Raw genomic sequence first — 144,179 nt, forward strand, 5'->3', positions numbered from 1 at the left:
AACAGGTCCCTACCAAAACTGAATCATGAACAAACAGAAAATGTGAACAGACTGAGAATAAGTAAGGAGACTGAATCAGTAGTCAAAAAACTACACACTCCCCCCACAAGAAAGCCCAGGAGCAAGATGGCAGAGGAAGTAGGAGACCTAAATTTCGTCTGGTCCCAGGAATTCAGCTGGATAGGGATTAAACCATTCTGAACACCTACGAACTCAATGGGAGATCGAAGATAAGAATAGCAACAACTCTCTGAACAGAAAAGCGACCACTTTCTGGAAGGTAGGACGTGCGGAGAAGTGAATCCGAGGCGATATTCGGGAGGATAGACGGCGGGGGAGGGGGCCTCCGTCGGCCACTTCTGGCAAGTGATAGAGCCGCGGAGCACAAAATCGGACCTTTTAGAAGTCGGCTCCGCTGAGGGACGTCACTCCAGTGGCTAAGGGGGAGGGGGGTAGAAGCCTCGTGGGACAGTGTGGTCTCAAGACCCTCGGGGTCACAGAAAGACCACAGGTGCCTGAGTGCGGCAGAGCTCCCAGGTATTGAAGCAGGGGAAGCCGGCTGCAGAGACGGAGCCGAGGCGCGGGCTCTCAGCTCGGGGTTGCCATAAACTGTGATCCGCGGCCCAGTGGGGCCACTGCTCCTCCAGCAGGGACCCAACAAGCGGCAGAGCCGGGGAGACTCCCCTTCCTCCCCCCGGAGGAGCAGCGCGGGAGCACACCGCAGGGATCTGCTGGGTTTGGAGACTCCACACGGGGTCGGGTGCCAGAGATAGAAACACTCGGTCACAGGCCGGGTGAGCACGGAGTACGGCCGGAGACCGGGGAGATGGGAGTGATTGATGGCTTTTCTCTGGGGGCGCACTGAGGAGCGGGGCCCCAAGTTCTCGGCTCCTCTGGGTGGAGATTGGGAGGCCACCATTTTCACCCTGGTCCTCCAAAGCTGTACCGAGAGCTTGCAGGGAACAAAAGCTCCCGAGAGCAAACCCCAGCAGATTACTTAGTCCGGACTCGGCAAGGGCGGGGCAATTCCGCCTCCGGCAAAGACATTTGGGAACCACGACAACAGACCCCTCCCCCAGAAGATCAGCAAGAACAGCCAGCCAAGACCAAGTTTACAGATCAATAAGAACGGCAGAACTCCAGCGCTAGGGAAATATTGCACATAGAATTCATGGCTTTTGTCCCCCTGATTCTTTAGTCTTTCAAAGTTAATTTTTTTTAATTTTTCTTTTTCACTTTTTCAACCATCTTATCAATCCCTTTTTAAAAAATCTTTTTTACTTTTCATTTTTAGAGTCATAGTCTATCCATTCATGATAGTTAACCTTATTTTTGCTATATAAGTTGTCCTCTCTTTAAATTTTTGGGATAGTTTCTTCTAACAGACCAAAATATATCCTAAATCATTAGTGTATGGCTTTGTTCTATTCTCCTGCCTGATCACATTCTCTCCCTTTTTTTTTAATCCTCTTCTTTCATCAACCAACTTATTTTATCAATTCCTTTTATAAAATCTTTCATAATTTTCATCTTTACAGTCATATTCCATCCCTTCATCATATTTACCCTTATTTTTGTACATGTGTAAGTTTTTCTTTCTTTAAAATTTTGGGAGGCACTTTCTTCTAACAGACAAATATACGCCCAAAATCTAGTCTGTGGCACTGATCGATGCACCAGCCTGATCATATTTGATCATATTCTGGTTTTTTTGTTTGTTTGTTTTTATCTTTTTTTTTTTCTTTCCCTTTCTTTTCCCCCAGTTTCAGGTCTCTTCTGATTTGTTTAGTGTATATTTTTCTGGGGTCATTGTTACCCTTTTAGTATTTTGTTCTTTCATCTATTCTCCTCTGGACAAAATGACAAGACGGAAAAAAATCACCTCCAAAAAAAAGAACAAGAGGCAGTACCGGCTGCCAGGGACCTAATCAATATGGACATTAGTAAGATGTCAGAACTAGAGTTCAGAATGACAATTTTAAATATACTAGCTGGGCTTGAAAAAAGCATGGAAGATATTAGAGAAACCCTTTCTGGAGAAATAAAAGAACTAATCTAACCAAGTCAAAATCAAAAAGGCTATTAATGAGGTGCAATCAAAAATGGAGGCTCTAACTGCTAGGATAAATGAGGCAGAAGAGAGAATTAGTGATATAGAAGACCAAATGATGTAAAATAAAGAAGCTGAGAAAAAGAGAGAGAAACAACTACTGGATCACAAGGGCAGAATTCGAGAGAAAGGTGATACCATAACACGAAACAATATTAGAATAATTGGGATCCCAGAAGAAGAAAGAGAGGGGCAGAAGGTACACTGGAGCAAACTATAGCAGAGAACTTCCCTAATTTGGGGAAGGAAACAGGTATCAAAATCCAGGAGGCACAGAGAACAGCCCCCAATATCAATAAAAATAGGTCAACACCCCGACATCTAATAATAAAACTTACGAGTCTCAGAGACAAAGAGAAAATCCTGAAAGCAGCTCGGGACAAGAGATCTGTAACCTACAATGGTAGAAACATTAGATTGGCAACAGACCTCTCCACAGAGACCTGGCAGGCCAGAAAGTACTGGCATGATATATTCAGAGCACTAAATGAGAAAAATATGCAGCCAAGAATACTATATCCAGCTAGGCTGTAATTGAAAATTGAAGGAGAGATAAAAATTTCCAGGACAAACAAAAACTAAAGGACTTTGCAAACACAAAACCAGCCCTACAAGAAACATTGAAAGGGGTCCTCTAAGCCAAGAGAGAGCCTCAAAGTAACACAGACCAGAAAGGAACACAGACAATATACAGTAACAGTCACCTTACAGGCAATACAATGGCACTAAATTCATATCTTTCGATAGTTGCCCTGAATGTAAATGAGCTAAATGCCCCAATCAAAAGACACAGGGTATCAGACTGGATAAAAAAAACAAGACCCATCAATATGCTGTCTGCAAGAGACTCATTTTAGACCCAAAGACACCCCCAGATTGAAAGTGAAGGGGTGGAAAACCATTTACCATGCTAATGGACACCAAAAGAAAGCTGGGGTGGCAATCCGTATATCAGACAAATTTGATTTTAAACCTAAGACTGTAATAAGAGATGAGGAAGGACACTATATCCTACTTAAAGGGTCTACCCAACAAGATCTAACAATTGTAAATATCTATGCCCCTAACATGGAAGTAGCCAATTATATAAGCCAGTTAATAAGAAAAGCAAAGAAACACATCGACAACATTACAATAATAGTGGGGGACTTTAACACCCCCCTCACTGAAATGGACAGATCATCTAAGCAAAAGATCAACAAGGAAATAAAGACTTTAAATGACACACTGGACCAAGTGGACTTCACAGATATATTCAGAACATTTCATCCCAAAGCAACAGATTACACATTCTTCTCTAGTGACCACGGACCAGTCTCCAGAATAGATCACATCGTAGGTCACAAATCAGGTCTCAACCGGTACCAAAAGATTGGGATCATTCCCTGCATATTTTCAGACCACAGTGCTTTGAAACTAGAACTCAATCACAAAAGGGGAGTCAGAAAGAACTCAAATACATGGAGGCTAAATACATAAGGCCAGACTTATCAAAAAGAAAAATGACCCAAATCAACAAAATCATGATTGAAAGAGGAGAGATCACAACCAACATCAAATACATGGAGGCTAAATACATTCCTACTAAGGAATGAATGGGTCAACCAGGAAATTAAAGAAGAGTTTAAAAAATTCATGGAAACAAATGAAAATGAAAACACAACTTTTCAAAATCTTTGGGATGCAGCAAAGGCAGTCCTAAGAGGAAAGTATATAGCAACAGAAGCCTTTCTCAAGAAACAAGAAAGGTCTCAAATACACAACCTAACCCTACACCTAAAGGAGCTGGAGAAAGAACAGCAAATGAAGCCTAAACCCAGCAGGAGAAGAGAAATAATAAAGATCAGAGCAGAAATCAATGTAAAGGAAACCAAAAGAACAGTAGAACAGATCAATGAAACTAGGAGCTGGTTCTTTGAAAGAATTAAAAAGACTGATAAACCCCTGGCCAGACTTATCAAAAAGAAAAATGACCCAAATCAACAAAATCATGATTGAAAGAGGAGAGATCACAACCAACACCAAAGAAATACAAACAATTATAAGAACCTATTATGAGCAACTATATGCCAACAAATTAGATAATCTGGAAGAAATGAATGCATTCCTAGAGATGTCTAAACTACCAAAACTGAACCAGGAATAAATAGAAAACCTGAACAGACCTATAACCACTAAGGAAATTGAAGCAGTCATCAAAAATCTACCCAAAAAAAAAGCCCAGGGCCAGATGGCTTCCCAGGGGGAATTCTATCAAACATTTAAAGAAGAATTAATACCTATTCTTCGGAAACTGTTCCAAAAAATAGAAATGGAAGAAAAACTTCCAAACTCGTTTTATGAGGCCACCACTACCTTGATCCCAAAACCAGACAAAGACCCCATCAAAAAAGGAGAATTACAGACCAATATCACTGATGAACATGGATGCAAAAATTTTCACCAAAATACTAGCCAATAGGATCCCACAGTACATTCAAAGGATTATTCACCACGACCAAGTGGGATTTATCCCTGGGCTGCCAGGTTGGTTCAACATCCGCAAATCAATCAATGTGTTACAATACATTAATAAAAGAAAGAACAAGAACCATATGATCCTCTCAATAGCTGCAGAAAAAGCATTTGACAAAGTACAACATCCTTGATCAAAACTCTTCAGAGTATAGGGATAGAGGGTACATACCTCAATATCATAAAAGCCACCTATGAAAAACCCACAGTGAATATCATTCTCACTGAGGAAAAACTGAGAGCTTTCTCCCTAAGGTCAGGAACATGGCAGGGATGTTCACTATCACCACTGCCAATTCAACATAGTACTAGAAGTCCGAGCCACAGCAATCAGACAACAAAAAGAAATAAAAGGCATCCAAATCAGCAAAGAAGTCAAACTCTCACTCTTTGCAGATGATACGATACTTTATGTGGAAAACCCAAAAGACTCCAAAAACTGCTAGAATTCACACAGGAATTCAGTAAAGTGGCAGGATATAAAATCAATGCACACAAATCAGTGGCATTCCTATACACCAACAACAAGACAGAAGAACGAGAAATTAAGAAGTCTATCCCATTTATAATTGCACCCAAAACCATAAGATACCTAGGAATAAATCTAACCAAAGAGGCAAAGAATCTGTACTCAGAAAACTACAAAATACTCATGAAAGAAACTGAGGAAGACACAAAGAAATGGAAAAACATTCCATGCTCAGGGATTGGAAGAACAAATATCATGAAGATGTCAATGCTACCTAGAACAATCTACACATTCAATGCAATCCCCATCAAAATACCATCCCCTTTTTTCAAAGAAATGGAACAAATAATCCTCAAATTTGTATGGAACCAGAAAAGACCTCGAATAGCCAGAGGTTTGCTGAAAAAGAAAAGCAAAGCTGGTGGCATCACAATTCCGGACTTCCAGCTCTATTACAAAGCTGTCATCATCAAGACAGTATGGTACTGGAACAAAAACAGACACATAGATCAATGGAACAGAATAGAGAGCCCAGAAATGGACCCTCAATTCTATGGTCAACTCATCTTCGACAAAGCAGGAAAGAATGTCCAGTGGAAAAAAGTCTCTTCAACAAATGGTGTTGGGAAAATTGGACAGCCACATGCAGAAGAATGAAACTGGACCATTTCCTTACACTACACACAAAAATAGATTCAAAATGGTTGAAAGACCTAAATGTGAGACAAGAGTCCATCAAAATCCTAAAGGAGAGCACAGGCAGCAACCTCTTTGACCTCAGCCACAGCAACTTCTTCTTAGAAACATCACCAAAGGCAAGGGAAGTAAGGGCAAAAATGAACTATTGGGACTTCATCAAGATAAAAAGCTTTTGCACAGCAAAAGAAACAGTCAACAAAACCAAAAGACAACCGACAGAATGGGAGAAGATAGTTGCAAATGACATATCAGATAAAGGGCTAGTATCCAAAATTTATAAAGAACTTCTTAAACTCAACACCCAAAGAACAAATGATCCAATCAAGAAATGGGCAGAAGACATGAGCAGACATTTTTCCAAAGAAGACATCCAAATGGCCAACAGACACATGAAAAAGTGCTCAACATCACTTGGCATCAGGGAAATCCAAATCACAACCCCAATGAGATACCACCTCACACCAGTCAGAATGGCTAAAATTAACAAGTCAGGAAACGACAGAGGTTGGCGGGGATGCGGAGAAAGGGGAACCCTCCTACACTGTTGGTGGGAATGCAAGCTGGTGCAGCCACTTGAAAACAGTATGGAGGTTCCTCAAACAGTTGAAAATAGAGCTACCATATGATCCAGCAATTGCACTACAGGGTATTTACCCCAAAGTTACAAATGTATGGATCTGAAGGGGTACATGCACCCCGACGTTTATAGCAGCAATGTCCACAATAGCCAAACTATGGAAAGAGCCATGATGTCCATTGACAGATGAATGGATAAAGAAGATGTGGTATATATACACAATGGAATATTATGCAGCCATCAAAAGGAATGAAATCTTGCCATTTGCAATGACGTGGATGGAACTGGAGGGTATTATGCTGAGCTAAATAAGTCAATCAGAGAAAGACATGTATCATATGATCTCATTGATATGAGGAATTCTTAATCTCGGGTAACAAACTGAGGTTTGCTGGAGTGGTGGGGGGTTAGAGGGTTGGGGTGGCTGGGTGACAGACATTGGGGAGGGTATATGCTATGGTGAGCACTGTGAATTGTGTAAGACTGCTGAATCACAGACCTGTAGCTTAATACATTATATGTTAAAAAAAAAAAAAAGAACAAGATAGCAGGAAGGGAAGAATGAAGGGGGGGAATCGGAGGGGGAGACGAACCATGAGAGACTATGGACTCTGGGAAACACACTGAGGGTTCTAGAGGGGAGGAGGGTGGGGGGATGGGTTAGCCTGGTGATGGGTATTAAAGAGGCATGTACTGAATGGAGCACTGGGTGTTATATGCAAACAATGAATCATGGAACACTACATAAAAAACTAATGATGTAATGTATGGTGATTAACATAATAAAATAAAATAAATTTAAAAAAAAAAGCCCAGGACAAGATTGTTTCACAGGTGAATTCTATCAAACATTTAAAGAATTAATATCCTTCTCAATCTTTGCCAAAGAACTGAAGAGGGAACACTCCCAAACTCAATTCATGAGGCCAACATTAGCCTGATACCAAAGCCATATAAGGACTCTACCGGCAAAGAAAACTACAGGCCAAAATCCCTGCTATAGATGTGAAAAATCACAACAAAACATTGAACTGAATTCAGCAGCACATCAAAAGAATCACACACCACGAACAAGAGGAATTTATTCCTGGGATACAAGCATGGTTCAACATATACAAATCAAAAAATGTGATATGCCACATAGATGCAGAAAGCTTTTGACAAAATGGCAATATCATTTTATGATTTAAAAAAAAAAACACTCAACAATTAGGGTATAGAAGGAACATACTTCAACATGATAAAGGCCATACATGACAAGTACACAACTAACATCACATTCAACTAAGTTTTCATATATATAATTGTTATTTTCCCTTAAAGTCAATGTACTTAGGGAGATTTCTCAACCTTTACATAAATATGCTGCCAGGATGAGGGCTGTACCTTAGTTGTGTAGATGAAAAGTTGATAGCTTTTCCTCTAAGATTAGGAACAATTAGGGGTGCGTACTCTCACCAGTCTTACTCAACATAGTACTGGAATATCCTGGCCCAAACAATAAGAAAAAAAAAAAAAACTAAAAAGCATCCAAATCAGAAAGGAAGAAGTAAAACTGTCTTTGTCTACAGATGATATAACCTTATATACATAAAATCCTAAAACTCCACCAAAAAACTGTTAGAACTAATAAATGAATTCAGTAAAGCTGAGAGATACAAAATTGATGTAGAGAAATATGTTGCATTTCTATACAGTGATAATAACTAGCAGAAAGAGAAATTAGGAAAACAATCCCATTTACAATTGCATCAAAAAGAATAAAATACCTAGGAGTAAATTTAACCAAGGAACTGCAAGACCTGTACTTTGAAAACTATTAAAACATTGATAAAAGAAATTGAAGATGACACAAATAAATGAAAATATATACCAATGTACCATGCTCCTGCTCTGGAAGAATTAATATTGTTAAGATATCCATACTATCCAAAGCAGTCTATAGATTCAGTGCATTCCCTATCAAAATACCAATAGGGGCACCTGGGTGGCTCAGCTGGTTAAGCGTCTGACTCAGGTTATGGTCTCATGGGTTGTGAGAGAGAGCCCTGCGTTGGACTCCCCACTCAGTGGGGAGTCTGCTCGAGATTCTCTCCCTCTGCCCCTCCCCCTACACGTGTGCACTCTCTTGCTTTTTCTCAAATAAATACATCTTTTAAAAAAAAATACCAATAGCATTTTTCACAGAACAAGAACCCTAACATTTATCTGAAACCACAAAAGACCCTGAGAAGACAAAACAATCCTGAGAAAGAGTAACAAAGCTAGAATTATCACGATCCCAGATTTTAAACTATACTTCAAAGCTGTAGTAATCAAAACAGTATGGTACTGGCACAAAAACAGAAACATAGCTCAATTGAAGAGAACAGAGAGCCCAGAAACAGAGCCACACTTATATGGTCAAGTAATCTATGACAAAGGAGGCAAGAATACACAATGGGGAAAAGACAGTCTCCCCAATAAATGTGTTAGAAAAACTGGACAGCTACAAGTAAAAGAATAAAACACTTTTTTATACCATATACAAAAATAAGTTCAAAGTGGATTAAAGACCTAAACACAGGAGCCAAACCATAAAAATCTTAAAAGAAAACAGAGTAAACTCTTGGACTTCAGTCTTATTAGCAGTACTTTTTGGTTCTCTCCCCTCTGGCAAAGGCAACAAGAGCAAAAATAAACCATTGGGATAAAAACGTCTGCACAGTGAAGGCTGCCATCAACAAAACAAAAAGGCAATCTACTAAATAGGAGAAGATATTTGCAAATGATATGTACGATGAGGGGTTAATATCCAAATATATAAAGAACTCATATAACTAAACACTGAAAAACAAACAATATGATTAAAAAATGGGCAGAGTACCTGATTAGTTATTATTCCAAAAACATCTACAGATAGTCAACACACACGAAAAGATGCTCAAAATCATTCATCATCAGGGAAATGCAAATATGTAAGGTAATAAAAATGGTATGGTACTGGCATCAAAATAGATACAATGACAAATGGAACTAAATTAAGAGCCTCGGCATACACCCTCACATATACAGTCAACTAATATTTGACAAGGGAGTCAAGAATATTCAGTAAGGGGAAAAAAAAACTCTTTTCAAAATGGTGATAGAAAAACCTGGGTAACAATTTTCAGGATAATGAAACCAAACACTGATCTTACATCACTCATAAAAATTACCCTGAAAGGGATAAAGACTTAACTATAAGACTTGAAAATGTAAAACTCCTAGGAAAAAAAAACACAGGGATAAAAACTTTTGATGGTCTTGGCAACAATTTTTTGGATAGGACACCAAAGTGGAAGCAACAAAAGCAAAAGTTAGTAAGTGGAACATGAAACTAAAAACTTCTATACAGCAAAAGAAAAAACAAAATGAAAAGGCAACCTACTAAATGGGAGAAAATCTTTGCAAGTCATGTATCTCATAAGGGGTTAATATTCAAAATATGTTAAGAACTCACAACTCAATAGCAAAAGCCAATCTAATTAAAAGATGCACAGAGGATCTGAATAGTTTGTTCCAAAGAAGACATACAAATGGCCAAGAGATATGTGAACAGGTGCTCAACATCAGTAATCATCAAGGAAATGCAAATCAAAACCACAAGGAGATATCACCTAGGGGAATGTAAATCGGTGCAGCCACTGTAGAAAAGAGTATGAAGTTTCCTCAAAAAATTAAAAACAGAACTTCCACATGATCCAGCAATTCCACCGCTGGGTATTTATCCAAAAGAAATGAAATTATTATCTCAAAAATACTATCTCAAAAAAGTATCTGCATTCCCATGTTCACTGTGGCATTATTTTCAACAGCCAACACATAAAAACCACCCAAGTGTCCATCAAATAGATGAAAGGATAAAGATGTGGTGTGTATGTGTGTGTGTGTGTGTGTGTGTGTTATTCAGCTGTGAAAAAGAAAGAAATCCTATCATTTGCAACAACATCAATGAACCTCGAGGGCATGTTAAGTGAAAAAAGTCAGAGAAAAACAAAGATGGTATGATCCACTAATATGTAGCATCTTAAAAAACAAACTCACAGACACATAGAACAGATTGGTGGCTGCCAGGGGTTGGGGGTTGTAGATGGGCAAAATGGGTCAAGGTGGTTAAAAGGTAAAAACTTCCAGCTGTGAGCCCTAGGAATGTACAGTATTGAGCACAGCATGGTGACTACAGCTAACAATACCTTATTGTATATCTGAAAGTTGCTGAGGGTAGGTCTTAAAAGCTCTCAGCACAAGAAAAAAATTGTAATTATGTGTGGTGATAGATGTTAACTCAACTTATTGTGCTGGTCATTTTGCAGTGTATACATATATCAAATCGTTATGTTGTACTTATAAAACTAATACACTGCTATATGTCATTTAAAAAAACTTACATAGAAGCGAAGGGAAGTAGTCTAGATGGCTTACAAGGTTCTTTTCATGGTCTGACTTCTGCTCAACTCTCTCATCTGCTGGACGATCACCTTCTCAAGACCAAGACACCTTCCCAGCCATTGCTATTTCCCAGCATGGGGAAGGGTTTTTTTTATCATCACACTCCTCTCCTAGGACATTCTGTCCCTCTCTTCATTTGATTCACTCCAACTTATTCCTCAAGACTTACTCTTAGTTCCTCTAGAAAGTTACCCCTACCCATGCTGAGTCAGATGATTCTCTCCTGTAATGCTTTGGCAGGCATAACTAAACTTTTTCATCCTTCCCCCACTGGGCTATAATCTTTTAATTACATTTCTTCTGTAAGAGACTAGGAGTTTTGCAGCTGTAGGAAGAGTATCTTATTTCTGTGCCCTCACTGACTAGTGCAGGGGCTGAAACAGACTCAGCCTTGGTTTGTTGAACCAAATGGCAAGGAAAAATTACTCACTAAAAAAATAGTTGATTTCTAACTTAACTAAAATATTTATAGTTTAAGTGACTGATGAGAACAGTTTTCTGACTGTATATTCTTAGTGGGATATATTCAAGAACTAAAGAAAGCAAATAAATATTTGGTTTCGATAGCAGTGTCATAATTCTCAAAGCATTTTGCATACTGTAGGACAGAGTAAGTAAATATATTGATGCCACTGAGAAACAGGGTTTTCACTGTGGGAGAAGGAAGATATAAATATGAATGGGAGAAGGTAGGGGAAAATCAAATGTTATTAAATTTCAATTGGCCATGAACTCATGGTTTTTTTTTTTTTTAAGATTTTATTTATTTATTCGACAAAGAGAGAGAGACAGCGAGAACAGGAACACAAGCAGGGGGAGTGGGAGAGGGAGAAGCAGGCTTCCCGCGGAGCAGGGAGCCCGACACGGGGCTCGATTCAGGACTCCAGGATCATGACCTGAGCCGAAGGCAGACGCTTAATGCCTGAGCCACCCAGGCACCCCGAACTCATGGTTTTTAAAATGTAGTTTTTAGTAACAATGAGCACACCTCTCTCCTCAAGCTTGGCATCTAAGGCTGACATCTTAAATGAAAAGAAACAGGGCTCCTTATATAAATAACTAGTTCCAGATCTGGAACAATAAAATAGAAAGTGAGCCTAAAACATAAGCCTAATGGGGCAAGTCAAAAGGATACAGCTTAACAGGGCTCCTACAGAACAAATTTGGGGCAATCTGATCATCAAACAGGACAATGATGTTAATATGCTGGGGGGAAAAAAAAGATCCAAGAGGCAACAGTGATTATGACAGGGCAGAGAAGGAGAAAAAGAAAACTGTCCTTTACAAAAGAATACCCTAAAAAACTAAAAATACAGAAAGGGGGATCAAATTAGAAACACATCATTTCATGAACTCTAGTGTAGTAACGGACTCAGGCAAAAATCCTCATTGATGCTGAAACCACTGAGTGACGGGTTGGGAAAAAGGATCCTCTCATGGCCACAGAGCATCACTCTAGAGATTACTTAAAAATATAATGGGAAACCGTTATCTTCCAGTCGAGGTCTGTTGTGACTTTTAAAAAGTGCTCATATGTAGCATTACGTTACCAGGCAGACTGAAATGATGTGACTCCTGATGCAACGCAGTAAGTACACATCATATATATATTATAAGGATCTGTATCATCAAAATTAAAAGTCTATCTTCTGCCAAAAGTGTCCAAGTTGAATTATGAGGAACAATCAGAAAAATGGTGAACATAAAACATTTATGCAAGACACCAGGTCTGATTTCTTCATAAATGTTTTATGTCTTGGGGCGCCTGGGGCTCAGTCAGTTAAGTGTCCAACTCTTGACATCAGCTCAGGTCTTGATCTCAGGGTCAGGAATTCAGGCCCCATGTGGAGCCTACCAACTAACTAACTAACTAAATAAATAAATGTTTTATGTCATGAAAAACAAAAGCAGGGGTAGACTAAATTAGAGCAGATTAAAATAGACAAAATGCATGAACTCTGATCCAATTTTAAAAACAAGTCATTTTTGAGGTAAGAAAAATTTAAATATGGACTATACATTCATGATATTGCATATGATATTGGTATTACATAGAAAAATGTTATTCTTAGACATGCATCATATGACCTCACTGATATGAGGAATTCTTAATCTCAGGAAAGAAACTGAGGGTTGCTGGAGTGGTGGGGGGTGGGAGGGATGGGGTGGCTGGGTGATGGACATTGGGGAGGGTATGTGCTATGGTGAGCGCTGTGAACTGTGCAAGACTGTCGAATCACAGATCTGTACCTCTGAAACAAATAATACATGTTAAAAAAAAAAAAAGATAGTAGGAAGGGAAAAATGAAGGGGGGGAAATCGGAGGGGGAGACAAACCAAGAGAGACGATAGACTCTGAGACACAAACTGAGGGTTCTAGAGGGAGCGGGGTAGGGGGATGGGTTAGCCTGGTGATGGGTATTAAAGAGGGCACGTTCTGCGTGGAGCCTGGGTGTTATGCACAAACAATGAATCATGGAACACTACATCAAAAACTAATGATGTAATGTATGGTGATTAACATAACATAATAAAAATAAAGTAAAAGAAAAGAAAAAGAAAAATGCTATTCTTCTAAAGCTGTTCAAATGGAAAGGAAAAAAAGAGAGACAAACGGAGGCAATCTTGCAAAATATTAACAATTGCTTAAACTAAGATGGTTTTTCATTGTACTTTTCCATAGGTTAGAAATTTTCAAATAAAAGTTGGTAAAATATTTCTAAGTTTGTACGGTTTTTGGTTTGCCATTTCTTTTTTTACATTTTACCTTGATTTCCTTCTTTTGCAGCTAAGTTCCTGCATTTCAGTGGCAATTCTGCCCACACTAATTGACCACCAGTTTAAGAATTATTTAGGCAATTACCTAATATCCAGAAGAGGGCAGCAGAGTAAAACTCTTCTTTAATTAAAGGATGATCTTGGTTTGTTAAACTTTGCCAATTAATCTGAAAATCAGACTACCTCACCTCTCTCTCATGAATAAAGCAGTTGTGTCAGTGTTCCTCTTAGAAAATTAAAAAACTCAAAAGGCTCTCACTGAGACTTCTATTTTTCCAATCTGAAATCTAGACTCAATGTTCATTATCTGATAGGTCATTCCTATTCTCCCATCCCCTCTGACAGTCAGTTACAACCAAGGAGAGGCTGTACCAAGCAAGACACTTGATAACTTCTTTTCTGGTCTCCTGTTCTGAAAACCACCCCGCTCCTAGCTGGCCATCCACGTGCCCACCCATCCACCCGGCATTCATCTACCCCCCCCCCCACCTCCCCCATCCGTCTTGGCAACCACTATTCCTCTGAGCTTCCTAAACTAGTTCTACATGGTAGTGCTCTGGAACCTTCAATGACTCCCTACCACCTATACCTCTGATCTCAACATTTCCAATGGTGTGATTCTACTCTGCCTGAAAACTTAATTTCCTACTACTCCTAATGCAAATTTTTGCTTTACTCAGATCATTATATTTTTGCTCTGTGAACGCATTATGTTCAATCCAATCTCTGTACCTTTGCTCATGCGCATGGTTCTCAAACTTCTTGGTCTCATAATTTGATCTGAGAGGCAGCTGAGAACAAACTGCATGGAATCTTCCAGTTGATATTCAAAGCTGCCACAACCAACAGTGTACCACAGAATTCTATGGGGCATCATTCACACTATTGTCCTAATAGATTTGTGTATTTATTACATTCCACTAGATGGCAGTAAAGTGTCTGGAGGAAGTGGTGGCTTTTCCTAATTTAAAGCCTAACAGATCATTTTTTTCTTCTCCTTTTTATGCAATATTTTAGGTCCTACAGCACAAAATAACTTCCAAATACTTTGTGACTAATTTTGTCAATATGTAATATACTACTGTAATTCAAAGAACTGGCGTTAACTCAATATCCAATGAAATGCCTTATCATATGTTTTCCTTCTCAAAATTTTGCACCACAATATGTGGTTTTAACAGTCGATTCTAAAACATTTTTGTCTTCAGACTCCATTATACTTTTGAAGATTATCAAGAGCCCTCAAGGGGCTTTTGTTTATATGGGATATATCTACTGATATTTCCTAGATCATATGAAAACTAATGCTTTAAAATATTTATTAATTCATTAAAAATAAAAACTCAAAATCTATTACATCTTAATATAGAGAACATACCTTTAAGAAAAACAGCTAATTCCCACCCCCCCCCCAAGTAGTGAGAACAGCATTTTTTATAGCTTTGCACAAGTATTTCCAGCTTAATAAAGGAACTGGCTTTTTTTTTTTTAAGATTTTCTTTATTTGACAGAGAGAAAGAAAGAGTGAGAGAGAGAAAGAATGCACTCATGAGAGTGAGCACACAAGCAGAGGGAGCAGCAGAGGGAGAGGGAGAAGCAGACTCCCCACTGAGCAAGGAGCCCTATGCAGGGCTTGATCCCAGGACCCCAGGATCATGACCTGAGCCAAAGGCACATGCTTAACTGACTGAGCTACCCAGGCGCCCCAAGAACTGGATTTTTGAGACAGGGGAAGATGGCAGAGTAGGAGGACCCTAGGATCACCTCACTCCATGAATACAACTAGGTAACTATCAAGTCATCTTAAATATGCTAGAAATCGACCTTTAGACTGACAAAAGAAACTCCACAACTAAAGGTAGAGACCACATTGAAGAAGGCAGAAAGTGCAGAGACGCAGTTTGGGAGAGAAACAGATTGTGGCCACTGCAGTGGGGAGGGAGCTATGGTCGCAGAGGACTAGAGACAAGCTAACACACAGCGGAGGGCAAGGGGAAAATGAATCCCCGTAGCAATTGGCTTAGAAAGCAGGAGGGCCTGAATTTCTTGAGTTCTTCCAACCAGCCGGGCTTAAAGCCTGGAGTTCTAAAGGTCAGCATGCTTGGCTCTAAGAGAGTTCCGGAGGACACTGGGGCTGCTCTAAGAGCAAAGGCAGGTCAAACACCCTGTAGACTTACAGCATGGGACAGTGATCTGAAGAGCACCTGGGGCACACATGATGAGGTTAGTTCCTCATCTCAGAGCATATCACAGAGAGTCAGCATTCATGATGAGATTCCTCCTGGAAGAAAAGAATTCACAGGCACCGTTTCCCATCCTGCCCCTTAGCATAAGTCTAGGGCCACCTGCAGGAACCAGCACAGACACTTGCTGCCTAACTTACACCAAGCCCCGCACCCCCACACTCTGGTGGAGCCATCCCTCCCAGTCACACCTGCCTCAGTCCCAGCACGGCAGGCCCTTCCCCCAGAAGACTGGCCCAAACCCATGCTCACACCTCATCTCCTAATGTGGGAGTTTTGGGGACCCTCAGTTCTTGTGGCAGTGGTATGGCACCAACAGGTCCCATTTCACAAGCAGACCAGAGCACACCTACTTGAAACTCACCACATTCAGGCCAGGGACCAAAGACTGCCCACAAGAGGCAAAGAGAGCCTCTGCAGATGACTGACCCGATAAAGCAGCCAGGACACAAAAGCAGAGTACATGCAGCACACAATGGATATACTCTCAATAGCACCAGGCCCTAGGGAACAGGTGACATTACACTGCAGAGACCTCTTCTTCAGAAAGCCATTACTCTCAAGAACAGGAGACATAGCAGACTTTCCTAAGACAAAGAAACAAGCACAGAGACATAAACAAAATGAGAAGACAGAGGAATTTGTCCCAAATGAAAGAACAGAACAAGACCACACCAGGGATCTAAGTGAAAACTTATACCAAATTAACGATGTTGAGTTATGTTACTAATGTATGCAACTTTAATTTTGTTTAACACTATCTGCCAAAATAAACTTTATTCCCTATAACTTAAAATGTGTGTTTGTGTATATATATATATACACATATGTACATATATATGTATGTGTGTGCATATATATGTGTATATATATATATAATAGTTTATTATGTACAGTTAATTCCACTGTTTTGGCTGCAACAATATCAATTTTGAAAAAAGAAATCCTAGGCTTGCCTCATCACTCAAACATGGCTAGATAACTACTGGATCATTCAGAAAACCCAAGAAATCGATCTGAGGACTGAAAGAGCAAACTATACAACCAGGCAGAGAGAAGAGGCCACAATGTGGAAGGTGCAGAGACGAGATCTGGAGGAGAAAAGGATTGTGGGTGTTGCAAAGGAGAAGCAGTGGTGATCACCGAGAGAGGCATGAGAGAGCGAGCGAATACACTGGAAGAGACGGTTCCCCTTCTTGGAGCACATCTGGACGAGGTGGCACTGCCTCACCAAGGACAAAAGAGCCCACAGACGCCATTACCTTCCCCTGACTCAGCATAGGTGCAGAGACACCTGCTAACCTGGGTGGCTAACCTGGACACTGGCTTTTTGCTGCACTTTACTCCAAACTCCAAGCTCCTGCGCTTTGGTGCGACTGCCCCTCTGGGACAAACCTGCACCAGCCCCAGAAGAGTGAGACCCTCCCCCAGAGCACAAGTGCAGGTTTGCCACATACCAGGTCCCTCTATAGTTGGGAGTTTCAAAACTCAGCTGGCCTCCGTGAGTTAGAACACAGGTGCACTGTGCTGCAGGACAGGAAGACAGCCCAGACAGACACAGACAGGGTGAAGGCAGGGATCTGAGGGAGGCCTGGGACACATGAGGGGAGACTGTTCACTCTTCTGTGAGGGCTTCCTGGACAGTGGTGGGCATAAACTCCCCTCTTCAGAGACAAGGGAGAGGGTTGGCATCATTTCCCTCCCCAGCCTCTCAGTATAAACTAACATCAGTAAGCAGCACAGCATCAACAGTGGAGGCACAGGCTGCTTACAGTAAGGCCCGCCTCCCGCACTCTGCATGTGCTTCTTTACTAGGGCAAGTGTACATGAGAACCAGAGCAGTAGGCCCCTCACCCAGAAGACCAGCCAAATCCCCCCACATGCACCAAGTCTGCTGACCACAGAGTGCTGCAAAGCTTCAGCTCTAATGGAAATAGCATCAGGTCTCTTTTAACAAGCAGCCCAGAGCATGCCTAGTTAAAACTGACCACACTCTGGCCAAAGTGCAAACACTCCCCACTGCAGGCAAGGAGAAACTCTGCAGAGGACTGACTGGAGGAAAAGAGCAGCCAAAACACAGCAGCAGAGTACACACAGCATATACCAGAAACATTTTCTGAATCGCCAGTCCCTGGACAGTTTATGACCTTTTCTTACTAAAACCATTACTCTCAGGAGCAGGAAACATAACAGGCTTTCCTAACACAGAGAAGTCGACAAAGACCTATACAAAAATGACAAGATGGAGGAATTCATCCCAAAGAAAGAAAAGGTCATGGCCAGGGATCTAACTGAAACAGATATAAATAACATGCATGATCCAGAATTTAAAACAACAATCATAAAGACACTAGCTGGACTTGAGAAAAGCACAGAAGACACTAGGGAGTCCCTTACCACAGAAATAAAAGACCTAAAAACTAGTCAGGCCAAAATAAAATAAAAAAAAAAAATGCTATAAGTAAAATGCAAAACCAACTGAATGTAATGACCACAAGAATGGAAGGAGAAGAATGAATAAGTGATATAGAAGACAAAATTACTGAAAATAATGAATATGAAAAGAAGAGGGAAAGAAAAATACTGGATCACAAATGTAGACTTAAGGAAATCAGCAACTCCATAAAGTATAATAACATTCATATCATAAGAGTCCCAGAAGAAGAAAAGAGGGGAAAAGGGGCAGAAGGTTTACCTGAAGAAATTATAGCTGAAAACTTCCCTAACCTGGGGAAGGAAACACATATCCATATCCAGGAAGCACAGAGAACTACCATCAAAATCAACAAAAGCAGGCCAATACCAAGACATATAGTAGTAAAATTTGCAAAATACAGAGATAAGGAAAAAATCCTAAAAGCAGCAAGGTAAAACAAATCCCTAACTTACAAAGAAAGACAAATAAAGTTAGCAGCAGATCTCTCCACAGAAACTTGGCAAGCCAGAAGAGAGTGGCAGGATATATTCAATATACTGAATGAGAAAAATATGCAGCCAAGAATACTCTATCCAGCAAGTCTGTCATTCAGAATAGAAGGAGAGAAAGAGTTTCCCAGGCAAACAAAACTAAACCAGCTCTACAAGAAATATTAAAGGGGGGCACCTGGGTGGCTCAGTAGGTTAAGCATCTGCCTTCGGCTCAGTCATGATCCCAGGGTCCTGGGATCGAGTCCCATATCAGGCTCCCTGCTCAGAGGGGAACCTGCTTCTCCCTCTGCCTCTACCCTTCCCCCTCCAAAAATAAATAAAAATTTAAAAAGAAGCAATATTAAAGGGGACTCAGTGGGAAAGAAAGACTAAAGCAAAAAGACTAGAAAGGAACAGAGAAAATCTTCAGAAACAACTACTTAACAAGTAATACACTAAATTCATACCTATCAAGAACCATTCTACATGTAAATGGATAAAAAACAAGACCCATCCATATGATGCCTACAGGAGACTAATTTTAGACCTAAAGACACCTGCAGATTGAAAGTGAGGGGATAAATGGAGAAGCATTTATCAACCTAACGGACACCAAAAGAAAGCCAGAGTAGCCATACTTATGTCAGACAAACTAGACATTAAACCAAAGACTGTAACAAGAGATGAAGAAGGGCACTGTATCATACTAAAGGGATCTGTTCTATCCAACAAGAAGATCTAACTATTGTAAATATTTAGGTGCCCAACTTGGGAGGACCCAAATACATAAAAGAGTTAATAACAAACAGAGGAACTCATTGATAATAATACAATAATAGTAGAGGACTTTACAATCAGAGAAAGACAAGTATCATATGATCTCACTGATATGAGGAATTCTTAATCTCAGGGAACAAACTGAGGGTTGCTGGAGTGGTGGTGGCGGGTGGGAGGGATGGGGTGGCTGGGTGATAGACATTGGGGAGGGTATGTGCTATGGTGAGCACTGTGAATTGTGCAAGACTGTTGAATCACAGATCTGTACCTCTGATACAAATAATACATTATATGTTAAAAAAAAAAGTAGGAAGGGAAAAATGAAGGGCGGGGATCGGAGGGGGAGACGAACCATGAGAGACTATGCACTCTGAGAAAAAAACTGAGGGTTTTAGAGGGGAGGGGGCTGAGGGGATGGGCTAGCCCGGTGATGGGTATTAAGGAGGGCACGTATTGAATGGAGCACTGGGTGTTATACACAAACAAAGAATCATGGAACACTACATCACAAACTAATGATATAATGTATGGTGATTAACACAATATAATAAAATTAAATTTAAAAAAAATAGTAGAGAACCTTAACACCCCATTTACAGCAATGGATATATCATCTAAACAGAAAATCAACAAGGAAACAATGGCATTGAATGACACACTGGACCAGACGGACTTAACAGACATATTCGAAACATCTCATCCTAAAGCAGGAGAATACACATTCTTCTCAAGTGCACATGGGGCATTCTCCAGAATATTACATACTAGGTCACAAATCAGACCTCAACAAGTACAAAAAAACTGAGATTATACTGTGCACATTTTCTGACCACAATGCTATGAAACTTGAAGTCAATGACAAGAAAAAATGTGGAAAGACCACAAATACACAGAGGTTAAAGAACATCCTATGTTCTTTAAGAATGAATGGGTCAACCAGGAAATTAAAGAAGAAACTTTAAAAATAGATGGAAACAAATAGTAATGAAAACAGGAGAGTCTAAAACCTTTGGGAGGCAGCAAAAGCACTCATAAGAGGAAGTATATAGCAATACAGTCCTTCCTCAAGAAGCAAGAAAAATCTCAAATACACAACCTAACCTTACAAAAAGAACAAATGAAGCCTAAAGCCGGGAGAAGAAGGGAAATAATAAAGATTAGAGCATACATAAAAGATACAGAAACAAACAAAAACCAGAACAGATCAATGAAATCAGGAGCTGGTTCTCTGAAAGAATCAATATAATTGATAACCCCCTAGCCAGATTTACCAAAAAGAAAAGAGAAAGGTCCCAAATAGTTAAAATCATAAATGAAAGGGGAGAGATAACAACCAACACCACAGGAATACAATTACAAGAGAGTATTATGAAAAATTATATGCCAACAAATTAGGCAATCTGGAAGAAATGCATAAATTCCTAGAAACATATTAACTACCAAAACTAAAAATGGAAGAAACAGAAAACTTGAACAGACCAATAGCGAGCAAAGAAATTGAATCAGTAAACAAAAGTCTCCAAACAAACAAAACTCCAGGAACAGATGGCTTCCCAGGGGAATTCTACCAGACATTTAAAGAAGAGTTAATAACCTTAACCTTAGTTTTTGTCTGGTCCCAGGAATTTAGCTAGATAGCTACTAAATCATTCTGAACACCTGTGAACTCAACCAGAGAACTAAGAAAAGAATTGCTGCAACTCTACAAATAGAAAAGCAACCACTTTCTGCAAGAATGACAAGACAGAAAAACTCACCTCAAAAAAGAGAACAAGAGGCAGTACTGACTGTCAGGGACCTAATCAGTATGAATAGAAGTAAGATGTCAGAACTAAAGTTCAGAATAACAATTATAAAGATAGTAGCTGGGCTTGAAAAAAAGCATAGAAGACACTGGCGAATCCCTTTCTGGAGAAATAAAAGAACTAAAATCTAATCAAGTTGAAATCACAAAGGCTATTAATGAGATGCAATAAAAAATGGAGGCTCTAACTGCTGGGATGAGGCAGAAGAAAGAATTAGTGATCTAGAAGACCAAATGATGGAGGATAAAGAAGCTGAGAAAAAGAAATATAAACGGCCCCCTTCCACACGATCACGCTGAGCTAGTCCCCGGGCCTGGAATCAGGCCACAACCTCAGCCGCGCCTGCCACCTGCTGCCTGCCACCGCCTTTGGACCATGGACCCCCGCAAAGTGAGCAAGCTTCAGGCCTTCGTGAAAATGTGTAAGCAGGATCCAAGTGTTCTGCACACCAAGGAAATGCACTTCCTGTGGAAGTGGGTGGAGAGCATTGGGGGGTAAAATACCACCTGCCACTCATAAAACTAAATCAGAAGACAATATGAAGGAAGAAAAAACAGAGAGTAAGAAGGCGGAGGAAAACATAAAGACAGACGAACCATCAAGTGAGGAAAGTGATCTAGAAATTGACAATGAAGGTGTGATTGAACCAGATACTGATGCCCCTCAAGAAATGGGAGATGAAAATGTAGAAATAACCGAGGAAATGATGGATCAGGCAAATGATAAAAGAGTGGGTGCCACTGATGCCCTAAATGATGGTGAACTACCGAAAGCCACTGACTTGTTCACAGAAGCCATCAAACTGAATCCTCGCTTGGCCATTCTGTATGCCAAGAGAGCCAGTGTCTTCACCAAATTATAGAAGCCAAATGCTGCCATTCGAGACTGTGACAGAGCTATCGAAATAAATCCTGATTCAGCTCAGTGGTGAGGGAAAGCACACAGACTTCTGGACCATTGGGAAGAAGCAGCACATGATCTTGCCCTTGTTTGTAAACTGGATTACGATGAAGATGCTAGTGCAATGCTGAAAGAAGTTCAACCGATGGCCCAGAAAACTGCTGAACATCAGAGAAAGTATGAGCAAAAACATGAAGAGCGAGAGATCAAAGAAAGAATAGAAAGGGTTATGAAGGCTCGGGAAGAACATGAGAGAAGCCAGATGACAATCAGGAGCTCAGTATGGCTCTTTCCCAGGTGGCTTTCTGCGGGAATGCCTGGTAATTTTCCTGAAGGAATACCTGGAATGGCAGAGGGGATGCCTGGAAGGCAGGAATGCCTGGCCTCAATGAAATTCTTAGTGATCCAGAGGTTCTCGCAGTCATGCAGGATCCAGAAGTTATGGTGGCCTTCCCGGATGTGGCCCAGAACCCAGCGAATATGTCAAAATATCAGAGCAATCCAAAGGTTATGAATCTCATCAGTAAATTGTCAGCCAAATTTGGAGGTCAAGCATTATGCCCTTCTGACAAATAAAGCCCTTGCTGAAGGAAAAGCAACAATCACCTAATAGATGTCTCAATAATATAAACCAGTGTACCTCTGACCTTCTCATGAAGAAAGCTGGGGTGCTGTGAAGAGAATCCCTACCCCTCTACCCCACATGCAGCTGAAACATTCTATAGTGGTTTGCCATTAGGGTATTCATTCAGATGATGTTTTCCTACTAGGAATTACAAACTTTAAACACTTTTTAAACCTTAAAAATATTTAAAAACATATTAAAAGGGTGTGTTAGTCCCTACATTTTTCTTTACTAATCATTTCAGTTTTTTTCCTTTGGATTAATTGGGCAAGGAAGATACTTCAGTGTGGAAGATTTATTGCTCAGTTTGAGTGAAATAAAGGTTTATTAGTAGGAGGCAAATATAACATTTAAATAGATTTAAAAAATATAAACTACTGAATCACAAGGGGAGAATTCAAAACATAAGTGATACCATAAAGCAAAACAATATTAGAATAATTGTGATCCCAGAAGAAGAGGAAGGGGAGAGAGAGAGAAGGGCAGAAGGTATATTGGAGTAAATTATAGAGGAGAACTTCCCTAACCTGGGGAAGGAAACAGGCATCCAAGTCCAGGAGGCACAGAGAACCCCCCTCAAAATCAATAAAAATAGGTCAATAACCAATATATAATAGTAAAACTTACGAGTCTCAGAGACAAAGAGAAAATCCTTAAAGCAGTGTGGAACAAGAGGTCCATAACCTACAATGGTAGAAACATTAGACTGGCAGCAGACCTATCCACAGAGACCTGGCAGGCCAGAAAGGACGGGCATAATACATTCAGGGTGCTAAATAAGAAAAATATGCAGCCAAGAATACTTTATCCAGCAAGGATGTCATTCAAAATAGGAGAGATAAAAAGCTTCCAGGATAAAAAGAAACTAAAAGAATTTGTGATCACTAAACCAACGCTGCAAGAAATATTAAAGGGGATCCTTTAAGAGAAAAGAGAGCCCAAAAGTAACACAGACCAGGAAGGAATAGAGACAATTTACAGAAACAGTGACTTTCCAGGAAATACAATGGCACTAAATTCATATTTTTCAGTAGTTACTCTGAATGTAAATGGGTTAAATGCCCCAATCAAAAGACAAAGTATCAGATTAGATAAAGGAGCAAGACCCATCGATACGCTGAGGGGGGTGAAAAACCATTTACTATGCTAATGAACATCAAAAGAAAGCTGGGGTAGCAATCCTTATATCAGACAAATTAGATTTTAAACCAAAGACTGTAATAAGAGATGAGGAAGGACACTGTATCATAATTAAAGGGTCTATCCAAAAAGAAGATCTAACAATTTATGCCCCTACCATGGAAGCAGCCAATTATATAAACCAATTAATAACAAAATTAAAGAAACACATTGATAATAATGCAATACTAGTAAGGGACTTTAACACCCTACTCACTGCAATGGACAGATCATCTAAGCAGAAGATCAACAAGGAAACAAGGGCTTTGAATGACACAATGGACCAGATGGACTTCACAGATACATTCAGAGCACTCAATCCTAAAGTAACAGAATACACATTCTTCTCAAGTGCACATGGAACATTCTCCAGAATAGATCACATACTGGGTCACAAATCAGGTCTCAAGCAGTACCAAAGACTGGAATCATTCCCTGCAAATTTTCAGACCACAAAGCTTTGAAAGTGGAACTCAGTCACAAGGGGAAATTTGGAAAAAAAACTCAAATACATGGAGGCTAAAGAGCATCCTACTAAAGAATGAATGGGTCAACCAGGAAATTAAAAAAGAATTTAAAAAATTCATGGAAACAAATGAAAATGAAAACACAACTGTTCAAAACCTTTGAGATGTACCAAAGGAGGTCCTAAGAGAGAAGAATATAACAATACAAGCCTTTCTCAAGAAACAAGAAAGGTCTCAAATACATAAACTAAGCTTATACCTAAAGGAGCTGGAGAAAGAACAGAAAATAAAGCTTAAACCCAGCAGAAGAGAAATAATAAAGATTAGAGCAAAAATCAATGAAACAGAAACCAAAATAACAGTAGAACAGATCAACAAAACTAGAAGCTGGTTCTTTGAAAGAATTAATAAGATCAATAAAGCCCTACCCAGACTTAGCAGAAAGAAAAGAGAAAGGACTCCAATAAACAAAATCATGAATGAAAGAGGAGAGGTCACAACCAACACCGAAGAAATACAATTTTAAGAACATAATATGAGCAAACTATATGCCAAAAATTGGGCACTCTGGAAGAAATGGATGTATTACTGGAAACTTATAAACTACCAAAACTGAAACAGGAAGAAATAGAAAACCTGAACCGACCTATAACCAGCAAGGAAATTGAAGCAGTAATCAAAAATCTCCCAACAAACAAGTGTCCAGGGCCATTTGGCTTCCCAGGGGAACTCTACCAAACATTTAAAGAAGAATTAATACCTATTCTTCTGAAGCTGTTTCAAAAAATAGAAATGGAAGGAAAACTTCCAAACTCGTTCTATAAGGCCAGCATTACCTTGATCCCAAAACCAAAGACCCCACCAAAAAGAAGAATTATAGACCAATAATCCCTGATGAACATGGATGCCAAAATTTTCACCAATATACTAGCTAATAGGACCCAAGAGTACATTAAAAAGATTATTCACCAGGACCAAGTAGGACTTATTCCTGGGCTGTAAGTGTGGTTCAACATCTGCAAATCAATCAATGTGATACACTACATTAATAAGAGAAAGGACAAGAACCATATAATCCTCTCAGTAGATGCAGAAAAAGCAATGGACAAAGTACTGTATCCTTTCTTGATTAGGACTCTTCACAGTGTAGGGACAGAGGGTACACACCTCAAATCATAAAAGCCATCTATAAAAAACCCACAGTGAATATCATTCTCAATGGGGAAAAACTGACAGCTTCTCCCCCTAAGGTCAGGAACATAGCAGGGATGTCCACTATCATCATGGTTGTTCAATACAGTACTGGAAGTCCTAGCCTCAGCTAGCCAATCAGACAACACAAAAAAATAAAAAGCATCAGAATCAGCAAAGAAGTCAAACTCTCACTCTTTGCAGATGACATGATACTCTATGTGGAAAACCCAAAAGACTCCACCCCAAAATTGCTAGAACTCACACAGGAATTCAGCAAAGTGGCAGGATATAAAATCAATGCAAAGAAATCAGCTGCATTTCTATACACTAAAAATGAGACAGAAGAAAGAGAAATTAAGGAATTGATCCCATTTACAATTGTACCCAAAACCATAAGATACCTAGGAATAAACCTAACCAAAGAGGCAAAGGATCTGTACTCAGAAAACTATAGAATACACATGAAAGAAATTGAGGAAGACACAAAGAAATGGAAAAACAGTCTATGTTCATGGACTGGAAGAACAAATATTGTGAAAATGTCTATGCTACCCAAAGCAATCTACACATTCAATACAATCCCTATCAAAATACCCATCAACTTTTTTTACAGAGCTGGAACAAATAATCATAAAATTTGTATGGAACCAAAAAAGACCCCGAATAGCCAGAGCAATGTTGAAAAAGAAAAGCAAAGCTGGTGGCATCACAATCCCGGGCTTCAAACTCTATTACAAAGCTGTAACCATCAAGACAGTATGGTACTGGCACAAAAACAGACACACAGGTCAATGGAACAGAATAGAAAGCCCAGAAATGGGCCCTCAACTTCATGGTCAACCGATCTTGAACAAATTAGGAAAGAATATCCAATGGAAAAAAGTCTCTTCAACAAAGGGTGTTGGGAAAATTGGACAGCCACATGCAGAAGAATGAAACTGGACCATTTCCTTACACCATAAACAAAAATAGGCTCAAAATGGATGAAAGACTTAAATGTGAGACAGGAATCCATCAAAATCCTAGAGGAGAACACAGGCCTCAGCCACAGCAACATCTCCAAAGGCAAAGGAAACAAAGGTAAAAATGAACTACTGGGACTTACCAAGATAAAAAGCATTTGCAAAGGAAACAGTCCACAAAACCAAAAGACAACTGACAGAAGGGGAGAAGGCATTTGCAAATGTCTTATCAGATAAAGGGCTAGTATCCAAAATCTATAAAGAACTTATCAAACTCAACACCCAAAGAACAAATAATCCAATCAAGAAATGGGCAGAAGACATGAACAGACATTTCTCCAGAGACATATAAATGGCCAAGAGATCTATGGAAAAATGCTCAACATCCCTAGGCATTAGGGAAATACAAATCAAAACCATAATGAGATACGACCTCACACTGGTCAGCATGGCTAAAATTAACAATTCAGGAAATGACAGATGTTGGCAAGGATGCGGAGAAAGGGGAACCCTCCTACATCATTGGTGGGAATGCAAACTGGTGCAGCCACTCTGGAAAACAGTATGGAGGTTCCTCAAAAAGTTGAAAATAGAGCTACGTATGACCCAGCAATTACACTACTGTGTATTTACCCCAAAGATACAAATGTAGTGATCTGAAGGGGCACATGCACCCCAATATTTATAGCAGCAATGTCCACAATAGCCAAACTATGGAAAGAGCCCAGATATCCATAGACAAATGAATGGATAAAGAAGATGTAATATGTATGTGTATATATACACATACACATACACACACACACACACACACACACACATACACACACACACAATGGAATACAATTCAGCCATCAAAAAATGAAATCTTGCCATTTGCAATGGCATGGATGGAACTAGAGGGTACTATGCTAAGCAAAACAAGTCAGAGGAAGACAATTATCATATGATCTCACGCATATATGGAACTTAAGAAACAAAACAGAGGATCATAGGGGAAGAGAGAAAAAAATAAAACAAGATGAAATCATAGAGGGAGACAAACCATAAGAGACTCTTAATCATAGGAAACAAATTGAGGGTTGCTGGAGGGCAGGGGGTGGGAGGATGGGGTAACAGGGTGGTGAACACTAAAGAGGGTTAGTGATATAATGAGCACTGGGTATTATCACTGACCTCTACCTCTGAAACTAATAATGCATTATATGTTAATTAACTGAATTTAAATTAAAAAAAAGAACACAGTAAGACTTGGATGGGGAAATTTTAATCATATTTCCTCACCCTCTCCAAAGGGTAGAATAACTAACTGGATTTTGAGACGAATTTAGGAAGAAACTATTTGCCACGCTTAAAGTTTAAATGTGAAGAACTTCTGTATTCATCATTAAAGAAAAACTGACAAACCAAAAAAACAAAACAAAACAACAAAACCAAAATCAACATATAGAAATCTTGCATTTCCATACACCAATAATGAAGCAGAAGAGAAATCAAGGAATCGATCCCATTTACAATTACACCAAAAACCGTGAGATACCTAGGAATAAACCTAACCAAAGAGGTGATCTGTACTCTGAAACTATAGAACATTTATGAAAGAAATGGAAGAGGACACAAAGAAATGGAAAAACATTCTATGCCATTGACTGGAAGAACAGATGTTGTTAAAATGTCTATACTACCCAAAGCAATCCACACATTTTAGGCAATCCTTATCAAAATACCACCAACATTTTTCACAGACCTAGAACAAACAATCCTAAAATTTGTATAGAATTAAAAAAGACCCCGAATAGCCAGAGCAATGTTGAAAAAGAAAAGCAAAGCTGGTGGCATCACAATCCCGGGCCTCAAGCTCTATTACAAAGCTGTAGTGATCAAGACAGTATGGTACTGGCACAAAAACAGACACATAGATCAACAAAACAGAACAGAAAACCAGAAATGGACCCACAACTCTATGGTCAACTGACCTTCAACAAAGTAGGAAAGAATATCCAATAGGAAAAAGTCTCTTCAACAAATGGTATTGGGAAAACTGGACAGCCACATGCAAAATGAAATTGGACTTTATTATACCATACACAAAAATAAATTCAAAATAGATTCAAAAGCTAAATGTGAGACAGGAAACCATCAAAATCCTAGAGGAGAACAAAGGCAGCAACCACTTTGACCTCGACCACAGCAACTTCTTATTAGCTATGTCTCCAGAGGCAAGGGAAACAAAAGCAAAAATGAATTACTGGGACTTCATTAAGATAAAAAGCTTCTGCACAGCGAAGGAAACAATCAATGAAACTAAAAAAAAAACCTTAAAAAAAAAAAGGGTTAGTATCCAAAACCTATAAAGAACTTAACTCAACATCCAGTAAAACACATAATCCAGTAAAGAACTGGGCAGAAGACATGAACAGACATTTCTCCAAAGAAGACGTACAGACAACTAACAGACACATGAAAAGATGCTCAACATCACTCATCACAAGGGAAATACAAATCAATACTACAACAAGATACCACTTCACACCAGTCAGAATGGCTAAAATTAACAAGTCAGGAAACAAGAGATGTTGGCAAGGATGCAGAGGAAGGGAAACCCTCTCACACTACTGATGGGAATGCAAACTGGTACAGCCACTCTGGAAAACAGTAGAGAGGTTCATCAAAAAGTTAAAAAGAGAACTACCCTACAATCCAGCAACTGGACTACAAGATATTTACCCAAAAGATACAAAAATACTGATTTTAAGGGACACATGTATCCCAATGTTTATAGCAGCATTATCAACAAGAGCCAAATTATGGAAAAAGCCCAAATGCCCACTGACAGATGAATGGATAAAGAAGTTGTGGTGTATGTACACACACACACACACACACACACACACACACACACACACACACACACACACAGGAATATTACTCAGCCATAAAAAAGAATGAAATCTCGCCATTTGCAATGATGTGGATGGAGCTAGAGTGTATTATGCTAAGCGAAACACGTCAGTCAGAGAAAGATAAATGTCATATGATTTTACCCATATGTGGAAACAGAACAGATGAACATAGGAAAAAAGAGAGAGAGGTAAACCATAAAACAGACTTTTGGGGCATGGCTCAATCAGTTAAGCATTGGATTCTTGGTTTCAGCTCAGGTCATGATCTCAGGGTCATGAGATCGAGCCCCACACTGGGCTCTGTGCTCAGTGCAGTCTGCTTATTTTCCCCCTCTCTCTCCCTCCCCCTCTGCTCCTTTCCCCGCACTCTCTCTTTTTCTCTATCCCTTAAATAAATAAATAAATAAATAAATAAATAAAATCTTAAAAACAAAAAACAAGACCTTTACCTATAGAGAACACACTGAGGGTCACTAGAAGGGAGATGGGCAGGGGGATGGGCTAAATGGGTGATGGTTATTAAGGAGAGCACTTGTTATGATGAGCACTGGATGTTTTATGTAAGTGATGAATCGCTAAATTCTACTCCTGAAACTAATATCCCAATATATGTTAACTAACTGGAATTTAAATAAAAACATGAAACAAAAAAGAAAGATCTAAAATCAGTGATGTAAGGTTCTACTTATGAAGCTCAAAAAAGAGTAAAACCAAAGAAAGAATGTATAAAATAATACAGAACAGAAATTAACAAAATAGAAAAAAGACAAACAGAAGAGAAAATTAATAAAGCCAAAATCTTTCTTTGAAAAAAAAAAAAAAACAAAACTCCCAGTTACAATGAGAAAGGAAACACAAACTACCAAAATCAGAAATGAAAATGGGGTCCTCACTATAAATAATATAGACGTTAAAGGGACAATAAGACTGTATTTATGAAAACTTTATGCCAACCAATTTGCCAGATTAAATGAACAAATTCCATGAAAAATATCTTACTAAACTTGAAAGAAGATGAAACAGAAATTTTCAATAGCACTATTCAAAGAAATTGAATTCAGGAGGAGGGATCGAGATGGCAAAGTAGGAAGATCCTGAGCTTACTTCCTCCCATGGACATACCAACATCACCAACTACATACAAAACAACTATCTCTGAAGACAAACTGAAGACTACCAGAACAGATCTTATATAACTACAGATATAAAGCCACATCAAGATGGTGGGAGGGGCAGAGAAGTGATCTAGTCAGGGCCCAGAGCCTCTGCACAGTGATCTCCTGCAGGAGGGATAGCACGAACATACAGGCCCTCAAAGAGGAACAAGGGATCCAAGCCCCACATCTGGATCCCCAGTCAAGAAACATGCATGGTAAAAATGAGCCCCCATTACAAACGGCTGTGAAAACCAGTGGTGCTTATGTATGGAAGACCCAGAAGGCCGTAGGACACTTAAAGGGCAGGTGCATAATGTCACTTGCTCCAAGTTCCAGAGCAGAGGCTGCAGTTGGAAAAGCACTGGGCTTACACGGAAAGGAGATCCATTCACCAATTTTAGGACATGTGCCAGAGGGGCAGCGATCTGTTAGAACATTCTCCAAAGAGTATAGTGTTAACAGACACTTTTTTATTCATTTCCCTTCTCCCCAGCTGGCCCAGCCTGGCAGCAGCCATCTCTAACACTCTACCTACTGGGCTAGCACCAATCATCTGGCTGCAGCCTTCCTCTGCAGACCTCACCAGCCCAACTTGCCTGCCCCAGCCTGGCACCCCCCAAAGCTGTTCCCACCTGGCCACACCTGGACGTGGAGACGGCTGTACCAGAGTCCCAGCCTCCCCATTACCCCATCCCCGCCAAGCAACCTCCATCCCAGGGGAAAGAGCCGAACACTAGAGAGGACCTGCAACAGTCACAGCCGGACCTCACCACCAACCACACAGGAGGCCTATCCCATCCATACACATGCCCACCGCTGTTGCTCCAGGACTTCACAGCCAACTGCATGAGGGGCCAACCCTGCACATGAGCATGCTCACAGTAGTTATGGCCTGGACTCTCAGCCGGACAGGCACATCCACAGCCGACGTGGCTAGGCTTCACAGAAAGCTGCCCTGGGAACAGCCCTGCACACCAGTGAGTCTACACCAAGTGCAACCCAGCTACAACAGGAGGGTACCTGTAGTCCAAACAGGGGAGACCACTAGGGCACCTGGCTCAAGTAATGAGGGGTTGGGGGGTGGGGTTGCACAACTGGACCTGACAAGATACCTTCTGCATAAAGCCACTCCTTCAAAACCGGAAGGAAACCATCAACAAAATGAAATGCACCCTATCCACTAAATGAGAGAAGATATTTGCAACTGATAAAACAAATAAGGGGTTAATATCCAAAATATATAAAGAACTCATACAGAGGCACCTGGGTGGCTCAGTCGTTAAGCATCTGCCTTCGGCTCAGGTCATGATCCCAGGGTCCTGGGACAGAGCCCCGCAACAGGCTCCCTGCTCGGCGGGAAGCCTGCTTCTCCCTCTCCCTCTGCCCCTGTTTGTGTTCCCTCTCTCGCTGTGTCTCTGTCAAATAAATAAATTAAAAAAAAATCTTTAAAAAAAAAAACTCATACAACTCTATCAAAAAAAAAATCCAGTTAAAAGTGGAGAACCTAAACAGACATTACTCCAAAGAATACATACAGATGGCGAACAGACACATGAAAAGATGTTCAACATCACTAATCTTCAGTGAAATTCAAATCAAAACTACAGTGAGATATCACCTCATACCTGTCAGAATGGTGAGTATGAAAGACAAGAAATAACAAGGTCAGCAAAGATATAGAAAAAAGGGAAAACTTGGGTTACTGTTGGTGGGAATGCAAAATGGTGCAGCTGCAATGGATAGTCTGGAGGTTCCCCCAAAAATTAAAAATAGAAATACCATACAATCCAGCAATTCCACAGCTGGGTATTACCGGAAAAAAACAAAAGCACTAACTAGAAAAAAAATTATGTATCCCCTTGTTCACTGCAACATTACTTACAACAGCAGAGATATGGAAACAACTTAAGGGTCTATCAATAGATGAATGGATAAAGAATATATGGTATAAAAATATACAATGGAATACTATTCAGCCATTTAAAAAAATGAAACCTTGCCATTTGGGACAACATGGATGGACCCAGAGGGTATTATGCTAAGTGAAGTAAGTCAGACAGAGAAAGACAACTATCAGATGATTTCACTTATACGGGGAGCCTAAAAACAAAACAAAACAAAACAGAAACAGACTCATAGATACAGACAATAATCTTGTGGTGCCACAGGGGAGATGGGCAAAATAAGGAAAGGAGATAAAAGGTACAAACTTCTCAGTTATAAAATAAGACGGGAATGCAATGTACACTATAGGAAATATAAGTGATAATAATGTAACAACTTCATATGGTGACAGATAGTAGCTAGACTTATAATGGTGATCACTTCCTAATGTACATAAATGTTGAATCACTATGTACACCTGAGAATAATATTGTATGACAACTGTACTTCAATTAAAAAAATGAATTCATGGGGCGCCTGGGTGGCTCAGCCATTAAGTTTCTGCCTTCGGCTCAGGTCATGATCCCGGGGTTCTGGGATCGAGCCCCGCATTAGTGGGAAGCCTGCTTCTCCCTCTCCCACTCCCCCTGCTTGTGTTCCTGCTCTCTCTCTCTGTCAAATAAATAAATAAAATCTTTAGAAAAAAATATGTAAAGCATTATCCTGAAGGAATACTTTAAAAAAAAATGAACTCATTATCAAAGAAAACTACAAGCCCAATGGTTTCCCTGGTGAATTCTATCAACATTCAAGGAAGGAAAAACAGTACTCATATACAAATTTTTTGGTTTTTTAGAAAGTAGAGAACACTTCTCAACACATTTTATGAGGTCAACATAAGCCTAACACCAAAACCTGACAACAAAACTACAAATAAACCATGAGGCTGAAAAATTTAAAACACACTTCAAAATAAATGTGAGACAACAAAAGCACATAAACACCTATAGGGTAGAACCAAAGTGTTACTCATATATGAGTTATCACAAGACTTCAAGGATGGTGCGACATTTGACAATGTGTCATTATAATCCACTACATTAACAGAAGAACATAGAGAAATTATGTGATCATCTCAATAAATAGCAAAGAAAAGCATGTGATATTCACCATTTAAAATTAAGACAAAAATTCTTGACAAACCAAAACTAGAAGAGAACTCTTTAAACTCATAAAGTATACCTACCAGAAAATTATAGTAAATATTAAACTTTATGGTAAAACCTTAGAAATAAACAGAATAATAAAGTAGAATTATACAAACTAATATGGGGAGACTCCAAAATATATTTCTGAATAAAAATATACTTCTGAATAAAAGAAGTTGCAGATATTTACAGTAGTTTATTTTTTTTTTTAGATTTTATTTATTTATTTATTTGAGAGAAAGAATGAGAGAGAGAGAGCACATGAAATGGGGGAGGGTCAGAGGGAGAAGCAGACTCCCTGCCGAGCAGGGAGCCCGATGCGGGACTCGATCCCGGGACTCCAGGATCATGACCTGAGCCAAAGGCAGTTGCTTAACCAACTGAGCCACCCAGGCGCCCTATTTATAGTAGTTTAAAAACACACATATTTCTACGATTTTCTGTAAGAATATACACAGGTATATAAATACATAGAAATAAGACTCACAGAAAACACATCAGCCTGATAACTTCTGAGGAGACCAAGTGAGGACCAGGCCTGGAGTAAGTTCAAGTCACAGGGTGTGGTTAAAGGAGATTTTAGCCTTATCTTCCATGTTTTTATTTGTTACCAGGAGAATGTTGTTTTTTATGAACAGCTTAGGTAACTAAAAAGTAATTTTAATACCATAAATTTAAATTTAACATAGTACTAGAAGTCCTAGCCAAAGCAATTAGAAAAGAAACAAATAAAGACATCCACATTGAAAAAGAAGTAAAACTGTCACTATCTGCACATTACATGATATTATGTACAGATAATACATCTAGAAAACCCTAAAGACTCTACCAAAAAACTATTGGAACTAATAAACAAAATCAGTAATGTTACAGGGTAAAAAATCAGTATATAAAATCTGTGGTTCTATACCCTAATGATGAACTATCAGAAAGAGAAATTAAGAAAACAATCTCCTTGAGGAAGAAAAGGGGAGTATGTCAGAGGGGGAGACGAAGCATGAGAGATGATGGACTCTGAAAAACAAACTGAGGGTTCTAGAGGGGAGGGGGGTAGGGGGATGGGTTAGCCTGGTGATGGGTATTGAGGAGGGCACGTTCTGCATGGAGCACTGGGTGTTATGAACAAACAATGAATCATGGAACACTGCACCAAAAACTAATGATGTAATATATGGTGATTAAGAAAACAATCTCCTTTACAACTGCATCAAAAAGAATAAAATACAGGGGCACCTGGGTAGCTCAGTCGGTTAAGTGTAGGACTCTTGATTTTGGCTCAGGTCATAATCTCTGGGTCATGAGATGGTGCACCACATTGGGCTCCACACTTGTGGTCATGGAGCCTACTTAAGATTCTCTCTCTAGACACACCCCCCCAAAAAGATTCTCTCTCCTTCCCTCCACCCCACCCCCCACCTTCCCCAGTGGGGGGGGGGGGGAGAATAAAATACATAGAAATAAATTTAACCCAGGAGGTGAAAGACCTGCACCCTGAAAACTGTAAGACATTAATGAAAGAAAGTGAAGAAGACACAAATAAATGGAAAGATATTCCATGTTCATGGACTAGCAGAACTAACCCTGTTAAAATGTCCATACTACTCAAAGCAATCCAAAGATTCAGTGCAACTCCTTTTGAAATTTCAATGGCATTTTTCACAGAACTAGAACAAGTAACCCTAAAATTCATATAGAACCACAAAAGACCCCAAACAGCCAAAGCAATCTTCACAAAGATGAGCAAATCTAGAGGGATCATCCTCCCTGATTTCAAAGTATATTATAAAGCTATAGTAACCAAATAGTATAGTGTTAGCTTATAAACAGACAGATAAATGGAAGAGAATACAGAGTCCAGAAATAAACCTATATTTACATGGTCAAATAATTTATGACAAAGGAGCCAAGAATATACAATGGGGAAAAGATGGTCTCTTAAACAAATAGTGGTGGAAAAAGTGGGCAGCCTTATGCAAAAGAATGAAACTGGCCTACTATCTTACACCATACACAAAAATGAACTCAAAATGGATTGAAGACTTGAATTTAAGGCCTAAAACCATGAAACAAACTCCTAGGTGATGAAGAAAATACAGGAGGTAAGCTCCTGGACATCAGTCTTCACAATAACTTTTATTTCATCTAACACCAAAAGCAAAGACAGCAAAAATAAAAATAAATAGTGGGACTACATCAAAGTAAAAAGCTTCTGCACAGCAAAGGAAACCATCACCAAAATGAAAAGGCAACCTATGGAATGGGAGAAAATATCTGTAAATCATATATCTGATAAGGGGTTAATATCCAAAATAGATAAAAGAAATCCTACAACTCAACAGAAAAAAAAAAACAAAAACCACAATCCAATTTAAAAAATTGGCAGAAGACCCAAGTAGACATTTTTTCCAAAGAAGATATACATATGGCCAACAGACACATGAAAAGATGCTCAACATCACTAATATTCAGGAAAACTGAAATCAAAGCCACAATGAAATATCACCTCACACCTGTTAGAATGGCTATACTGAAAAAGACAAGAAATAACAAGTGCTGGCAAAAAATTAAAAATAGGGATGCCTGGGTGGCTCAGTCGGTTAAGCATCTGCCTTCAGCTCAGGTCATGATCCCAGGGTCCTGGGATGGAGTTCAGCAGTGGCGGTCCTTGCTCAGCAGGGAGTCTGCTTCTCCCTCTTCCTGTCACTCCCCCTGCTTGCGCGCTCTCTTGCTCTCTCACTCTCTGACAAATAAATAAAATCTTTTAAAAAAATTAAAAATAGACCTACTATATGATCCAGGAATTCTACAGCTGGGTATTTATCCAAAGAAAATGAGAACACTTACTAGAAAAGATATATGCACCCCTATGTTCACTGCAGCACTATTTACAACAGGCATGACATGGAAACCACTGAAGTGTCCATCAGTGGATGAATGGATAAAGAAATCATGGTATGTATATATGCATACACATACACACACACAAATATAGACACATACAATGGAATATTACTTAGCCATTAAAAAGGAAACCTTGCCATTTGAGACAACAAAGATGAACCCTGAGGGTATCATGCTAAGGAAAAGAAGACAGAGAAAGGCAAATAACATATGATTTCATTTATATGTGGAATCTAAAAAACAAAACAAGCTCAGAGAACAGATTGATGGTTGCCAGAGGTTCCCAGGGGCTGCAGGGTAGGGGGTGGTTATAAGGTAAGTAAGATCTGGGGATGTAATGTACAATGTGGTGACTATAGGTAACAATACCGTCTATCTGAAAGTTCCTAAAAGAGTAGATCTTAAAAGTCCTCATCACAAGAAAAAAAAATGTAACTATGTATGGTGACCAATGTTAAATAGATTTATTGTGGTGATCATTCTGCAATATATACAAATATAGAATCATTATGTTGCACATGTAAAACTAACATAATGTTATAAGTCATTATACATCAATCAATAATAAATAGGGTCTAGGCAAAGTGGTCCCCTGTACTGGATGGACAACAAAGATGATCACATTACATGATAAAAATTTTAAAAACACTGGAAATATATACAAAAACATTTTTTTTAAAAGTATATTATTATAGGTAAATATTCTACTAGTTCTTTTTGGTTCCTTTTAAGTTTAGAGACCATAATATCACTTTCTTTGAATGCCATTTATTAGTACATCCTGGAACTGAATTGACCCCACTGAGCAAATCAGGTAAATCTGCAGGATGCCAATTTACCAAACACAACACCTGACTGCAGAGCCTCTAGAGTTTACCAATATCCTATATTATATTAGAGTGAAATAGAGACTTTGGCAGATATTCTTTCTCTCCTTGTATTCCTTTTTGGAATTGAACAAATTAGTCCTAAAGCCACCTGCCTTTACCTGAATTTTCACTAGGTCTCACCTGTTCTCTTTAGACTTTTGGTTAGGATTTCACCTTCACTCTCAGGCAAAGAAGCGGAGAGCAGTTTCCGGCCTGAGGAAATGGCACCAACACATTTAATTCTTAATAAACACTTAGTGATTTGAAATAGTTGCAAGATTCTTGTAGTTTGCATCCACTGGAACTAAGCGGGGTCTAAACTTGTCCTAGGCGGGTGTGTGTGTAAATACACGAGCGAATGGAGAAAGTAAAGGGGAAGAGAGGGCTTCCCTCAGCTCTACGCACCTCTGATTCAGCCAGCTGGGGTTAAAAAGGAGCGGCACAGACGCCGCCGGCAACAGGCTCCAGGGGAGCACCAGGGCCCCGGAGCTCCGTACTGAAGGCGGAGAGCGAGGAGGGGCGGGACGGCGTGGCCTCCGCTCCTCCCCGGGCCGGGGCGGGCCCGAGACCGCGACCCACCTCTCCCGCGCTGTCCTCGTCACAGCGCCGCGGGACAGCCATGCCCGGCCGCCTGCTGCGGGGCCTGTGGCAGCGATGGCGCCGTTACAAGTACCGCTTCGTTCCTTGGATCGCGCTGAACCTAAACCGCAACCCGAGGTGAGAGGGCGAGACCGGCAGAGCAGGGCCGCCTTCTTTCAGCCCCACGACGCCACCCGAGCCGCTGGACCGGAGGCAAGAGGGCCCTAGGTGGGCGGAGCCTCCGGCGAGCGGAGCTTCGAGCGGACAGAGCTTCAGGCGGGCGGAGCTTCTGGCGGCCCGGGGGCCCGAGGCGGGCGGGCCCGCGGTGGGTGGAACCCGAAGAGGGCGGGGCCCGAAGTGGGCGAGGCCGAGGCTGGTGGAGTCCGAGGAGAGCTGGGATGCTGACGAGGGCGGGGAGCCTTAGGAGGGTGGGGCCTGTGGCCTAGTCTCCCATGGTACCCCGCGCTGCCAGGCTTGCGAGGCGGGCGTTGCCCGCGGGCGGAGGCGCGTGTTCTCGTTTAGAGGTCTGTGGTGACCCGGGCTTCTGTCCCAGCAAAAGAGAAGAGGCTTTTGAAAAAGAACAAAGCTTTTACGGCGTGAGGGTGCGTGGTCTTCTCTCCGCTAAGGCATAGTTAGGAGCTTGAAATTCCTTAGAGAAGCCCAAACCGAGGTTTCTGTGGTGAAAGCAGCCCAGCTTGGCTGTGAGGATAGCAGCTTGGACTGACGCATAAAAACGAGCAAAATGCCACTAAAAGCACGTCGGCGTGTTGGGTTTAGAATAGTCCTTGTCTGAAGACAGGGATCTAGCTGCGTGGGTGGCCGGGGAGTCAGTGTCGTTGCCGGCTCTAGTAAGTGGCGTGCTAGTGATCTGGAAGAAGTTCACGTAATGCTCATTTAAATGGGCACACTAGCGCTACTGAAATCCAGTTAATAATCAGAGAGCTTTTCCAAAGTATCATTCGGCGGAAAAATGAATTCAGGGCCATCCTTACTATAGAATCGTGAGGCGGGAATTGCTTTCTTTTTGTTAAGAATTAAAAATAATACCATTTTGCAAATCGAAATGATGCAGCCATTAAAGAAGTAGGTACTCCCTGGAGAGACTGTGACAGAGTGTATAATGTTAAATTTGTCTTTGAAATTAGACATCTATAAAAAGAGCCATTCCAGTATGAGGATTCTTACGTGATGTTCACATAATGGCTATGTATGTAGTGGAAAAATACTAGCTCTGTTTCAGCTCATGGCTCTCCCACTTAACAGCTTTAGGATGTTGGGCAAGCTCCCCAACATCTCCAAGCCTCAGTTTCCCTGTCTGCAAAAAGGAGATAGTGAATGTAAGGACCCAACAACATTTGGTACAGTTAGAGCTTTCACAAATGTTGGCTATTGTTAACTTGGGTAGGTATTGTCCAGAGTTAGGTCACTAGAACTACCCCCAAACAACTCTTTTCTGAACGTCTTAGTTTTACTGTATTCAAACACAGGAGAATAATCATCATTAAGGCCAGTGACTCAGAAGGCATGAAGCCTGGCTTTTGTCAGTTGAAGGGTAGTGAACAGAAACTTTTCCTGTTTTCAGGACCCTCCGATACGTTCCAGAGGAATCCAAAGACAAAGTTATCTCAGATGAAGATGTCCTAGGAACATTACTGAAAGTTTTCCAGGCTCTATTCATAAATGATTTCAATAAGCAATCAGATATTTTGACTATGCTTCCAGAAACTGTTAAATCAAAATATCACGACCTACTGTCAGTTCAACATCCAAGGGTGAAACCGCTTGAATACAGACATGAACAGCAAAATACCTTTAAACCAGAAGAAATTCTTTATAAGACATTGGGTTTCAGTGTTGCCCAAGCAACTAGCTCATTGATTTCTGCGGGAAAAGGTGTCTTCGTTACCAGAGGATTGGTACCAAAAGGCGCGGTTGTATCTATGTATCCTGGTAATGGCACAATTAGTGCTTTGCCAAGAGTTTCCTATTTATCGATTAATATAAGTTCAAGTAAATACATGGTCCTGTAATCCTTCGAGTAAGGGGTTGAATTGGAAACTCAGATTTCCACAGATTTTTAAATCCTGATTTGGAAATTAACCATAAATTATTTTATGTGTTAGAAAGCATCCTTGAGTATTTGTTGGAATAAATGCACTTTTCTTTTAAGGAAATTTTTGTAGCTAATGTTTAAATGTGGACTATAGTGTGGCCTACTTTGATAAGATGAATTACTTAGTACTAGAGAATAAGTCATTTGGCTTACATAATTGGTAACTAAAGGTAAAAATTGTGTGAGTTAAAACAGGAAAGACAGAATTTAAACCCATAAATCACTGGATAAAGACCTTCCTGCCATTTCTACACTTTGAAAGTAAAGCAGCTTCTTTGCAAAAAGGCCATTGACTAGAATGTTCAGGAGAGTATGTTATTTGTTAAACTAAGATGATATTATTTGGTGTAGTACAAAATATGTGTGAATGTTTAAGTCAGACCTATGTTTTCAACAAGTCATTCTGCTATTTTCTAATTTTACATTCTTAAGCAAGAAAGTTGGTTTCCTCCTACACAACTAACCTAACTCTGTAAAGACTAAATAGAACAAGCCAGCAACAAATGAATACTAAAACAAATTTCATAAAATAGCATGCCTGGAACATAGGACAGGCCCAGCAAATATTTATTTTGTCCTTTAGTCCATTGCCAGTGAAAGGAGAAACAACCTGAATGTCAGACTCATTTATTCCCATTTTGTCTGCATTATTTTATCGGTTATTAACAAAATACATTTCTTAAAAGGCGTTTTAATAGATGTCAAATCACAGCCTACTTTAAGAAGCAAAACCAAACCAAAACAAAAAAACCCCACAACTTTGTAAAACTGAACCTCAAATGTGGTGTTCATATTTTAATTAACCAAGATGGTCACATTTTATTTTGCTGTGTGAACAAGTTGGTCCTCCGCTCCATTTACTATTGAGCACTCTTCAAAGGAGGAAAGTAGCCAAAGAGAATGTGATAATCTAGACTGGAGGTGAAATATTAGAAAAAAGGTAGAGAAAACAGTTTCTTTCATGTTATATATATGTTCCAGAGAAAGGTCCTTATGATGTTTATGATTTTTACATGTTGCTGTGTCTTTATCTTATTGTATAATAGGTACAGTATATCAGAAGTATGAGCCAATCTTTTTCCAATCCGTTGGAAATCCATTTATTTTTAGATGCTTGGATGGGGTACTCATTGATGGAAATGACAAAGGAATATCAAAAGTTGTATACAGGTAAGTTAGTGCCCATGTTCAAATTTAATAGAGGACCACAGCAAAATGTTTATGACCACTAGCCTTTTTACTTTCAATAAAAATCTGTTTAAGCAGTTGCTAAGTAGCCATTCAGTTGCCCTCTTGACTACATAAAACTTTTTTAAGAAAAAAAAAAGAAAAAACTTTTTTAAGAGAAACTGGACTTGTCAGTTCTAGGGTTAATTTTGTACTTTTGGATTTTATTGTAAAATATAAAAGAATAATACCTTAGCTAATTCTTTCACTTGTTTCAGATCTTGCAATGGGAGGGATCGACTTGGTCCTTTCAAAATGAGTGATAGTACATGGCTAACATCAGAAATTTGTAATCCACTGGCTGTAGGACAGTATGTCAACAATTGTTCAAATGGTAAGTTGGCATCATGGGTCTGTGAGACAAGATATAAATACAGCAGTGGTAATTTTCCTCCTTTGCCCTATGACTGAGTGCCAGAGGCAGTTAAATTTAACATCTCAGCTATTCAAAGCCTATAAGTAAACTATAACATTGTGGGAGCAGATATCAAAGAACCTGGGGAAGTAATGATATACATTAAATGAATAACTTACTGTTTTTCTTCTGGTTTTGCAATAAATATAGGCAATTGATAACTGCTCTTCTGATCATTATTTTAGCATTTTTTAAATAGTTAACTTAGAAATCATTCTGTCAGTGCCTCGGTAGAGCCTTGTAGGTTAAACTAGACTGGTATCCCCTTTTTGTTGCTGTGTGCCTGAGTCACTTTCCTTCCCATAGGGCTTGGCTTTCCCAAAAGTTTAAATTTGATCTGGCTACATTTAGCATAGGTTTTGGTGTTAGGGAGTTGTGAACTTGAAACCTGACTCTTCTACTTAACCTTTAACCTTTCTGAGCCTCTATAAATAATAGGGGTGCCTGGGTGGCTCAGTCCCTTGAGCATCCGACTCCTGATTTCAGCTCAGGTCATGATCTCAGGGTTGTGATATCGAGCCCCAAGTTGAGCCCCGAGTTGAGCCCCGAGTTGGGCTCTGAGCTAGGCAGGCAGTCTGCTTGAGATTCTCTCCCTCTGCCCCTCCCCCCACTCACACATGTGTGCTCTCTAAAATAAATTTTTCAAAAAGTAAATAATAAAATATATATATATATATATAAAATCTAGTAATGCCTGGAACATAATAGTGATTATTTGAGCATGTTCTTCTAATTTAGAAAACTACACATCAAGTGACGTAATTCAGTACTGTTTTCCACGACCTTATAAAATGGCTGTTGCTAAAAATTATATACTTATTCCTAGACAGAGCAGCTAATGTCTGCTATCAGGAGTTTGATGTGCCTGCAGTTTTCCCTATAGAGCTGAAGCAATATCTTCCAAACATTGCATACAGCTGTGACAAACAAAGGTTCGTTTTTTTTCCTCTCTCCTGTCTTATGCTGTACTTAAAAAACACATATTTTCTAGGCTGCCTGAGTGGTTCAGTCAGTTACCGACTCTTGGTTTTGGCTCAGGTCATGATCTCAGGGTCCTGGGATCAAGCCCTGTGTGGGGCTTCACTCAGCTGCTCAGCGAGGAGTCTGCTTGTCCCTCTCCCTCCCCCTCTGCTCCTCCCCCAGCTCATGGGCTTCTCTCTCTTTCTCAAATAAATAAATAAATAAACCTTTAAAAAAAAAACCACAAAAACATTTTCCAATACATCAAAAACTAATGATGTAATGTATGGTGATTAACATAACAATAAAATTTTAAAAAAAACATTTTCCAGGAAAAAGCTATATAGAACTTGGGGTAATTTTTTTAGTGAAAAATTTTGACAAATTTTGATTTTCATCATATCAGAATGTGTTAATGTAGGCTTATTTGAAATTTAAAATTTTCCATTAACCTAGCTCATTCTGCTTCTTGTTACCCATTTTTATTCTGTGTGTTACTTAAAAGAATCAACCTTAAAATTTTTTTCAAGTGATTCTGTTATTTTTCTAACAAAATCTTCAGATACATTTTTACTTTAATCATTTTAAGGATCATGTTCTTCATTTCACTTGAGAGTACCCAGTTGAACAAAAAAGCCAAATTACACTATTAGTTCTTTTGCCCATTTCACTATTAGATTTGGAAACTTAACAATGAAAAAAAGGTAAATATTCAGAAGATACATATTTGTAATGTAAGGTTTATTTTCTGTTCATTAAGTGGAAAGTCTACTGAAAGTATTCAAGTAACAATTTCTACATAAAAGTAATTCTGTAGAGTTCTTTATCATCAATGCTATAGTAAGATATAATCATTATGTTATGACAGTGAGCTGCCAGTTACTAGCAAACTTTATTTTGTATGGGCCCCATTAAATTGTCCTTTTAAGATGAATGAGATTTAAAACTTAGACTATTTTCTTAAAACTTAATAACTTCTCTGTCTCTATTCATGTGTGTTTGTGTAGCTAACAGTTTGGGTTTTTTAGCCATATACTCTGGAGTATAGTGTCATTACTGTTCAACAAGTATAGGAAACGTTAACTGAGTAGGAACATTGAAGGTTACATATGTCTTACAGTGTCCGTAAAAGTATTTTTTTAAATTCCAATTTTTTTTTTTTTTTGAGAGAGAGAGGATGGGGAGAGGGAGAGAGAGAATCATAAGCAGGCTCCATGCCCAGTGTGGAGCCCAACACGGGGTTCGAACTGACAACCCAGAGATTAAGACCTGAGCAGAAATCAAGGGTCAGACATTTAACTGACTTGAGCCACCTAGGTGCTCCAAAATTCCAATTAATTTTAAGTAATGTTTCCAGCTTTGCAGAATGCAAAGATACAAATTAATTTTAAAATGTTAAACTATAATAAATGTCATTTTTAAAATGCTTTTTGTCATACCAGTTTTGGGAGCCTGAACATAAAAACAACATATTCAGAACAACTAGTCAGTTGTATAAAGTTAACTGATTTGTGCTCTTTTTAAATGATATGGAATAGACATAATGTACTTTACCTTCATCAGGGAAAATAAATAAATAATTTTTTAAATAAATAATAAAATAACTCCATCAGGGATAAGAGCTATTTCCTCATGGAAGCCAAATAACTAGGACAGTAGTAAGAAATTTCAGTAAAATTATGTCTATAAAATCTATATTGGTTATATTAAAGTCTATACAATCTATATTGGTTATATTAAAAAATGAGCTTGGATCTGTTAATACTTACACCTTTTGTATATTTTTCTTTTTGTTTTCAGCCCACTTCGATGTGTCATTCTTGTAGCGCTCAGGGACATCAAACAAGGAGAAGAGCTTTTTTCAAACTACTATACAATTGTCAGCTAACTATGAACTAGAAATTAGGTTTTCTACTATTGAGTTCATTCTAAATGTTTTTTGTTCATCGTATCTGAGTTCTACCTATAGAACAAATATTTTGAGGCCTAATTGGAGTGGGAATTTTTTGTTTTTATTGATATCGTTTTTATGATAAAAGCTATTTGCTTCATTACAATTTCAAATTGTCATACAATTCCAATCTTAATTGGTTTTCCCCTAAATATACAGTAGCTTATTAAATTAAAACCTACCTGAACTTAACATTTCAAATGTTCTTTTATTTTGTATATCTCTGTGGTGGTTTATAAAATTCCAGCCAAGCCATCATCATTTCTTGCACTGTTGATTTGTACAAACTTCTGTAAAAACTGTATTTTTATGTAATAAACTAAAGCAAAAAATATATGTTGTGTTGTCATGAAGTGTGTGTGTGTGTGTGTGTGTGTGTGTGATTTAAGGATTATTTCAGCTAGGTAAGGGGGAATTGGAATTTACTCTTACTTGAATATTCACACATATATACAAAGTTTAAAAGAGTGAGAGAGATGGTTTTAGCATGGAAATAGAAGATAGTGGTGGTGGGAGAGACATGGATTCCCATTCTCTTCTTTCAGTGGGGAGCGCTGACATTAGTGATGCTCCTGGCCTCTCTCTCCATCTGTTGGAGGAAGAGTGATTTCATGAGATTCTCTTTGGAGAAGAACTAGGCCCCCATGGCCCAGACCCCTCTAGTTCCTTCTCTGTGGGCTGTGCCCAGCCAATGACAGTGAGTCTATTCAGAGTGGAGTATTAGTGAGCTGACCTGGCCACAGCTCTGAAGTCACCTTTTCCAGAGAGTTTCACTCATAATACTTACTTTGATCTCCATCGACCTGACTACTGCATCTAATTCTCAGTTCCAAACTTGGATGGAGAGGAGGGTGTTATTTATTGGACCCCTCAAATCCTAACATGGAACCTGTATAACCAGATTCTAACCACCTAAACTGCTACATTAACAGCTTTTCTCACTTCATTTATTGCAATTTCAAGTCTCCTAATTGCCTTCCCTGTTTCCACTCCTGCTGCCTTTACAGAATGGATCACCAAGAAGGGCTCTTGTAAATGTAACTCAGATCTTGACCCACCTCTGCTCAAAACCCTCTGATTACTCCTCATACAGTGGAAGAAATGCCCAAGTGCTTCACATATATGATAGAGCCACTCACTACCTCTTTTTCTTCTAAGATGTTTTATTTGAGAGGAAGAGAGCACAAGTGGGGTGAGGATCAGAGGGAGAAGTAGACTCCCCGCCGAGCAGGGAGCCCAATACAGGACTCGATCCCAGGACTCCAGGATCATGACCCGAGCCAAATGCAGACACTTAACGACTGAGCTACCCAGGCGCCCCACTCACTACCTCTCATCTCCTGTTTATTCTACCCCAGGCGAATCTGCCTCCTCACCACTCCTGGAACCTGCTGGGCACACTCGCATTTCAGGCTTCTGTTCTAGTTCTCTGTGCCTGCAGAGGTCTTCCCCCCAGAGTCACATGGTTCATTCCCTCCCTCCGTCACCTTGCCCAACCAGCCTACTGAAATTTACAATCCCCAACTGCCAGCCCTGAAAATTCCCATTACACTTTCCTTTTTCTCTATCAGATTTATCATGTATGGATAGTAAATGTATATTTGTGACAGAATCCAATTCCTTTTCTCAGCCTCACTTGTCCTTTGTGTCACCAAGATCCTGGGAAAACAGGGAAACTAATCTTATTAAAAAAAAAAAAGCCAATCTACTTGACCACTTGACCAAGAAGATCCTGTTACCCAGAACCTTAAGTAAAATACAGAAATACTAACGCCTGTGGACGTATTTGGTGGACTAAAGTATTTAGGATTGAACTCTTGCAATGTAAATAAATTTAAAACTAGTTCAGGAAAAAAAAAGTTACGTTATATAGAAAGATCAAGTATGATAAAATGTCAGTTGCTCAATCTGGATTTTTCTTTATTCTGTTCTTTTAACTTTTGTCTTAAAAAGTTTTTCTTTTAAAGCTAGGGGCAAAGTCACCATTAGCTGAAGGGTAATTTATGTCATCAAGTTTTTAGGGAATACCTACTATGTGAAGGACCCTGGGAGAGTCAAAGAATAAAATATGGTTCCTACTCATAAAATGCTCGTGGTGGAGTATAAAGCTTGCCTAGTATCATGATTTGGTCTGCACTGGAGGGGTGAAAAACATTTTTTAACATAACATAGGTATTTTACAACAGAACCATCTATCTTTCTTACTAGATTAACTGTTTAAATTTATAAATGGCTGATTTCATTTCTGACATCCTGAAATGCTTTTATGAGTTCTATACCAGAAACAACTTCGCGAAGTACAAGCCTTTCCTCTGTATAAACATCTCATCAAAACCGAGTTACACAACAGCCTGTGTGTCTCTCGAAAGTGAATGTCAACTAGTGTAGTAAACCTAGGAACACATGAGCGCTCCAGATCTAGAACCACAAATTCCGTGCCCCTGTGCCCAGCTTTGTCAGAGAGTCTCCGCAGACACAGAGAGAAAAAGGATCAGAGAACACCTACCTGGATGGGAAATGGTAAACAGTGATATGTCCTAGGGATGAGGGCAGAGTGTATAGAATGAAAAATCCAACCTACAGATTCTTTGAGAAGTCAGAGAAGCAGCAACCTCAAAGCCTATCATCGATGGAAATTATGGCCAAGGGTAAAGTCCACAAGTCACGAGAAGCTCTGCTCCCACAAGGCTCTACTCCCTCCCCTAAAAGCCTCAAGTACTCTGCAGGTCTCACATGGTATGCGGCTACTCTCTTGGTTAGAGTCAAAACACTGGTGCTTGTCCCCACCTGAAGGCACTTCTGTGTATGTGTGTACCACAGAGGCCTGCACATTAAGGTTCTGTGGGGTCTGTGCATGAAGGAATGTGGTTTTAGACAAGTAACCAAAGCAGAGGAGTCAGAGTATTTGCTTTCATTTTATCCTCGTGTCCTTGTACAAAATCTGGACCTTATATGCAATCTGATCACTGCATATTAAGAATGGACTAGATTCTCTCTCCCCCTTCTTCTGCCCCTCCCCCCCAATAAATAAATCTTACCAAAAAAAAAAAAGAATGGACTAGATAAAGCTCTGCTCAGAGCAAATGAAATATGGGGACAAACTTGTGAAACTAGGCTAAGACGAGATCATCAGCTTGAAAAGATGAAGGTTTAAAGGTATTTCTAGAGTCTACTAGGGGCGCCTGAGTGGTTCAGTCGTTAAGCGTCTGCCTTCGGCTCAGGTCATGATCCCAGGGTCCTGGGATCGAGTCCCGCATTGGGCTCCCTGCTCCTTGGGAGCCTGCTTCTCCCTCTCCCATTCCCCCTGCTTGTGTTCCCTCTCTCGCTCTCTCTCTCTGTCAAATAAATAAATAAAATCTTAAAAAAAAATTTTTTTTAGAGTCTACTAAAAATACTATGGATAAGAAAGGCTAGTTTACCATAAATATATTCTGTCAAATAATAACACCCGATCAAATTTCAGATAACGTCTTCCTAAAAGACAAAGTTACCTAGAAGAGTGTTTGAAACATAAAAGACATTGAATAAATATTTACTGAATTAAAATAAAAGTATAACAAGCCTCACTTTGGGATGGCTGTTTAGTACAGATGAAAATCTGTTTTAGAGGATTTAAAGAAAACTTATTTTATCTACCAACTTTGTCACTTACCTAGCTTATTTACAACAGCAAAATCCAAGTGAAAAGTGGCTAAGTATCTACCCATGTGTTATAGCTTAAGATTTATAAAATAAGTATCCAATTATGGCAAACACTCACACGAACCAAGAAAAAAAAAAGATTTCCAGATTTTTATTTCTGGAACTGTACACCAGGTATTAAAGTACAACAAATACAAAATAATGCTCAAAAAAATCAGTGTTTATGTACAAATATTAAAATCAATGCAACAATAGCAACTTCCTCTTGAACATCTGATACTAAAACTTGTTGTGATTGTCACTAATTAATCTCATACTCACAGGGTACTTATTTCAAACTGGGACAACTGGAATCACTGGTCATCTAAGAGGAATTTTAATATCTACCATATTTAACAATAAAACTAATAGTTTCCTCCTTTTAGTGAAAAAATTAAGAACCTTTTAAAAAACATAGTAATGTCAGTATTTTTATAAATTATTTCAATTTCCATTTGTAGGCAATGTGCTTTGAAACTCTGGGCGAACAATCTCCTTGGTGGTCAGGTTTATTCATTAGTTTACATTCAAAGTTGAAATATTCACTAGAGCCTTTGGTTAAATTAAATAGTATCACTATGCTCTACCAGATTTGATGTTCTCAAATATTTATGACCCTCAATTTTAAAAATTAAAAAGGAAACATTGCACAATTCTTTGACCTAATTGTACACACTTTAGTATTGTTTAAACAGTATTCTACATCCTTCAAGTAAATTCAGCAGTTGACCATGACAAGAGGAAAACTAAACATTTAAAAAGCTAGCATGGAAAAGATGAAGTACGACTAACAAAAGTAAAGTATTGCTATAATCACAGCACCAGTTACACTTCTAAATGAATCCGCTGTCCTCTTCAAATTCCCTGTACATAAAAGATACATCAGCCAACAATGCAACAGCTCACCATGGATTTTTGGTTTGTTCATAAGAAAATAATGAGGCAAAAGAAAAAAAAGAATTTATCACAGTTTGTTATAAGAATTGTGCTTAACACTTAATAAAGGCATTATTGTTTCTTCATAAAATTGCAAATCAGTAATTTTCATGCTCTCAAACGCAATTCTTCTAATAAACAGTAACAAATTCTCTGTTAAGATGCTTAACTGGAGGAAAAAAACAACCCAGTAAACCCAGCGTTCAAAAGAAAATTCAATAAATAGCTATTTTACATGGATAAAGTCATAGTGGTACAATTTATGAATGTCACATCAAACATGCACAAAAATGGTATTATACATGGCAGAAGCAGTCAGAAAATATTGAATTAGATCTAAAAAGATATGAAGAATTTACATATATATACAAAAATCTTGCAAATTATTGCCTCATTTTAACAAGGAATTAAAAGTAAACGTTACCAGCTAGTTAGCGCTCTCTAAGAGGCTAAAATCAGATGACATTTAAAAATCTATTAAGCTAGCTGGAATTTATTTTTCTCTCATATCATTTTCTGGATTTTGGTCAAAAATCTTTATTTAAATAACTAAAGTGTCCATTCAACTTGCTGATAATCAAAACTTTAGATAAGAAACACTGTTTCCATCTTATATCAAGATCCCAGCAATGCATAGATAAACTGAGTATGTTACTGCGTCAGCTACTGAGAATGGGCATGTTCATTTAAGTGCAACTGGTATTAGCATTCAGTCATCTTTGTGTAAATTACTTTAGACAAACCAGCCACTGTAAACCCAGAGTGAAAATCAAAGTTATAACAATGGAAGATTATGGCCAGTATCTTACTAAATTATAAAAGGTATACTGATTTTTAACAGAAGAAATAAGGTTCAAAGTTTAGCACAACACCACAGCAATAAGAAGCTGAGAACTTGGATAAAAATATCTGAAAGCAACACAGAGCCCAGGCTACCCATTATTTACTGTGTGCATACAGGAATGCTAGACTTTAGATGTATAAATTAGAGACTGATTTTAAGTTATTAATTTAACTACTTTTGTCCACTGTGCTAAACTAAATTTTATAGTAAATATACTACTGCGTAAACACTTCAAAGCAATCTTCATTAAAATGCTGCAAAGAAAAATAAGAATACACATCATCCAAAACTAAGGATGTCATTGCAGTTCACAGTTTGTATAATAAATACCCTCCCTTTCCATCACTACTAAGGTCACTACAACCTATCTACTCGTCAGCACAACCTTGAAGCGGCTTATTCTTACAAATACGAGCAATGCAGCCAAACATTTAAGTTTTTTGCAAAGCAAGACAACTAGTAGAAATTGGAAATTAAGACGGTGCCAAAAAAAAAAAAAAACAAAACCCAAAGCAAAATTCTGTCTTAACTGAACTATAAAAGCAAAGCTTATTACACCCTAATACTGTTATTACATATTGTTTGAATTCACTTTTTAACTTAAAGATGCATATCTAGAGAGCAAAAATGGCCAAAGCTTAGGACAATGGCTTCTCATTCATCATGTCTGGAATAAAAATAAAACTGAGTCTGAGATGCATCTGAACGTCTATCACTTTTTAAAACTTAAAGTGGTAAAGTACCATTCTATTTCAGATAGAAACTCACATTTTTCTCACCAACTGTTCAAGCTAAACAAAAAAGTTTAAATATACTTCAAGGTTCTACTGCATTAAGTGTAAAATCTAGAAGTCCCTCCAAAATATTAACACTTTGAACTGCAGTGCTACAAACAACTTAAGAAGTGTCCCAAAATGTAAACCATTGAGTGGCAACATCCTAGGCTTTGTAGACCGTGTCCTGCAAGTCAGTTGCCTCAGGATAAACTAAATTATCAACGACCAGTATGATTTTCACAATTATAATCTTGACAATGGTGGACAAAACCCCAACTGAATACATCTTCAAATGCCAAATTTTTAGCCAATAAACGAAGGTACACAGAACTCTTCCCACAGTAAAATGACCGATTCTGTGTAAGGTAGCCCTGGTCTAGAATTTTAAAACAGGATCCAAGCAAGCGTCTTCATAATTTGCACGCAGTTCCTCGTGCTGGCTTCCATAAAGATGGACTTGCTGTTTTGTAAACTGAAGTGCTCTAGTTGAATAACATGAGAGAAGTTTCCGTTTTAAAAAAATCCTTGCATGTTTGTGCAGTTTAAAGAAACCTACCCCTGCTTTTATTTAATTAAGAAAATAAAACCAAAAAATGCTACATTGAGCAGGGATTGGGATCGGTACCTGTAAACATTGTTATTCCACTGCATCCATTACGGCAAAAGGAATTTACATGAAAAGAAGCCACTCCATTCAGTTCAGAACATCTGTGCTGGTTTTGAGCTGGTGGCCTCTGTCTACAGGTTTTAAAACTGGGAGTAAGGGCAGTGGGGAACAGAAAAGAATAGAAAAAGAAGGGAGTGGAGAAGAGGTACTGGGGGATGAGGAAGAGATAAGCAGAGCTTAAAGCTGCACCACAGAGTTCAATCTTAGTTCCCAACTCTGCTGATCATAGTTCATTTCCACATTTATGGATTGAAAAATGAAAATACTCTTGATAAATCAAGATATAGTTCTATACATACTGACATCACTGATGTCATAGTGAAAAGGTTCAAACTTCCAGTGAAAGACTAAGCAGACCTGACCCTTTCCTCAAGTTTACCGGTACTGCACACCCACTGCTTCTGGGCCCCCCGCTCCTGTCACTCAGAGGGAAGAGCGGCATGCTGATGCAGAGCATGGGCACTGATGAAACCATTGGTCTCGCTGGCAGACAGACTGCCAAAGTCAGCCACAGAGACGGCCATTTTGGCACTGGTGATGTGATGTGTGTGGTTTTCAAAGTCCACACCCAAATTATTTACAGAAACCTCATTCATAAAGGATTCAGGAACAGCAATGCCCATTTTCAATCTCTTTGCCGGTCTTTCTGACTCTTCATTGCACATGTTCATGGGGTTTAGCTCCGAGTGATAAAATCCAGTCTCAAATAAATTAAAACAATCACTTTCCCCATTGCTCGGCAGGGTGAGTAACTCCTCCGTTACGACAGGCACATGATTGACTTGTCCACGGGGTGTGTTGCCCAGTGGAGGAAAGCTATCATCCAAACAATTCACATCCGGGGGGTTGCAGACGGTTGCCACACTGTTGGTCAGAGCTAAAAAGAAAGGGAAAATGGTTTAAGGAAGTGGTCCCATGTCATGAAACAAAGAAGACACGATTTTGCCCTAGGCTAACAAACACAAAAAGATGCTCATTTTACCTGTCAAGTCACTGGCAGTGAAAGAGTTGAGAATGTTCAGCTGTTGATCAGGAAGAGGCTCAGGTCGATTAGAAGTTAAGGCTGAAGAATTTACTGTTGAACCCAGAGCTTCTGTTTCATCTACCAAACGATCCATATAGTCCCTGAAAAACATACCCCGATAATTTCAAGACTGCCTATCACAGTTAAAAACAGAAGTCTCTACAATCAACCCCACAGTACTTACGTAACTCCAGGGTGATGGTTATATCGTTTCTTTCCAAATCTTGTCTGTTGAGCAAAGTAATCATAACGTTCAGATTTCTTCCACATATAGTAGAATGCTACACATTCAGCAACTGTTCTAGTTCTCACCTAACAAAAAAAAGTTAAAATTTTAAATAGAAACCAACAGACCCAAACCTTTTTTCAGTAACTTCTTTTTTAAAAGATTTTATTTGTTTGACAGAGAGCGCGCATGTGCACCCGCACAAGCAGGGGGAGCTGCAGAGGTAGAGGGAGAAGCAGACTCCCCACTGAGCAGGGAGCCCAATTAGGCCTCGATCCCAAGACCCTGGGATCATGACCTGAGCCGAAGGCAGATGCTTAACAACTGAGCCACCCAGGCGCCCCACTTTTTTTTTTTTTTTTTTTTACAACACTGTAGTTTCAATCCATGGGTCTTATTTTCTATCCTCCCAATTATAAAATCTGAACATTTAATAGTAAAATGTCATTACATTTACACTATTCAATAATAAGGATACCTTCAAAAGTTCAAGGTTTGTTATTTAAATAAGAATATATTCATTTATAAAATAAATGTGTATCCAGAAATGATCTTACACCTTTACTGAAAATCTTAATACAGTGGCAACCTTTACTTTTCCTCACTGAACCCTGTGATTCTGAGTGCAGCAGCAGTCCTTCTTAACCCTGAAGGGTCAATGAATGGGATTCACTGGCATCTATTAAATTCCAAAATTATTTGCAGGTATACTTTTCTGGGGAGAAGGGCTGCAGCTTCATCAGATTATCAAAGGGTTCCATAATGCAAGAGAGACGCAGAACCCTTAGAAAAGAGAGCCGCACGCAACTGCATCTGCAGTTTAAGATGATTTGTTAGCTAACGGCAGGGTGTTTTCCTTCAATATGGGTTTGGTTCACCACTCCAACAGAGTTTGGTAAAAACAACAACAACAAAACAATAAAATCTGAGCCTTGCCAACTTGGCTCCACATCCAGACTAGGGCTGCTCAAACTATATACAGCTACAGGTATGAGTTCAGACATACAGACAAAACTCTGTATCCTTATCTAATAAATACTTTCTCCACTACTTAATCAGTATCCAATAAAGAAGTTTCAGAGTCTCTATCCTGATTAGTGAGCATGACATAAGTTCATAACATAAGGAACAAGCTTTTTAAGCCAAGAAATAAAGTATACATTTCAATAAACATCATACACTTGAAGTCTTTGTGGCAAACATAGGCTTTTTGGGGACAGAGACCTTTCCTTATTCACTGATGTATCTCTAGCACTTAAAACGTCTGGTAAATGGTAGAACTTAATTACTGAGGAAATGAATGAATAGATTTCATAAGTCATTGCAAAACTTATGTTTTAGTTTGACTTAACCCAGACTTCTTGAAAAATGTTTTATCTACTCACTAAATACTTCATCTCATCTTTGAGAAAACACTAAGTTTTCATACATACAAAAAGGCATTGAACTATTCAACATCTTACTGTAAGGTCTAGCAAATGCAGTAAGACAAGAAAAAAATAAAAGGTATACAAGTTGAGAAGGAAGAAATCAAACTGTCTCTTCACAGATGACATGATTGTCTACATAGAAAATTCCAAAGAATCAGCAAAACATTCATGGAACTAATAAATGATTATAGCTAGGTTGCAGGATACAAGGTTAATATGCAAAAGTCAATTGCTTCCCTATATACCAACAGTGAAAAACCAATACTGAAATTAAAAAATACAATACCACTCACATTAGCAACCCAAAAATGAAATATTTAGGTACAAATCTAACAAACTACATGCAAGACAAACGTGAGGAAATCTATAAAACCATGATTAAAGAAATCAGAGATCTAAATAAATGGAGAGATATTCCACGTTCATGGGTAAGAAGACTCATGACTGTTAAGATGTCAGTTCTTCCCAACTCACCCTATAGATTCAGGGCAATCAAAATCCCAGCAAGTTACTGGGTAAGTACTGATAAACTAATTCTAAAGTTTATATGGAAAGGCAAAAAAACAGAGTAGCCAACACAATATTGAGAGAGAAGTACAAAGCTGGAGGAATGACACTACCCAACCTCAAGACTTACTATAAAGTTACACTAATCAAGACAGTGGTCTACTGGCGAAAAAGGAGACACAGATTAACACAAGAGAATGGAGAGCCCAGAAAGAGAACCACACAAATGCAGCCAACTAACTTTAATAAAGAGTAAAGGTGATGCAACGAAGGATAGCCTTCTAAACGAATGGTGTTAGAACAACTGGACATCCATATGCAAAAACAAAAAAAAGGAAGACAGACAGAAAGAAGCTAGACAGATCTTAACAACTTTCACAAAAATAAACTAAAAATGGAATATAGACATAAATGTGAAATGCAAAACTATAAAGCTTCTAGGAGAGAACACAGGAGAAAAGCTAGATGACTCTGGGGATGACAATGACTCTTTAGATGTAACACTAAAAGCATGATCAGTAGAAAAATATTTGATTAGTTGAAATTCACTAAAATTAAAACCTTCTACTTTGCAAAAGACACTGTTAGGAGAATGAAAAGCCATATACAGGGAGAAAATAGTTTCAAAACACACATGTGATAAAGGACTATTATCCAAAACACGTAAAAAGCACTTAAAACTTTACAGTAAGGCAACAAACCACTCAATTAAAAAATAGGCTACAGGCCTTAACAGACACCTCACAAAGAGGAGACACAGATTGGCAAATAAGCAAATGAAAAGATAGTCCACATCTTATGGCATCAGAGAAACGCAAATGAAAACAACAAGAGACATTACACAACTACTGTAACAGCCAAAATCCAAAACCCTGACAACACCAAATGCTGGAAGGATGTGGAGCAAGAGGAACTTGCCGTGCTGGTGGGAAAGCAAAGTGGTAAAGCCACTTGAGCAGACATGGTGAAGGTTTTCTAAAAAACCAAACATACTCTCACCATAGAACCCAGCAATCCCACTCATTGGCATTTAGCCAAAGGAGCTGAAAACTTAAGTCCATGCAAAAACCTTCACACCAGGTGTTTATAGCAACTTGTAACTATCAAAACTCGAACGGGGCCACGATGTGCCTCAAGAGGTGAATGGATAAACCGGTATATCCACACAATGGAGTAAAAAGAAATGTGATAAAAAGACATGCACTAACAAGCCATGAAATGACAGAAGAAGAAACCCTTAAATGCATACTGCTAAGTCAAAGAAGCCAATCTGAAAAGGCTACATAGTATATGATTCCAACCATATGACATTCTGAAACGGCAAAAGTATAGAGACAGTAAAAAGCCAGGCATTGGGGTAGGGCTAGAGGAAGGGAGAGAGGAATAGAAGGGAATTGGTTGTAGTACAAGGGATTTTTAGGACTATGAAACTATTCTGTATGATACTATGTAATGGTACAAGTCATTACACACTCGTCAGAACCATACAACACAAAAAGTGAACCATGGACTTCAGTTAATAATATATCAATATTGGTTCATTAGTTGTAACAAATGTATCACACTAATGTAAAATATTAGTAATAGTGGAAGCTGTGTATATGGGGGAAAGCGGGTATACGGGAATCCTAGGTACTTTCTATTTTTCTGTAAACCATAAATTGCTCTAAAAAATGAAGTCTATTAATGAAAAAGAAAAAGGAGTAAAGTACTGACCTACCCACCTAAATACTTCAGAATCTTATGTTCCTTTAGGATGAAAAGAGATAATAATAAACAAACCATACTTTAATGAAACTTAATTATTCCAAACTATTGGAATATACACATTCACACACACTTTTTTAAAAATTGACTTTATTTTTTTAGAACAGTTTTAGGTTCACAGCTGATGTGAGCAGAAAATACAGAGTTCCCACATATCATCTTTTGCTCCCAAACATGCACAGCTTCCTCCACTATCAATTTCCCACCACAGTGGTACATGTTACAATCGATGAATCTACACCCGCACATCTTTATTTACATTAGGGTTCACTCAGGTATTATACATCATATAGGTAATGACAAATATATGATGACATATATCCACCATTAGAGTATCATACAAAATAGTTCCACTGCCCTAAAAATCCTCTGTACTGTGCCTATTCATCCCTCCATGATAAATCTTGAAACCACTGATCTATTTATTGTCTCCACAGTTTTGCCTTTTCCAGAATGTCATATAGTTGAAATCATACAGTAGATAACCTTTCCAGATTGGCTTCCTTGACTTAACAATATGCATTTAAAGGCCCCCCATGTCTTTTTGTAGCTTAATAGCTCATTCCTTTTAGAATTGGATTATATGCCAGTGTTGGGATGTATCCATCCACCTCTCAGAATATATTTATCCATCCACCTCAAAGGATACCTTACTTGTCTCCAAGTTCTGGCAATTATGATTAAATGTGCTATTAACATTTTGTGTGGATATAAATTTTCAACTCTTTTGTGTAAATACCAATAACTACAACTGCTAGATCATAAGAGTATGTTTAGCTTTGTAAGAAAATGCCAAACTTTTAAAGGTGCCATACTATCTTGCATTCCCATTAGCAATGAATGAGAGTTCCTGCTGCTCCACATTCTCGCCAGCATTTGATGTTATTAGAACATTTATAGTTGGTTTTAGTAATCAATGTTTTTTCTTTCAGCAACTGCAGTTCTGGCTGCTAAAGAGAAACATTTCTGAGGCCACAAACATCTGAATAGCTTAGAAAGAAATCAAAGTCAAGGAAAACGGAAGAAGAGTAAGACTACCTAGAAAACAGTCAATCCATTCCATTCTCCATGAGTAGAGTGTAACAACTATGTATGTCAAAAGAGAGGTGAGTCCTCTATCAGCCATCCCGCAAGCAGGCCGGGGCCAATCCCAGTCACGTGTAAAGCAATATAAGAAATGCTAACATCAGGAAAGCATTAACAAATTCTTCCTTTTTTTCCCCTACCCAAGTGACTTAAAACTTACGTGTTTTTTTTTTTTTAAAGATTTTTATTTATTTGAGAGAGCGAGAATGAGAGAGAGAGAGCGCACATGAGAGGGGGGAGGGTCGGAGGGAGAAGCAGACTCCCCGCCGAGCGGGGAGCCCGGTGCGGGACTCGATCCCAGGACCCTGGGATCATGACCTGAGCCGAAGGCAGTTGCTTAACCGACTGAGCCACCCAGGCGCCCAAAACTTACGTGCTTCTATTCACTGTCATTATCAAGCAATCTGTACTAATTTGCCTAACTTACCTTATTCTTCTGTATAAGATGAAAATCTTTTCCAAAAAGCATGAGTGCATGTTCAAAGCTCCGGCATTCTTCTTCTGTCCACGCGGTCATTCCTTCTAAAGAAATTAAAGAAACTTCATTGGCCTCAGAGCTCTTTTATATGAATTGCTAGTTTACTTTCAGTATGTTTCCCCTATAAAAGGCCATTAACTATCCCTCTCGCTCTCTCTCTCTCTCACAAACACACACACACACACACACACACACACACACACACACAGAGTTCTGCGTGCAGGAGATTTCAGTTAGGATTACCAAAAGTAATCACAATGCAATCTTATTTAAAAATCAACAATACCAAAATATAAACATCGGGGTTTTCTCCTGTACATGGAAGGATAAGAATGTAATGTTTTTCTATAATTTAGACACATTGTTTTTCTGACTTTTTTAAACAATGAGCATATATTTTTTCAAATCAGAAAAAAAGGTTATTTTCTTTATGGGGAAAGAAAGCCTTATTTTGATATCATATCAAAACCATAGTGCTTTTAATTAAAGACCATAAATAATCAATGCATATTTATTTAAAGTCAGTTTGCAGAGTGCTACACTCTGGAAAACCAATGGGAATAAGAAACAGCCCATGCTCTCAAGACTAAACCCCATTTAACTTCTCAGAAGACGCTAATGTGAGTGACCTCAAATCTGTTTGGGGCAGAGGAAACCTGAAGTCCTTCATTCGAAGACAATGGGGACCAGGTCCCCATCAAGAGTAGGCCACCATAGGGGCGCCAGGGTGGCTCAGTCATTAAGCGTCTGCCTTCGGCTCAGGTCATGATCCCAGGGTCCTGGGATGGAGCCCCGCATCGGGCTCCCTGCTCAGCAGGAAGCCTGCTTCTCCCTCTCCCTCTCCCCCTGCTTGTGTTCCCTCTCTCACTGTGTCTCTGTCAAATAAATAAATAAAATCTTAAAAAAAAAAAAAAAAGAGAAGTCCACCATAAAGATAAAACATAGTTTGAACTAAAGTAAAAACCAGTATTTAGTTTTTGAGATTAGGAGAGCTTAAAAATAATCTTCTCAAAAGGGCAACTTTTATAAGAAAACATTTCAACAGACTATCTCAACCTACAAGTTTAAATGTACTGTTTTCAGCTTTTCTATTTTTCCAAATCACTTATATACTATTACTAGGTATTATTTCACTCTATATATACTGAACGAAAGCTATGGTACATGCAATTACTTATATAATGACAAAACTACTGAAATCAACCATTTTCCTTGACACACACAAAGCCTAAGTATTGTAAAAATTTTATTACATGATTACTAAAAATACTTTCCTTGTAATAAATTCAATGTAATATATTATAATACATGTTTTTTATCTTTAATCTCCTTTTCATTTCCTGTTTGGTTTAAAAAAAAAACTTTTCAATGAAATCATAAAATCATTCTTTTTAATTACTTTGGATATATTGTCATCTCTGGGGTCTGCTTTGTTCTGTAACTATTTCTTCAAGAAAGTGGAGGTGACAGGGGGGTAACTAATTTGTATTTGAACAATCTCTGGTACGTCTAAAAATAGAGGGCAAGAAAAGGAAAAAATTATTGGCTATAAAGATGAACACAGATCTTACGAAAGTGTAATAGGACTGCTCCATCCTTTACAATACTGTTATTCTAATCCCCAAATGAGCATCCCCTTTCATTTCCCTCTCTTGATCCCAAGAATTCCTTACCTTGAGATGCCTTTCCATTGCAGCAGTACCTTTCAATTGCTTCCTTTATATTATGGTTACACTTCAGAAGTTCATATAACGCCTACAAGATAAAGAAAAAAAAAAAAGCCTATCCAATAAAAATTACCAGAAATTCACACTTAACAACAGCATTAAAACAAATAGACAAAAAAACACCAGGACTAGTACGAGAGTCCTGACAAATACTGTCTGAAATGCTCTCTAAAGGCAAGACATTTAGGGGTATGTTTGCCGAAATATTTAGTCTACTTAACTGTCCTGGTGATGGACTCTGGTATCCCAGGAGTTTGTTCATTTTCACTCTACCCCTCAAAAGTCACCCACCAGTATCATTCTTTTTTTTTTTTTTTTTTTTTGCCAGGCCACCTGAGCTGGGCAATTTCCCTATTTTAGATGATTTTTTTCTAATTGGAAAAAATTAGAACTATGGTCTTATTTCTTGGTATCACCTACTCCCTGTCTTTTAGAGTATTAGTAAGAGGGAACAGCAGCAGGCCTAGGTTAATAATAGGTTAAGGATGGGTACTTGAGTGACTGGGGTTTATAATGGTCTCATGGTCTATGAAGGGTGTCATTTTCTTAAAATTAGAATTTCTTCTCATTAAATCTGTTTGGAATTACAAATATACTAAATAGCAGTGGAGAGAACTTAACTGAAAGTTATTTAATAATCCACCTTCCCAAGTAATTTCCAAGAAAGGCAGAGATGGCTCAATATTAGTAAATCTATTAATACATCAATAGGTTAATAATCAGAACCACAATTATTAAAAAACAATCCAGCTGCTAAAAAAGCAGTATCCATTTCTAATTTTAAAAAGACAAAAACCATTGTAAGTGTAACTGGATGGTTACTACCTTAGTATAATAAAGACAGCCTATATCAAACAAAGCACTGGTATTATTCTTAATGTAAAAACCTTAGATATATCACCTCCCATCAAAAGCAGGCCTCAAATCACTACCACTACCAAAAGTCTCTGAGAGTTATGGCTAATGCAGTAAGATAGTAATAGGAGTAAAAGATATAATAAATGGTAAGGAAGGAACCAAGGTATAATTCAATAATGACTTTAATTCAATTATGACTTTAAGACTAGAAAGCCTGATAAACACAACTGAAAAATTATTAGTTTCAATAGCTTGAGAAAAATTAAATTTTTAAAAAATTGGTATTTCTCTATATTAACAGTATATAATTATTATAGATCCCGTTAACAAAAGTATTAAATACACATAAATATTTAAGATATTGACGAATTAAGTTAATTAGATGCATGTGATATCCAAACAAACAAAAACATTTGATTAAAAAAGTCAAATACATAGAGTCATGTTCTTGAACTGGAAGGTTTAATGTTTTAAAGGTACTAATTCTTCCAAAATTAATTTATAGTTTAATGGACTATCAGTACAAAAACCTAGTGGGGATTCTTTTTGACAGCTGCAAAGCTACTCTGAAATTCAACTACTACGACTTCTGTATGTTACTTGGGAATTCAAGTCTGAATCCAACTATCTCTGGATATTCATTTCAGTTAGGATCATTGAGGCTAAAGACACAGAGTGAAAAGTATACGAGAGGGGCAAAATGTCGTCAGAAGGTAAAACCAGGGGCATCCAAAAAAAAACCCCTTACTAGGCAATACTTCCAGACCCATCCCACATACAATCAAGAGTATCCTGCAACTGTAAGTACACATTGCCTAACAAATGCTCCTAAACAAATTTACACAATCTTAATAGGTAATACTTTTCAACACTTCCTGAATAGAGTTCAAGAATAATCCAAAAAATACCTTTATTATAAAATCTAAAGTCCGACCATAGAGAATGTTTAAGTAAGTGATATTACAGCTACAGGATGGAATATTCCGTCATCGGGAACTAGATAGTAAAGAATTCTCAATGGCAAGGAAAATAAGTGATTCAAATTAAGATATGTGCATACACAGAGAAGAAAGGACCAGAAGAGAAAACGTGAAACAATATGGAGTAGTTATCACTAGGTCTTGGGACTTTTTTTTAACCAGTGTTTTCCAAGTTTTAAAAATCTATAGAAAGAGAGATACCCAGTTCACACGTAAGAAATACTTGAATCACATATAAGAAAATCAAGAAGGGTGCCTAGGTGGCTTAGTCGGTCAAGCATCTGACTCCCGATTTCGGCTCAGGTCATGATCTTAGGGTTGTAAGATTAAGCTCCCCGTCAAGCTCTGGGCTAGGCGTGGAGCCTGCTTAAGATTCTCTCTCTGATCCCCACCCCCGTTGCTCCCCCGCCAAAAAAAAAGGGAAATCAAGAAGAGATTAGTTAGCTGCTGTTTCAACAGAAGTTAAAGTATACCTGTTCATTGTCCCTTGTGTGTGTTCCTACAGATATCCTATCCATTATTTTTTCATTTCCAGTTCTCAATGAGGTCTCAGCAAGGTACTCCTTAACTTTGCTCTCCAAAACCACACCAGGACGCCAAAGTAACTGGTCTTCATTTTCATACACTGATAAAGAAAATCCCATTAACACATTAAAAACAGTGAACATACTCCTAGATGCATACAAACTGCTCTTCCTTTTCTTTGATATGCTATACACTGGGACAACTAACTCTGACGACAGCAGCAATTTGATTGTCTCGCAAGGTGACTCACTGGTAAAGGTATAATTTTTTTTTTTTTTTAACTTTATTAAGGGCCAAGTGTTCCAGTGGCTAGAGCAAGCAGCTTTCTCGCTGGTTGATTTACTATCCAATCAGAAGGCTTTCTATGCCTAGTGAAATCTAATGTAAAACCCAGAAGGGTGTTTTATATTCTCCTAATGAGGGAGTAAAAATAACCTGTATAAATTCTTTAATAGCCTCTTGAACTCTCTAACTGCCTCTATGATGTGTATACAGGTTAAAAACTGCAAACAAATAAAACACACAAAAATAAATAAAAGCCAAAATATCTGCCAATAATGAAATACCTAAGAAAGGTAGATTTTTACTTTACTTAATTTCCTCCCAAAGGGTGAATTTTACTTAAAGGAGGATGCACATCCATCAAAAATGGAAAAGAACGATTAACAGTAAGAGAAGTAAACTTTCCAAAATCTCTTAAGGAGGTTGATATGTTAATAAGCAGAGTGTCACTAAAATAAGGTATATATATTATTAATGCACACACTGCCACCATACTTAAAGCTTCTACATCACACACTAAAGTAACACAGATGGCCCAAATATTTATCCCATTGCTGCAAGTGCAATGCATTCTTCAAGTGTAGGATAAGTACTAAACACAGCTAATAATTTACTGAAAGCTCCCTATGTACCAGGGACCAGGATCAGTGCTTTATATTCACAACTGTGTGAGGCAGGCATTATCGCTCCTGGTGAGCAGGAAAGGTAAAAATAAAATGTGCCTATGAACCAGTAAGACTGACTTTTGATGTAAATTCCTCTCCACCTTGTCATAACTGAAATAGGTAAAACAGTTTGGGTTCATCCCCTCTAAGGATAGAGAAGGTAGAGTTTCCCTCCTGAATGTGTACGAGTAAGAGAGGATTACGTCCATTATGTTTAATCTAAGAACTGACAGTGGCTGAGCATGTTCTGACGTCAAGGGTGTGTGTCATTTGGGTGGGGGGATGGAGAGGCTGGGTCATCTGAATATCAGCCACTGTTTTGCTTCCCTGGGACAACATCATTTTGAAAGCAGTTTAGGAAAACGTTGTTATTAGGGGCTGCCAATGCTAACAACCCTAGGGTAGCCAGTCTCCCCTTCCTTTAAATGGAGGATGACCTAATAGGGCAAAGGAAAAAAGAAAAACTCAGGAAGGGCTGTGTCACTGTGCTGTGTTGGCCCCATGATGTCACAGGGACAAATCGACTCCTTAGGGAAAAGGTCAAGTGCACACAGCCAATCTATAGGCTTCCCAAGTTCAGCTAGGGAAATGTACCTGTATTTTTACTTTCCACCATATTTTCAGGACCAACTATAACTCGGATCTACCAAAAGTGCGAAGAAAAACTGATTACACTTAAGTAGGGGTGTACAAAAAAAGAAAGAGAATCCTTGTGTTCTACCACCTTCTCCTTCAGGACTTGCACAGGAGAATTTCTTCTAGTCTCTTTACTCATCAGGAATTTTCTTTCCAAGAGATTTTATCTCTAATGTGCACATTATCTCAGGTTATAAGATTCTACCCACTTATACTAGAGTGGGATGTAGGTCAAGCAGATGTCCCTGCAGAGGCATTCCACTACTTTATCTGGCGCCTTAGCATACCTGTAAGGCTAAGAAGCACTGTACAGAGACAGAAGTGGTTCTCTGAGTCTCAGCGTTAATTCTGATATATTATTCCTGAGTCAGGCCTAAACTTTCGCTGACTCCAAATCTATCTTTATACTGCCAAGGTTGAGGGGAACCTGGGTGACTCAGTTGGCTAAGCATCTGCCTTTGGCTCAGGTTATGATCCCAGCATTCTGGGATCGAGCCCTGCATTGGGCTCTCTGCTCGGTGAGGAGTCGGCTACTCCCCCTCCTTCTGCAGCTCCCCCCGCTTGCACACTCTTTCTCTAATAAATAAAATCTTTCAAAAAAAATTAATGTATACTGCCAAGGTTGATATGTAATCAAATAATTAAACAAACTATTAAGGGATAACCTGGCCTACCATATATTATCAAAATCAAAAACAAAAGTCTTACTTACCTTTCTCATCACCATCATACTCTCCAAGGTAAGGGGGAATCTCTGCCTGATACTGTAAACCAATCATTATTTCCTACAAGAAAATTTAGAAGTAAAAACAACTTATAAAAATATACTGAAAAACAAGTTCCAACTCATTGAGCTACTACAAGTCAAAAGAAAGTTCATCTTACAACAGCAAAATTATCTTAAAATTACTTCAGAAATGTTTTTAAAAGCTACTTTAGTCCAAACTGTCTACTAAGTTATTATGATAGTAACTCAACTTACTTTCCTCAAATCTTCAGGTGAGTTTCCACTGTCTGTTTCAACATCTTCAACTTCTGATTCCTTATCTCCATCACATGTAGTATTTGCTTAAAAAAAGAAAATTAAATTTTAAAAAGGTTTTTATTGCCTATTTTTGCAGCACGTGACTGGCATGTGGCATTTTATAAAAAATCATTTGAATGAATAAGATTAGCACAAATATACTCAACTTCTTGTACTATTCTCACATTTTAACACTAGTCAAAACAAGAAACTGAAAATACTAAGAAAGTGTATGGTAGCCTTAAAATTTTTTGTTCTACTGTCAAACAGTTTGGGAAGGCAAAAGGGAAACCACTACGGTCACCTTAAAAAAGAACAGAAAGCAACAGAGTTCTTATTATGCTAACCCAGAATGGGACACAGACAAAGAGGTGCACATTAACTCCATCAAAATTATGTTTTTGCACACATACACCTGTATGTGTATTTGCATTTGTTAAGTGAACAGTTTTTCTATGATCAAAATAACTAAAAAATAAGCAAGGCTGCAGATAAATTATTTCACTTCAAAGACCTTTTAAATATTACTGATATACATTAAGGGATAACACACCAAGAACTAAAAAGAAAGAGAGAATTAAATAAATCACTAAAAAGATAAAAAATAGTTATTGAGCATCTGATGGTTTTCAAAACCAGGGAAGTAAAGGGTCTTTTAAAACAAGTCCAAAAAATGTCCATAAAATTTCATGGTTGAAGAACTGTGATTGGTTACCATACCAACAGATGAATCTTGGGAAAGAAAATAGCCTTGCAAAACTAACCAAATGTTTTAGGTTTTAAAACAACATGTTGGTTAACCTCTATCCCAATAAAAAGTTATAAACGTATCAGGATTGTAATAGAATTGTATTTCCATTAAGTAAAACACAATATTCTGATGAACTATTTTTTTTGTTTTGTTTTGCTTTAAGTCTGATAAACAACTAGTGAATGCCATAAAATGTACTTGAGCCAGAGTATCAGTGCTACTACTAATCAGTAATGACTGAGTTTCTTACATCGTAAAGGCCTAGGGAAGAAATCGGAAGTTTCATGGGAAGTCACAGACGGTGTCAGATCATCTGCAGAAGACTGAGTTTCCTCATCATCACCCGACAACAGGTCTTTTGCTATTTCCTCCTGTAAGAATAAGAATGCAGTGCTAGAGTTAGAAATTACTACATCTCACAAAAAATTTTTTACTTAAAAAAAGGAAATTAGACGTCATCAATTTCATATTATTCATAAACATACTATGTATTATGATACAATTAAGAACTTGTTGAAGGCCCCTTTTGAGAGAAGTAAATCTGAAATGCTCCTGTAATTTACTTCATATACATATTTAATAACACTTAATATTTAATGACATATAATACTTAACAACTATATTATTATACACTTAAGCAATCTGCCTAACTTATAGATAAGCAGAAAGCTTATCTGAACCTGCAAGCTAATTTTTAGTGAATTTACAACAAAAATAATCTTATATCTAAGTGATTAACAATTAAACTCACTTTCTACCAACATAAATAAATAAAACCAAAAAATTCCCCAAACTCTTCTCTTCCAATAATTTAAAAAATCTAACCAATGAAAAACTCTGAGTAGAGATATAATTTTAAAAGCAACAGGTTTGAATTAACTTTTATCTAGAGTCATCTGTGTGCCTGGTACATAGGCACTCAGTATTTGCCGAGTCATTAAAGGTGTGGTACATTAATACCACTTGACTGAAAAGGGAGAACAACAAAACTCACAAGAAGAAGTGCCAAGATGTGGATTCCTCTCCCTGTCTGAGAGTCCCTTTCCAGAGACCACAGAAAGTTAGCAGAGACCGTGGCTGTGTGAACTGCCCTCAGCAGGGACTAGACCTTCCCCACAACCAACAATATGACAGATGGGTCACCAAGGCCTTGGGTGCTGTGGCTGCCGTCACTCACAGAGCCCAAGAAAACAGAACTTCTCCCCAACCACTCCACATCTAAGCCAGCTTGGATTGAAGGCCTCTGGGGGGATTTATTAATCAATGCATTCAAGTGTTCAGAGGATCAAAAAAAGGGCAAAATCTAAGTTTAGATACTGTATGATGAACTATGTCAACATAGGAAAGAAAAACTTTATGGGAGAACGCTCAAACATACGAAGTATTAGGAAGCTACTAGTACTTTTAAAGCAGTGTAATCAAAGCCAAACAATATTTAAATCGGTCACCAAAATGATAAAGAGCAATGGGTCAATAAGAAATTTACATTTCAGAAATATAAAATGCTTTTAATGAAAAGGAAACTAATAAAAACAGCCAATGGTAATGGATCTGGAATTTTTCTTTTAAATGCTTGTACTCACTTTGTCTAGTGTCATGTCTGGTAGTTCATCAGCAAGTTCACTTGGGGAGCTATTTGTACTGGAATTTGCCACTGCCGGAATTGCAGGTTCATAGCCATAGAATGCCAGTAAATCTTCTAAAGGCATGTTTCCTTCCTATTCAAGCCAGGGCACAAGCATAAACTCAGTACATGTCACAATACAGAAGCACAGATAAACTGTGATGCCCTTAATGCTCACAAAACACATTATCAAAACAGCAGTATCAAAGCCAAGTTTTAGTTTTTCTTTTTGTACTACTGCTAGAAAATAGGCTCAAACACTTAGAGCTATTATTAACTTATTAACAAAAGCCTAATGATTAACATCTTCATTTTTATTTCCAGCATCATATCACTCTAAAAAATTCTCAAATATTTACTTTAGTGATTTTTTCTTAAGCATTCAACATTAGTATAAAGATTTACCTTGAAGGAACTTATAAGTAATCAATCAATAACTTCATATAATACTCAGTGTGTTTCCTTGGATTTAACAGTTGACCACTTGGTTCAATTCTTTATGTTAATTGGATGACAGCTGAAGGGCAACCACTGACACCAACAATATTTATGTATTACTCTTCAAAATTATCCTTTCTTTTACTAGCACCATATCTGTATTCTATACAATTATTTTAGGTTTCTCTTCCATAAACACCTACTGAAGTTTATTATCATTACCACCATCTTACAGGTGACAAAACGAAGGCTTAGTTCTGGGTTCAAATTCCAGTACCACCAGTTCACTTACTGGCAGCGATGCTTTGATAAAAGTACATACTTTGGCTGCAGTGCTTCCTATGTTATGAATAACTATGCTATGCCACATTTTGGCACCCTTTCCCCCCAACTAATCCAATTGGAAATAAGTGGTGTATTTCCTTTTTAAAAATATCTTAATTCAACTACTAAAGTATATACAGCTATTTACAACTATTCGAATATATAAATACAAAATAATATATCTGCAGACTAGTTAATTTGCTCAACATTTTAGAGATGTTTATGCTCATCTATTAAGAAATTCATTAAGCTTGCTTATAGGTTTCGTTTTCCCTTTAAGGCAAAATGCCTCAGTCATGAAGCAAAAGCATGAAAATGCTAAAACATGTCCTCAGCTGATCACAAAGTGAGCTGAAATGAGCCAGTGATGATTTCTAGAAAGCCACTGTCAGGCTCGGAGAGGTGCCCAAGAATCTGGCCTTCTTCACCTTTACAGGTCTAGAACTTACATTTTTTCACTGTGCCTGATTCAAACAGATTCATGCTAAATGAGCTTAGAAAAGGTTTATGACAGAATGTGACTCTGTAAATTTGCAGTAGGAGACATGTGCCTTTCCAGTGACCATACCAATCATGTCACTCATGAAATCCTTTCAGCTTGGGATTGGAATCAGTTAAAAAGCTGCTTTGGTAGCATGGAGTCAGCACAAATGGAGTTGGATGGTCAGGATGGACAGAAGTTCACCCATGCCATGGGGAAACCTCGTGAATTATTCTTCTCCCAAATCAAAGAACAGAACCCCTCAAATGTGCCCAGAACCAGATTCAGTCTCGCTAGCCCTGCTCCTTGCAGATTCCATGCAGCCCATTCCCTGTGGCTCATATTGGTTCTAAGAGGAGACTGGGTTGAAGCTTTTGCAAACCCCTGTCTGTATTATTTCTTCAAAACCTCATAGTTTCAGATTCTGTCCATGAGCTGGGGAGATGTCAATTTTCATGTGTCATACACTAATAATCCACCTTTCCATCAATGCACCATTTTCTGGGTTCTAGGTACTATGCAGAGGTTGCTAGCTGGAGATACAGAAAGTCCCTGCTCTGAATGAGTTCAAGTCTTAATGGAAGAAACTGGTAAGTTAACAATTATAATATGTTGATTGCAAAAATCAATTCCAGAAATGGTAGTATACACTGGTAGGTAGAGAAGGGAAGAACTAAACTCTAGGAATAACGGCATGCGTGAGGTTAGGGAGGTGACACATCGGGTGCAAAGACTGAGCTAAGTCTTGACAGATGAAGAGGCATCTGACAGACGAGGGCTGTGTACTAGGGACTTGTGATGTGTTGTAAGAAACACTGACTGAGCAGTTACTGGGTGCCAGCAGGCCACTGTGCCAAGTGCCAGTATGAAAAACAGCTCTTGCCCTTCTACAGCGCACAGTCTAGGGGGCGGAGGGGCAGGAGGATAATCACAATACACAAATATAAAACTGCCAATTATGACGAATGCAAAGGAAATAAACAGGGTCCGGAACAATGTAGAGAGTCTACTTTCACAGGGTCAAAGGGAAGACAGAGCGTGTCCTTTACTCCCAGGGTAATGGGAAGTGAATGGAGACTAAAAAAAAGTGTTTGGGGGGAGAATGAGGGGGAAGTGCCATGACTTTATTTCTTCTTAAATGTTGGGCAGCTACATAAAGTTTGAGGAGGTGGAGAGATAAGAGAAAAGCAGGGAGACCACCTAAGGGTTTCATGCTGGATTAAGGTACTGATATAAACATGGAGAGAAGTTAATAGATGATATATATTCTAAGGTGGAATCAAATGGGTTCCTGGATGTGGGAGTGAAAGGGAGAGAAATGTCTCTCCAGATTTCTATTTGAGCAACTGCCTATATGGTGGTAACTTTTACTGAGATAGAAAGGACTGAAGTCAGTTAAGCGTCTGCCTTCGGCTCAAGTCATAATCCCAGGGTGCTGGCATCAAGTCCCGCATCCGGCTCCCTGCTCGGCGGGGAACCTGCTTCTCCCTCTCCCTCTGCTTGCTGCTCCCCCTGCTTGTGCTCTGTCAAAAAAATAAATAAAATCTTTTTAAAAAAATTAAAAAAAGAAAGGACTGAAGGATAGGTTTCTGAGGGAAACAAAAGTTCTGCAGAAGACACAAGTTAAGTCTGAGAGGACTATGAGACATCTAAGTAGAAGAGTCAAGTTGGCCAGCAGCCTGGTGTTCAGAGGATCAGGCTGGGCTAAAGATATAAATCTGGCATTTGTTAGCATCTAGATGATATCTAAAGCCAAAGAAGGTGAAAGGACAGAAAAGAAAAGAGAAGGGAATATATGCTTTATTAGAAGAACTTCCAGACATATTACCCTACAGGCAATGGGAGATGTCTGGAAAATTTTAAGCACAATATGCATTTTGAAAATAACATTCTAGGGGGAGTAGAAGAATGAGAGCCTCAACTAAGGAAGGGAATTATCTGAGCGAAATTAAGAGAAAAGAATATTTCTTGACCTACTTGATAAAGTAAATGAAAGTGACAGAGGAGTCTAAAAGGATTGCCTGTTTCTGGCCTATGAAGGCTAAATACCTATAGCACCGTTATGAGACAGAAACATCAGACAAACTTGAAGGTGGACAGTGGGTTAGTAAATGATAATTCAAGGCAAAAGCTGAAGCAATGGGCTTGAATGAGATCGTCCAGAAAAGGCATATAGAGTGAGAAGACAAAAGCTAGAACTCTGGGAAATGCCATCAATTAAAATGTGGGCAAAGAAAGAATGGCCCATAAATACCAGAGAGCAGAACTAAGAGAAAGCAGAATTACATAAGCTAAGGAAGAAGCAAGTGTGGAGAGACCAGAGATAGTCACTTTAGGCCAAATATCAAAGAGAAATCAAGCGAAATAAAGAGAGACAGGAATTCTCTGTACCTGTCAAGCAGGAATTACTGGTGATCCTACAGCCTACTGGGAGAAACAAAGCTGAATCGATGGAGGGGAGAAAGTACACGAATGAACTGAATGGAGGGGAGAGAATACATACACTATAAAAAGAGAATCACTAAGGGCAACACAGGTTAAAAGAATTTCTCCCAAATTTAGGAAACATGAGTAGGCTTCTCTATGTTGATTTTAAAAAATAAGTGGGAAGGACAGACTTAGGGCAGGAGGGATGGAATTAAGAGTTAGCTTAGGATGTGGCACATCCTCTTGGGACAGTAGGGAGAGAAGAATGAGTATAAAAGTTAAGTTTCTATGTGTGGGGCACACAGGAGATTCCAGGTAGTCACTCATGAAAACGCTACTTTCTCTATAAAGACACAAGTACAATCATCTGTTGAGGAAGAAGGTGACTATCTTAATGGAACTTCATCAACACATTCAAGGAATGACATTAGTTACCTAAAGGGAGCTGATGCTAAAATGCAGAAATAACTTGTACTAAAAACTTGTATAGCAAAACTAAGAAAAGGTGAATCTAATCTCTGAAGCACTTCACAAATGAGCTTTCCATTAGACCTATTAATAAAGGACTAAGTCCTCTGAACCACAAAAGTGTTTTAAAAAAATCAAATGAGTAAACCTCAGTCTCTGAGATCTGTGGTGGCTAGATCAGCTTAGAAGTCTGATCCAGCACCTTATCACAGGTAGAGAATTTTTCTCTTCTTTTTCTCAGGTATTTTGTTGACCCTATTTAAACTTTAAGGGGCATATTTGAGTCTAGTCATACTTATAAATGAACTATTTTCTAACTCAAAGGTTTTATATCGGGAAGAACATAAAATCTAGAGGCAGAGGACTCACTAACTGCTAACCATTACTGTAGGCAAATCACCTAACTCCTCTCGCCTACATTTCTTCATCTGTAAATAGGAAAGTATCATAATTTCCTTGAACCTATGATGCATAACCTCACATGCCAGAAATTAGGATGCATCCCATTACCAATGTACACATTTCCCATAGTACTGTTCTTCCCTGCCTCCATCTGTATTATTTCTTTAAATCTATGGTACATTTCACAATCAACAAGGACTCTTAACCAAGGGAAAAATGCTAATACTCATCCAATACACCTGATGGTGTTCCTGGATTGATCAAAAGAAATTGTCTAAGTGAAGTGTAGAACAATTTTCATATAAACGCCAGTCTGATATCTTAAAATATGCATTGCAAAACAGTATACATATAGTTTTAAAAAATTAAAAAATAAACCCACAAAACAGGAAGGATCTATACCAAAGTGTAAGTGGTAGAAAAGGTGATTTTTATTTTCTCACTTCACAATGAATATCAAGGGAGAAATCTACATATTATTGTAAAGAACTTCTCTAAAAGTTATAGCTGGAGAGCATTAAATTAAAACCTCACAAAACAATAACATGAATAAAGTATAGTAAGACACAATGTAAACCTTATTTTATACGTTTAATAACATAAATCTAGTCACATAATGTATTTTCTATACCAAAGTTCTACCATACAAAAACTGTTTTTTATCTATTTTTAATACATATCGTACTAAAAATTTGTAAGCACTAAAATACAGACCATATTCATAGTCTATAAACTATCGAGTTTACTATGAGTATAAAAACTTCCTGTAATTTCTAAAAACAAACATTAACATCAAGCCCCTAAGACTGTGAACATGTACGAATACCTAAATCAAAGTTCCAATAATAAAAGATGAACAGAGTACATTAAATGATATAGAAATAATTTTAAATTTCTTCTATAAACAATCTTTACTCTTTGTATTTGTGTCTCTATCTGCTGTTTTTTATTCAGTTTCATGTTTCATTAAATATCAACAAAGAATAGAGACCACATCTACATAGTTATGCTTTACTATAGATAAGAATTATAGTTCAGAGGAAGTGGGCAGTCAGTCACTCTTAGAAATAGCTCCTCTTATCCACTGTTCAATGAGAGAAAGATTAGGCTTCTAAGTGGAGACACAGTTCTTAGGTCTTCACTAGAATCTGTTTAAAGATCACCTGTAGTTTTCTGTCCCAATTTCCAAGAATGTCATAAAATACCAAGAAGCAAAACTGTCCAAGTACAGAGAAGTTGAAATATTTAAAGACCTCTAATTTTTCTGAATCTTCAAATTAGTGATAGATATCATTACAAAGCAAAAAATTAATTACCAGTGTTTATTTTTTTAAGTTTTTATTTATTTGACAGAGAGATAATGTTAGCTGGATTATATAATTCTCAATTATTCTAGGCTACCCATTCATAAGAGGTAGGAAAAAGTGCCCGAATAAAGCCAAGGCAGAACTCAAGACTCTTGGACATCTTTTCTTATCAAAAGGCAATATTTTATCAACACCCCTGAAAGGATCAATACCCAAAGCTTTTCTTAAGTATTTCCCAACCATTTTATCTCTATATTCTCAAATCTGTTTGGCTTAAGTTGGTTTGGGGTTTTTTTTGTTTTTTTTTTTTAATGATTAAACCTAACAGCAATTGTGTTGGATTAATTTGTCAAGTGAATGAACATGTTTAGAAATTTTCAGGTCTACCAGAGTAAGCCTGGGGTCTAGATCCTGAAGACTGCCTCTGTTTCCCTTATATTAACATGAAGGGAGAAATGCAGTAAGAATTCATCTCTGCCTCACAAGGATAGCAGAAGAGATTATGTAAGAATGTGTCTTGTCTCTTTGAAGAAAAAGAGGTATAAAAATTCAAAGGATTATTATTATTCAGTATTATTCCTGAAAGCTTTTGTTATTCTGGGCTGATCAGAAATGTGCAAATAAGGTTAATGTATAGATAAGTATAATCCTACATTTTTCAAGTGACCCCTATGGAGACCTCTCTCTGTAGTCCTGGTATAAATATGTGTTTAAAATCCAGTTCATTTCCATTTCTGTTGATTTTGGGTTAAAGAAGTTATAAACTACATTTACTTTTGCCAACTTTTAAAAGATGGCTGAGGGATGGAAAATGGGACATTACTATTTTACAATTAAAAAGAGTAAAACTTTTTCACTTTCAATGTTCTTTTAGTATTCTACCAGATTACAAGCTATTTAAAGGAAAAGACTTCTCCCTCTATCTACCGCAGTGTTTAATTAAACTCAAGTGTGACACTAAGCAGAACAGTGTGGTATAATGCACTGGGCTGGGCTACGATTCAGAACCAAGTTTAGGGCCCACAGTTCTCTATACCTCATTATTCTCATCTGTAAGATGACCACATGTACCTACTTCACTGTGCTTCAAATACTTAAAAATGAGATTAAGAGATACAAAATAATTTTGAAAAATTAAATGAAAATCTACTTACTAGGCTTTCCTTTAAAATAATGTGAAAATCAGTGACAGTCCATAAAAGGTCAAAAATGAAGATCCTGATCCTGTTTTTATTTCAGATAGATTGTAAAATATAAAATTTATAATAGATTTTCAAAATCTTTACTATAAGTTTCCTATTAAAATATGAAAGTAAAATCCTTTACCTTTTCTAAGTCTTCAATTTCAGAACTGAAGTTTTTACCCTCATCCATCATTTCCTCTTCTTCAAGAGTTCTCTCATCATCATAGTCATGGACCAACATCTCAGCAGTGGGGTCAAAATCATGATCCTCAGAAGACAAAGACCCAACTGGAATGAAACAAACTGAATCACTTTACACATTCACAACGCTACTTACAAAAGAAAATAATTTGTGTTCTTTTGCCAGTTCCTTTTAATGTTTATATGTGAGCTTTATTAAATGCATTTACTATATAGTTAACAGGTTATAAAGACCATACAGTTCTGAAAAGATATCTAAATCAGCAAAAGAACAAGGCAGAGTAATTTAAAAACACTTTAATAAGAAGTCCAGTCCATGAGAATAGAACTTATAATGGCAGCAAAGTGATTTAAACGGAGGAGTCCTAAAAAAATGTTCTAAGAGAAAAGTCAAACTTGTCAGTTTAATGCATTTGTCTCAAAGCAACAGAAAAATGAAAGAAGGATTATTAATGGAAGATTTCAAAAGAATCTGTTATCCACTAAAGCTCAACACTTCAGGCAAAGAGAATATATATGTTACCCAACTTGCAACCCTCAAAAACACAACAGAAATCTGGTTCATGGGGAAAAATACAAGTTTTTGTGAAGCAACTATACAGCAAGTCAGTCTCTAAAAGTAGTATGTCACTTTTCATGTCTATAACTGTATTTCAAGCTCTCCACACAGGCACTAAACTGTAAGAGCATGCTTTTCTTTATACAACTAATAACGTAATTAGTTTTTAAGATTATGTGAAGGAAATATAGAAAAATCATAGCTACAGGTTTTTGGAAGATGTATCCTGCTGCAAGTTGTTTTGGCCAATTCATACTGGTTTATAAAATTATAATGCTTTTTATAGGCAAATGTGAAGTCAACAGGATACTCTGAAAACAAAGTTGAGAAATGAGTAAGATTCATAATCCCAAGAGAATGAAATCGAATCTATGAAAAACAGAATTTTCTGTTTTACTCTAGTATCTAATTCAATTAGACCAGTAACTCTCGGAGCAGGGAAGCAAAGTACCACCAGAATCTTGGAGTAGAGGAAGGGTGAAGTGGAAGGAAGTACATTTAACATAAAAAGTTTGGTCTGTTTTTAGTAAAGCTATTTAATATTTTAAATTTCAAACATTAAAGGACAGTATGAGATCATTACCAAAACACTGACCTACACCAAGGATTTTTCGCTATGAGAAAAAATACAGACATAATTCGATAATTTTGATTCTGAGTTTGGAGAACTCTAATCATTAGTCCTAAAAATACAACTTCTATGGAACTTAATTCTTTAGGAAGCTTACATTATGATGTTATTTTTTTAATGTTGAAAGATATTATCTGCTCATTTTAAAACCTGTTGAAATACAGATGGTTTAACTTAATTTTAAGGAAAAAAATGAAATTTATTAAAGACCTCAAAAGCACAACATCCACCATTATCAATTTCCTATTTTGAGGAATTCCTGGAAACCTCTGCGGTATATAAAGTGTCAGGGATGAAACAGATGGTAACTCTTCCACCTCTTTAAGGCAGAGCTCTGTCCTCTTCTGTAATCCCCACATCACTGGTCACAGCGCTCTTCCCTCTTAAAGTGGAAGGTATTCAGTTAAGGGCCAGAAATCAAAGGGCCTATGGGTCTACTCCTGGCTTTGTCCCTGGCCTGCTGAGACCTGAGGCAAGTCATTTAAACTTTCTGGGCCCAGGTCCAGTTTTTCATTTGTAAAATGCATAGTGTTGGTTTAGATGACCTCAAGAGCCTCTTCTAAGCTCTAATATTTTCTTTAAAATTGGCTAAGTGATTAAAAACAGGTTATAAAAGTTTTTTTAAACACCAAAGCCACAATGTCTTCTTGCTCTTTATTTAGATTACAACTTCTTAAAAGCAGACAGTGATGCAAAATGGAAAAATTCCATTATCATCCAGATGTTTGGCATCATGTATATAAATATTCTGTTCCTGAAATCAGTTATGACAAAGAAATGTTTGTCTCAAAATTAGAAAAACTTTTTAAAACAATTTTTTAAATGTAAAGATGTAGACAGCTATTTGAAAAATAACCACAAATTTCTTCTACTTGGTAACTAATTATTTTATAATACCTTGAAGGATAATCAAGTGAGACCTTAAAAGTCAACTAAATGCACAAAATAATATGCAAGGAAATTGGCTGTTCACTCTAAGGCAACATGTTGCAAGGGAAAATTTGGAAGCTTTTGAAGCTTTTCCAGGCTCTATTAACTAGGTGACTCTCAGTAGAGAAAAAGTCTTCTCCAGTGAAAAATAAGGGACCTGGAGTAGTTCAGAGGTACTTTTCCTGTAGACTATCAGAGGGAAAAGAGACAGCCAAAAAAGGGCTGGAAAGGGGGTGAGAGATTGAAACCAAACTGTCCTATGATGGGACTCAGGGGAGCCAGAAACCCCAAACTGTATGCAATGATGCATATGTGGAGAGTTCAAGAGACAGTCCCTTGCTTTCATCAGAACCTGACAAGTGTTTCCCATTTCAAAAAGGTTAACCACTACTCAATGATCTAAGGCTGCCTCACCTCAAATTTTTGTATTACCACTTTCCTGTGACAAACTTGGAATTCTGTTACTTTTAAGGTAGCTTTACCTATCTCTCAAGTTCCAATTTTAATACAATCTATAGTCATTTCTCAATTGTGAAAAATTTAGGAGACAAAATAAGGAGAGATGGGGAGTAATCCCAAATTTTCGACAAATTAAAGAGCTGATTTCTCGAAAAAGAAAATCTAAACTAACCTAAGAAAGTTAGTGTAAAGTTAATTTGAGATTAACTGTTTCAGGCTTGGAGGAAAAAAACGGTATGTGATAACTAAAGATATATTACTTAAAAAGAACACTTGTCTGTTAGCAGCTTTGTAACTAGTTATTTTTTTCAGCATGAAGAAAAGAAAAGTATAACTGTTCCTACCTCGAACTGAATTACCAAATGTACGTTGAAACTCTCAAAAACAAATGAAAAAACTCGCAGGACAAATTTTTGTGCGAAAACCTTTAGTAATACATCTCTGAGCCCCCTACATTACCCTCTGGGACCCACTGAAGAGGTAAGAAAATAGGACAAACCTGGGCTCGAACTTCCAAAAGAAGCCTAGGAGAGAGAAGAAAACGTGCGGTTAAATCGCGCAGCCGGGGAGGGCGGGGGGGGGGGGCAGCGCCGGCAACAGGGCGCAGAGGAGGCGGAGCCCAGAGCTCCTCCGCAGCTGCCAAAAGTACAAGACGTAGCTTCGCTCCAATCGCTCCAAGCCCCTTTCGGGCCCCTCTTGGCTGCCTCGCCTTCCTCCCCGAGTCCCCAGTGTGCAAACTCGCAGACCCGGGACGAAGCCCAGAGTCTAAGAGGCAACTCCAAGCCGCCCCTTGGAGCTCAGCAAGTTACAAAGCGGAGAAGCAAAACCCAGAGCAGTCGCCTCACGGCATCGGTCCCCAGTGCCCGGCATCTCGGGAGTCCCCCAAATCCCACCCGTCTCTCCACGGACCCAAACAACACCTCCCAAAGCAATACCCTTTCCTGGAAGGAAATCGTCCTCCGAGCACCTAGTCTACCCCTGGGGCCCGAGAGCCCCAATTCTGAGGCTGTCCTCTGACCTGAGCGCAGGCCAGCGCGAAACTGGACATCCGCCCCCAAACCAAAGCGCAAACCCCCCATTCTCTCTCCCGAAACTGGAGACGTGGCCCCTCGGTCCCAGAGATGCTAGGTCCTTCCAGGGTGTGCAGTCCTTCCCTAGGCCCGCCAACGAGCCCCTAGCCCCAGCGAGCTGCAGCCGAAGGGGCTCCTGCTGCGCCACCCCCTCCCCCCAGCTCACCAGTCCCGGGGGACACGACCAGAGCAGCTTCGCTCGCCCTGCCTCCCTCCTTCAGCCCAGAAGAAAGTGGGGTTACCGAGAGACCCCAGAGATAACGTCGAGAGTCTTGGACTGCCCCCTTCACACCCAGGGGCTCCCCCACCTCCAGGGCTGCGGGGCGAGGAGTCCCGCTCTCCTCCCGCGAAGCCAGGCGACCGTACATCCCGCTTGCCTCGGTGCCCGGAGCAAAGTGGAGCGTGAGGCTCCTTGGCGCCGCAGCCCGGACCCGGTGGGCCAGGGGCACAGAGCACTCCTCCCGCAGGACAGTGGCGCAGCCCGCTCCCCGCTTTGCAATCCGTCCGCGAAGCGGGGGGAGGGGGGGGCTCGGCCGGTTTCCACCCACCCTGGCCCTAGAAAGCAGCGCGGAGGCTCCGGCGGCCCGCGTCAGCTGCCCGGGGGCATGGCACGGCGCCGTCCCCAGGCCGGGGCTCGCTGCCTCCAGTCGCCACCTCCGGTCCGGCCCCGTCGCGCAGCCGGCTCGGGGCCGGAGCCGCCGCGGCCTAGTCCCGGAGGGAGACCGCTCCCGCGCCCGCTCCCGCCCCCCGGCCGGCCCCGCCACGGCCCGCTGCCGCCCCGCACCCCCGCCCCACCGCGCCGCTCCCCCGTGGGGCCGCGGGAAGGGCCCCGGATCCCCCAGGCGGGCTCCGGGGGCGCGGGGGACCGCCGGGCGCCCGCTGTAGCCCGGCCGCTCCTGCCCGGTTTCTCCGCTCACCTCCGCCATATTGGTACCTTTAGGGCGAACGAGCAGCGCCGAGCCCAGTCCCCGGATGGGGCGCCTGAGCCAATCGCAGCCGCCGCCGCCGCCGCCGCCGCCGCGGTCCGCCCGGCACCCGCCCGGCGGCGGAGGCGGCTCGGCCCCTTATAGGGCAGGGCGGCCCGCGACGCCCCCGGCCCGCTCGCACGCCCACCCCGCCCGGAGCCCCACGCCGCACCCCGCGCCCCGCGCTCGCTGCGGACGGCCCGATGCGCACCGGCGCTCACCGGCCCTTCCCCTCTCGGCTGGAGTAAAGTTCCTGCCGAATTGGAGGCAAGTGGGGGACGAATGGAAACTCGGGCATGGGACTGACCCACGTCCAGGCAGTCGAGGCCGAAGAGCCGGCCGGGGCAGCGGAGACTCGACGGACGGACACTCTAGTCCAGTAGGACGCGGGGGAGGCCGGCAGGAGACGTGGAGGGACAACTCGACAGACATCCCCAAGTGAAAAGAAAGGGGGGTGATCAGTGCAGTAGACTGATGCACAAGAGAAAGCCCCGGAAAATGGGAGAAGTGACTGATGGACGGCAGGGTCCGTCCAGAATGAGAAGACAGCGACCAGGCACTTTGCGACCAGGCACTTTGAGGTTTCCCCGAAGAGACCTGAGGAATGCGGGGTGCAAACCGGCATATTCTGGCTCCTGGAGTGGCCGGTGGAAGTGGTCCTTGGCCACACAGCCTTTGGAAGATAGCGACAGTACAGAAGAACAGGCAAAAGATCGACAAGGCAAAGAATATGAAGAGACTTGCACAGTTCAGAGGAGACATTCATAAAATAAAAACTGCGCATGTACCCCCAAAATTAGAACAATCCTAGAGGTTATTAATTACTAAATAGTCCAGAGGGTACACACTTGATAGACCTGTAGAAGAGCAAAACAGTATATCCAAGGCCCTAAATTGAGTCTAAAAAACTCTACCTCCGCCCCAGAAGGCCAAACATTTGCTTAGGGTCAAAAAGAAAACTAGTCCTGTGGTCAAGTGGATGGGTGGAGATGGGAGGACAAGGCTTAACAGACATACCTACTCTTACAGGTGCCTTCTGGCCATTTGCTCTTCACTGGGAGAGGTAAGTCTAACTCCTGGCAGATCCATATCCACACTGAACAACTTTAAGCAAAGTACACAGAAACATTCACTAACAAGTCATGGGTAGCCCACAGAAGTAAATCCTCCAAGTTCAAGTCACTATGTCAGGTCGACTTGGTATAGGATTGTCTTGAGGCAGGAAGCCAGAAATAACAATATGTATGGAAAAGAAAGTTTAAAAATGTGTAAGAGAAAAGTCTCCTGTACGGTCCATAGATAAGGCAGATGCAAATACTCAGAAAAGTATGGCAGGACCCTACAGAGACTTGCAGAGGAGAGTGATCTCGGACATCAGAGTTCTTCTCCCAATTGTTGCTAAAACATGTCATATTAAATGACAGAGTTGAGGTTTTTGCTCACAAGTTGAGAACCTTTCTAGAAGCTGAAAATTTCCATACTTTTAGTCCACACGCGACAGGTCTGCTTTTATGCTGGGGTCACCTTTGATTCTCTCCTCCAAGAGAACATACAGAGGCTGAGGCTGAAGACTGGATTATGGATAGGAAGGTAAAGAGTTACTTTCAACATTTTGGCCAAGGCATCTTAAAAATTAAAGTTACTGCACTGGTAAACGTTATTTATTTATGGAAATTTTAGGGGAAAATCACTTCAACCATTTCTAAACATCGTAAAGACATGGAAAATTACACTTTCCCTGCTGTGAAAGATATCTTTCGACCTTTTGTCCAGCCAAAGCTGAACTTTGAAACCAGAGGCTTGGCACATGTTGTATGTACTGTCCTCAATGAGGCGTTTAGAGTTTTTAAAGTTAAAAAAAAAATGGCTTGAAATTAAGTGCAAGTGATTAACTTTAGAAATGTGGTGAGCATGCCCTGTGGACAGAGCCATTAAACAGTGTCCTGATCTGCTTGCCCACAGCATGAGCCACCACAGACCAAGTCAAGGATCTGAATCATGAAGAAAATGTCTCCAACAGCCTGCCTTGTACTTAATACTAGGAAAAATGTTTTCTTCATAGCAAAACTTGGCTAATCCAAACTATAAATGCAGTCTTAGATTTCATTCTGCCATGTCCAAGAAGTATAGAGACTCATCCATTTGCATGAACTTAGTAGAGTTTCTGCAGATTCTTTTTTTTTTAATAAACTGTAAAGATTCCATATAGGCATTTGTAATTTTGACTGCTTATATTCTCATAGTTTATGTAGTCTGTGTCCAGGGTATTAAGGATTCATAGGAAAATAGTGAAGCTAAATAAATTTTCAGTTTAAAGAAGCAGAGCTATTTTCTCACCTTCTAATCACTAGAGAAAAAGTTTATTGCCCAGTCTTACATAACACATTCCTCTTACAATAAAGTGTGTAAAGTCTACCTATGTACATGGATCTTTCATTCTTTTTGATGACAAGACTTCCAGGAGTTGGTACAGAAAAAAAGTCTCCTTGTTCCAGGGAGTGGAATAAAAAAATCGCTTTTTACCATTGTTTTTATTATTCTGTCATTACACAACCGATGACATTATATAGAGAACAAGTCCTATGCTGGACACTGGGCAGTATAGGATCACCATAAGATTCCTTGTCTCTCAAAAGCTTATAGTGTAACTGTATTCTTGTATGTGGTGGATGGGAAGAAGAGGAAGGAAAACTCAAAACTGAAACCATGGTAACCCTTTAAGGAGAACCAAAATGTAACAGATCCTCCAGCCATCTTTAAAAATGAAGTAAATCAGCCTGGGTGGCTCAGTGGGTTGAGCATCCAACCTTGGTTTTGGCTCAGGTGATGATCTCAGAGTTGTGAGATCATGCCTCTCCAGCCCCCTACCTGTGGTGAGGCTCCTTGTTCGCTCAGTGGGGAGTCTGCTTGAGATTCTCCTCTCCTTCTCCCTCTCCCCCTGTTCCTCCCCCAATTTGTGTGCGCGTGCTCTCTCTCTCCCATAAAAAAATTTTTTTAAAGAAATTAAATAAGAAAAGTTTATAAATGTGTACTTTGAGACATTTTAGAAAAAATAGGTAAAATAAAATAAGAAAATGTAAATATGAAAAATGAGGACCAGGAGGTTAATACCAGAGAAAAAGAACAAGAATATTCAGATAATGAGATGTAACACAGTATGAGAGTTAAACTATAAATTTGGCTTGCAGCTTTCTGAAGAAAAAGCAAATAAATAAATAATTGCAATTAATTGTTTGATTTTCATTGTCTTTGAAGAGAAATATACAAATTCTTCAATGGCAACAAAGCTTTTCAGCACACTTTAAAAGAAATATCTTGCCTGAGCTACATAGTAACATAGTAATGTAGAAGGAAATACCCTCTACCAGATCCTCAAATACATTAGCAGGTTCTACAACACTGTTTCCTTTAGTGACCATCCATGAAAGTTGAGAGTACTATATGGCTGTATGACCTACTGAAAGTAGTTTTAATAGGGCCACCATAATGCAATGCAAATATTTAGCTTTCTACAGATTCCATCTAACCCAAGGGAAAATAATAGGCTATCCAATGTTAATGTCTATGGTAGTTAGGCAGGCATAATGAATGGGTGAAGTAAGTTAATATGAAGGCAAAAATGGGGGCAATAGCAAACCAATAGATAATAATCCTGCCTAAATGGGGCAGCCACAAACTTAGTCTCAGACTGGCTCTTGCCTTGTAAGGACGTGGGCCCTGTGCTTCCAGACATTTCAATTTTCCAAAAACAACTAGAAAGTTATATTTTTATGAAATCTGTTTTTTAAAACTTGTCAATTAAATTTTTAAACACAGTGTAGGCCAAATAAGTCACATTAAGTAAATCATGCTGTGAGCTTCCAGTTTGTAGACCCTAACATAGAATATCCAATTAATATTACCTCTCAAAATGGTTTCAAATAAGACTGTAATGCCAACAATTCAGCTCTCTGTTGGATTAAACTACTTGCATTTTTTCTAAATATATCCACTTCTGTGAGATACTTAAGTATTTTTTTTTGTTAGAATGAATGACTAGTCTCTGAAAAGACTAATTCACTATAATAAGTTTCGACTAAGCAAAGATTGCTAACAGAAGGGAGATGCTCTTCAGGAAAAAAAAAAAAGAGTATTCACAGAGATGAAAAGAGAATGAATCCTTAGTTCATTACAAAGAAGAGAACATGACCCATAAGTCAAGTCTGTCCTTAAAATATGATGGAGGCATCAGGCTAACACACCTTTGTACGGTGATCCAAATTAGATCTTCAACTCAGTAACTTTAAATTTCAGGGATATTCTCAAAAGAATTGTGAATATTGATACCCCTTTGCACATATCCAAGTTGACATCTAATCTTTCCATTGTAAGTTTAAAGAGTTGCAAAGGCTATACTTCCCAATGTATTACAGTGGTGGTAATAATAATAATAATAATAAAGCCTTTATTTAACACTTTAAAATGTATGCAGTGGGGGGGCACCTGGGTGGTTGAGTATCTGACTCTTGGTTTCAGCTCAGGTCGTGATCTCAGGGTCATGGGATCCAGCCTGGAGTGGAGTCTGCTTGGGATTCTCTCTCCTTCTCCCTCTGCCCTTACCCACCTCAAATAAACAAATCAGTCTTTTAAAAACTAAAATAAAATGTACGCAATGGAATCTAAATACCATAGCAATCTGATATGTCCATCATTCTTTTCTATAAATAGAGAATATATTTCTTCTTTAACAGTTGAATATTTTATAATTCCTTTTTCTCTCTGAACTCATATTCCCATTCTATTTTATCCCAGTGTAATATGCTTAAGCCAAAAGTTTTTTTTAAAGATTTTATTTATTTATTTGACACAGAGAGAGAGAGCACAAGTAGGGGGAGCAGCAGAGGGAAAGGGAGAAGCAGGGATGCGGGGCTCAATCCCAGGACCTTGGGATCATGACCTGAGCCAAGGGCAGACGCTTAACTGACTGAGCCACCCAGGTGCCCCAAGCCTAAAAGTTTTTTGGTGATGCCCTACTATCTTTTTCTACAACAAAAAATATCTCTATAAATTGACACTTAAAGTTAATAATTTCCCTCTAGATTAAGTTATCAGTGCAATTATTATTTTTAGTCCTAGTATTAATTCACAATTGATCAAAACAATATACCTGTATTACAAATTTTGATTAAAGCTTATTGAATGAAAATCAAAACTGCACTGAAATCAATCCCTTAATAAGATGAATGGGACCTTAAAAAAAATTAGTTCATGTACCTGTGGATACATTTTACAGAATACTAGAATGAGAACGAGTTTAACATTGGTTCCATTCCTTATGTGTACAGAAGTAAACTCTGAGAAATCATATTCATACAATAAGGGCTTTGTTGTTAAACCATCACTGAATTCTTTGAACCCTTAGTAATATATCATGCTGTGATCTTCCATCAAACATATTGTTAATAATCTTACACTGTTATTTTGATTGTCTTCAATTTTGTTGAAAGTGAAGACTTAAAAACTACCTTATTGCAAAAGGATTTGTTACCCAGTCCTTAATGGTCCTTCACTATAATTCACTTCAATCTTGATAAATACCAAAAAAGACTTTGACAAGACTTACCAAATGACTGATTGTACTGGTTACTTTTTTTTCTCTTAGAGGCACATGTTTAAGCCAACACACTCAGAAAAGGGAGGGAAAATGGAAATATTCTTAATTTTAATACTTTCTTGTCAATGTAGTATTTTAAAATAAAATCCTTTTTATCTTGTCACATATTTTAAATATATTTTTGTCAAAACCATGGAGCTGTAGATTCAGCCCATTCAGTTTGTGGAAAATATTTGCTAGGCAACCCAACTAGCAAAGACTGTCCTCTTTGTGAAACCAAACTGCCAGGTCAGATTTGCTTTCTTTCAGAAAAAGTCTGACTTCATTTTCCAATTCTAATGAGTGTGTTAAATCATATTTTGAGGCATATTAAAAACCACTGGGAAATAAATCACAAAACATGTTACTATAAAATAGATTAGTAAAAGCAGGCAATTCAAGATTAAAATGATGTAAGATCTAATAGAATTTATTCATTGTATCATAAGTTATAAAGAATAATCAATATGCAGTTCCTCATTACTTCATTTATTTTCATTCATGTAATGTGTAGCTAAAATTGATAAGTTATTTATATTGCAAGGGATGTGGTAAAAGGCACAGTAATCCTTTAGCAAATGTGTACATGTATGTATTGAACTTCGGTATTTGCTTTGGAAAAAAAGAATTAGGAGTAAAAAATCAGAAATACTCCACTAATTTCATTTGTGTTCAAACTTAATATTTGATGATAGAGGAAGGTATGTGCTGCTAAAAATAATCAGTCCAGGAGTTAGCCTTTCTTTTTATTTTTAATAAGAAGTGGGAAAATATCACAAGATGAAGTTACATAAGGATTTTTATCTGTGAGTTTTATCTAGTGTTCATAGATATATATAAATCTGAAAAAATTTTCAGTTTCCTCTCGGAGACATGGCCTACAATGTATTTTGAAACTATTTGAAAAATACTTGTTTAAATAGTGTTTACTATTGCCTATCAATGCTGGCTTTACTTTGCTCTTTCTAGAACCCTCCTTCAAGAGCAATGCATTTTTTTTAAAGTGGTCAGGAGAGAAAATAAATAAAGTCACTGAATGAAAATTATTCTGCTTCTCACTATCTATACTCCACAACATACTGTCTGATATCAAAAAATCCCAACAAGGACCAAAATACTCCATTCTTCACACCATGCTTAACCTAAAAAATATATGACAGGAAGATTTAACATGCATTAAGTAAGTTCTATTAGCTTATTATATATCCTTCATTTTAATGTGTATTTCTAAGAATACACCATGAGGGGCGCCTGGATGGCTCAGTCGATAAGTGGCTGCCTTCGGCTCAGGTCATGATCCCACGGTCCTGGGATCGAGTCCCGCATCGGGCTCCCTGCTCCTTGGGAGCCAGCTTCTCCCTCTGCCTCTCTCTCTCTCTCTCCCTCTCTCTGTCTCTCATGAATAAATAAATAAAATCTTTAAAATAAATAAATAAATAGATAGATAGATAGATAAAAATTTAAAAAAATAAAAATACACTGGGAAGATTTCTCCTTATATCTTAGTAACTCTAATTGTAAAAAAAAAAAAAAAAATTCACTTCTCTAGGTCAATTGACCAAAACAGAAAACAGGATGAACAAAACAACTATTTAAGTACTGACAAGTGTTTCGTAATTCTATGTTGTGCTGTATTAGAATGGAAACCAGAAAGAGTTTTAAAAAAGCTTAATTTGACAATTTCAGAATTTCAGCACTAAGTAACAAGCAACCAGTTTGGAGAACTGGGTTTGCAATGGAATGCACAGGGCTTGGATAAACAGGGTCTTCTCTCAATGGAGGATCATTATCATCTCCCAGGGTATTAGCAGAACTAGACTTATAAATTGTCTTGAAGAAAGAATGCACAATTTAAGGAATACCAGTGACTTTGCTCTCCATCCCCCCAATGAATTTTCTGGTGTTAGCTCGAGTTGAAAGACTTGCATCTTCTATACTCTTGGTTGGCTTTTCACAATGTGAGAATCTTGCTGTACTGAGTGTAATTCTGGTGTTTAAAGGTACAATTTTGGGGGCAGAGGTACAGCATGGCCTACAAATATAAGCCAACTTCTTCATCTGGTGTTCAACTAAAGAGACACCTAATACTGAAGGAAAATTGACTCCATTGGACTTTTTGAGAGGCTTTATGTCTACTTCCAATGTGGTAGTTTCCTAATACTTTCTTTCTTCAGTTCAATTTTTTAAAAAAATGATTATAGGGGCACCTGGGTGACTCGGTCAGTTAAGCATCCAACTCTTGGTTTCAGCTCAGATCATGATCTCAGGGTTATGAGATCAAGCCCCAATCTGTCAGCCTCCAAGCCCAACAGGGAGTCTGCTTGAGAGTACCCCCCTCCCTCTCCCTCTCTCCCTGTGCTCACTCTCTCTTAAAAAGAAAAGTAAATAAATACATAAAATTTAAAATCATTATTATGTGGGTGCCTGGCTGGCTCAGTTGGTGGAGCACACAACTCTTGATCTTGGATTGTGAGTCTGAGCTCCATGTTGGGTGTAGAGATTAACTCAAAATAAATAAAATCTTTAAATAAATAAATAAAATAATTATTATGAAATGTTTAAGGAATATCAAAAAGTATGCCATTTAAATAGCTTTTTATCTTTATTTTTCTTCATTTAGTTTGCACAAACTAAATGTAAATGCAGTATGATTCCACATTATAAGCATTTATTGAGTACCTATTAAGTGCATATTATTTCATATAATCCTCTCAACCACCTTGGAGGTGGTTATTATCTCTATATTATAGATATAGAAACTAACAGAAATTAAAACTTACCTAGCTTGCAAATGACAGAGTTAAATTTGGGCACAAATCTGCCTGAGCTCTTTTCTTCATATCAAGATGTCAATGGGGAAACCAAGAACTACTAAAAAAAAAAAAAAAAAAAAAGCATTTAGTTGAAATCTTGGTAATTATGAATGAGACTAAGCAAACTCTTTTGGAGGAAAAAACATGCTAAACTAAGGGACCCCATTGGGATTAAGCCATGAAACTGGATAAAAGAAAAAAATGTGTATCATATCAACTTGTTGTAATAATCATTCAGTTAGGTAAAATAATCTGAGTTATATAGCGCTTAAAAGATAGCAAGCTGAGAGAGCACAGACTGTGTCCAACGAGTCCCTCTTTGAATACACTTGGCCTAGCACACCACTTGGCACATAGTGCACACACACAGTAAATATGTGTTGAATGAATGAATGAATCAGGATCTAGTTCAACTACAGCCACTTCCAAATGACCCAAAGTATACAATATGATGATAATAGGCAATGTGTCCTAATGCATCATTTGGAAGGGTGTTTAAAGGCAGCAGTCATTCACTCATTAATCCATTTACAAATCACTTCCGTGCCTGGCCTTTGGTTGGATTGGGCCCACCCATGCAATGCATGGACCAGGAAGTCCAGCCAGGGACATGGGCCCTCTGACTTCACTGTGCATTCAGGCAGCCCCATTGCTCACCTGTTCTGACTTGTTGTGGTCCATCTCTCTCCCCCACCTCAGACGCCTAACTCCCCGTGATATCGCAGCACAGAGTAATGTCCCTCAGGGCCCCCTTACTTTTATGACTCACTGGAACATGCTTCTTTGGCTTTCACCCCCTGCATTCCCTCTGGAACCTCCACTCATCCAGAACTGCAAATTTTTCCTTGTCCACACAAGCCACCGCAGCTCTACCTGGCCTTCCATCTGGGAGAGGAAGGGACATATTGAGCTCACTGTGCTGGGATCTACAAAACTACAATGCAAAGCAGCTCTCCTCACTCACCAACTTGTATTTCAGCTTTTGAAATACTTATACCCTAACACTTATCTTTCCAACAAATGAATCTTCCCTACCACTGAGTGGATTTCTAGCCAAAATGACCATGTCAAAGTTGTGCAAGGACAAGTCTATTTTTTTTTAAATTTATTTATTTTAGAGAGAGAAGGGTGCGTGAGCACATGGGGAAGGGGGACAGAGGGAGAGAGAGATTGTCAAGCAAACTCCTCACTGAGCACACAGCCTCATATGGGGCTCAATATTATGACCCTGAGATCACAACCTGAGCCAAAATTAAGACTAGAACCCTTAACCGGCTGAGCCACCCAGGTGCCCCAAGAACAAGCCTATTCTTTGGCAGAACTTTTAGACGTAGAAAGAAGGACTTTCTGGAACTGGTTATATCAGAAGCATTTATGAGCTGTATTAGTCTGCTAGGGCTGCCATGACAAAGTACCATAGGCTGGGTGACTTCAACAGCAGAAATTTATTTTCTCACAGTTCTGGAGAGTGGAAGTTCAAGACCAAGGTGTTAGCAGGTCTGGTTTCTCCTAAAGCCTTTTTCCTTGGCCTTTAGATGGCCACTTTCTTGTTATGTCCTCACATCGCCATCATTCTGTGTGCATGTATCCTTGGTGTCTCTTTGTGTATCCAAAAGTCCTCTTTTAAGGACATCAATCAGATGGGATTAGGGCCTACCCTAATGGCCTCATTTTAACTTAGTCACATCTTTAAAGGCCCTATCTCCAAATACAGTCACATTGTGAGGTTCTGTAGAATTAGAACTTCAACAAATGAATTGGGGGGGGGGGTGCCTGGGTGGCTCAGTTGTTAAGTGTCTGCCTTCGGCTCAGGTCATGATCCCAGAGTCCTGGGATCGAGCCCCACATTGGGCTCCCTGCTCTGCGGGGATGCCTGCTTCTCCTCTCACACTCCCCCTGCTTGTGTTCCTTCTCTCGTTGTGTCTCTCTCTGTCAAATAAATAAATAAAATCTTTAAAAAATATATATGAATTTGGGGGGACACAATTCAAGCCATAACATGTGCCCCCTTCAGATTCTTTCCACCCAATCTGCCTCTCAGACTCACAGCTTCTGCCATGGATGACCAACTCTGCGTAGGGAACTGCATGCTGGTATCTGGCTTCTTCTGCCACTTCTGTACTCAGACAATACACCAGCTGCAGAGCATGGAATCTGGCTTCTTGAGTAACTACTGGAGCGGCTAGATGGTGTAGGGCAGAAACATGAAAGTTTTGATTCTATATGAAATAAATTTTGCAGACACGGGAGACTGAAGAGTGTCAGGCAGTTAAATTTCCTCTCTCCTTCCCTTGGATGGATGACTCTGGGGTACTGGTTCTCCAAGCAACCTGTCTTGAGATGTCCAGCGTTGTTGAGTAGACCACACCTGCTCAGCCCACCTGCTGGGCCTCCTGTGACTTTTTCATAAGACAATGACCAACATAATTATGCACCACCTTGCATTGCTTCTCGTCCTTCCCTGTTTAACTTCCCTTTTTCCTCACTCTTGTTGCCGTGGCTTTGCATCACCAATTATCCCCAAATACATCATCACTTAATCCTTGCCTCAGGCTCTGTTTTCTAGGGAACCTGCGCTAGACCACTGGCACACTCGACAAATGGAAAATGAGACAAAAAAAAGTCCTGGTAATTAGAGACAAATATTGACAAGGAATCTTGGGGCTGATAGTACACTATCAGTTAATCCAGAACATGGTCCTGCATGATATATGTTGAGTTCAGAAAACTCATCATCACTCTTAATGAAATGTAAGATTAGAAAGTATATCAGTCAGTTCCGAATAGAAAAACAGAAACCATTCTAAGATTTAAAAGAGAGGAAATTCAAATAAATAAATAAAAATAAAAACTAAAATAGAGGAAATGAAACCACGAATCGGTTGCACAGGTCCTGAAAGAGATGAGATTCCAAACAGACGACTGTCAAGTTATCCGGAGATTTGCAGAAGCAGAAAGTGCTTCCAGTCCTAAACTGGAGAAACAAAGAATGATCAATGTTACCACAGCCAGGGGCCAGTGAGTGGGGGGAGCTGGAACTATGGTGTGCTTGCCTAGCCAGAGCTGTACTGGGGATGGAACCAGAGACAGAGAAAGAGGGACAAGTATCCTGGCTTCTCCCTTCCTCTCTGTGATTTTCTGCCAGTGCCTCCCATTACCTGAACCGAAGAAGAAGCCAGCTGACCCAGGAGCCTGCAAAATGGAGCTTGTAGGAATTGCTGCCCTTGCCCTGTGGAGGAGTTCAAGGGAATTAATGGCACAAGCTCAGGACTGGCCCAGAAAACAAAGTAGGTTAATTTGGGGAAATTGTTAGATGTCAATAACTCTATGGGGCAGGGAAGTGTCCCTTGGGAGAAAAAGTATAACACAGATACGGCATAGTGGACATCGGAATAAAACAGACCTGGGTTTAAAGGTTACTGGCATTGATCTGAACCTCTGTTTCCTCTTTTCAGTCTGTGTTGTAACCCTCTTATAAAGAGTGTGTAATACTTTATTTTTTTTTAAGATTTTATTTATTTATTTGAGAGAGAGAGAATGAGAGATGGAGAGCACGAGAGGGAAGAGGGTCAGAGGGAGAGGCAGACTCCCTGCTGAGCAGGGAGCCCGATGCGGGACTCGATCCCGGGACTCCAGGATCATGACCTGAGCCGAAGGCAGTCGCTCAACTGACTGAGCCACCCAGGCACCCCAAGAGTGTGTAATACTTTAGAATTGTCCCACTGAGGGATGTGGAAGCTGGAATTATATCCACCAATTCCCATCCCCATTTGAAGCTAATTCCTGGCATTACCTCTCAGGGACTTTTGTCCTGTCCTTTGGGAGGGCCCAGCCCATTGTCTCAGCCAGTTAACATTCTTGGGCAGAGAAATGCAGGAACCAGGTGTGTAAGGTGCCGTCTGAAGGTGGCTTTGGGACTGACTGAGGACTATGGATCGAGCATCAGCAGCATCTACTGCGGACAGATGGCTGGAAAAGCTCTGAAGATCATATTAGACCACAATCCAGCCTTAAATCAGCACAGTTGCACTTTCATATTTTCCTAGACCAGTACTTTTTTCAACTTCACTAATACCCACACTTAGAAATATATTTTTTTGGCATTGTGACTCAGTACACATGTGTGCATGCGTACATACACATATACAACTGAAACAAAAGATTCACAAAATACTTATTCTATAACGTATACTCTGGTATTTTTCCATTTCATTTGATTTTTTTTGAACAAAGGTTGCAAGTCTTGAATTGATTTCATGACCCTCTAAAGACTGTTGGTTCATAACCTAGCTATGCAAAGTGTGGACTCCTGCCACAGCAAGTTAAAGAACTGAAGCCAGAACGTAAATAAGCTATGTCATTATACACTAAAGTCATTAAGCACTAAATTCAGTTGACATTCTTTCATAGCAAGATATTCTCAGTGAAGGAAGCAGTATGTTGATTGATATGTTATAAAAGTCAAAAAGAAGTTTTCTAACATTTGCCCTTCTCTGTTGCTAAAAGATCCCTAGCCCTCCAAAGTCTTATTCAGTTATTTCTCGGGGTCTCTGAGGAACATCTCTGATGCTGTCATCAAACTACATTTACAGGAGGTCCCCGCCCTCCCCTCAGTGCTGGTGGCTAGAAGCAAGGGTGAAAACCACTGCCCACTCCTTCCGCTCACCGCTGCAAGGAGGACAACTTGACCTATACTCCTGGGCTCCCTGTTCCTGCTGCCATCTAGCCTAGTGGAAACGAGATTTGAGTTCCCCTTCTGCAGACTAAAAAGAGAAGGAAAACCAGGTCCCCACTACGACTCTGGTTTCCAGGTGTCCAGGTTGCAGATGAGTTCTGTGAAGCTACCATCTTCCAGGATAGCAGTCCTCAAACGGGAGCACCCTAAGGCAGTGGTTCTCAACCAGGGGTTTTTTGCTCCCCAGGGGCACGTGTGCCAATGTCTGAAGACCTTTTTTGGTTGTCACAGTGTGAGGGAGGGGGTTGCTACTAGGGTTTGGTAAGTAGAGGTTAAGGATGTTGCTAAATATCCTACAACACACAGGACAGCCCCCCATAACAAAGAATGAAATGACTCAACATGTCAAGAGTGCTTGGAGGGAGAAACTGCGCCCATCAGTGTGCGTCATCTTCCCTGCGGTAAGCGGGCACGGACTGTTGGCGGCAGGCTGGTTACACATCTTTAATTTCCAGGTGTACCCTTTCCTGACTTTGGTCTGCAATAGCCAGCCAGGTCTCCTTTCCAACCTCTCTCTCGGTAACCCTTCTCCCAAATCCCAAATATGCATGCCCACATCTAAAAACTTAGGAGGTACCTAAGAAAGGACAGGGGGAAAATGCTTGGCTCTCTCCTGTGCGGAGGGAGAATCGGTGAGGCAGTCCCTGGGGGCAAAACAAAAAGCTTCGTAAGAATATGAAAGCATCAGTGCCTTGTTTCATGCAGGTAACAACCGTCTGGCACATCTCTGAGTTTTATGCCCCCATCTATCTGTTTTAGAATTAGAGTCCAAAAGTAAGATAAATCCATCACAGGGAGACATAGGAACACGTTTATATGAATTGATGAATGAAGTCTGACTTCTTCTAACTGCAAATTCAGTCTGGCTAATTGGTTTGACAATGAAGACTGGCTTTGCCATTTAGATACACAGCAGACATTACCATAAATGAAACTGGTTAAGTCTGCGGGCCAAGGTACACTATATAATATGCCAGAAATGACATCCTTTGCAATTCCTTAGATTTACAATAGAAAACTTTTCACATTAACTTAAAAATGTGAGAGGATGGTGATACAAGTCGGAATATTGGTTACCTATGGGAGGGAAAGGGAAGGTATCACTAAAAAGGGAGCAGGAGGGAGCCTGCCGAGTACTGGAAATGTTCTACATCCCCATCTTTGTGGCGATAATGTGAGTGTGTATAAATATGGAAAAGTTCACTGAGCTGGTACACTTAAGATTTGTGTATCTTAGAAAAGTTATATTTTAATAAAAACAACAACAGCAAAAGTAAAGAGGGTTTTCAAAATTCTTTTGTGAGACTATTCAAGGAAAAAATTCTCACACACCTCTCACTGCTGTGAGAGACTGAGAGGACTAAATTTTCCTAAATCCATGGTCCAAAACATGTCTCTCCTGTCCTCTACCCTCAGGACCTCTCCTTCCTAACATGTCTCATTTTCCTCCCAAACTCCTTTTTAAAAAAAAATTATTTATTTTTTTATTATGTTCAGTTAGCCAGCAGATAGTACATCATAAGTTTTTATTGTAGTGTTCAGTGACCTATTAGTTGCGTATAACACCCAGTGCTCATCCCAACACATGCCCTCCTTAATCCTCCCAAATTCTTATACCAAGCCCCCGGAAGTCTTACTCTGTAACCACACACCTCTTACATCCTGAACCAGTTCCCTGGGCATTTCTCTCCACCACCTGCCTTTACTGAGATCTGCTCCCCGCCTTGGTCTTCCCTGCCTGGCCCACCCAGGACACCACCGTTTCAGACTGCACAAACCTAGGGTCAGGAAGGGAGGTCCACGTCCTTGATCCTCTGATAGGAAGCCAGGATGCTCCAACCTCTGAGAATCCTAATATTCATGATACTGTCTTCATTCCTGGTCACTCTCATTTACTGACTACCTGGCCACTGTCCTTCACCAATGGAGGATCCAGTGTACACACCGCCTTCTCCACCCTGATCCCTGCTATTCTCTTGGTTGCATGTATACTTGAAGAACAGAAGATTTTAATTTTGATAAAATCCAATGTATCCATTTTTTTCTCTTATGGTTGGTACTTGTTGTAGCCTATGTAATTTTTTTGTCTTCTCCAAGTTTTCTAAGATTTTCTCAGTTATCTTTTTTTTCAAAATATGTTATAGTTTTAACTTTAACATTCAGGTCTATGACCCATTTTGAGTTAATTTTTATATATAGTGTGAGCTAAGGGTCAAGGTTCTTTTTTTTTCAATAGAGATACACAGTTGTCCCAACACCATTTGTTGAAAAGCTTTCCCCCATTGAAATAACTTGGCACCTTTGTCAAAAATCAACTGGATATAGACATAGATATATACACACATATATATAAATCTATTTCTCACTCATATATATGAAAAATTACATGTATAATGCCAATTACTAGGCTCTATGTTTTGATTCATTATTCTATATGTCTGTCATAAGACAATTCTTGATGACTTATAATAATAAAATTTGTAATAAATCTTGAAATCAGACTGTGTAAACCCTTCATCTTTGTTCTTTTTCAAAATTATTTTGGCTATTCAATATTCCTTATTTCCATATGAATTTCAGATTCAGTTCATACGTTTCTACAAAATGCCTGCTAGTATTTTGCTTGAGATTGTGTTGAATCTATAGATCAATTTGGAGAAAAATGACAACTGAGCAACCACGAGACTTCCAATCCATGAACATGACATATCACTCTATTTATTTAGGTCTTATTTACTTTCTCCTAGCAATGTTTCATAGTTTTCAATGTACAGGTCTTGCACACCTTTTACCAAACTTATGCTTAAATATTTTTTGTATTTTTAATAGTTTTTTTTTAAAGAAAAGAGTGGAATTTAATCTTTATTTACAGGACACTGCAAGAGAGGAGATTCCACATAGAAATAAGAAACCCACTGTGAGGAGGAGCTTCATACAGGTTGTACAGTTTGGAACTCGTCAAGTAGAGTTTTGTTGTAAAAAGTGCTACAATAACAAAACACATTTAAAAAGAGTTCTTAGAAGAGAAAGAGTAAGACAAACTTCTACCAAACAGAGTACACAACAAACAACGTTCTGCCTCAGCTGTACAATCTAAAAGCCAAAGGTCCCGGGAGTGCCATCCTAAACTTGGAACATACAGCCTTCGGAGGTAGTTTTTGGCACAACATTCTGATCTTCCTCTTCCTCTACAGAGAAATGCTTCTCAATCAAGTTTAATGCAGCTTTGTACACAGACTCATTTTCATGGTTTTGTAGAACTTCGATTCTTCAATCATTATACTAAGTTTCTCAGTTTCACCTAGTTTCTCAGCAGCCTGAAAGATGTTTGAAATGGCGTCCAGAATAACCAGAATAATTTTGGTATCTTTTGCAGTTAAGAGGTTCATCAATGGTTCTATTACGCCACAATGAACGAAGTATACAATCTGTTCAACTGTCCCACCACTTGTATAGTTGGTCACAGCCCAGACAGCTTCCTTTTGTGTCTTAAAGTCTGCCTTAGAGAGGACATCAACGAGGAATGGGACTAATCCATGATTCACAACTTGCTGTATCTGGTCCTGGCGACCAGCTATGATGTTTGACATTGTCCACGTAACTTCCTTCTGAATATCAGTTTGGGGGTTTGTTAGGAGGCTGGGAAAAACAGCAAGTGCTCCTGCATCTATTACAACCTGAGTCTGTTCACTATCCCAGTGACAATATTTCCTATGGGTCTTAGAGCAAGAATCACAATGGGCAATTCGGTAGCTCCTAGAAGCTTCACAAGCTGGGGCACAACTCTTGTTTTCACAACCATTTCAATCCATTCATTCGGGCCATCAGTAAGGTAGGAAATGGCCCAGCAGGTATCTGCCAATACTTCTGGATCATCATGATGCAGGAGACGAACTAAGGCAGGAACAATCTGCTCAGCAGCATCTAATGGGGGTGCAGGACTCTTGTTGCAACAAAGGTTTAAAAGTGTCCAAGTAAGGTTACGTAAGTAACCACATGCTAAAGATGACATATCAGGAACTGCAAGGAGAGCCAATAGTGGGTCAACTGCACCATACTTGATAACCAAGTCTCGAAAAACTGAACCATCACCAGCAATGTGTCCTAGAGCCCATACAGCTTGTTCACTGATGTGGGCATGGGAAGATGCCAACAGAGAAATGAATGCTGGGATAGCACCTCCATCTACCACAGCCTTGGTCTGTTCTGACATCCCAGAAGCAACGTTAGTGAGAGCCCAAGCAGATTCAAACTGAATGGGACTACAATCAGTTCTGCCCAAGAAGGACACAAATTTTGGAATCAAACCAGCCCGGATTATGTTGTCTATGGGGGGCTCTTTTTCCCTAGAAAGCAGTTTCCTAGCAGCTTGAGTAGCCTGGAGCTGGCTTTCCAAATTGTTGCTATTTACGCCTTTGACAATGTTATCAACAGACCAATTTACAGTGCCCTGGTTGTTGTGGTTGTCCTGTAGTGGAGAGGTAACATCATCAGGAAACGAGCTTATGTTTCTCCTTTTCGGCATCTGGTCATCCTTCTTAGCTTTCCTCAGCTCCACATTAACTTCTATTCGGCGCTGCCTCATTTCTGTACTGTCTTTCCCCTTGTTCTTGAATCTGTTAAGGCGGGCAGCTGGTGAATTAGCATTCTTGTTGGTGGCCATGTTTATGAGACAAAGGGAGAAAGCTACACGGCCGGCTCAGGCTTCCACAGGAGGTGGTCCGGGGCGCACAGTCTGCGGGTCAGCTGCCCTCAAGATGTCTACCATGGATCACCCCCAAAGACGGTGTGTCTTTGATAGTATTTTAAATGGCATTGAAAATTTTCACTTTACCATTGATTGTTGCTAGTATATAAAAATTTAATTAAATTTTGTATATTGAACTTGTATCATACAACTTTGCAAAATTTATTTAGATTTTTATAGCTTTTGGGCAGATTCCCTTAAATTTTCTATGTTCACAAATATGTCATCTGCACATAAAGACAGTTTACTTCTGCCTTTCTGATCCATATGCCTTGTTCTTTTACTTGCTGTATTGTGATGGCTAGGACCTCCAGGAGAGTGTTGAATAAAAATGTTGAGAGTATTTATTCTTCCTTGTTCCTGATATTCCTGCAGCAAAGCATTTCATCTTTCACCTTTGTGGTGGTTTTGAAATATAGTCACAATTTCTCTTATACTCCTCCCCTCAGAGAGTGCAGTCTTTTCCCCTTCCCCTGAATTCTCATTGAGAGCAGTAGTTAGTGACTCACTTCTAATGAATAGATTCTGTTGGAAAGGACTGTGACTTCCAGAAGATCAGATCATAAATGGCATTGGGGCTTCCTTCTTGCCTTCTCTTTTTCTTGGATCACTTACTCTTGGGGAAGTCATTTACCAAGCCTTGGGAACACACAAGAAGACTTATGAAGAGATCCATATGGTGAGGACCTAAGGCTTCCATCAAATAATGAGTAAACACCTGAAGCCTTGTCCCAACAGCTTTGTGTATGAGCTATCTTGGACGCAGATCTTTTAGTCCTAATCAAGGCTTCAAATGACTGTAGTCCCAGCTGATATCTTGAATGCAACCTCATGAAAGAATCTCAGTCAGAACCACTCTACTAACCTGCTCTCAAATCCCTAGCCCTCAGAAATAGTAAGATGATAAGTGTTTATTGCTTAATTTGGGGGGATAATTTTTTACACAGCAATAGATAACTGATATAGCCATTAAGTATCATGCTTCCTGTTTATGTCCTTTATCAAGTTAGGATATTTCCCTTCTGTTACTAGTCTGCAGAGAGTATTCATTGTGAATGGGTATCGAATTTTGTCATGTACCTTTTCTGCATATATTGAGAAGATCATATTCTTTTTCACCTTTATTCTGGTAACATGGTGATTTCCAATGTCTTTTCTTTTTTTTTTTTAAAGATTTTATTTATTTATTCATGAGAGGCAGAGGGAGAAGCAGGTTCCCAAGGAGCAGGGAGCCTGATGTGGGACTCAATCCCAGGACCCTGGGATCACATGACCTGAGCCAAAGGCAGACGCTTAATGACTGAGCCACCCAGGTGCCCTCCAATGTCTTTTCAACCTTTCATTCCTAGGATAAACTTTATCATTTTGGTGCATCCATACACTGAGAAATATCAAGCAGTAAAAAGTCATGAACAATTGATACGTGCAGCAGCATGGATGAATCTCAAAAACACTCTGGTTCCATTTATATAAAATTCACAAAATGGCAGAACTAATCTAGTGACATAAAGTATATTAGTGTTTGCCTGGGGCCAGACAATGGGTGGCAATTGACAGCAAAGGACAGGAGGAAAAAGTGATGGAGATGCTCTATATATTGAGCATAGTAGTGGTTACAAAAATGTATAGCTCATTGATCAGTACCCTTAAAATATAAGTGAATTATATCTCAAGAGAGTTGATGTTTATAAAAGTTTACGCTTGAGAGGCACCTGGGCGGCTCAGGCAGTTAAGCATCTGACTCTTGACTTCAAGCTGGAGCCTGCTTGAGATTCTCTCTCTCCCTCTGCCTCTGCCTCTCCCCACCACACATGCTCTCTCTCTCTCTCTCCCTTAAACAAACAAAATAAAAGTTTATACTTGAATTCTATAAAACTATATAGGTTAAGAATGTATTTCCTAACCAAGCCCATTAAGATAAAAATGCTAAGATAGTAGGTCTAGGTTATCTTTAAACATGGTTATCTGTGTTACAACTAATGCTAGCAATTTGGTTAATAACCACAGTGAGGGAGAAAACACCCGCCCAGTTAATGGATTTAATCTATTCCTGAATCTAAATTGTTGTTAAGTAAAGGCTTCTGCTGTGTATAGAATTGTTACTGAAATAAGTGTACTCACTGAGCCTGGTTTCCTAAGGTAAAATTCAAGTATGCTTGAGAAATCCAAACCCAAGTCAATTTTCCAAGTCAGAAGACTCTACTTGTTATCCTGGTCTAAGAAAAGGGGGTTAAACAGAAACACAATCCATGACTTTTCTGATAGCTTTTCTCTTTGTGCTGACAGCGTTTCTCCTTTAGCTGTGATAATACTGAAATCTGTCTTACCCTCAACTAGGACTCTTCAGCCTGGAACACATAGAAATGGTACAAACGCCAGCAGTTGTTTCTAAATAAACCAGTCATAAAAGAGAAGTCACTGATAAGAGAAACGATTATCATTATCAATTGTAAGTTACTGTCAGTAAAAACAGTTATTTATTATTACCATACCTAGTGCAGAGAATCCTCTCCCTCATCTTTCCCTTTGCAGAAAATAAAAAGAACAAAGGAAATGAGAGATTACCTCTAAACCTAAAATTGCACTGGCCATGTCATCATCCTTGGCACACTCAGGTTGGAATCCAAAATGATTGCTGTCCTCAGGTCAGCCCCTCCTCAGCCCCTCAGCTGGTCAGTCCAGCAACTGGAATATGAAAGAAAGAAAAGCATTACTGTCAGTCACATTCACCTTCTTCTTTCTCTAGTCTTTTATTTTGGGGGTGGCATCTGAGAACACCAACATCTGCAAGCCTTTTTCCTTAGTGGGGGAAGTCAAGGGCTAATTCTGCCAGTGTGATGGAAAACACCTTTTACAAGAAACCAAAAAATTCCTGAGATCAAGGAAATGCAGGACACCTAAGGTTAGTAAGCCAAACAAGAGCCAGGAGCCAATAGTGAGAATGAGGGGGCCATAATCAAAAAGACAGATATGAGGGCGCCTGGGTGGCTCAGTCGGTGAAGCGTCTGCCTTCTGTTCAGGTCATGATCCCAGGGTCCTGGGATGGAGTCCTGTATCAGGCTCCCTGCTTGGTGGGGAGCCTGCTTCTCCCTCTCCTTCCTGCTTGTGCTCCCTTTCGCTATCTCTGTCTCTCTCGAATAAATATATAAATAACTTTAAAAAAAAGACAGAGATGATAGTGAGTGTTGACAGAGATGGGGAAAACTGGAACCCTCATATACTGCTGGTATGAACGTAAAATGTTGCAGCTGCTTTGAGGAAAACCAGTCTGGCAGTTCCTCAACAGGTTGAATAGAGAGTTACCACATGACCCAGCAATTCCCCTCCTAGATGTACACCCAACAGAAATGAAAACGTATGTCCACACAACAACTTATACACAAATGTCATAGCGGCATTATACATAATTGCCAAAAACTGGAAACAACCCAAGTGTTCATCAACTGAAGAAAAAAACAAATAAAATATGGTATATTCACATGACAGAATATAATTTTGCAATAAAAAGGAATGAAGCACTGAAACATGCTACAACGTGGATGAATCTTGAAAACATTATGCTACGTGAAAGAAGCCAGTCACAGAAGAGCGCATATTATATAATTCCATTTGTATGAAATGTCCAGAATAGGCAAATCTATCCATGCAGAAAGTTAAATGGTGGTTGCCTTAGAGTGGGGGAGGGGGTGGGGAGGGAGGTGGCACACAGAAGGACTGGGCGTTGCTGTGTTTCTTTTTGGGGTGATAAAAATATTCAAAAATTGATTGTGGTGATGGCTGCCCAATTCTGTGAATATACTAAAAGCCATTGAATTGTACATTTTGAATGGGTGAATTGTATGGCAGGTAAATTACATTTCAATAAAGTTATTTCGGGGCGGGGGGGAAGAACCATGGGACCAGGGCAGGAATGGAAAGCCCAGCAGCTAGCCAGAAGGGAGGGTTGAGAGAGAGAGTAGGCATGTGGGGCAACCTGAGGCAGCTCTCCTAGGATAGTGCTGGGAGTTGCCGTTGCTGGTGGTCTGTATTTGCAGCAACACAAGGGCAATGATAGGTTGGGCTGAATTTAAAGGACCAGGGGTGGGCTAGATGTCTACTGTTTTTAAAACAGAAGACTGCTCCTATACTTGCTATTCAAGAACTCCAAAGAGGCTGCTTCTGTGTTCAGGTTTTTTTCAGGGGGCAGGTGGTGGGCACTACGTTGATCTGTTTATTTAGGTCTCCAGAGTCTGGAAGCTGAGTTACTCATACTCAGTTTGAGACACCTTATCTTCATTGATCCCATGTAAGGCCTTTGTTTGTATGTTCCTTTACGTTTATTCCTTTTTACTCCCATAACCTACCCAAGCAACCTTTCTAATGGGCATGATGAACACCTTTTGGTTTGTATGTATATGCTTGCATACTGAGTGTTACTGTTTTGTATGCATGTGTTCTTACATTTAGTAAATATTGTTGTGATAGATGTTTTAGTAGGGACTGCTTACAAATTTCCACTGTTATCTACCTTTTGGCTAGCTGTGCTTAACACTGCACCTGGCACCTAGTAAGAGCTCAGTAATTGTTAATCATTAATAATTCTAGACCAGTCGTTCTCAGCCCTGGATAATCTGCCACCCCCTTCCCCCTCTCCCCTAAAAAACATTTGGCAATGGCTGGCGGCATTTTTGGATGTCTCAACTAGAGAGGTGGTACCAGTATCTAGTGGGTAGAGGTCAGATATGCTGATAAACATGCTACAGTGCTCCAGAGAGTCTCAAAACAAAATGTCAAAAGTGCCCAGGTGGAGAACCCTTCAAGAGAACAGGAACCATATAGGTGTTCATTCATGATTATATCTCTAGCACCTAACACACTTCATGGTCCATAGTAAATATTCAATAAATATGTGTTGGTACATTCATGCAAACTGACTAAATGGGTGAAATGAGTGAGGGTATACCCTCACAGTTGGGCTCCAAGACTTCAAAGGGGGAACAGACCCCTTTCCCAGAAAATTAATCCAGACCACTTATGCAACTTAAGTGTCCATCAACGGATGAATAGATGAGAGGTGGTATGTATGTATATATATATACATACATACCACCTCTCTCTCATATACTCTCTCTCTCTCTCTCTCTTTCTATATATATATATATATATATATATATATATATATATCTCCAGCCACTAAAATAAATGAAATCTTGCCATTTGCAACAACATGGGTGGACCTAGAGGGTATTATGCTAAGTGAAATAAGTCAGTCAGAGAAAGACAAATACCATATGATTTCACTCATATGTGGAATCTAAAAACAAAACAAATGAACAAACAGAACAAAACAGAAACAGACTCATAGATACAGGAAACAAACTGCTGGTTACCAGAGGGAGGAGGGGTTGAGTGGGTGAAATAGGTGAAGGGGGTTAAGAGGTATAAACTTCCAGCTGTGAAATAATTAAGTCATGGGGATGTTATGTACAGCATAGGGAATATGGTCAATAACACTGTCATAATTTCGTATGGTGACAGATAGTAACTAGACTTATGGGGATCATTTCATAATGTATAAAAACATAGAATCACCATGATGTACATCTGAAACTAATAGGATATTGTATTTCAATTACACTTCAATAAAAACAAAAGAGAACAAAACACACAAACAGCTAGTATGTTCCAGAGAGACTGGACCAGAACACAGGCCAGTACTCTTTCCACTAGGATACCCTGCTACTAAGCAGGTTCTTTAAAGACACATGAAAATGATTTTGATAAAGTAATACAAAATAATCGCATTATCAAGAGGGTTGGCATAAAAGGGAGCGGCACAGCATGCATCCTAAAGACATTTTTTGTTTAAGATTTTATTTATTTATTTGACAGAGAGAGAGAGAGATGGTGAGAGAGGGAACACAAGCAGGGGGAGCGGGAGAGGGAGAAGCAGGCTCCCCGTGGAGCAGGGAGCCCGATGTGGGGCTCGATCCCAGGACCCTGGTACCGTGACCTGAGCCGAAGGCAGCCGCTTAACGACTGAGCCACCCAAGCGCCCCCCTAAAGACATTTTTATGCTCACATTCCAGAATGCAAAACTAGGAAATAATCAAAGTACACAACTAGTTGTCTTTTCTGTTCTTGGAGACATTTCACAGAGAGAAGTTTTGCATGTGGTCCCGAAATTTCTCTGCTCATTCAAGTTTTGGCTCTTCTTTTTATGGCACAGATCTACACAACAGCAAATGCCATTACCTTGAGTTCACGCATGACTGTCGCCTGTGTCACTCTGTGGGATTCAGCCAGGCCTGGCAATACTCACGGATGGATAGAAGGGGGAGAGGCAGCGGGCCTTGGATGCATCTTGGTTGGTCCCCATGGGTCAAACACAAGGGAGGGAGAGGGAACCGAGCAGCTGCAGCTGCAGTGAATTCTGGTTTTGTGCGGGGCAGGCGAGCACAACTGCAGACAGCCTGAGCAGGCGGTTGAGGGGGAACAGGAGCCCAGCAGGTGTGTGAAGCACAGGAATGGGGCATTCAAAGTGGATCACCCTTAGAAATTCAGGACCCCAAGCCAGCAGTCTGTCAGCCCGGGGGGATATCTTTGAGTCTGATCTCTGGGAGCTGGACTGGCATGGCCAAGGATAAGAGATGGGACATCAGCCAGGTTATTGAAAACGGGCTCAAATCCAGAAGCACACATTCAAGAAATGGAGCCTGTGAAAGTAGATGGAGAATTCAGGAACCAAGTAGGTGCTGCCGAAGGATCCCTGTGTGGGTCGGTCGTAGCTCTGCTGGAGTAGAAAGGCTGCACAGTGGGGAGAGGAAAATGAAGAAACCAGGCTTCAGACTGAACAAAAGGAGCATGGGGGGTTAACAACGGTCAGGAGGCTGTGGGATCTCTGATGGTTTCCGTTGCCCCATTGTGAGCACAGTAACAGGCACACTGGAGTCTCTGGGTTCCAGAACATTCCCTTCCCATAGGCTGCCCTGGAGTAGACTCACAGGTCATACACACCACAGAGCTATTATTAAAGAGAGAAAGGAAAACTTGGGCAACTTAAATATTTACAGTATTTTTTGCAGTTGACTGTTAGTCAACTTCTTTCACTCTCTGGTGCCACCTTGCACCAGCACCAGCCCATGGAGCTCTTTCTACACAGCCAGCCCTGACCTTTTAAACGTGTGAGCAATCTCCTTGAACAAAGCCCATCAGAGATGTCTACATAGAAGATGAGAGGAACAGAAGGAGGGAGGGAAAAGGGACCAGCTCTAAGTGAGGTCTGAGATGAAAGAACACTGAAAAGGAAATTATATAAAGAGAATGCAGGTATGCTCCGAAGCATTTTGTGGTAGGATTGAGTCACCCTGTGTATAAATCTTTTCAATACTGGTCTACAGAGAAACGAATAAATGAATGGCCAAATGAATAAATCAGTGAATGAATCAAAGAATCAATGGACTGATAAATGAATGAATGATGATGATGACAAGAAAATGGCAATGAGCAACCATCATTACACAGATGTGTGTGTGTATATGCAGAGGGAAAAGATCAAAGAGTTGATGGGCGTAATCAGCACACGGAGGGGCTACTCAGGCCCTGACGGAGGGATTGATGACAAACTACAGGAGACTGACAAGCCCCAAAGTGCCTCGGAAACCCTCACCCCTAGGATGGTGACAGACATGTGTGGCAGGTGCACCCTCATAGCTGGCAGCTGTCATGTTCAACTCTCCCCTTCCCCCATCCAACCATGGGGTATGGAGCAGAGAGGCCCAAGTCAAAGGACTCACCATTCACCCAGTCCTTTCTCCAACAGTCCCTTATGTTAACTCCTGACAATACGAGAGAAACAGAAGCACTCACAGAGCATACAGGGAATGCTTTCATGCAAAAGAAATCCTATGCCTCTGAAAGACCAGCTACCTAGCATTGGCTACACTGATATTCTACACATGTGCCACGTGATGGATGGTGAAATTGAGGCTATACAGAGTGAGGTGGCCTCCAGCTGGATTTTATCTAGCCAATCCACAGGGGAATAATGTGTCCTAATGACCTATTGTGGCTGACCTTTACAGAGTGAATATCGAGTTCTCAACTGATAGAGGGGGTGAGTACGAGCATCACCTGGGGAGCTTTGTCAAACTACACACGCCCCAGGAGCCCTAGCCCTGATTCTGTTATTCCCTGCCTGAGACAACAGCTACTAGAGAGAGGGCAAGGAACTAGATCTGAAGTTGTTTGCGTCCAATACAATGCCTACCACTCAGTCTCTGCTGAATAAATGGATGAATAAATCAATTTAGTTGTTTTTATAACCATAGAATTTGGAGTCTGGAGAGACCTTAGAGTTCAGCTAAACATCTTATTTAATGACAGAAATAAGGTCCAGAGTGGTGAAGTGACTTGTCCAATATCACACATTTAAATACTTAGCATGGCTACTAAAATTACAAGAGTATTCAAAGTAGTTAGTATAAAATGTAAATTAATCAGCAAACATAACTGTTTTCTGCAAAAGGCAAAACACCAGTTTGAGAGAACTGGTCAGATGGTCTGATTAAGAGGGAAAAAAGGCATGCTAGGATCACACATCGAATGTGGGGTACAGGGGCCATGGATCTGTCCTATCTTTAGGTTCTTCCCCTCCACAGTCTGAAAAGCCCTCCTGCCAACTAAGCCTTATCCTACAACTCTAAGCCTACAGAGTACAGCAGATGGGCATGGTTTATCAGGGAAGTATCTCCTTTAGCAAGAGAAAGGGAACCAGTGTCACAGGCCAATTTTGGTGCTTCAAAGAAGAGTCTGAAAGAGATGTTCACTAATTGGGAATGATTTAGATGAGATTCCATTTCAAGACATATGATCTCTATTATGAAAACCCTCACCACCATTGCAATGTCTTTTCCTGAAGCAACAGCAAAGTCTTAAGAACATGGCTATTGATTTCAGAGGAAAGGCTACTTATTTCTACTGTGAAGAGCCAAGAACTCACTCAACACTGAAACAGCCACAGCTTTTTCATTGTGCAAAGACCAAAATAAAAACCACAGCCTCTGCTTACAGTTTAAATTCTTTTCAATCCTTCACACTCCAAGGATCTATACGTAAGTCTACTTGGCTTTAGGTTGCCAGAGAGCAGGATGTTATTGTAAGCAAAAACACCACCAAGAGTGACACTTTCCATGGGGCCACTAAGACACCACTTAATGATGAGGCACGATCATCTTCTTGGACTGTGCTTTGGTGACTGAGCAGCCAGAAGGAAACACTGATGTGAAGGGAGTGCAACCGTGTCAAGCAAATGGCCCAGTCCTTTTGATAGTAGGAGCACTTTATGAAACTGGGCTCCATAAAGAAGTTCCATCATCTGTCTTTGGATTTTATCCATCCATCCAAATGGTTTAAACCAAAATCAAGTATTGCCATGTAAAATATTTTAAAAATATGTGTGTGATCCTGATTAAAAATGTTTAGGGCAGCATGCTCTTAGCCTCTAGATTTCCAAAAATATCTCTCGCATATGCCAACAATTGAGCCCACAACCCGCGTTATCTGTGCCTTCAACCACTTGCACTCTTCTTCATCTTTGAAGCCAGCTGTTAAAGGGCATTAAGAGCGAGGTCACTTAGCCTCCAAAGAGGATCATTTGACAATGCCACACAAAGTCATCTGCAGATACAAGATAATAGTCTTTGCAACTGTGTGTGGCCTTGCTATCATTGCACAGTGTCATTGAGAACGGACAAGTCACCACAGAGTCCTTTCTGAAATTAAAAAATGCATTCTACTGCCTTGTTTTCCCTGAGAGAACTGATTTTGAAATCCACCAGTCACATAAGATTTAAAAACCTTCAAATGGCATGACTTGCAATATATACAACATTCCATGAGTTCATCCTAAGATAAAATCATCCCTCATCCCTCAAATTTTCATCTAACTTTGGTGTTAATAGTTAAAATAACAAAATTTTAAGGAAGTTTTTAAAAATCATTTAAGTACCTAAGCAAATTTGAAAATAAAAAGTTTCTTGGCCAGAATGATTTCCTCAGAATGTTAAATGCAACACTTAGGTTAATACGGGTCCATGTGTCTTAGGTTAATATGGGTCCATGTGTCTTAGGTTAATATGTATTTAACTGCATCCTTCCACACAGACCTTGACATAGGAATGTGTGGAAGAACGGCAACAAGCCTGTCCTAGGCTCACATCTCATTTTCCAAGGAATTTCCATTGTAATAAACCCACTCTAAAAATATTTTGTGGCGGGAGATTGTAATTCTAAGTAATGAGACATTTTCTTCTTATAGCCCATGATATAACAGTTAAAGCTGGCAAACCCTCCCTTGGTCACACTTACAATCAGCTGTTGTTTGGTCAAGGCCAATGAAATTAGGCAACCCTGCACTAGTTGTAAGAATGAAATGTTAAATTAGCAATTCCGCTTTAATGAATTTATGTTAAGAAAATAAGATATGTTAAGAAAATAAAGAATTATGTTAAGAAAATAAAGACAGTGAGTTTGCCTGGGTGGCTCAGTCATTGAGCGTCTGCCTTCGGCTCAGGTCATGATCCCAGGGTCCTGGGGTCGAGCCCCGCATCGGGCTCCCTGCTCGGTGGGAAGCCTGCTTCTCCCTCTCCCACTCCCCCTGCTTGTGTTCCTGCTCTCACTATCTCTCTCTCTCTGTCAAATAAATAAATAAAATCTTTAAAAAAAAAAGAAAAAAGAAAAGAAAGATATGAACAAAGATTAATATACAAAGATATTCATTGGCAGGATTTGTCTTATAGGGAAAAATTGAGACCAATTTTAAATGTTCAATAACAGGTCACTAAATAGACCATGATACTGTCATAAAAAATGATGATTGAGGGGCACCTGGTGGCTCAGTTACGCATCTGCCTTCAGCTCAGGTCATGACCTTGGGGTCCTGAGATCCAGCCCCTTGTCGAGCTCTTCTGCGTCTCTCTCTGCCCCTGCCCTCCTCCCCCCCTGCTATGACCGCTCTCTCTCTCTCTGTCTCAAATAAATAAATAAAATCTTTAATAAAAACATGATTGAAATGTAACAATGTTTACGTTAAACATTGAATAATGGAAACAGTTATAAAATACTAAGGACAGATGAGCCTGTTTTGAGAAAAAAAATTAAATACAGAGAAAATAGGCCAGAAGAATATATGGTATAATTATGGGTTATGTTAACTTTCTTCCTTCTTTCTAAGTTTTCTAGAATAAATATGTAAAGACTTACATAACTTTATTTTTAAAAGCCCAGTTTATAGAAAAGAATAACAATGTCAGAGGACAAAAATGCTATTTGCCAAATGTTTGTCATAGACATCCACAAGCCCTCTTTCCTACTTGAAAAGTCAGGATGGGCTAACAGGATGAAACAGATAGCCCCACATCTCATGACTAAATTCAATGAGAGGTTAGTTTTTATAAATGCAGTGGTCCAATGCAGCTGTCCCTAGGCAGCTCCCTTAAGCAATTCTTCTCTGAGCAGTGATCCAGGAACCAAGTCTCTTTCAATCTATTGGCTTCACTAGATTCTTTACATTAGGTCAACAGGGGAGGGAAGAGAGAATTTGTAGGGTTGCACAGGAGGTTTTCCTAGCCACTCCCAGATATAACACATAATATCACCCAATTCCATTGTCCAGAACTCAGTCATATTACCATGTCTAACAGTGAGGAAGACTGAGAAAAATCTAGTTATGTGACTGGAAGAAAAAGGAAAATAATTTGGTAATCAACCAGCCAGTTGCAGCCAAGATGAGCACGACTCCCACATGGTAACCCTACGTGGTACATGGAGGTGAGAGTGAGACAGCCTTCCAAGAAGTAGAAAATGAAGACGTGAAAATTAACCTACTGAAGCCAACCCAAATTCCTGAAATATATCAAAATCCCACGTATTTGAGCAATAAACAGGAGAGGATGAGATGGACGTTAAAAAGGAGGGCATTCTCAACCACGCCTTTTATTCCAGGACTTATTTTTTTTCAACTACCAACTCATGATCACCATGCCAGAATGGAATGTTTCATGCGATCCCTGACAGAGATCTAATAGATTGGCTAGATGCGGGTGACTGAGGATCTGATAACACCCAGAATGAGCTGGGTTGACTTGGGTCCGCCCTTCAGAAACATGACTGTACCAACAGATCCGAAATTGTGGCACAATCAAACATTAATGTAGTCAAATATTTTAATCTGAAACCTAACAAGGTGAAGCGTTCTATCTGAAGAAAGAGTGTGTTCATAGAAAATGATCTTCGGAGAATTCAGTAAAAGAGAGAGCTAGAAAAGAGAAAGAGTTTGGCAGTTTCTTCATCACTATTCAGGGAGAGACATTAAATCAGACTCATTGAACCCTGTGGCTCTCATGCTTCTAAATATTTCAGCATATTGTATCATTTAATTCCCTAACAACTCTATGAAATAGCTACCCTTGTTACATCCTTCTAAGGGATGAAGAAACAGATGGTCAGGGAGTGCAAATGACCTGCTTTAAATTTTCAGTTTCTAAGCATCAGTGTCAGAGGTGACGAATGGTTTCTGATACCAGAAGCTGAAAGTCAGTGAGCTCACTGAATCACACAGGACATGAAAATCATGGTTACTCAAGAGGTGTCCTATGGCAGGACAGGAATAATTCATCGAGTCCCACGTTGACCTGAATGAAATATGTCCACAATCAGTTGGTCCTAAACGTGACTGGTGTTATCTGTGAGCTTATAAAACAATAGTTCCCAAACCCCATCCCAACCCTTACTAAAAGAACACCTCTAGGAGTAGGGTTCAAGGATCCATCTTCTTACAAAGTTCCTACAGTTCTTTTGATATACAATAACTTTCCGGAATCATACACTTGAAATGTTCTATTTAAAAACTCAGCCATGTCAATGATGGAACAGGGTATCCTCAATGGTATGCATAAAATTCTACTCACAGTAAAATTTCTACTCTTTTGTAAATTAAAAGGTTAGCTTTTAATTTTGTAAATTAGTCTTTTAGAAACTTGATCAACATGAGTAGATCCCTCCAAATCTGTCCATTTCACTTCGTGGTTTGGGTAGGGTGGCCAATAGTCCAAAAGTTTCCTGGTATTAACACCAAAAGTCCCACATCCCAGGAGATTCCTCTGGTCAAACTGGTATGACTGGTAGAGTGACCAACTCATCCCAGTTTGCCTGAGAATGCACCATGTTTTAAAATTGAAGGTCCCACATCCTGGGAACCCCCTGAGTCCCAGGCAACCTGTGTTGGTTACCCTAATTGGTCACAAACCACTGCCTCCCTCTGAGACTCTGCATAGTCTGATAATCTCAGACAAATTCTCTATTTTATCATTTACTAAAATATATCTTCCCAAGACTCAATGATATCCAGAGTTTTTAGGAAATAAGGATTTTGTTCCTAATGAGATCTCATAAATATTAAAACATATAACTTATGGGGCACTGTGGAGACTTACTCAGAAAAAAGAAAATCGTCATTTAGGATTTCTCAGAAATGGAATGCTCTATAATTTTCTTGCATCCTTTCATAAATAGGACTGAAAAAGCAAACCAAGGATGTGTTGCTATATAGGTCCAAATATTGATAGGAAGGGATCCAAGAGTCACACCAGAAATGTGATCATAGAAACTCCAAGGTCCCTGGAACCTGCAAAAAATTTAATGTCATTAAGTGTTCCCAATGCCTCCTTCCTTGACCCAATGCCTCTCTGACTTGGGGTTCAGGCTTCATTACCCATCTCTCACCCTGGCTGATTACATTTCAAGTGAGTGACCCAAGACAGTGAGTTTGCCTAATAGATCTCTACTTTTTTTGAGACTTTTCCTTTATGCAAGGATTGGTGAATGCTGGGTCAGTTGTTCATATATTGACACATTTGAATATTCATAAACAGTATCTGTTTTAGTGTTTCCAAACTGTTTCATGAATAATTCACATGTTTGACAGCAACCTATGTTATTCAATTTATTTAAAGACTACAATCAATATAGCATGCTGCTCCAAAACATAGCAACCAGTCCTTTAACTGTAGTGTGCTTTAAAATTTCTTTCCAATTATTTCTCCATCACACTGAACTACAAATATAGGGTAATTACTAATAATTCTATCTCCATTTGCATGTCACCACAATCAACATATTGATTGCTTTTTGATTATAATGAACGGTTGGTTAAATTGAAGGTTTGCGATTAAGAATGTTAAGCTCTGATATTTATTTAATTCAGCTGCACCAATTTGGGCGCTACATGCTAATTTCATAAAAGCTATTGAGAATCAGAGTAGTTATTTGAATCAAGTTATAAAGAGAGCCCAGTTTCCCCAGGAGAATCTGGCATTTGAGTAAATTACACCAAGTAGGGGTTTGATTTTGCCTCTTAGAGCATACAAATCACTCCAGCATTATGCTCATTTTGATATGTAAATATCAAAGCAGAGAAAAACAGGAAATTTCTTAGGTTAATTTCTTACTTTACAATTTAAGGAAGAAAGTTTCAGAGAAACACTAAATGAAACCTTATTTACAAAAAACTTTGTCCTGGACCCCAACTGGCTGGGTGAAGAGGACTGAAAATCCCCCATGTTTTAGAATCCCTTAGGAAGAGATAACCAAGATTTTGTATAAAAACAGTATTGTGATTACAAAAAGCAGCCCAAACTAGAATGATCAGTGACAGGAAATTCTGGCTAACATCATACAGACTTCACTTTCATCTCTTTTCCTCTTATTTGCTTTGAATGGCCATCTCTCAACACCTTCCTCAATTTTTTAATTTAAGAAACAAAGTATGTTCCATTGAAACCTGTGTCTCCCACCTCCACCAACCAAGAACGTGACAAAGTTATACAGAACCAGCTTTTATATTTTCTCAACTCTAAGGCATGCATGTTTTATACTATAATGTTTCTGAAATCAGAATATGTGATTAATAGATTCTTTCCTTATATCCCCCTTAAAAGCTGTTACTCATTGCTTGGTCTCATGATTCATATTGTCTTAAAATGAAACTATGGTACTGTTATTGCTCATGGGGTCCTCTAAACTAGAGTTCCCTTGAAACTATAATCAACCTGGGCCATACCTGACTTTGTACAGAAAATCAAGTCCCTCCTATTCATACTCACTGTGGGGACTAAGTCTTCCAGATACCCTACTTTTAGTACAACATGGTTCACTTCTGTGTCAACTTTTTTGTCATCTCTTCTCTCCTAGACTTTCCCCCATACTATTTTGTCCTTCCTTTCTCATTCTGAAATTCCCACTGTCTGTTCTTGACTCTTGTTTCTTCATCCTCTCTGCATTTCCTTTTATATCTAATCTAGACACCATAACCCATCACTTCTACCGTTCTCCATCTAGTTTCCTTTACTGCCTTCCTCTTTGATCCTTCCATCATATATGCCCAGCAAAACTCCATGACTGCAGAATGCGACCACCTGCCTTTGTGCCCCACACCTTGTCTGTTCGGAATGATGGGAAAAAAAGAAAACCCCAAGTGTACAAACTCATATAGTCAGGCCACTCTGAATTCATGTATTCCAAATACGTCTTCAGTGGCTATCAGGCAATCCTTCTGTTGTCTGGGTAGCTCTTTACCCCCACTCTCTACAGAAATCATTTGAAACTTCTCCCTCCTTTTATCAACCTATATCCCATCACTTTTCATTCTCTGTACGAGACTTCACCTCAAGGAAAGTAAATTCATCATTTAGGAACTCCCTCAACTTTGTTCTACTCGATGCACAAATTTACTTTTGTCTGTACCTCCTCCTTCTTCTTTTCCCCATTCCAAACTGGAAAAGATGGCCTGCCTTTTATCTAAATCTATTCCCTTTGCCTGTAATCTGATCTCATTTGGTTTTACCACCTCTCAGTATTGTATCTTTATTCTTTCCCTCACATTACCTCCTTCCCGAAAGCATTTAAACAGACCTTAGTATTTCCCATCTTAAAAAAATAAACCCATTTTCAACTCCACATCCACCCAGGCTCTCCCTTCCATAGATAAGTTTCTTCAAAGAGGTGTCTGCTCAATATCTCCTCTTCCTCACCTGTCATTTACTCCTTGGCTGATGCAATCTTGGCTTTTCACCCCACTGAAGTGACTCTCACTGAGATGTCCAATCTATATTGCCAAATCCAGTGGACACTTGCAAGTCTGTATTAGAACTCTGTAGCTTTTGACTATATTAACCATGTCATTCTTTTGATGATCTCTTTCCTGCTTTTCTGTGAAGCCATGGCCTCTTGGTTTCCATTCTGCTTCTTTGGCCACTTGTTATCAGTCTCTTTCTCTAGGCACCTCTTCCTCTGCCCAGCCTGTGAATGTAGGATCATCAGAACTCTGTTTGGGTCCTCTTCTCTTCTCCGCTGGATGATCTCTGCTATTTCTAAGCCTACAGTTATCATCCATACTGTGTCAGTTTGAGTTTTCCAAGAAGCATCCATCAGGATGTGATGAGATATGTAAGAGATTTATTGGGGGAAACATCTGTGAAGGATAAAGGTGAGGAAGCAGTAGTAGGTTGGGAAAAGCAGTTAGTTCATGATGTCATCTTGACACCTGCAAAAGAAGTGGGTGAAGGAAAGACCAGTCGGAAGAGTCTCAGACTGACATGGAGTTCTAAGACAGTTTCATTCAGGGGAATCCTGGAACCAAAGTTGCCTATTAAGTAGTCCTGTGGCTAGCTGGGAAGTGTGGCCTTGGTGTGAACCCAGTGTAAGATTCAAAGGGGAGAGTCAACTGGGTCTGTCAGTGAAGTGTGCTTCTTATAGCAGGTTCTCTTGAAGGAGGTCTGAGCAGTGCACTTTCATGGCTATCATCCATTTCAACCTTGTCAGGGCCATCTGCCAGACTCCTGGTGGAGCTCTTTAAATACAAATGTATCTAGATCTTGCCCTCTGAGAATTTTGATTTAGTTAGTCTTAGATGAAGTCAGACATGTTCTTTGCCAAAAGCTCCATAGGCAATTCTGATTCCTAGCCAAGTGTGGAAACGAAGATCTTCATGTCGATGGCTCGAATTGCTCTATTCAGTCTAGGTCTTCACCCTAAGGTCCGGATCCATATAATCAACAGCCTACTGGGTCTTTCCATTTGGATGTCCCAAATTAAAGTCCACATAATCTGCTCCAAGCCTGTTCCTTTTCCTGCATTCCCTACTTCAGTGAATGCCAATAACTTTCACCTTTCAGTGGTCCAAACCAAAAGCCATGGCATCATGATTGACTCCTCTTTCCCTTACTCCTCACCATCTCTTAGTCACTGAGTCCTGTTGATTCTGCCCTCTTGATATTCCCTGAATCTCTCTCTCTTCCCTAGTGTCACTATGTTATTTCAAGCTATCATTCTTGCCCCCATTCTTGTCCCCTCCAATTCATTCTTTACACAACAGCCAAGTGATCATTCCATAACTTGCATCTGGTAATGTCACTCTATTGTCTCCTCATGGCTCACAAAATAAAGTTCAGAATCCATTATACATTACACAAGGCCATACACGTTTGGACCCGTGTTTATCAGCCTCTGTCTTAACTCTTGTCAGTATCCTACCTCTGAGCTACTGAGCTACTTGCAGTTCTGGGAGATCTCTAGGCATTTGTATCAGCTCTGACTTCTTCCTGGAATATACTGCCTACTTCCTCTCCTTGTTAATCCCCAGTCTCTCAAGGCTCCATCTGAATTCATTCCCTCTGTACACCTTCCTTAAGGTCAACGTCTCTTTCCACTTCCACCGAGCTGAGTTAGATGCCATCGCAATCCCATCACACCCCACCATTGCATGCTTCACAAAGATGAATGTGATCCTTCAGGCTACGAATGTGCCTTCTTCACTGGAAGATCCCCAGTACTTAGCACAGTGGCACTCTCAGCTAAGTACCTTGCAGCCTATGAGCAGTAGAAAGAGCACAGGCTTTGAATTTTACCAGGGCCTATTTCTGGATAACCTTGGGCAAGGACTTAATGCCCAGTTTTCTCATTTGTAAACTGAAAAATATCCCTCTGGATTGCTATAATGTTCAAGTGGATCATAATCTAAAACATGGTGCCTGTCATCTGGAAGTATACCCTCAAATTCCAAGTTTTTTTTTGATTCTCTTCACTTTTGCAAGATCTCTGCTTAACACTTTATCTAATTGAATCTGATATGCCATCTTCATTGTTTCCCCCTTAGAGCTGTTTCCTTCCTGTATATTAGACCATCTTCCCACAACTCATCCACATAGCTACCTTCCTCTTTTCTTTGATTTCTTCCATGAGCCAATTTCTGTACCTCACTGCTGAGGCAGACACCACTAATGGTTTTTGCAGAAACTGTGGCGTCAGACACAGCAGCAGATCCATAAGTTACTGCACATCCATGTGAGCAAAGGCTAGGTCTTGAATCCCCAGGTGGGAAATGATGAATATAATTGCTGAAGTGGATACCATTAATGGTTTTTGCAGAAATCATACTGTAAGATCCTCCATCATACGGACACATGAACTCCCCCAAGAGCAACCAGGATAATAAATTCTGGTGTATCAGAAGTTCCTAGCCAGATCTTGGGCATTAAAACACAATCTTATGTAAGCTTTTGCTAGGGACAAAGCAAAAGCCAGGTAACAAATCCTTCTCACCCAGATGTTCTAAAAAAATTGACTTAGGACTGCTGTCCTACATAGACTAATTAGCTAACTAACTAATTAAATCCTCTAGTATTTACTGAGTACCTCCTATGTACCAGGCATTGTGAATGGTCTAGGGATAAATAGTTTGGAACTGAAAGCAGTTTAGCACAGTAGTTAAGAGCATGGGCTCCAGCTCCTGTCTGCCCGAACTCAGATGTAGGCCCCATCACTCATTACTTGGATGACCTTGATCAGTGACCTGTGGTGTGCCTCAGGTTTTTTTGTCTGTAATTGGGTATAATGATAGTACATTTCTGATAAGATCACAAATAATAAATGCGTTAACACATGTTAAGGCCTTACTTAGAACAGTGTCTGCCACTATATAAACTTAAATAATGCTAACCATGATTATTGTGGAACCCAGCCTAGGTATCCAGCCTAGCCTTGGGGACCAAGAAGGGCTTCCTAGAGGAAATAATGTCTAAACTGATACTGGAAGGATGATGGTATGTGAAGAAAAGGATGTTTTAGACAGGAACTGCATGTGCAAAGCTCCACAGTACAGTTGACAATGATCCACGGTGGAAAACTGTTAGAGTTGCTGGGTTATACAGTGTGTGTGTGTGTGTGTGTGTGTGTGTGTTGGAAAGAGGAGGGCTGTAGAGAGAGAGCTGATAAAGGTAAGCAGGTGTGCCACCTGTCTTCCATTTGTCCCTCCTATTTATACTCTCCTCCACCCTGCTCTTTGTCCAGAGGCTAACTTCTATGGACTACTTTTGTGGCTCCCTTGCTTGCCGGCTTCCGGTTGTTATTTGGCCACTGAGAAGCTCTGGAAGGCCATCAGAGGGAGGTAGGAGAGTGAGGCTGGCCTTACTCCCTGGTTCTGTTTCAAATGAGCCACAGCTTCTTCCAATCACCCCTCCTCATCCCACAATCTTTTCCAGGCATGAGGAAAGAATCCCAGCCCAAAAAAGTACCTGGGGAAGGAGCTCACCAAGCCTGATATTCTTTGGATCCCTGGATATTCCTAACACGCACTGGATGTTCGTGACCCTGAGCAGCAAAGAGAAAAAAGCTATCTTTCTCTCTCCTTTTTTTAAAAAAAATTTAATTTTACTTATTTTTTTTTAAGAAGTTTCCATGCCCAGCATGGGGTCTAATACAGGGCTTGAATCCACAACCCTGTCAAGACCTGAACTGAGATCAAGAATCAGATGCTGGGGGAGCCTGGGTGGCTCAGTCGTTAAGCGTCTGCCTTTGGCCCAGGTCATGATCGCCAGGATCCTGGGATTGAGCCCCACATCGGGCTCCCTGCTCACCAGGAAGCCTGCTTCTCCCTCTCCTGCTCCCCCTGCTTGTGTTCCTGCTCTCGCTATCTCTCTCTCTGTCAAATAAATAAATAAAATTAAAAAAAAATCAGATGCTCAATTGACTGAGCTACCCAGGTGCTCCTATTTATTTTTAAGTAGGCTCCACTCCCAGTGTGGGGCTCGAACTCACATCTCTGAGATCAAGAGTCACATGTTCTACCAATTGAGCCAGCCACGTGCCCCTATCTTTCTCTTTGTATACCCCTTTTCTTCCTTAAAATCTCCAAGGACCAAAAGGTTGCATTTCAACTTTTCACTCTCTTTATGTTGTATCTTCTTTGTACCTTGGGACAGATGTCTTCACAATCTAACCATTTGATGGAAGTAGTATCTGCTTCATGCTATGACATTAACCTCTTTGCTCTGAATGCTCTGGAAATGGGGTCCATAAGATGAGTTAGCCCCACAGATTACCTGGGAAAAAATACATTGGTTCAATATGCTCATGATATTTTACCTATTACACAAAGATTAACAATAATGTATATATAATGCACTACACAAATCCTGGCACGAAAAAAGCACCTATACAGTACCTGTTATTATTTTGTAAGTTAGAGATGACGGCTGATGTGATTGTTCTAAATTCTTAAGCCCTGATTCTAAAGGGCTTTCTCTACTGCATCCAGATGACTAGAGCCCTACTTTCACAGCCTTTCTTCTTTCTCATTTTATGTTTTTTGTTTTTGTTTTTTTTTAACTCTGTATCTGGATTCTTCTGTGTGGAGCTGTGGTAAGAAAGAGTTGTCTCAATCCTATTGTCAACTGCCAGGCTAATCTGTTGACTATTCTGGTTTCCAATATTCTTCTGCTCTGCCCTTGGGAAACACATCTCCAAGTAGGAATGGGCCAACTACTGCAGTTGTTCCTGATCCCAACCCTGCAAAGCTCTCACCAATATAACTTTCTCAGGGCCACCTGAACTTAAACCTTTGCCAGGCCTGAGAGTTGTCGGCACTACCAGGCATGGCCTCTAGGGGCACTCAGGTCTCTCTAGTCACCACAACTGAAGCGGTCAGGTAGAGATCACAGGAATGGGCTCTTTCCCACAAAACAAGTTTTTGATCCTAATTTAACTAGAAAAGCACTAGACAGATTTTATTTACACAGTTCCCAGGTTCTGTGGAGATTTGCAAGCTTGACAAATGAATAATATCTAGGATATATAAGGAACTCTCAGAACTCAACAGTGAAAAACAAACAATCCAATTAAAAAAGGAACAAAAGACATAGTCATTTCCCTGAGGAAAATACACAGAAGGAAAATAAGCACAAGAAAGATGTTCAACATCATTAGCCATTAGAGAAATGCACATTAAAACCACAATAAAACAGCACTACACACAGCTAAAATCCAAAACACTGACAATACCAAATGTTGTCAACGATGTGGAGAAACCCAATCACTCGTAAAGCTGGTGGAAAATGTAAAATGGTACAACCACTCTGGAAAAAAGTCTGGCAGTTTCTTTAAAAATGAAACATGATGGGGCACCTGGATGGCTCAGTCAGTTGGGTGACCAACTCTTGGTTTAGCTTGGGTCTTGATCTCAGGGGGTTGGGTGTTTCAACCCCCCTCAGCTCCACCATCAGCATTGAGTCTGCTTGTCCCTCTCCCTCTGCTCCTCCCTCTGCCCCCTCAACCCCCCAACTCATGCATGCATTCATGTGCTCTCTTTCTCTGTCCCTCTTTCTCTAAAATACATAAACAAACAAACAAACAATCTTTAAAAAAACAAAAAACAAAAAACAAAACATGCAACCACCATGCTACCCAGCAGTTGCACTCCTGGGTATGTACACCAGAGAAATGAAAAATTATATTCACATAAAATGTGTACACAAATATTTACAGTAGTTTTATTCATAATAGCCCCAAACTGGAAACAGCTCAGATGTCCTTCAAAGAGTAAATCGTTAAACAAACTGGTACATCCATATCATATACTACTACTCTACAACAAAAGGAAAGAAACTAGTGATGCACACAACTTGGATAAATTTCCAGGATATTATGCTGAGTGAAAAAAAACAATCCAAAAGGTTACAGAATATATGCTTCCATTTATCTAACATTTTTGAAGGACAAATTAGAGAAACAGAACAGTGGTAGGCAGGAGTCAGGGAACAGGGTAGCAGGTAAGAGGTCAGTCTGGCTACAAGAGAGCAACATGAGAGATCTTTGTGGTGATGGAAATGTTCTGTTCTGTATCTTGACTGTATCAATGTCCATATCCTGGTTGTGATAGCGTTCTATTTTAAAATCAAAACATCTGGACTTTTCAAAAGACCTTCATTTTGACCCTAAGGTTTGTAAGATATTACCAGTAGGGATTAGTGGGTAACAGGATTATGGAATCTCTGCATTATTTCTTACAACTGCATGTAAATCTCTAATTACCTCAAAATAAAAAATTTAACTTAATAATGGAAAAATGTTAGTTAAAATTCAGCAATTGTTCAATACTGTCATAATCTACCAATATTGGTCATTAGTTACTTTGGATTTACCTGTTATGCCCTTATTAAAGTCATTTTACTGACTTAAAAATATGACCAAGCTCCCTACCTTCAACCCATTATACATATACACATACGGGTTCACACATTTACCTAGATATTAAATACTCCTACTCTGCAGGTCTAGTGTGGTGCCTAGAAATCTGTATTTCTAGCAATGAGATAATTCTGATACACACTAAAACACTTCTTTAGGTGAAATTTGGTATCTTTCCCTATCAATCTAAATTAATATTCCAAGTTCACCTCTAAGTGACCATGCAGTGTCAGTGGGAGGATAGAAAAGTCCTTGAGTTTGCTAGGCAAACATCTTCCCAGGAAGTCTGGCTCCTGCTATTTCATAGGACATCTTTCTTATCGGAACACACACCTTCCTGCTTCCCGTGTAACACCTTCATCTTTGCTCACCTCTCCAGACCTGTACCCGGTGACCCATTCAGTTTCATATGGAGGAAAAACATGGCATTGAGAGTCTTAGGGTCAAAATGAAGGTCTTTTGAAAAGTCCAGATGTTTTGATTTTAAAATAAAACTCCTACTGTTACAGTTCTGTCTCCTGCAAATGGTAAAGAATGAGAAGAAAGTGCCCTGTCAAAACAAAAGCTCTGGACTCCATGTAATCACACATTCTTGTCTTGGGGTAAAGGTTCACAGCTAAGCTAAGGGATAGCGTTTCCTCCTAAAAATCTATTTAAGGCAAACGGGGATTTAAAAAAGACACACAAGTTACCTCTGATACCAAAGAGAAAGAATTAAAACCTGCACTAGACAGCTGCTTGCTTCCCAAAATATCTTGGCAGTATCACAGCTGCAAGTTTTCTGAAATCTGAGGAATCAGATTCAGAGAGAAAGTTGGGGGCTAAAGACTCAAGACTTTAGAATACCAAAGCACTATAAAGTTGAGAGGAATTTTGATTGACTAGGCAAGTAATTCATGCCAAATAAATCTATGTCAAGGCAGGGGAGCAATGCAATGGCTTTGGGAAAGGGGAGTGAATGTACTTTTACATCCTAGAACTTGAAGACCTTTTCCAGCATATTTCAAGGCCAAGTGTAGACTCTTCTATCAAGCCATTAGACTTTCTCCCAGGAGACAAAGAGATAAACTGTATGTTTTCTTCTCTCCGTTAGAGGCAGGTAGTGAAGAATGAATAGGGACTGAATATTCCTAAAAACTCCACTTGGTTTTTGTACTGGCCAGAGGACTTGGTTTCCACACAATGAAGATTTGGGGTCATTAAGCATAATAGGAAGTTATCACTGGGAAACTTGAAGAATCTAGCTCGGAAAAGGAATGTGAACCAAGGTGGGCCAAGCAGCTAGGCCCACTGCTAAGGTCATGCCAGCCTGGTTGGGTGTTACTGCTGCTGTAGCTACCACTGCTATAAACTGAACGCTGCCAGTGGCTTAGCTACCACTGAACCCTGAGGGGTGTCACTGTCATCCACATCACTAGGGAAGCTGTCTCTCCTGAGAACAGGATGAATCAGAATGAAAGGTCCTAACGATTCAGGACCTCCAGAAGCGTAGTCTATAAATTTCTATTTTAAAATATAATCCCCAAGGTGATTTTAAAAATCCCCTGATTTGGGTAGCAATTATTTAAATATGGAATATTAATTGTGTTATTGCTCTGCTCAAATCTTTCCTGCTTATTTCATGTTCAAAATTACTCAATGCCTATTTATTACCTATAAAAAATTAAGTTCAGCTTCCTTAGACTAGCGTTCAATATCCCAGGTCCTCTCGCCCTACCCCATTTTTTCCAGACATGTCTTCCTCTCTCTTCTGCATACCCAACACGGCAGTCCCACTGAACTGCCTTGATCATTCCATGGCTCTGCAGATACGCCTCTTGGCTCTGCTCCTGTCTTCATCTGCTGAAGTACTCTTCATTTCTCAGGTCACCTCCACCACAAGTTTTCCTTAATTACTTCTCAGTTTCCTCTGGCACGTTTCTCTTTTGACACATCATATTATGATTCCGATATAGATTTTTGGCATATATGGTATTTATAGTAATAGATAACAATCTTTGCATCACCTATGGTATAGAGAATAGTATCTGATTCATAGTAGATATTCAATTAATATATAAACAAAACCCACCTTGGAAAATTTTCCAATCAGATTTATAAAGTACATTAACCCTGAACAAAGCTTCCAATTAGGGGCAGAGCTTGCCACAAATTCTGGTATCCCAAACAGTAGTCTGTTTTTCAAATTTATAGATCATGATTCCTTAAAAGGAATGGATGACCACACTAAGTCCCCTCAGTTACAAATGTTGCCTACCCTAACACTGAACTGAATACCAATGAAACTATGTTTTACATAGATAGATCACACCCTGCCCTCAAAAGTTAAAATTAAGAATGTCTATTAACTTACAGCAAATATTACATAAAGATCATTACTGTTGATGGTAACCAGGAGATAAATACTTCATTGATTTTTGTAGCAGTGAATTTTAGATAGAAAATTCCAAACACTAAGTATCTATTTTTTAAGTGGTTAAACACAAAGAAAAGGTTGCTCCTTTAGCTCTCAGGTCAAAATCTGAAGGCCTGGAGTGATTGATTGGCACAATGTTGTGTGGTTAAAAAGGCGAGAATGCAAGCTGGTGCAGCCACTCTGGAAAACAGTATGGAGGTTCCTCAAAAAGTTGAAAATAGAGCTACCCTATGACCCAGCAATTGCACTACTCGGTATTTACCCCAAAGATACAAATGCAGTGATCCGAAGGGGCACCTGCACCCCAATGTTTATAGCAGCGATGTCCACAATAGCCAAACTATGGAAAGAGCCTAGATGTCCATCAACAGATGAATGGATAAAGAAGGTGTGATATATGTGTGTGTGTGTGTGTGTGTGTGTGTGTGTGTGTATACTATATGTATATATACACACACATATGTATATATACATATGTATATATACACACACACACAATGGAATACTACTCAGCCATCAAAAACATGAAATCTTGCCATTTGCAACGACATGGATGGAACATGAAGGTATTATGCTAAGCAAAATAAGTCAATCATAGAAAGACAATTATCATATGATCTCACTGATATGCGGAATTTGAAAAACAAGGCAGAGGATCATAGGGGAAGAGAGGAAAAAAATGAAACAAGATGAAACCAGATTGGGAGACAAACCATAAGAGACTCTTTTTTTTTTTTTAAGATTTTATTTATTCATTTGACAGAGAGATAGAGAGACAGAGAGACAGAGACAAGTAGACAGAGAGACAGAAACAAGTAGACAGAGCAGCAGGCAAAGGGAGAGGGAGAAGCAGCCTTCCCGCTGAGCAGGGAGCCCGACTCAGGGCTTGATCCCAGGACCCCTGGCATCATGACCCGAGCCGAAGGCAGCCGCTTAACCAACTGAGCCACCCAGGAGCGCCAAGACTCTTAATCTTAGGAAACAAACTGAGAGTTGCTGGAGAGAAGTGGGTTGGGGGGATGGGGTGGCTGAATGATGGACACCGGGGAGGGTATGTGTTGTGGTGAGCTCTGGGTGTTATGTAAGACTAATGAATCACAGACCAGTACCCCTGAAACAAATAATACATTATATGCATGTTGATTAATTGAATTTAAAATTTTAAAAAGAGTCAAAAAAAAAAAAAGGAAGGACTAAGTTTTGGATTTTTCTGTGGTCACCTTATGTCAGACAGCCAGTGCTGTGAAATTATAAATACAATAGTGTTTGCTTTCATTTTTCTCTGTATCTTGAATGTTTCCTGTCCCTTTTGTTTGGAAGTTACAAAACCAAGTCAGCCAAAATGAAAATAGAAAAACAAAACAGAGAGCTTAACTCCTTTACTTTGACTTGGCAGCAGATCAGAACTACCTAAACATAGAGGTGAAATAAGTGTGGGGAGGGGCTTTATTCATGGAACTGTGAGGTGATCCATGAGTTTGTGGAGATTTCATCCAGAATTCAATCTAGATTCAGGAAAGGACTGTGAAAAAAGCCTCCACATAGGATGATTGCATGACTAATTCATTTATTCAACAAATAGTTACTACATGTCTGGCACTGTAGGTCTTGGGTAAGTAAGACATAGTCTGTGTCCTCATAGAATTTATTGTTCAGTAAAGGAAATAAGTAACAAATGATTGTACAGATGATTACCCTGCTGTGGTGGAAACAGTTACCACAAAGGAAATGCACACAGTGTAGTCTGAGATGGTAAAACAGGGGTCCCAACCCCAACTCACCTCTTGGCCTCCAGACTTTTACTATATACCTCTACTGTTTGTCCCCAACTTGTTCAGCTCTTCCTTTTACTCATTATGTCAGTTTTAGGTATTCCAGCTCTCTCTTCTCCAGAGTTCTGGCAAACTCTGCAGAAGATTTATGCATCCAGAATTTGGAAAAACCAACAGTTATTTTCTGCATAGTATCCTAGTCTGGACAGAGCTAATCAGAAAAAGTTATCACCATGGATAATCCCAGACGAGATTCTTCAGATTCCTATCATTCTAAAACAGAATCTGCCTTGTCCACACAATGCAGTGTGAGAGGCCCACACTAAGTGACAGTACTCCATGGCCCACCCTCCAACAGCCCTTTTGGTTTCCTTCAATGGCAATGGGAGCATCATGGTAGCCTCTGTGAGATGATACTTCATGTGAAATCCTCACAGCCAGATTTTGTTTCTGCTGTACTCTTGGGGGTTGGGAGCATTATTACTGCTCAGGCATACTTAGTCATCAGTATCTCTAATCCTGACCAGCTAAGACAATGCCCACAAACTGGGAAAGTTCTTGATTTTTACATTAGTTTTTCTCATTTGCTTTTAGGTCATGAGCAAGGAGACCTGGTATGACCAAAGATGTTATGATGGTGGACATCAATCTGTGGAGAAGCAAAACTGGGGATTAGGGGGCCAACAAAGTTCTGTATGACCCATTTATTCAGATATGCAACATTTGTTCACCTCTTCTGCATACTTTTCTGGGTTGCATGCTAAAGAAGACTCAAGGTGAGAAAGATGTAGTTCCAATTTCTAGGCAAGAGGTTGGATTGAGCTGAAATAAAAGGATCACCCTCAAACAATATTGCTGGTAAAAAAAAAAAAAAAAGTCTAACAAAACATTTTAATACATAGCTAAACTTGAAAGTAAGTAAAGGAAATTCCCAGGTGCATGGACATGAAACAGGAGTTGGAGCCAAACCTCTCAAGAAAATATTGATAAATCAATATTAGCCTCAGAGGCCAAGGACTGTAATATTAGTGGTTTCATTGAGATGAGAGGTGAGGATTTGGGCTTCCCACAAAAACCAGGCTCACAAGTGTTCTGCTCATGATGAAGAAATGCAAGGACACTAACTGCTGTCCAGGAAAGGGTCAATGAAGCTATTTATCCACTAAGAGAAAGTGGCATCTATCAGAAATCAGAACCCCAAATATGTGTCACGAGTGTGGGAGGCTACAAATTCAGACTACCCTGTGGAAGTGTGAACACCAAGCCAAAAGATTAACCTAGAAACTTTTCCAGAACCAACGAAACCTTTAGGGCTCTAGAAAAGGCATCATAAAACTATCTCGAAGAGATTTCTTCCATGTTGAGAATCCCCAACACCATGCCCAGGTCCAGTGATTTGCTAGGAGGACACACAGGATTTAGCATATACTCATATTCATGGCTAGGATTTATCACATGGAAAGGATACAAAGCATAATTGGCAAAGAGAAAAAGCACATGGGCAAAATTCAGAGAAAACTAGTTACAATTCTCCAAGAGTCTGCTCCCAGTAAAGTCACATAGGACACACTTAATTCCCCCAGCAAGGATTTGTTACAACATGTGAAATGTTGTCTACCAGGGAAGCTCATTAGAGACTCAGAGTCTAGGATGTTAACTAGGTACTTGGTCAGGAAGGCATCCTCTGCCTATCTCATACGCAGATCCCAGACTCTCGAAAGGAAAAGGAAAGTAAGCGTTCATCATAAACCAAACTGTACAGTTTAAGCAGAGAGCCACTCTGATCAGTCCTGATAATAGTGGGCCCACTCCTGAAATCTAAGTACGAGGTATAGAACCACAAAGAGACCTTAAATATTCTCATCACACACCAAAAAGCTAACTATGTGATGGGATGGTTGTGTTACATAACTTGATTGTGAGAGTCACATATATCAAAACACCATGTTGTATGGGATGCCGGCGTGGTTCAGTAAGTTAAGCATCTGCCTTCAGCTCAGGTCATGATCCCAGGGTCCTGGGTTCGAGACCCACATCAGGCTCCCTGCTCAGTGGGGAGCCTGCTTCTCCCTCTGCCTGCTGCTCCCCGTTTGTGCTCTCTCTCTCTCTCTGACAAATAAATAAATAAAATCTTTTAAAAAATCACGTTGTACACTTTAAATACATTAAAATTTTGTCAGCTATACCACAATAAAACTGGGGGTGAGGGAGGGGGAGTAAAAACAAACAAACAAAACCTGAATCCATTTCTATTGGTTACAACCAAGAACCCTGATATATATAAGAACAGTCTGAAAGAGGGGCGCCTGGGTGGCTCAGTCGGGCGATGGGAGAAACATACACTCAGAGACCTGACTATATATAATGTGGAAGGTGCTATAAGAGACACACCTACAAAGCACTCTGAGCACCCAGTGAGGGGATCTTTTCTATCTTGAGTGGAGCAGGGGTCCAGGTCAGGCTTCACAAGAGGCTAACAAAACATGAAATGAGTCTTTAAAGGTCCATAAGGTTTCATCACACAAAGAACAGAGGAAAAAGAACTGTATTTAAAGGGAAAGGTATGATCAAATGTGTGGTAGGAGGAAGCTGAGCCTGAAGATAAACTAATTAGGGTGTGAGCACCATTACATGTAAGGTTGAAGATAAAATAGGGAGAGTATCCGAAGAAGGCTATGGGAAATTAAGGTGGATAAGTAGGTAGAACTAATTTCTTAAAAAAAAAATTCCTTCAATTGACATTCCAAAATGTTTGCATTATTCTTGTCAGATTTCCATCACTTTTAAAGCCAAGGCATATTGAAGCCTCACCTGCGTGAGCTGGGGGGAGAAACTCAGGTCACTGAGGCGAGGACTAGATTGGAGCGAGAGGGTCATATTCCAGCCCCGAGGCTGGTCACTGAAAACGGCAAAACCCAGTAAATTCTTTTAGGCTTAAAAAAAGCCTTATTCAGATAAAAGAGCAAAGACGAAACAAAAGACATACAGATTAGCGAGATGATAAATTTATATCTATATCAATAATCGGTATAAACTATATAACTATATAAATTTAAATCTAACTATATCAATAATCACAACTGTAAACCTTAATTAAAAGACAGAGATGATAATGTACCAATTTTGGCTCATCAGTTGTGTTATGGACTGAATTTTGTCTCCCCCAAATTCCTTTGTTGAAGTGTTAATCCAGAGTGACTGTATCTGGAAATAGGGTCTTCAGAGGTGATTAAGGTTAAATGAGGTCATATGGGTGGGAGTCTAATTCAATAGCACTGTGACCTTGTAAGGAGGAGAAGGTAATATCTGTCTCTGTCTCTCTGTCTCCGTGTGTGTGTGTGTGTGTGTGTGTGTGTGTGTGTGTGTGTGTGACTGCACCCAGAAAAGCAAGAAGGCAACATCTGCAAGCCAGGAAGAGGGCCCTCATCAGACTGAATAGACTGGGTCCTTGGTCTTGGACTTCTCAGTTTCAGAACTGTGAGAAACAAATTTCTGTTGTTTAAGCCACCCAGTCTATGGCATTTTGTTATGGAAGCCACAGCAGAGTGAGAAAAATTGTAACAAAGGTACTACACTAATGCAAGATGTTAATAATAGGGAAACTGGGAGGCAGGAGGGAAGGGATCCATGGGGACCCTCTGTAGTTTTCACTCAATTTTTCTGTAAACTCAAGACTGCTCAAAAAAGAAATTCTAGGAGTGTTTTTTTTTTAAGGCAGAAGTTGTCTAACTGGTTATAAGGTTATAAGGCAAAGTTCCCTATATGGTGCCTATAAGAAATGCACATTAACTACCAAAACACAAAAGGCTAAAAGAAAGAGAAGAGGAAAAGATACACCAAACTAACACTAATCAAAATAAAGCTGGGAGCCTGTATTAATATCAGACACAAAAGGTTTCAAAGCAAAGAATCTTTCCAGAGATACAGAAAGTCAATTCACAGTGATAAAATGGCAACCTCGCACAAAGACCCAACAGTCCTCAACATTCATGCAGTAACAGAGCTTCAAATAAACATGAAGCAAAAACTGATGGGATTGTAAGGAACATTAGATAAATCCACAATTATAGTCAGAAATTTCAGTAACCCTCTCTCAATAATTAATAGAAGACATAAAGAAAAAGTCAGTAAGTCTATAGAGAAGACTTGAACACCACCCTCAACCAACATGATCTAATCAATGTTTACAGAACGCTCCAACCCCAAACAGCAGGAAACATACTCTTTTCAAATGCATACACAAAATGTACCAAAATATATCATATTCCGAATCATAAAAACAAGTCTTGGTAAATTTTAAATGATTTAAGTAATAAAAGGTGTATTTTCTGAACACTGTGAAAATATTAATTTAATTTATTTTAATTAAAAATCAGTAACAGAGGGCGCCTGGGTGGCTCAGTTGGTTAAGCGACTGCCTTCGGCTCAGGTCATGATCCTGGAGTCCCAGGATCGAGTCCGGCATCGGGCTCCCTGCTCAGCAGGGAGTCTGCTTCTCCCTCTGACCCTCCCCCCTCTCATGCTCTCTCTATCTCATTCTCTCTCTCAAATAAAATATAAATAAAATATTTTTTAAAAAATCAGTAACAGAAAGATCTTTGGGAAATCTCCGTATACAATTGGCCCTTGGATAACATGGGAGGTAGGGATGCTGACCCACCACACAATCAAAAATCCACATATAACTTTTGACTCCCCCAAAACTTAATTACTAATAGCCTACTGTTGACTGGAAACCTTACCGAGAGCATAAACAGTCAATTAACACATATTTTGTATGTTATATGCATTATGTACTGTATTCTTAAAATAAGCTAGAGAAAAGAAAATGTTATTAAGAAAATTGCAAGAAAGAGAAAATACACTTATAGTACTGTACTGTATTTATTTTAAAAAATCTGTGTATAAGCGGACCTGCTCGGTTCAACTTGTGTTGTTCCCAACTCATTCAACTATAATTGGAAACTAACATACTTTTATTTATTTTATTTATTTTTTAATTTTTTAAGATTTTATTTATTTATTTGACAGAGTAACACAGCGAGAGAGGGACCACAAGCAGGGGGAGTGGGAGAGGGAGAAGCAGGCTTCCCAATGAGCGGGGAGCCCGATGCGGGGCTTGATCCCAGGACCCCGGGATCATGACCTAAGCCGAAGGCAGACGCTTAACGACTGAGCCACCCAGGTACCCCGGAAACTAACACACTTTTAAACAACAAAGGGGACAAAGAAAAATAATCAAAGTTAAAATTAAAAAATATTTTGAACTGAGTACAAATGAAACCACAACATACCAAACTGTATAGGATGCCTGAGTGGTAGAATAAAAAATGGCCCCCCAAAATATCTACATCCCTGAATGTTACCTTATATCAGGAAAGGGACTTTGCAGATGTGATAAATTAAGAAGCTTGAGACAGGGAGATTATCTTGAATTATCAGAGTAGGCCAATGCATTCACAGTAATCCTTATATGAGAACTGAGGAGGGGTCAGAATCTGAAGAGAGGGCAGGCTGGAAAAGGGATGCCGGGCTGGTTCAGTTGGTGGAGCATGTGATTCTTGACCTCAGAGTTGTGAGTTTGAGTCCCACATTGGGTATAGAGATTACTTAAAAAAAAAAAAAAAAAAAAAGCTGAAAAGGGCAAAGAAACATAGTCTCTCCTCAAAGATTCCAGAAGGAACCAGCCCTGTCAACACCTTGACTTTAGCTCAATAAATCTGAATTTGCACTTTTAACCTCCAAAATTGTAAAAGGACAATTTTGTATTGTTTTAAGCCATTAAGTTTGGGGAAATTTGTTACAAAGTCAACAGGACTCTAACCCAGCCCTTAAAAGTACAACTTAGAAGGAAATTTAGAGGAATAAATGCCTAACTTTTGCCTTATGAAACTAGGAAAAAAGAAGCAAATTCAAAGTGGCAGAAGAAAGAAAATGATAAAAATCAGAGCGGAAGGCAATGAAATATAAAACGGAAAAACAATAGCAAAAAGTAGTGAAACTAAAAGCTGGTTCTTTAAAATCATTAAAATTGATAAACCTCTAGCCAGACGGATCAGAAAAAGAAAAAGAAGACACAAATTACCAATGTCCGGAATGAGAGAAGTGATACCCCTACAAATACAACTAATGTTAACATAATAACAAGAAAGTATTATGAATAACTTTGTGCTAATAAATTCAACAGATGGAAAAGGGGACAGATTCTGCAAATTACAAACCTTCACTCAAGAAGAAATAGATCATTTGAATAGCGTTAGGTCTAATAAAGAAATTGAATTTGTAGTTAACCTCCCTTCTCCAAAGAAAACTCCGGAGGCAGTGGCTTTACCAAGTTCCTCCAAATATTTAAGGAAGAAAAAATGCCAATTATGTACAAACTCTTCTGGTAAATTGAAGCGGATGGAATACTTCCCAATTCATTCTATGAGGCCAGCATAACCCTGATACCAAAACCAGACAGAGAAGAAAAGAAAACCACAGACCAATATCCGTCATGAACACACACACAAATATTCCAAATAAAGTTGTAAGTGTAAATTGTATACAACAATACATAAAAATGATAAAACATTATGATTTCATGGCGTCTATCCTCACGTACTCCACATTACATGGGACTTGAAGAATACAGAGAATACGAGATTAGCTTACTATTCAAATATCAGTCAACATCATTCACTATACTTTTGTTTTAGCTAAAAAAATAAAACAAGAACCCTGTGTAATCATGTAAATACATCCAGAAAAAAAAAATTGTTCCCTAATAAACTAACAAACAAACAAAAACTCTGAGAAAACTGGGAATAGAAGGGAACTTACTTAGTCTGATAAAGTGTAGCCTCAAAAACAAACAAACAAACAAACCAAAAAATGTATGGCTAACATCATATTTAAGGGTGGAAATTAAATGTTTATCCCCCATAAATTCAGGAATAAGATGAGAACATGCACTTTGACCATTTCTATTCAATATTTTATTGGTGGGCCTAACCAGAGCAATATGGCATAAAATAAATAAAATAAAATAAAATAAAATAAAGTAAAATAAAAAAGTAAAATTCATATGGCAGTGCAAAGGACTTAAATTGCCAAGATGTCTTTGAAAAACGAAAAGCAAAATTGGACGACTAACACTACCTCATGTCAAGACCTACTGTAAAGCTACAGTAATCAAGATAGTGTGGCGTTGAGAGAGACAAATAGATCAAGGAGTCAGACTAGAGAGTCCAGAAAGAAACCTACACATATATGAACAGCTGACTTTTGACAAAGGTGCAAAACCAATGTAGTGGAGAAAAGATAGCTTTTTTCACAAGTAATGTTGGAGCAAGCGGATATTCATATACTCCAAAATGAATTCTGATCGATATCTTGTGTCATTAAAAAATTAACTAAAAATGGATTATAGATAGAATCCTAAAACCTAAAACTATAAAACTTATAACAAAATAGGAGAAATTCACAAACTGTTGTGATCTCAAGTTAAGCAAAATTTCTTAGATATAAAGCCAAGAAGGAAAAAAAAATTACAAATTGTATTTAAACAAAATTAAAAATTTCTGATCTTCAGAAGACATTTTTCAGAAAATGAAGATGAAAAGCCCCAGATGGGGCACCTGGCTGTCTCATTTGGGGGAGCGTACAACTCTTGATCTCAGGACTGTGAGTTCAACCCCCACACTGGGTGTGGAGATTACTTAAAAATAGAATCTTAAGAAAAAAGGAAGAAAGAAAGAAAGGCAGTCCAGACACAAACTGGGAGAAAATGTTTGTGAATCATATTTTTTATAAAGATCTTATATTGACTATATATATAAAGAACTCTCAAAACTCAGTAATGAGATTTAAAAGCAGGGACTCAGGGACACCTGGGTGGCTCAGTCAGTTAAACTTCTGCCTTCGGCTCAGGTCATGATCCCACGGTCCTAGGATCAAGTCCCATGCTGGGCTCCCTGCTCAGTGGAGAGTCTGCTTCTCCCTCTACCCCTCCCCCTGCTTGTGCTCATGCTCTCGCTCTCTCTCGCGCTCTCTCTCTCTCTCTCGAAGATAAAATAAAAGCAGGACCTCAGATATTTGTGCACTCTTGTTCATTGCAGCATTATTCACAATAAACCGAAAGGTGAAAGCAACCCATGACCATTTATGGAGGAATGGACTAAAAAAAAATGTGTTATGTACACACAATGAAATATTTGGCCTTAAAAAAAAATCCTGACATATACTACAGTTTGGATGAATCTTGAGGAAATTATGCTAAATGAAATAAGCCAGTCACAAACAAATACTATATGATTCCCCTGATAATGAGATACCTGAGAGTCCTCAAATTCTTAGGGACAGAATGTAGAATGGTGGTTGCCACAGCTGGGGGTGAGGAAAAAATAAACAGTTATTGTTTAATGGATACAGAGCTCCGGTTTATCAGGATGAAAGAGTTCTGGCAAAGGAAGGTGGTGATAATAACACAACAATACTTAATGCTATTGAATTTTACACATAAAAGTGGTTAAGATGGTAAATTTTATATTAAATGTATTTTATCACAATTTAAAGCAAACTCAATAAATAGAGAACAACCCAATTTTTTAAATTGGACAAAATGTTTGAACACACATCCTCCAAAGAAGATATACAGATGGAAAATAAACATAGGAAAAGATGCTCAACATTGTTAGTCATTGGGGAAATGCAAATTAAAACCACAATGAGAGATCACTACATACCTATTAGATGACAAAAATTTAAAATACTGACCGTACTAAGTTTTGGCAAGGATATGGAAAATTTGGAATTTTCATATAATGCTGATGGGAATGTAAATGGTACAACTGCTTTGGAAAACAGTTGGGTAATTTCTAAAGAAGTGAAATATCCATTTACCATATATGATCCAGCCTTTCGATTTCTAAGTGTTTACACGAGACAAATGAAAGCATATGTCCATACAAAGACTTGTAAAAAAATATTTATAGCAATTTTATTTGTAACGGCTAAAATCCTGGAAACCACTCAAATATCCATCAACAAGTAAATGTATAAACAAACTGTGGTGTATTCATGTGATAGCCTATTACCTCCCTCCTTTTATTATTCCTTTTTATTAACAAAAGGAACATGGGTAGATCTCAAAATAATTATGTCAAGTGAAAGAAACCAGACAAAACAATAGTACATACTGTAGGATTTCATTTACACACCATTCTAGAAATTACAAACTAGTCTATAACGACAGAAAGCAGACTGGTGGTTGCCTGGGCACGGAAAGAAAGAATGAGGAGGAACAGGAGAGGAAGGAATTAATTACAAAGGGGAATGAGCAAACATTTGGGGGTGTTGGATATATTCCTTATCTTGGTGGGGGTGGTTTCATGGGTGTATGCATAGGTCAAAACTTACCAAATTGTATACTTTAAATATATATAGTTTATTGTATGTCAATTTTACTTCAATAAAGCTGTTAACAAAATAAATAAAAGAGTTTTATAAGCTCAGACTTGATCTGCCTCAGTGAATTCCATCCGTTGGTGGAGGCAGAGATTGAGGGGCACAACAACTTGGAATTTTCGGGAAATGACCAACTTCGGGAAATGACCAAGGAAGACAACCTGTGATGAGGAAAAAAATATTGCTGAGCCACATGGAAAGTTTTGAAGGGGTCAAAAAGTGTTCATTTTCTCTACATTTAATCAACATGTCAGGCCTCAGAGTCAAAAGATGTTGGAGCCAGGACGGATCTTAGAGAAAGAAAATGCAGTTACGTTTTTGTATTTTTCAGATGAGGAAATGAATCCAAGAGAAATAAAGGGTCTTGCGTAAAGTCACATAGCTTGCCGAGCTAAGCATAAAATACGAGTCCTCTGAACCCTACCCTAATGTTGTTGTTTTTTTTCTATACCTAGATATCCTAAACCCTTGGGTAATTGCTAATCTAGGTCAGTCTAAGAAAATATGGGAAAAGGTAACACCTATGAGACTCCAAGATAATACCTATGAGAATCTTTCACTGCCATGTGGACAGCTGAGAAGGTAGAAGGGACAGCACTACCTCTACCTTCATATGTTCGGTCCCCAAACCGTCTTCGACAGACACCACTCCTTGTAGGCCAGTAATGCCCTCCTGGCTACCCTCAGAGTCTAGGCAACTCGAAACTATTACTTCCGAGGTGAATTCCTTACAGGCAGAGTCAGTTATGCAATAATGCTTGTCTTAAAAACACAAATTTGGTCCAATGTGATTGATATATTAGGAAACAATAGGAGTACGGTGCACATTTACCTTTGCTGTGTGAGGTGAGCTCTTACAAGTGAGAAACTGGATGGAAGCAGAACACTGCACTCAGCAGAACCGAGTGGCCTGGGATACCCGAAGTGCACATGCGCACGCACACCCCTCAAATATCTACCACCTATCTCAGTTCACGGCAGGTGTTAACGTGCCCATTCACATGTGCTGTTGTTACAGGCTTTCCTCTGGGTTTAGATAACCTACCTTCCTACCGCTTTGTAGTGAATCACAAGCTGCAACCTGTTCAACACCTAGGTCCTCGGATTTGAAGGCTTCTTAAGGCAAAGTGCCACGTTTATTGTCTTATTTGTAAATTTCCTTTTTTTTTCCAACTTGAAATCGGTCACTGTTTATTAACTGACCAGATTATAGTCGTGGGAGACACCTTACTTCAACCTTCTAAGGAGACTACTGAGCTGGTCTTCCCGGCTGTCACCATCTCCACCTTCTACAAAATCCGCGACCTTTGTCTTCCTTCTGCCTCAAGGAGAAGACAATCGGAAGGGCCACGGGAAGTTGTTTCCCTCTCTGAAGCATTTTCCAACAGTTGCGATTTCATGAATAAGATCCTCCATGCATTGGCGACTGGGTGGCTCAGTCGTTAAGCGTCTGCCTTCCGCAGGGGTCAGGATCCTGGGGTCCTGGGATCAAGCCCCGCATCGGGCTCCTTGCTCAAGCGGGGAGCCTGCCTCTCCCTCCCCCACTCCCCCTGCTTGTGTTCCCTCTCTCGCTGTGTCTCTCTCTGTCAAATAAATAAATAAGATCTTAAAAAAAAAAAAAGATCTTCCATGCAGATGATGCCCTATTTACCAAGCGTTGGAGCAATCAAAGTGTTATTTGTCGGGACGATTGAATTGTTGGCGATTTTGCTATGACCACGCGGGTAGATCAATTCATTTACTGACTTCAGGCTTTGGTACCCCGTGCTGTAAATGGCTCCATCATCCTCAACATGTTAACAGAAGCCTTGCTGAGCTTCACAGAGATGCCACGGAAGAGCTGATACAGGTGACAAAGTGTCAACACCTTTTGGATCTTTGGTCTCACACCACTGATACCTCTGATCCTGAAAACAAATGCCCATTTGAGTTCCACAGTTACATAGAAGTTGCTCTCTTCAGAGGGCCTGGGTGGCCTAGTCCGTTAAGTGTCTGCCTTGGGCTCAGGTCATGATCTGGGGCACCCTGCTCAGCGGGGAGTCTGCTTCTCCCTCTCCCTCTGTCCCTCCCCCTGCTCATGCTCTCTCTCTCTCTCTTTTTAAACATTTTATTTATTTATTTGAGAGAGAGCGAGTGAGAGAGAAAGCACAAGCAGGGGGAGGGGCAGAGGGAGAAGCAGACTCCCGGCTGAGCAGTGGGACTCGATCCCAGGACCCTGAGATCATGACCTGAGTCGAAGGCAGACACTTAACCAACTGAGCCACCCAGGTGCCCCATAAATAAAATCTTAAAAAAAAAAAAAAGAAGTTGCTCACTTTTCTTGCCAACCTCTCAATTCAAATCTTACTTCTGTACATTCTCCAATTTTCCCTATTATGGTGCTTAGCTTTTTCATAGATAAGCTTCCTCCTTGCCTTTTGAGGCATCTTTTGGGCAAATTTCTCAGGTGCTTGATCTTCAGCTCTGCAATATTCCTTTTCTTCGTCCTAATGGTTTCTGGCACAGCAGGAACCTTCTTTTTCTCCTCTTCTATACCCTTTTTTCTGGCTGCTTATGAATTTCTTAAATCATGAGGCTACTTATGAATTTCTTAACCATTTAACATGTGTAAAATGGTGCTAACATTTTTATTAGGTTCCTATACCTTTATCTGTACTGTGTCACTGATCAAGTTTTGGAGTGTTGTCTCTCTGATCCCATCTTTTCCCATAAGCCCTGTGGTGTTTCTTGCACTGTTGTGCATAGCATGGTGATTTTTATGAGTGCATATGTCACATTATAGCCAAACTTTATCAGAAGTGTGGGGTAGACCCTTGAAATACTAACCTTGGGTCCAATAGCTATGCCCATGCCCATGCACACACACACACACACACACACACACACACACACACAGTTTTATTTAAATACTACTGGACAGGGGGGCCTGGGTGGCTCAGTCGTTAAGTGTCTGCTCGGCTCAGGTCATGATCCCAGGGTCCTGCGATCAAGCCCTACATTGGACTCCCTCCTCGGCGGGAAGCCTGCTTCTCCCTCTCCCACTCCCCCTGCCTGTGTTCCCTCTCTTGCTGTATCTCTGTCAAATAAATAAATAAAATCTTTAAAAAAAAAATACTACTGGACAGGTGTCCCGTCATATAAGTTTGTTTCAGAGCTGACAGGGAGACAAAGTCTCCTTTTCAGAGCCAGCCCACACAAAGATTGTTATTTACAGCATACCAGTAGTTTGTTCCTTCTGAGCAGTGACAGATCTGGGACGCAATGAGGACAATTAGCACTGGTCAACCAGCAAAGACAAGTATTAAGTCAGCTTACATATAATGGATCAGGCTTAGCAGTGACCCACCCTCCTGGCATCTTAGGTGCCAGTAACAATATAAGTCAAAGCATGTTCCATCATGGCCTGCATCATAATCACATGGCGAACTGAAAAGAATGTAGATTCCTGGGCTCCACTCCTGATCTGCCAAATCAGAGCCTCTAAGATCAGGATCAAGGAATTAGCATGTTTGCAGGCACTCAGTCATCCTTGGGCACCCTGAGCTTTGAGAACCACTGGACTATAATGTCTACGTGAATCGCCGCACGATACACAATGCAGAGCCAGGTTCCTGGGGGCTTGATACATAGGTTAACTACTTTTTACCTGAAACAACTGGCTCTCACTGTTTTATAGATCATTATTTTCCAATTACAATGGCTTTTGTCCAATTTTAGACCAATATTGTTGAGGCTTTGTCACGGGTGCCACACACCGACCTGTTGTGAGGGAGAGGAGGTTGACAAAAGGAAGGAAAGGCGCGACAGAATACTTTGACATATTCGAGAGTGTCGTTTGTAGCTGGTTCATCATGTTCATATCCCATCTAGCTGTCAAAAATTTTCTAGAACTATTTTTTTAGAACTTTGAATTAAATTCTCTGGTGTATTCTGAAACAAAGGAGGACATCTATAGCTTTCTAATGAATAATTTCTATAATCTATAATCTAGCCACTGATTAACTGGTACGAAGATCTGCACTTGTGTACAAGATGGGCTGGGAACAAAACAGCAGTTAAAAGTTGCAGAGATATTATGAGTACATTAAAGGAATACAATTATTTTTGTGCAGAAGGTAACCATTATTGTGATGCAGCACATACAGTAATGTCTCATAATCACCGGCAAGTATTAATGTGATATTTAACATCCTCCACCTCGGAAGATGATTCAAGTCACAGGCAAAATAAGGGAAGATCTTAACTGAAAGGAGATCTTAACCCTGTTAAAGAGATCTCTTAAAGAGAACTTAACTCTCTCCTTAGCACACCCAAATACATATTACAAAATAACTCTAGTACTTCCTAGGCTGGGAGGAGAAAAGAAGTTCGTCTTCCAGGGTGTGCAAAAGAACATTGTAACAAAGCTGTGTTTTTGAAGGAAACAATGAAGAAAATGGACATAAAGTTACAGAATTAAAATGGATTTGCTTTGTATCTTGAAATTATTGAAACCAGAACTACCAAGATGGAATTTATTATGCAGGGTTCATAAAATGGCACCATGTATCAGAAAATCAATGTGAGAATTAGCTAAGTGCTAGAAACCTCCATTACCAGAAGTTATGCTGACAACTCATCTTGCCCACCTTTTCTAAACATAACTTGGCTTTACCTGTTCAAAAATTCTCACTTTCTAATGGCATGACAAAGTGTCAAGCTTGGTGAAGTATTTAGGAGCAAAGTATCATGATAACTACAACTTAATTTCAAAGATTATAAATATATATAACGTCCAGAGAAAGAAAAAGCAAATATAGCAAAATATTAACCATACTGAATCTAAGAAGGAGCTATATGGGTGTTTATTGAAGGATTCCTTCAACTTTTCTGATGTTAGAAATTTTTCATAGTATAAATTTGAAGGAAAAAAAAGAAATACACGATTTAGCCACTTAATGAAAATATTTAGTCACTCCAGAAACCTCGGTAATCATACCCAAGCCTGTGAGTACAATTTAGTGTGTAATTCTGATTTTATGACTTAGCGTGGCACTCCTCGAAAATTATGGCTGAAGAAGAAGGAAGTGTAACCCGAAACTGCCCTACCCACTGCAGTTCTTTTGATGCTGAGTATATTCGCCTCCAGAAGTATGACCAGTATATTAAATGTTACAGTGGTTTTCTACCTTTAGGCCCATTCTCAAAAGATTTTCCCTCTTCGTATGATTGACTAGCAACTGAATTGTCATAATGTGGAGATCAAAACGAGAAGCTTCTGCAGAGAACAGGTTTTACATTAAGTGTTCAAATCAATAAGGTTGTAAAATAGTAAAATGTTTCTAAATAGACTTGAGTCCGTGAATAACATTTTATTCATCAAAATAAATGACAAAGTGGATTTATTCATGGAGTGAAATCATGGAATCGGAATTTTCCCCTGGAAGGGTCACAGATGTTTAAATGTTGTATATGTTTGTATTTTTGATATGTTATGTATATTTCTGTTTCAGGAACTTGAAGAATCTAGTCCATCTCAGATTCTCTCTTCCTCTCTCCCTGTCATCATCCTTCTTCTCCAACCCCCACTGCGTCCGTCTCAGCCTTTCATCCTTGAAAGGTGGCTCTGGGCAAAGGACTACATCTCATCTGCAGAACGAGGAGAAGGGCTAAAGCACCTCCTAGTCCTCCTGGATCCCACAGCAGTGTAGCTGCATTTTCTTTTGCCAGCAAATTGTCTTGTTTACTCTCCTCACCCCCTGGGAACCCACCAGCCGCAGGATCTCTTCAGGCAATACTTTTTTAAATGGCCCCTTTCCTGATACATGAACAATGAGATGTTTTTCTCTCTGTCTTGCTGCCTCTCCCTCTCTCCTTCTTTCTTTTTCCTACCAGTTTCCATTTCTGTATGACCAACAAATGATCACTTTCTGAGTTTCTAATATTAGCCCTTAGGTCACCTGACCGATTAACCCTTTCACAGCTGGCTTCCCTCTGCACCTGCTGGACCATTATAGTTCTAAATTCCATGGAAACCGAAAGATTCTTTTTTTTTAAATTTTTTATTGTTATGTTAATCACCATATATTACATAATTTGTTTTGGTGTACTGTTCCATGATTCATTGTTTGTTCATAACACCCAGTGCTCCACGCAGAATGTGCCCTCCTCAATACCCATCACCAGGCTAACCCATCCCCCCTCCCTCCTCCCCTCCAGAAACCTCAGTTTGTTTTTCAGAGTCCATCATCTCTCCTGGTTCGTCTCCCCCTCTGACTTACTCCCCTTCATTCTTCCTCTCCTGCTATCTTCTTCTTTTTCTTTTTTCTTAAAATATGTTGCGTTATTTGTTTCAGAAGTACAGATCTGTGATTCAACAGTCTTACACAGTTCACAGCGCTCACCATAGCACATACCCTCCCCAATGTCTATCACCCAGCCACCCCATCCCTCCCACCCCCGACCACTCCAGCAACCCTCAGTTTGTTCCTGAGATTAAGAATTCCTCATATCAGTGAGGTCATATGATACATGTCTTTCTCTGATTGACTTATTTCACTCAGCATAACACCCTCCAGTTCCATCCACGTCGTTGCAAATGGCAAGATCTCACTCCTTTTGATGGCTGCATTGTGTATATATACCACCTCTTCTTTATCCATTCATCTGTCGATGGACATCTTGGCTCTTTCCACAGTTTGGCTATTGTGGACATTGCTGCTATAAACATTGGGGTGCATGTACCCCTTCGGATCCCTACATTTGTATCTTTGTGGTAAATACCCAGTAGTGCAATTGCTGGATCGAATGGTAGCTCTAATTTCAACTGTTTGAGGAACCTCCATACTGTTTTCCAGAGGGAAACCGAAAGATTCTTAAAACATGCTTAGTAAAGCCTAGTTTCTTCCATTCTCCTAAAAATGCAAGTTTGTGGCAGATGATGTGTCTAATGTGGTTAGCTGGGACTAGTTAAATTCTCTACTGGACCTCTTAGGTATAGCCCCATGACTTCCCAGTTACTAAATATGTCCATCTATGTCACCATGTGAATAAAGTTCCAGATGTAATGTTAAAGTTATGACCAAACAGACACAAAAACGGCAGCACATAGTTTTCTAAAGCACCTTCAAGATGACAGGTATTGTGTATGCTCATCTGCTGCTATTATTAGAAGCACTTCATACTGACTAAGCTGTTATTGAGGATGAAGTGGATTAAGACTTATGGAGACTGAATGGTAAACACATGACACAGGGCTTCGGAGGCAGGCTAGGTGTGTGCAGTTTTATTCTGCACCACACCTCAAATGCTCAGCAGGGAAGCCTACGTTCAGGGCACTTTCTAAGCAGCAGCAAGGCAATTCAAATATTTGAATGACTCATCTAAACTGACCTTCCACAGCAGCCCAACTAACCTCAAGGCATGGGCAAACTGGCAGCATAATGCCAGGGTAGAAAGCCCTGGAGGGGAAGCCAAGGAACCATAGATGCCCACCAACTAGGCAGATGCATCGTCATATCCCTCCATGCCTCTGTTTCCCCATGAAGTTCAGGGATAAGAAAATCTGACTCCTAGATGACTTGTGAAGTTTTTTTTGGAGGACTGCAGGAAATGCTGGCCATGTGCTTAGAACGGGGAGTGATGCTGGAGGGCAAGCACAAATGGGTTGCCAAGTCCCAGCAGACACCGAGCCCTAGATAGACAGAGGGGTGTCATTCCCATCAGTTTTTAATGCAAATGTCTTTATTTTATTTTTTTACTTCATTTTGAGAGAGAGGGCGTGTGTGGGGGCGGGGGGAGGGGGTAGGCGGGGGCATAGGGAGAGGGGGAGGGAGAATCCCAAGCAGGCTACATGCCCAGCGCAGGGCCCAACGTGGGGCTGGATCCCACAACCCTAAGATCATGACCCTAGCTGGAACCAATAGTCCGACACTTCGGTGACTGAGCCACCCAGGCAACCCAATGCAAATGTCTTTATATGATGATCTAATTAGTAACTAGAGATCCACTTGACACAAAGCTCAACTAAGCTGTGATGTGACTGCCCCTCAAGGAGAGTCCTAGAGGTGAGGGCAGAGAGAGAGCAGGAGCCTTTGAGAAGTGTGTGCTTGAGATGATAATCTTTGAAGAAACACATCTGTTCAGAGGGTGTGAGGGCCAACAAATAGAAGATCCTGCCGCCTTCTAGCAGAGATATTTGGAGGAAGACTCCTTGAACTGGGCCAGAGCAGCGTGTTTCCGCCAGCCATTCTCTGTCGGTCTGACTCGAGGACCCCACCATGCCCTAAGTGAAGAGAGAGCAACATGAGGGCAAAAGACACACCAAGTGAGATCTCTGGATGAATCTTGTTTCCCCAGAGGATACTGAGAAAAATCAACAAATAATAAAATAAAACCCATGGAAAAATAGCCAAACAAAAGAAGGGGCATCATCCTCAGATGAAGATAATCCACAGGAATCAGAGAGGAAAACAAAAAAGTTTGGGAACTCTTACCTCCTCAAAAGAATGCAAAGTAACTGACCTCTTCGAAACAGATTCAGAAAAGCATAGGGTGGATTAAGATGGAAAGACAATGGAATGAAAAGAAAAGGGAGGGGGTGAGATGACTCTTAAACAGCAGAACTGAAATCCATAATGGAGACAATAAAGAACAGAATCGGCAATGTGGTGTCACCTTTCTAGAGGGCAGTTTAGCAACATGTGTTAATATCCTTAAATATATACATGGTCTCTGACCCCACAATAATATTTCTAGGGGCGCCTGACTGGCTCAGTCCACAGAGTGCACGACTCTTGATCTCAGGGTTGTGAGTTCGAGCCCTACGTTGGGTGTAGAGATTGCTTAAAAATAAAATCTTTTAAAATAATAATAATATTTCTAAAAAATTTTATCCAAGGAAATAGTAGTACAAATTTGCAAAAATACAACTACAGGATGTTACTGAGGGCTTTTTTAATTTTTTTTTTATTTTTCTTTTAAAGATTTTATTTATTTGACAGAGAGAGACACAGCGAGAGAGGGAACACAAGCAGGGGGAGTGGGAGAGGAAGAAGCAGGCTTCCTGCCAAGCAGGGAGCCTGATACGGGGCTCGATCCCAGGACCCTGGGATCATGATCTGAGCCAAAGGCAGATGCTTAACAGCTGAGCCACCCAGGCGCCCCTGAGGGCTTTTTAAAAAAAAAAAAAAATTTTATTTATTTGAGAGAAGAGAGAGAGAGGCAGAGCATGAGGAAAAGGAGAAGAAGACTCCCTGCTGAACAGGGAGCCCTATGCGGGGGTCCATCCTAGGACCCCAAGGTCATGACCTGAGCCAAAGGCATATGCTTAACTGACTGAGCCACCCAGGTGCCCTGAGGGCTTTTTCAAAGTAGAAAAATAAGTGTTCACCACTAGGGAATTACTGAAATAAATTATGATATTGATATATCATAATATTAAAATGAACATAGCATTGGGTGCCTATATAGTTTATATATATCCTATATCATGCTATATATATAATATATATATGCTGTATGTATTATATTATGCTGAAAATAAAGCAGATTACAAAATAGTGCCTAGAGTAAACTCTTAGTTCAGTTTTTTTTAAAAAGTCTGTGTGAAGCATAGAAAAGAAATCTGGGAAGATCGTATTATTAACTTTTGCTGCATAACAAACCATTCTAAAACTTAGTAGCTTAAAACAACCATTTCTTTAGTTCATTATTTTGCAGGGCAACAAATCTGGGCTGGGTTCTTTTGGGCAGTTCTTCTGGCCTTGAGCTTCATCATGCATCTGTGGTCAGCAGCCTATTGGCTGGTCCTAGCTGGTTTAGGATAGTCCCAGCTGTGACAGTTCATCTCCGCTCTTCCTGGTCTCTCATTCCAAGGAAGCTATCCTGAGGTTGATCATAGTGCTTCCCAGGGTTCTGAAATCAAAAGTGAATCCTGAGCTGAGAACTGGCATGTTAGTTCTGCTGCCTTTTTTTGGCCAAAGTAAATCACAGGACCACCTCACATTCAAGGGCAGGGAAAACAGATTCTACCTCTTGATTTAAGGAGCTGCCAAGCCATTTTGCAATGGGATGTGGATGTAAGAAGAGGGATAATTGTGGCAATTTTTGCATACAATCCACCACAAGGATGTACTAGCATGTTAGTGGTACATATCTAGGACATGTAATTACAGGCGATTTTTATTTTATTCCTTATTTTCCTATACTAGCAACATTTTTTGCAATAAACATGTATTACTTTTGTCACTGAAATCAAGTTGCTATTCCCAACTTACCATTTTACAAAAAGTTTTTAATGACATTGCAAAATGATCATGGTATAACCTTGAGTACAAAAGCATGATGGAAAATTTAAAAGTATATTCACAATATATCCTAAAACATAAAATGCATAGAGAAAGGTCTAGAACATCTGTCAAAATGTTAACAATGGTACCGTTTAGGTGTACAGTTATGGATATTTTCCTTTTTTTTGAGATTTTATTTATTTATTTGTCAGAGAGAGGGAATGCACAAGCAGAGCAAGCGGCAGGCAGAGGGAGAGGCAGGCTCCTCACTGAGCAAGGAGCCTGATGCAGGATTCTATCCCAGGACCCTGGGATCACGACCTGAGCTGAAGGCAGACGCTTAACCAACTGAGCCACCGAGGGATCCCGGATATTTTTCTATTTTACTAAAATTCCTAAATTTCCTATAATTAAAAGAAATTACTTTTTTTTTTTTTAAGAGTGAGCGGTGGGAGGGGCAGAAGGGAGAAAATCTCCAGCAGCCTCCCCACTAAGCACAGAGCCCCACGTGGGGCTTGATCTCACGACCCGTGAGATCATGACCTGAGCTGAAATCGTGAGTCCAAAGCTTAACCCACTGAGCCACCCAGCTGCCCCTAAAGGAAATTA

At 39.5% G+C, this 144,179-nt stretch overlaps 2 protein-coding genes and 2 pseudogenes across 7 annotated transcripts; 2 read left to right on the forward strand and 2 right to left on the reverse strand.

Moving 5' to 3' along the window:
- The first annotated feature begins 21,724 nt into the window (after positions 1–21,724).
- Positions 21,725–22,825, forward strand: LOC113928554 (annotated as a pseudogene).
- Positions 22,826–38,008: 15,183 nt separating this feature from the next.
- On the forward strand, positions 38,009–45,177 carry SETD9 (SET domain containing 9). 4 transcript variants are annotated; one of them, XM_027606808.2, is made up of 6 exons: positions 38,012–38,315; positions 39,760–40,127; positions 41,337–41,460; positions 41,736–41,851; positions 42,759–42,864; positions 44,693–45,177. In XM_027606808.2, the coding sequence occupies exons 1-6, from the start codon at positions 38,218–38,220 to the stop codon at positions 44,778–44,780; spliced, it is 900 nt and encodes a 299-aa protein (XP_027462609.1). In that variant the 5' UTR covers positions 38,012–38,217; the 3' UTR covers positions 44,781–45,177. The 4 variants fall into 4 exon arrangements, with proteins under 4 accessions (XP_027462611.1, XP_027462609.1, XP_027462610.1 ...); XM_027606809.2 differs by having other exon boundaries at positions 39,760–40,103; XM_027606811.2 differs by lacking the exon at positions 38,012–38,315 and adding an exon at positions 38,584–38,779.
- A 3,449-nt stretch (positions 45,178–48,626) lies between these two features.
- On the reverse strand, positions 48,627–79,222 carry MIER3 (MIER family member 3). 3 transcript variants are annotated; one of them, XM_027606518.2, is made up of 13 exons: positions 79,136–79,222; positions 77,648–77,672; positions 74,511–74,656; positions 67,297–67,431; positions 65,964–66,084; positions 64,921–65,006; positions 64,651–64,723; positions 62,304–62,455; positions 59,939–60,020; positions 58,215–58,309; positions 52,956–53,083; positions 52,730–52,872; positions 48,627–52,624 (listed from the first exon to the last, which is right to left on the reverse strand). In XM_027606518.2, exons 1-13 carry the CDS (start codon positions 79,142–79,144, stop codon positions 52,167–52,169), a joined length of 1,653 nt encoding a protein of 550 aa, XP_027462319.1. In that variant the 5' UTR covers positions 79,145–79,222; the 3' UTR covers positions 48,627–52,166. The 3 variants fall into 3 exon arrangements, with proteins under 3 accessions (XP_027462319.1, XP_027462318.1, XP_027462320.1); XM_027606517.2 differs by lacking the exon at positions 79,136–79,222 and adding an exon at positions 78,527–78,730; XM_027606519.2 differs by lacking the exons at positions 77,648–77,672; positions 79,136–79,222 and adding an exon at positions 75,335–75,396.
- Positions 79,223–95,456: 16,234 nt separating this feature from the next.
- On the reverse strand, positions 95,457–97,026 carry LOC113929760 (annotated as a pseudogene).
- Between the last annotated feature and the right edge of the window lie 47,153 nt (positions 97,027–144,179).

The sequence above is a fragment of the Zalophus californianus genome, chromosome 5 (assembly GCF_009762305.2).
Source record: "Zalophus californianus isolate mZalCal1 chromosome 5, mZalCal1.pri.v2, whole genome shotgun sequence".
In the NCBI taxonomy this organism is placed as follows: Eukaryota; Metazoa; Chordata; class Mammalia; order Carnivora; family Otariidae; genus Zalophus; species Zalophus californianus.

Coding starts and splice junctions, on each gene's coding strand:
- SETD9 (XM_027606808.2), top strand. CDS start 38,218: ATGCCCGGCCGCCTGCTGCGGGGCCTGTGGCAGCGATGGCGCCGTTAC. Junction 41,852..42,758: donor TGTCAACAATTGTTCAAATG/GTAAGTTGGCAT, acceptor ACTTATTCCTAG/ACAGAGCAGCTAATGTCTGC. Junction 42,865..44,692: donor TACAGCTGTGACAAACAAAG/GTTCGTTTTTTT, acceptor TTTTGTTTTCAG/CCCACTTCGATGTGTCATTC.
- MIER3 (XM_027606517.2), bottom strand. CDS start 78,586: ATGTACGGTCGCCTGGCTTCGCGGGAGGAGAGCGGGACTCCTCGCCCC. Junction 58,310..59,938: donor CAATGGAAAGGCATCTCAAG/GTAAGGAATTCT, acceptor TAATTTCTTTAG/AAGGAATGACCGCGTGGACA. Junction 53,084..58,214: donor ATCTTATACAGAAGAATAAG/GTAAGTTAGGCA, acceptor TTTTTTTGTTAG/GTGAGAACTAGAACAGTTGC.